Source organism: Leptidea sinapis, chromosome 29 (assembly GCF_905404315.1).
Source record: "Leptidea sinapis chromosome 29, ilLepSina1.1, whole genome shotgun sequence".
Taxonomy (NCBI): domain Eukaryota; kingdom Metazoa; phylum Arthropoda; class Insecta; order Lepidoptera; family Pieridae; genus Leptidea; species Leptidea sinapis.
Genome location: NC_066293.1, coordinates 3,397,022 through 3,541,200, shown reverse-complemented (window position 1 = coordinate 3,541,200; position 144,179 = coordinate 3,397,022). Strand labels below are relative to the sequence as shown.

Sequence of the window (144,179 nt, the reverse complement as noted above, 5' to 3'; positions counted from 1 at the left end):
AGACAGTAGAATCACGACAGCCATCGCAAAAGCTCTCTCTCTCGGCAACACCGTCATCTGTTCCGGAGATTTTCACGCCCGCCATAGACACTGGGATTGCAATCGAGCAAATTCCAATGGATCGCGTCTTTTTAATCACTTTGCAGGTCACGAATATAATATTTTAATTCCGGACAAAGCGACCCACCTCCCCTCCAACCCTAGGCACTCTGCCGCTAAATTACAACTCACCCTTGCCAAAAATATCACAAACGTTACAGACCCACTGACTTATGACGTTATCTCGGACCATTGGCCCATTATTTTCGAAATTAATAGCCTCATCCCGCGCATCTCGCGACCTATCTTTAAATACGGTAATGCTAAATGGGACACTTATAAAAAACATATTAACGAAGCCCTCCCCTCCCCCGGCTCCTTAAAATTACACCGACCCGAATTAGTGGACAACGCCATACAAACACTGACTGACGCTATAATCAAAGCCCGTAACGCGAACATCCCGACGTCCACACCGAAACAAAAAAACAAGACTTATCAAACTAAAAAACCAATACCGACATCACGCACAGAGACTTCATACGCGTCGGTTTAACACGATTATTAATTCACTTCAAAACCAAATATATTTTAAAATAAAATCTCTCACTTCCAACGAATGGAACAAAAAGCTCGAATCGCTTGACACCCGCGACAATTCCCTCTGGCAGTTCGCGAGACGCCTTAAAAACGTACACACCCCTCTACCCTGCTTCAGCACCCCCTCGGGCCCCGCCCGGTCGGACGCTGAAAAGGCCGAGGCCCTAGGTACACACTTTGAGCGACAGCATAGACTCACCGTGGATCTGAGCGACCCCGACACCGAACGCGAGGTGTCGCGGTCTCTAGACCACCTTTACAAAATAAACGGACCGACCGCACCTACGCCAGTTGTACCTCGCGAAGTCAAATTAATTTTAAAAACCTGTAAAACCGCGAATTGCCCCCGGGCACGACGACATACAGAACATACTTCTAAAACACCTCCCTTCAAAAGCAATAGACACCTTAGTTAATATATTTAATGCGTGCCTTCGTCTTACCTATTTTCCCTCGTCCTGGAAAATAGCAGTAATCACCGCGATACACAAACCGGGAAAAGATCCCACCTCCCCCGCGAACTACAGACCAATTAGTTTACTTTGCACACAAAGTAAAATATTAGAAATTTTAATTAATAATAGAATAAACTCACTTATAGAATCAAACCTACCTGAGGAACAATTCGGTTTCCGAAGGTCACACGCGACTACTCACCAACTGGCGCGCGTAGCCGAACATACTCGTATAACACACCAATTTAACTTGAGACACCAGACTGGTATGGTTCTACTCGACCTTGAGAAAGCCTTCGATACCGTCTGGCATGATGCCTTAGTTCACAAATTATTCGAAGCACAAGTCCCCTTTGAATATTGTAGAATAATAAAATCATTCCTTACGAATAGATTTCTTAGAGTTAGAGTCAAAAATAGTTTATTAAACTACTACTGGATGTGGGGGGGCCCACATCCAGTAGTAGCAGGTGTTCCACAGGGCTCCATCATCTCACCGAGGGCATTTTTACTCTATATGAGAGACATTCCAAAACCTCCGAACACGGTCCTCGCCCTGTACGCTGATGACACAGCTTATCTGTGCAGCAGTAAGAACATCAAATCTATAGTCTCCCACCTTAATACAGCCCTACATTGTGTAAGCAACTACTTCTCTAAGTGGAAGCTTAAAATCAATGACACAAAGACCGAGGCGGTTCTTTTCTCATACAAAACTTCCCGTAAACTCAACATCTCTTTAAAGCCACATATTAATAACCACCCGGTCGAATGGCAGTCACAGGCTAAATACCTAGGACTTATCCTCGACCGGAAACTTTCCTTCACGCCTCATATTAATTACGCCCGCTCTAAGGCACTTACTGCCTTGAGCCTGTTGAGACCCATTTTCTATAGGAGTTCCACTCTCTCAACTAGTAACAAGCGTCTACTATACCAGTCCTACATACGCCCGGTCATGACATACGCAAGTCCGGTATGGATTAACACAAATCAAAACAATTATCGTAAACTACAAACTGTGCAAAATAGATCCATTAAAACCATCTACCGGACCCACCCGCGTACAAATCTTAAATGACTTCATGTAAAGAAAAACATCCCAACATTAGAACAACACATACAAGAGATATCTCATAGCTTCTACAGAGGGCTACGCCGACTGAAGGACGGAATAAACCCCGCCCTCCGGTCGACTTGTAGTCGTAAGTCACTCACAGAGTACTGCCTCAGCATAAAACGTTACAAACATGCATTACCACATCACAACTGGTTAGAGCTCACAGAACACTAGCGTATACACACACACACACACTCACGCACACAGAGTTCTAGCTAGGTCTGAATAAATGTAAAACCAATATATTGTAAATTGGTTTAGTTATAAGAATTAAATAACGGCGAAAACTGGCCTCCTATTCCCTCTCCTTCCTTCCCTTTCCCAAGATCCCCCCCCCCCTCCCCACACCCGTCTTATATTTATATATTATATAAGTATGTATACATATCTATGTATTTATTCACCTTAGTTTTTAATTTAGTTTTTTAAGTTCTAGTCATTAGTCTTAAGTTAGGTTAAGTGATAGGTTACGATAATATTACGTTATTCAATAGCAAATAGCCAGGTTTTCCCAGTTTCCTGGATTCCCTCCCCCCCACAAACCTCATGTATTAGTTTTTTAAGCATAATAAAGTTTTATCCCTCAATACGTAGATAGGGTTGTAGAAATAAGTTTTCTGATACCTACATATATAAGGCTTAATTGTAAATTGCTTTAATAAGTAGATTTAAGTAATTTTGTATATATATTTTAATACCAAATATAGAAATTTTGAATTTGATTTTTTTTTTTTTGAAAATGTAGCCACAGATTCTAATAGATCAAGGCATCCTTCTTCTAGCTACCTTACCTTTTAGCTACGAAGGTGCGAAAGAGACAGCCGTTGCATTGGGTTGGGTGGTTCAAGACAGACGCATCTTAGATCTAGAAACAATGGTAAGATTGGATATTGTACCTAAAGACACTACGTATTGACGCAATACCACTATGTTGTGAGGGCTGCAACCAAGCGCCATCACAGCTACATGACGTGTTTGCGGACGCTAACGAATTAACGTACGCCGTAACGCCATATTGCCGAGACGACACCGGCGGGAGCAATATTCTTACTGGGCAAATCACAGGGCACGCTAGAGTGTCGCTTAACCCTCCGTGTACAAGGTGGGGTGTGACATACCCCAGCGGTTGAAAATTTCGAATATTTATTTTAACAAAAAACGCGTAAAGTGTGCTTGGGTATCGCACACCCCACCTTGTATTGCACGTGGCTCAAAAGGTATGTGTAACTACTTTTATTTTTTATTTATTTATGTGTTTCATTATGATGATTAACGTGAAAAGATATTGTTAGCAAGTTATAATATTAATAAAAAATGTCTCATCTATCGGAAGACGAAATATTACGAGTATTGACCGAAGAAAACGATGATTTTGACTTAGAATATATGAATGAAGAAGAAGAGTCGGATGATGATGCAGATCAGTAATCAAAGCAATACAGATAGTGAAGTGGATGCTGACATACCATCTTTTGATTCAGACAATGATGAAATACCTCTCTCAGAGTTACAAACAAATTTGGGATACTACAAAGGTAAAGATGGGGTTACAAATTGGCAAAGGAATCCATACCGACTGGCGATTCGTACCTGAGCTGAAAATATTATTCGTGATCTACCTGGCATAAAATCAGTTGCAAGGGACAAAAATTCACCTATTCAGTGCTTTTTATTATTTATTACTGATGACATGATTGCTGATATCGTAAATTGCACCAATAAAAAATCCGTTTGCAGTCTACCAACGATCCTCAAAAATCGGAAACGACACAGGAAGAAATGAAACCACTATTTGGTTTACTCGTTTTGTCTGGTTTAGCACGTTCTGGTCGTAAAAAACACGATCGACTTATGGGCCACCGATGGCACAGGGATGGATGTATTTAGACACAATGTGTAGAAGCCGATTTACTTTCTTATTGAACTATTTAAGATTTGATAGTTCTGCTACGCGAAACGAGAGAATAAAAACGTATCGATTAGCACCAATCAGATGTACATTCGAACAATTTGTAAAGAATTGTCAAGATGCTTACATCCCGTATGAAAACCTTACTTTGGATGAAGAACTGGTGGCCTTTAGTGGACGATGACGACTTTTGGACGATTAATTTGAAAACATGAACCCAGACAGGAAATTATATACACCTGAGGAGATCAAAAAGATAGCTCAACCGAGGAAAACCAGAGCTTTTCGACCCTGAAAAAGTCGGAAAACCACGCGCTGCCTCTTCAGCCAACCAAAAGCGGAATGGCCCGGCTACGATTAAACGAATTATTAGTGATACTCACTGCTCTAATACTTCTGTTATTGTAATGATTGGGAGAAGAGGTAATTTAGATATAAAAAAAATACAAAAACTGTACAGTGACTTATATACCTTAAAAATAGAAAATCTTGTATTATTCACATTTCCTTTCATGCCTGATTTGCCGCAGGAAAACAAAATTAGATATAATTTGAACAATATGTTAACCCTACTGTCTCATTCTAATTATTTGACATGTAATGATAATAAATTATCTAGTAAAATACAGATAATAGACATAAAAAATATAATTAATTATAAAAAATGTAATATATTGACATCTGATAGGTTACACCTATCTAATTATTATAAAAGACAGATAGCAAAATCGCTATTATATTATTTATTTTATAACACAGCCAACTATTTGGCAATCCCGTCACCTGCTTCTTTTGAGCAGGTTAGTTGTAAGTTGATAAGCACTGCTTCTATTGAGCAGTGTGATAACTTTTTGGACTCCGCTTCTATTGACCGGAGTAATAATTTAATAACCACTGATTTTATTGAGCAGAGTATTAATTTAATAACCACTGCTTCTATTGAGCAGTGTACTAATTTAAGTAAAGATTGGGAATATTTTCCAAAAAATTAAACAATAAGACAATAGGGCTCTATACTCCTCTAGCAGTGTAAAAACAAGTAATTTATCATGTACTAGAATAAGTAATAATTGTAAAATTGCAAACCTGATGCACCAAAACATGCAAGGATTATTTGGTAAAGAACTTGAACTGGAGTTATTTATGGATCATAAAGATATACATATTTTATGTTTAACAGAGCACTGGCTCAGAAAATATGAGCTCATCTTTAACTTCAGTGGTAATCAGGTGGCAAGTGCGTTTTGCAGAGAAAAGGCTACACGTGGCGGTTCTCTTATACTTGTAAGTAAATTATTTAAATTCAAAGAACGTGAAGATATTGTAGGCCTCTCTGTTGAACGTACCATTGAAATAGCCTGTGCAGAGCTTGATCACGCCATTGTTGTCAGTATATACAGACCCCCAGATGCAGTATATGAATTATTTGAAAGTGTATTGGAGGAGGTTCTACTAAAATTATGTAAGTCGAAGAAGTTTATCATGATATGTGGTGATTTTAATATTAATTTATTAGAAAAATCCACCACCAGCATTAGATTCAGATCATATGATTTAACCAATATTTTCGTAGAGCCCACTAGAGTAACCGGCACCTCAAAAAGCTGTATTGATAACATATTCTCGAATTATAAACCCATTTCTCAGGCAATAATAAACAAACTGAGTTCAGACCACTTTGGCCAGTTAGCCTCTTTTAATATTGAGTTCAATAAATGTAATAAAAGTAAAAAGTTTACGTTTGTTCCTATGAATAATAGGCGAATGGAAAAATATAGAGGTAATGTGTCAGTTAAACTCTCAATTTGCATTCATTGAAATATAATATAAATCCTAATGAAATCTATGATATTCGTTGGACAAAGCTACAAACTCAACGCCACAGAAGAATCACCCCCTGTGGGCTGATTCAATATTTGGCATTGACGTGGCCGTCCGCGAAATAAACGTCAACCAGGAAATAACCCCGTCATATGCGAGGTTACCTGAGATCGTTGACGAGGTCTACTCCTCCATAGGAGGGGATGATCAGAACCTCGATAAACAAATGAATAAGGGAATGCTTATGTATTATTCTACGGCATTACTTTGGGCACGTTTATTGGATAACAAAGTCAAACGTGGCAACACAAATTTGACGTTCCATGAATTGGAATTTTGCATAATATAATAATAAGCGATAATGGCACACGACTATAACGTGCCCCAGCCCATCTACCTGTTTCTAAAGGGGATCGGCAGCGTGAAGGACCCGACGGGTAAAACCGTCTACCTCGCCAGCCATACTCTCCCAGTGACATTAGTGCAAGGAGGGGGTGGTTATCATTCACCAGCCATTGACCACCAGCCGCAACACATAATCTCTACGAAGAGATGCCTTCACTAGGCGTCTGTGGAGATATCTTGATGGCGGAAGCGTCCGATGCGGTACAGCCTGTACCAAACATCTGGGTGCTGCCACCAAGAACGAGGCCCACCAGATCAATGTGGATACCTCGGACCCATCGGTGTCAGAAAAGCGGAGGTGCGAATTCTACTGCAGTCAGTAGGAATCACAGCTGCTCAATTTGACGAAACCGTAGGGGGAACCCGTCTAAACGTACACCTGCTACAAAAAGTCAACGACTATTATATGGGATGTCCCACATTCCGCAACGAAAAAGTTAAGATTGACGCGTTAACAGGCGACGGTGACGGCGTTCAGCTCATCAGATCAGTACCAACTGATGAGAATGTTGACGTGAACGCGCGCTGGACAAGCCACATTGTGAGGCCGAAATCAGCGAACGCAAATTCAGTGTCAACATTCGGTGTATCCTATCTCATGGGATACCAATTGTACAAAGAGGCAGTCAACGGAACCAACGCCAACTGGTGTTGCGTTGAAAATGTCCCTGGACAACAATGGGTGATTCCACAAGAGTGGATAGACAACCGAAATCAGCGACGTGCTTTACCGGCCGGATTAGGAGAAGATCGATTCGTTTCGATCTCTGATTCGCAAAGGAATCGCACCAACGCTATTGTGCGCAGGATGATCATCAGTCCGCGCTAACTCACGTCAGTGACGTTAAGTCAAAGAATTTCCGAGGCCACGCCGAGTAGGATCGAGGGTACAGATTTTCGAGACAAATAGGTTAATCTTAATTTTATTATTGTTAACCAATCAGGATTAGATTTATTTAATTTTAAGTCTAAAATCTTATTTAAATGTAATGTTATTTAAGTTTCATACAAATGTTTTACAGAAAATCACTACCGGTCTCTTCCCCTCATTTTTTTCATACAATTTTAGTTTCTTTAATTGATCACCACAAGGCATCTTCAATGTTAGCCCATTATGGTAGCCTGTCCGTTTCATTTGGTCCATATAATTAGGGGACACTTATAGTGAGTTGTTAACGATGCCGGTGACATGATTGATTGGAAGCATAACACTCAATAGTAAATTAGCGGAAGGAGAAGATTCGTCGAATCCAAGCCGAACAGGTTGGCACTCATCACGATTGATACAAATGAATCTCAACTGTGTCAAGAATGGGTCACAGTCCTCTTGGAAGATAGTACCGGTCACGCGTGCGCTTTGCTCAATAATGGTTCCACCGTGAATTTGTAAGTCCCTGCAATAGCCGAATAATAAGCCTCAATAGAGCCTAGTGGCTCTATTGAGGCCATCGCCAATATGAAAATCGCGACAATGAAGTCTAACAGGGTCTCGTTCAATTTCAAAGGATCGGACCAAAATAGCCTTTAAAGGACAAGCAAAAACTATAAAAAATAAACACTTATCCCCGCAAACATTAACGAAGGCTGATTTCGAGGAAAAGTGCAAACTCCTTAAGTGGATGTAATACAAATTGCCGTATAGGAAAATGTGTTTGCGCGCTGGTTTTTGTGGAACTTATTATCGCAATTCCGAGTATTATTAATTACACGCGCCCCTTTGGCGCGCTTTTTAACGGTTTCGAAGCAGTTGATTAATTAGTGTGTTGTACTCCTCGTGTGTGTGTGCGGCCTCGCCGCCGGAGCAGGAGTCCGGCCAGCGGCTGCACGGCGGCCTGCCGGACTGGATCGCTGTGACGCGGCGGCGTGCGGCCAAACCGCGCCCGGACAACGGACGCCCCAAGCCGTTGGCGACGGCCAACGTATTTAAGCCGCTCCCGGTACAGGAGACACCGGGAGCCAAGGTAACGGCCAAGCCCTCACAGGCGAGGCCGACTCCAATTATTATCTCCAAGGAGAACTTTGATTTTGAAAGGTGCCGAGCGGCGCTTCTCGCCGCGGGCATTAAAAATTTTAATTTCAATATCCAGCCACATATGGCACAGCTGTCCTGCAAGACTAAGGCCGATAAAGAATCGGCCCTTGCAGCGCTCAAAGGTGTGGAACGTTTGCAGTTCCACACATACACTGACAAGGACGACAGAGCTCACATCTCTGTCGTCCAAGGTCTGTACTACAGCTCCGCAGAGGAGCTAGGTAGTGCACTCCTGGAACTGGGGTTCAAACCCACGAGAGTTGTCGCCTTCAAGGGCGATGCACTGGTAACAAGGTACCAAGTGACGCTCCCGAAGAGCACTGATATCGATGCCTTCAGGAAAATTAAATATATTTTTCACCAATCGGTGCGAATCTATAAATATAAACCCAATAATAAATACGGCACCATGTGTTCCAGGTGCCAGACATTCGGACATGCAGAACGGAACTACACCCGGGCCGCCCGCTGCGTCAAGTGCACGGGAGCCCACCTCACAGCGGAGTGCGACCGGAAGGAGGAGGCTCCAGTCCGGTGCTGCAACTGCGGCGGAGAGCACGCGGCTTCGTACCGCCAGTGCCCCCAACGCCGCATCTACCTTGCGGCCGTCAAGGAGCGCCAGGAGCGCTTCCAGACCCGCCAAAGCGCACCACCCCAGCCCCGCCTGTTCAAATCGAACATGGCGAACGGCCGCGGGTGGAACTCAGTAATGACAGGGAACGCCCCGTCAGCGTCAGACCTTCAGCCACCCACAACGCGGTCCACTGCCGGACCGCCGCCCCTCACGGGCACCCAGTCCGGAAGACAAATCTTCCCAGGCCTTAGGCCCACTGGCCCTATGCCAGGTGGCTTTAAAAGAGTCGAGACAGACTCAGCCCCCTTTAAAATAACCGAAGAGCCAGACTCTGAGGAAATGTCAACCCATGAAATTATAAAATTCATTAAAATCGCAGGTCAGCTGAAGCCTCTGCTCCGCCGCAGCATGAGCTACGAGGAGCAAATCATCACAGTATTTGAGTTCCTGAGCATCCATGGATGAAGAGACGGCGACCTCTCCCCCGACTGGCACTGCTCGTCCTCTACCAGTAGCGTCGCTTAACATAAACGGTATTGTGAGTAGGAAAAGAGAACTCATACATTTCCTAGGTACACACAACATCGACATTACACTCATACAAGAAACACACCTCGTTCCCGCACGACGTTTTTCAATTCCCGGTTACACCTGCTACAGACGTGACGGACAGACAGACAACCGCGCCCGAGGTGGCGTCGCAATTTTTGCCAAGTCAAATATATCGCATCATTCACTTCCACCGGTGGAGCATGATATATGCGATATAATTGCAATTAGATTAGAGTCTCACCGCGGACAGACACCCATCACAATAGTTAACTTTTATTGCCCTAAGCAAGACAGTAGAATCACGACAGCCATTGCAAAAGCTCTCTCTCTCGGCAACACCGTCATCTGTTCCGGAGATTTTCACGCCCGCCATAGACACTGGGATTGCAATCGAGCAAATTCCAATGGATCGCGTCTTTTTAATCACTTTGCAGGTCACGAATATAATATTTTAATTCCGGACAAAGCGACCCACCTCCCCTCCAACCCTAGGCACTCTGCCGCTCAATTACAACTCACCCTTGCCAAAAATATCACAAACGTTACAGACCCACTGACTTATGACGTTATCTCGGACCATTGGCCCATTATTTTCGAAATTAATAGCCTCATCCCGCGCATCTCGCGACCTATCTTTAAATACGGTAATGCTAAATGGGACACTTATAAAAAACATATTAACGAAGCCCTCCCCTCCCCCGGCTCCTTAAAATTACACCGACCCGAATTAGTGGACAACGCCATACAAACACTGACTGACGCTATAATCAAAGCCCGTAACGTAACATCCCGACGTTCACACCGAAACAAACAAACAAACTTCCACACGACATAACAAGACTTATCAAACTAAAAAACCAATACCGACATCACGCACAGAGACTTCATACGCGTCGGTTTAACACGATTATTAATTCACTTCAAAACCAAATATATTTTAAAATAAAATCTCTCACTTCCAACGAATGGAACAAAAAGCTCGAATCGCTTGACACCCGCGACAATTCCCTCTGGCAGTTCGCAAGACGCCTTAAAAACGTACACACCCCTCTACCCTGCTTCAGCACCCCCTCGGGCCCCGCCCGGTCGGACGCTGAAAAGGCCGAGGCACACAGAGTTCTAGCTAGGTCTGAATAAATGTAAAACCAATATATTGTAAATTGGTTTAGTTATAAGAATTAAATAACGGCGAAAACTGGCCTCCTATTCCCTCTCCTTCCTTCCCTTTCCCAAGATCCCCCCCCCCCCCCACACCCGTCTTATATTTATATATTATATAAGTATGTATACATATCTATGTATTTATTCACCTTAGTTTTTAATTTAGTTTTTTAAGTTCTAGTCATTAGTCTTAAGTTAGGTTAAGTGATAGGTTACGATAATATTACGTTATTCAATAGCAAATAGCCAGGTTTTCCCAGTTTCCTGGATTCCCTCCCCCCCACAAACCTCATGTATTAGTTTTTTAAGCATAATAAAGTTTTATCCCTCAATACGTAGATAGGGTTGTAGAAATAAGTTTTCTGATACCTACATATATAAGGCTTAATTGTAAATTGCTTTAATAAGTAGATTTAAGTAATTTTGTATATATATTTTAATACCAAATATAGAAATTTAGAATTTGATTTTTTTTTTTGAAAATGTAGCTACAGATTCTAATAGATCAAGGCATCCTTCTTCTAGCTACCTTACCTTTTAGCTACGAAGGTGCGAAAGAGACAGCCGTTGCATTGGGTTGGGTGGTTCAAGACAGACGCATCTTAGATCTAGAAACAATGGTAAGATTGGATATTGTACCTAAAGACACTACGTAGTGACGCAATACCACTATGTTGTGAGGGCTGCAACCAAGCGCCATCACAGCTACATGACGTGTTTGCGGACGCTAACGAATTAACGTACGCCGTAACGCCATATTGCCGAGACGACACCGGCGGGAGCAATATTCTTATTGGGCAAATCACAGGGCACGCTAGAGTGTCGCTTAACCCTCCGTGTACAAGCTGGGGTGTGACATACCCCAGCGGTTGAAAATTTCGAATATTTATTTTAACAAAAAACGCGTAAAGTGTGCTTGGGTATCGCACACCCCACCTTGTATTGCACGTGGCTCAAAAGGTATGTGTAACTACTTTTATTTTTTATTTATTTATGTGTTTCATTATGATGATTAACGTGAAAAGATATTGTTAGCAAGTTATAATATTAATAAAAAATGTCTCATCTATCGGAAGACGAAATATTACGAGTATTGACCGAAGAAAACGATGATTTTGACTTAGAATATATGAATGAAGAAGAAGAGTCGGATGATGATGCAGATCAGTAATCAAAGCAATACAGATAGTGAAGTGGATACCACTGACATACCATCTTTTGATTCAGACAATGATGAAATACCTCTCTCAGAGTTACAAACAAATTTGGGATACTACAAAGGTAAAGATGGGGTTACAAATTGCCAAAAGAATCCATACCGACTGGCGATTCGTACCTGAGCTGAAAATATTATTCGTGATCTACCTGGCATAAAATCAGTTGCAAGGGACAAAAATTCACCTATTCAGTGCTTTTTATTATTTATTACTGATGACATGATTGCTGATATCGTAAATTGCACCAATAAAAAATCCGTTTGCAGTCTACCAACGATCCTCAAAAATCGGAAACGACACAGGAAGAAATGAAACCACTATTTGGTTTACTCGTTTTGTCTGGTTTAGCACGTTCTGGTCGTAAAAAACACGATCGACTTATGGGCCACCGATGGCACAGGGATGGATGTATTTAGACACAATGTGTAGAAGCCGATTTACTTTCTTATTGAACTATTTAAGATTTGATAGTTCTGCTACGCGAAACGAGAGAATAAAAACGTATCGATTAGCACCAATCAGATGTACATTCGAACAATTTGTAAAGAATTGTCAAGATGCTTACATCCCGTATGAAAACCTTACTTTGGATGAAGAACTGGTGGCCTTTAGTGGACGATGACGACTTTCGGACGATTAATTTGAAAACATGAACCCAGACAGGAAATTATATACACCTGAGGAGATCAAAAAGATAGCTCCCGGCTACCGAGGAAAACCAGAGCTTTTCGACCCTGAAAAAGTCGGAAAACCACGCGCTGCCTCTTCAGCCAACCAAAAGCGGAATGGTCCGGCTACGATTAAACGAATTATTAGTGATACTCACTGCTCTAATACTTCTGTTATTGTAATGATTGGGAGAAGAGGTAATTTAGATATAAAAAAAATACAAAAACTGTACAGTGACTTAAATACCTTAAAAATAGAAAATCTTGTATTATTCACATTTCCTTTCATGCCTGATTTGCCGCAGGAAAACAAAATTAGATATAATTTGAACAATATGTTAACCCTACTGTCTCATTCTAATTATTTGACATGTAATGATAATAAATTATCTAGTAAAATACAGATAATAGACATAAAAAATATAATTAATTATAAAAAATGTAATATATTGACATCTGATAGGTTACACCTATCTAATTATTATAAAAGACAGATAGCAAAATCGCTATCATATTATTTATTTTATAACACAGCCAACTATTTGGCAATCCCGTCACCTGCTTCTTTTGAGCAGGTTAGTTGTAAGTTGATAAGCACTGCTTCTATTGAGCAGTGTGATAACTTTTTGGACTCCGCTTCTATTGACCGGAGTAATAATTTAATAACCACTGATTTTATTGAGCAGAGTATTAATTTAATAACCACTGCTTCTATTGAGCAGTATACTAATTTAAGTAAAGATTGGGAATATTTTCCAAAAAATTAAACAATAAGACAATAGGGGACTCCTCTAGCAGTGTAAAAACAAGTAATTTATCATGTACTAGAATAAGTAATAATTGTAAAATTGCAAACCTGACGCACCAAAACATGCAAGGATTATTTGGTAAAGAACTTGAACTGGAGTTATTTATGGATCATAAAGATATACATATTTTATGTTTAACAGAGCACTGGCTCAGAAAATATGAGCTCATCTTTAACTTCAGTGGTAATCAGGTGGCAAGTGCGTTTTGCAGAGAAAAGGCTACACGTGGCGGTTCTCTTATACTTGTAAGTAAATTATTTAAATTCAAAGAACGTGAAGATATTGTAGGCCTCTCTGTTGAACGTACCATTGAAATAGCCTGTGCAGAGCTTGATCACGCCATTGTTGTCAGTATATACAGACCCCCAGATGCAGTATATGAATTATTTGAAAGTGTATTGGAGGAGGTTCTACTAAAATTATGTAAGTCGAAGAAGTTTATCATGATATGTGGTGATTTTAATATTAATTTATTAGAAAAATCCACCACCAGCATTAGATTCAGATCTTTGTTCAAATCATATGATTTAACCAATATTTTCGTAGAGCCCACTAGAGTAACCGGCACCTCAAAAAGCTGTATTGATAACATATTCTCGAATTATAAACCCATTTCTCAGGCAATAATAAACAAACTGAGTTCAGACCACTTTGGCCAGTTAGCCTCTTTTAATATTGAGGTCAATAAATGTAATAAAATTAAAAAGTTTACGTTTGTTCCTATGAATAATAGGCGAATGGAGAAATATAGAGGTAATGTGTCAGTTAAACTCTCAATTTGCATTCATTGAAATATAATATAAATCCTAATGAAATCTATGATATTCGTTGGACAAAGCTACAAACTCAACGCCACAGAAGAATCACCCCATGTGGGCTGATTCAATATTTGGCATTGACGTGGCCGTCCGCGAAATAAACGTCAACCAGGAAATAACCCCGTCATATGCGAGGTTACCTGAGATCGTTGACGAGGTCTACTCCTCCATAGGAGGGGATGATCAGAACCTCGATAAACAAATGAATAAGGGAATGCTTATGTATTATTCTACGGCATTACTTTGGGCACGTTTATTGGATAACAAAGTCAAACGTGGCAACACAAATTTGACGTTCCATGAATTGGAATTTTGCATAATATAATAATAAGCGATAATGGCACACGACTATAACGTGCCCCAGCCCATCTACCTGTTTCTAAAGGGGATCGGCAGCGTGAAGGACCCGACGGGTAAAACCGTCTACCTCGCCAGCCATACTCTCCCAGTGACAGTAGTGCAAGGAGGGGGTGGTTATCATTCACCAGCCATTGACCACCAGCCGCAACACATAATCTCTACGAAGAGATGCCTTCACTAGGCGTCTGTGGAGATATCTTGATGGCAGGAAGCGTCCGATGCGGTACAGCCTGTACCAAACATCTGGGTGCTGCCACCAAGAACGAGGCCCACCAGATCAATGTGTGGATACCTCGGACCCATCGGTGTCAGAAAAGCGGAGGTGCGAATTCTACTGCAGTCAGTAGGAATCACAGCTGCTCAATTTGACGAAACCGTAGGGGGAACCCGTCTAAACGTACACCTGCTACAAAAAGTCAACGACTATTTTATGGGATGTCCCACATTCCGCAACGAAAAAGTTAAGATTGACGCGTTAACGGCGACGGTGACGGCGTTCAGCTCATCAGATCAGTACCAACTGATGAGAATGTTGACGTGAACGCGCGCTGGACAAGCCACATTGTGAGGCCGAAATCAGCGAACGCAAATTCAGTGTCAACATTCGGTGCATCCTATCTCATGGGATACCAATTGTACAAAGAGGCAGTCAACGGAACCAACGCCAACTGGTGTTGCGTTGAAAATGTCCCTGGACAACAATGGGTGATTCCACAAGAGTTAGGAGAAGGAGAAGATCGATTCGTTTCGATCTCTGATTCGCAAAGGAATCGCACCAACGCTATTGTGCGCAGGATGATCATCAGTCCGCGCTAACTCACGTCAGTGACGTTAAGTCAAAGAATTTCCGAGGCCACGCCGAGTAGGATCAAGGGTACAGATTTTCGAGACAAATAGGTTAATCTTAATTTTATTATTGTTAACCAATCAGTATTAGATTTATTTAATTTTAAGTCTAAAATCTTATTTAAATGTAATGTTATTTAAGTTTCATACAAATGTTTTACAGAAAATCACTACCGGTCTCTTCCCCTCATTTTTTTCATACAATTTTAGTTTTTTTAATTGATCACCACAAGGCATCTTCAATGTTAGCCCATTATGGTAGCCTGTCCGTTTCATTTGGTCCATATAAGTAGGGGACACTTAGAGCCAGTCCACACGGCGCGTTGCGTCAGCGTTGCGTCGACGCAGCGCTACCACTGCGTTGTTTTACATACAAATAACCAAGGTGTTCACACGGCGCGCTGCGTCGTCGCAACGCACACATGACGGACAGCAGCCCCCGAGACGAAGCGGGAGGGGGTGTACTCGTGCGACGTCGGAGCGTCAGCGCTCAGTTGCTTGTGCGTTGACAGAGAGGATACACGGAAGCTCATTTCGTTTTACGTTTACGTTTTTGTATTTAGTTTTATTTGCAGGGTAATTAGTTTTATTTGCAGGGTAAAATGAATACCATTGAAGAAATTGACATAGATTACTTGATTACATTGATACAGGAAAGGGAAATTATATGGGACAAGTCAAACGTAGATTTTAAAAATAAAAATTTAAAAACAAAAGCCTGGGAAGACATATCAAAAGTTTTATTTCCTGATTACGAGAATTTCACAGCTGAACGAAAAAATAAAGTTGGTGAGTTCACAGTACAGATATTTTTTTTTTTTTTTATTTAAGAGGGCTTTCAAGATTTTCTTGCACCGCCAATTCCGCGATCAGTACAAAATTAATATCTCGACACTCTAAAATTTTAAAACTTAGGGAATTTAGATTAGCGTGAGTACTATTTTATTACTTAGCTCAAAACTAACCTAGACTACGCTGAGTAGGTATAAAATATTATTTTTTTACTGATCGCGGAATTGGCGGTGCAAGAAAACCTTGAAAACCCTCATAATACAATTATACCTTATTTAGCTGCCAAGGCAGAGTTCCTCTAGTCATAAAATAGGTCGCATATTGCTGTCTTATGACATTCGGTGCTGTCTGTTCTTCATGTACGGGTTGTATTGGGAGAAATTCATCAACACTTATAGCAAATTTATCTCTTTGTCTAAAACCATCTCGATCAGCGACAAAATTGTGTAATACACAACATGCTTTTATAATGTCAGTAGCGAAGTCATAGGACACGTCTATCGGTCTGTGAAAAATGCGCCATTTGTTAGCCATAATCCCAAAAGCGCATTCGACATATCTTCTGGCTCTGCTTAGACGGTAATTGAAAACCTTTTGTTGTAAGTCGAGATTTTGACCGCCATATGGACGCATAATATGTTTGCTCAGTCCAAAAGCTTCGTCACCCACAAATACATACGGGGTTGGTATATTGCTACCAGAGAGTGGCTGGGGTTGAGGTGGCTTTTCCGTATGCACCGATGTCGACAAATACGAATTTGTAATTTGAATCCACAATAGCTAGCAACACAATCGAAAAAAAGGCTTTATAATTAAAAAAAAGTGAGCCACTATTTGCAGGATTACACACGCGGATATGTTTGCCGTCGATGGCACCAACACATTGAGGAAAATTTGCCTTTACATCAAAACCCCTCGCTATTGTTTGGAAACTTTCAGTTGTCAGTTCAGGGATGTTGTCTCGAAGAAGATTGGTCCATATAGCACGACAAACTCTTTGTATTATATATGCAATAGTAGATTTTCCCCGTTTGAATTTGAAATGTAAATCAGTTATTGAATTTCCACTTCCTAGGTATCTGAAAAGAAAATAATTATTATAATATGCATTTATGAGATAGATAGATACCCGAAAAAAAATACTGACATATTCAGACATCGATAGCAAATAACTTTCTCTATGTAACCAATTAATTCTAGAATCGCGAAAAAAATAGCAGCTGTTGCATACATTTTGATTCAGTAGGTATTGCTTTTTGTATGTAACAGCTGTTATATTTTCACGATTCCAGAGTCGGTCACATAGTGTTTGTTAACGATATCTGAATATGTCATTAAATTTTATCGAGAAATTCACTATGTATAAATTATTAAATCATGTTTACTATTGGTTTTGCAGGTAATGATTTAATAAAAAAATGGAGAAGTGTAAAAGATAATTACTTCAGATATTCAAAAAAATTAAAAGAAGCATCAAAATCGGGCTCGGGCGCTACGAAACTGAAGAAGTATCATTTATACAATCAACTCCTTTTTTTGAGAAAAGTGGAACAAAATGCCACCGAATCTAGCTTAGACTCGCCTAGAGAAATCAACAATGAATCTACGTCTACAAATGATGACATTACCACAGACAACACTCCGCGCTATGTTCCAGTCGCGCGCAAAAGGGCAATGCAAATGGATGAGTTTGAAAGAGAAGGACTAAAACTTCTCAAGGAGCCGGAAAATCGCCATATGTCCTTTTTCAGAGCTATATTGCCATCTATTCAAGAATTTTCCGACCGAGAAACTCTCCGTTTCCAAAGTAAAGTTATACAAATTATAGATGAAATGCGGTATGGACAAACATCATCATATGTGAGTGGCCCATCAACGTCTCACCAACCACCATATGGGTATCAAACAGCAAATTTTCAAAGTACATACATTTCTGATTTTAATAATTCAATTACATCTCCAGAAACATCTCAAGCAAGTGAAGAAACTGAATACGATTTTTCTAATTTGTAATTACTGGATGATATCTCTCTTACATAATGTCTAAATTTAAAATTATGACAATTGCTGATTATTTGTGAGTTGATTACTCTCTTAAATAATGTCTAAATTTAAAATTATGACAATTGCTGATTATTTGTGAGTTGATTACTAATTAAACAAACCAAAAAAACTGTTATATTTTTATTACTTAAATATATTTATATAGTTACCTTAAAGTGATTCCCAGCATTTCTACTGGTTCCACTGGATTCCTCATATTAGTATAGTTTTTTCGTATGTGTGGTTCTAAGGACTTCAATAAACATTCGAAGCTGGATACACTCATTCTAAAAAAATTATAAAACTTCTTTTCGTCTAATAGCAACTCCCGATATTCTAAAAAAAAAAACTGTCCATCACGATTTCTTAATGAAATGAAAGGACTGATCCAGTACCGTCTTGTGATCTTGCGTCGATTTCGGCGGTGACGTAGTAATAGGAGCAATGCTAGACGTCTTTTCCGATCCATGATTTGCTATAGACTGACTGCGAATTTTTTTCAAAATACTTGCCGCAACTGTGCGTCGCCGCTGCGCCGACGGAACGTTGACTGCGTCATAGTAACGCTGCAGCGCCCGTGTGGCCGGCTATGCGTCAAAATATTTGCGTTGCGACGACGCAACGCAACGCAACGCGCCGTGTGGACACGCTCTTATAGTGAGTTGTTAACGATGCCGGTGACATGATTGATTGGAAGCATAACACTCAATAGTAAATTAGCGGAAGGAGAAGATTCGTCGAATCCAAGCCGAACAGGTTGGCACTCATCACGATTGATACAAATGAATCTCAACTGTGTCAAGAATGGGTCACAGTCCTCTTGGAAGATAGTACCGGTCACGCGTGCGCTTTGCTCAATAATGGTTCCACCGTGAATTTGTAAGTCCCTGCAATAGCCGAATAATAAGCCTCAATAGAGCCTAGTGGCTCTATTGAGGCCATCGCCAATATGAAAATCGCGACAATGAAGTCTAACAGGGTCTCGTTCAATTTCAAAGGATCGGACCAAAATAGCCTTTAAAGGACAAGCAAAAACTATAAAAAATAAACACTTATCCCCGCAAACATTAACGAAGGCTGATTTCGAGGAAAAGTGCAAACTCCTTAAGTGGATGTAATACAAATTGCCGTATAGGAAAATGTGTTTGCGCGCTGGTTTTTGTGGAACTTATTATCGCAATTCCGAGTATTATTAATTACACGCGCCCCTTTGGCGCGCTTTTTAACGGTTTCGAAGCAGTTGATTAATTAGTGTGTTGTACTCCTCGTGTGTGTGTGCGGCCTCGCCACCGGAGCAGGAGTCCGGCCAGCGGCTGCACGGCGGCCTGCCGGACTGGATCGCTGTGACGCGGCGGCGTGCGGCCAAACCGCGCCCGGACAACGGACGCCCCAAGCCGTTGGCGACGGCCAACGTATTTAAGCCGCTCCCGGTACAGGAGACACCGGGAGCCAAGGTAACGGCCAAGCCCTCACAGGCGAGGCCGACTCCAATTATTATCTCCAAGGAGAACTTTGATTTTGAAAGGTGCCGAGCGGCGCTTCTCGCCGCGGGCATTAAAAATTTTAATTTCAATATCCAGCCACATATGGCACAGCTGTCCTGCAAGACTAAGGCCGATAAAGAATCGGCCCTTGCAGCGCTCAAAGGTGTGGAACGTTTGCAGTTCCACACATACACTGACAAGGACGACAGAGCTCACATCTCTGTCGTCCAAGGTCTGTACTACAGCTCCGCAGAGGAGCTAGGTAGTGCACTCCTGGAACTGGGGTTCAAACCCACGAGAGTTGTCGCCTTCAAGGGCGATGCACTGGTACCAAGGTACCAAGTGACGCTCCCGAAGAGCACTGATATCGATGCCTTCAGGAAAATTAAATATATTTTTCACCAATCGGTGCGAATCTATAAATATAAACCCAATAATAAATACGGCACTATGTGTTCCAGGTGCCAGACATTCGGACATGCAGAACGGAACTACAACCGGGCCGCCCGCTGCGTCAAGTGCACGGGAGCCCACCTCACAGCGGAGTGCGACCGGAAGGAGGAGGCTCCAGTCCGGTGCTGCAACTGCGGCGGAGAGCACGCGGCCTCGTACCGCCAGTGCCCCCAACGCCGCATCTACCTTGCGGCCGTCAAGGAGCGCCAGGAGCGCTTCCAGACCCGCCAAAGCGCACCACCCCAGCCCCGCCTGTTCAAATCGAACATGGCCAACGGCCGCGGGTTGTACTCAGTAATGACAGGGAACGCCCCGTCAGCGTCAGACCTTCAGCCACCCACAACGCGGTCCACTGCCGGACCGCCGCCCACTGGCCGAGGCCCACTGGCCCTATGCCAGGTGGCTTTAAAAGAGTCGAGACAGACTCAGCCCCCTTTAAAATAACCGAAGAGCCAGACTCTGAGGAAATGTCAACCCATGAAATTATAAAATTCATTAAAATCGCAGGTCAGCTGAAGCCTCTGCTCCGCCGCAGCATGAGCTACGAGGAGCAAATCATCACAGTATTTGAGTTCCTGAGCATCCATGGATGAAGAGACGGCGACCCCTCCCCCGACTGGCACTGCTCGTCCTCTACCAGTAGCGTCGCTTAACATAAACGGTATTGTGAGTAGGAAAAGAGAACTCATACATTTCCTAGGTACACACAACATCGACATTACACTCATACAAGAAACACACCTCGTTCCCGCACGACGTTTTTCAATTCCCGGTTACACCTGCTACAGACGTGACGGACAGACAGACCACCGCGCCCGAGGTGGCGTCGCAATTTTTGCCAAGTCAAATATATCGCATCATTCACTTCCACCGGTGGAGCATGATATATGCGATATAATTGCAATTAGATTAGAGTCTCACCGCGGACAGACACCCATCACAATAGTTAACTTTTATTGCCCTAAGCAAGACAGTAGAATCACGACAGCCATCGCAAAAGCTCTCTCTCTCGGCAACACCGTCATCTGTTCCGGAGATTTTCACGCCCGCCATAGACACTGGGATTGCAATCGAGCAAATTCCAATGGATCGCGTCTTTTTAATCACTTTGCAGGTCACGAATATAATATTTTAATTCCGGACAAAGCGACCCACCTCCCCTCCAACCCTAGGCACTCTGCCGCTCAATTACAACTCACCCTTGCCAAAAATATCACAAACGTTACAGACCCACTGACTTATGACGTTATCTCGGACCATTGGCCCATTATTTTCGAAATTAATAGCCTCATCCCGCGCATCTCGCGACCTATCTTTAAATACGGTAATGCTAAATGGGACACTTATAAAAAACATATTAACGAAGCCCTCCCCTCCCCCGGCTCCTTAAAATTACACCGACCCGAATTAGTGGACAACGCCATACAAACACTGACTGACGCTATAATCAAAGCCCGTAACGCGAACATCCCGACGTTCACACCGAAACAAACAAACAAACTTCCACACGACATAACAAGACTTATCAAACTAAAAAACCAATACCGACATCACGCACAGAGACTTCATACGCGTCGGTTTAACACGATTATTAATTCACTTCAAAACCAAATATATTTTAAAATAAAATCTCTCACTTCCAACGAATGGAACAAAAAGCTCGAATCGCTTGACACCCGCGACAATTCCCTCTGGCAGTTCGCGAGACGCCTTAAAAACGTACACACCCCTCTACCCTGCTTCAGCACCCCCTCGGGCCCCGCCCGGTCGGACGCTGAAAAGGCCGAGGCCCTAGGTACACACTTTGAGCGACAGCATAGACTCACCGTGGATCTGAGCGACCCCGACACCGAACGCGAGGTGTCGCGGTCTCTAGACCACCTTTACAAAATAAACGGACCGACCGCACCTACGCCAGTTGTACCTCGCGAAGTCAAATTAATTTTAAAAACCTGTAAACCGCGAATTGCCCCCGGGCACGACGACATACAGAACATACTTCTAAAACACCTCCCTTCAAAAGCAATAGACACCTTAGTTAATATATTTAATGCGTGCCTTCGTCTTACCTATTTTCCCTCGTCCTGGAAAATAGCAGTAATCACCGCGATACACAAACCGGGAAAAGATCCCACCTCCCCCGCGAACTACAGACCAATTAGTTTACTTTGCACACAAAGTAAAATATTAGAAATTTTAATTAATAATAGAATAAACTCACTTATAGAATCAAACCTACCTGAGGAACAATTCGGTTTCCGAAGGTCACACGCGACTACTCACCAACTGGCGCGCGTAGTCGAACATATAACACACCAATTTAACTTGAGACACCAGACTGGTATGGTTCTACTCGACCTTGAGAAAGCCTTCGATACCGTCTGGCATGATGCCTTAGTTCACAAATTATTCGAAGCACAAGTCCCCTTTGAATATTGTAGAATAATAAAATCATTCCTTACGAATAGATTTCTTAGAGTTAGAGTCAAAAATAGTTTATCCCCCCCACATCCAGTAGTAGCAGGTGTTCCACAGGGCTCCATCATCTCACCGAGGGCATTTTTACTCTATATGAGAGACATTCCAAAACCTCCGAACACGGTCCTCGCCCTGTACGCTGATGACACAGCTTATCTGTGCAGCAGTAAGAACATCAAATCTATAGTCTCCCACCTTAATACAGCCCTACATTGTGTAAGCAACTACTTCTCTAAGTGGAAGCTTAAAATCAATGACACAAAGACCGAGGCGGTTCTTTTCTCATACAAAACTTCCCGTAAACTCAACATCTCTTTAAAGCCACATATTAATAACCACCCGGTCGAATGGCAGTCACAGGCTAAATACCTAGGACTTATCCTCGACCGGAAACTTTCCTTCACGCCTCATATTAATTACGCCCGCTCTAAGGCACTTACTGCCTTGAGCCTGTTGAGACCCATTTTCTATAGGAATTCCACTCTCTCAACTAGTAACAAGCGTCTACTATACCAGTCCTACATACGCCCGGTCATGACATACGCAAGTCCGGTATGGATTAACACAAATCAAAACAATTATCGTAAACTACAAACTGTGCAAAATAGATCCATTAAAACCATCTACCGGACCCACCCGCGTACAAATCTTAAATGACTTCATGTAAAGAAAAACATCCCAACATTAGAACAACACATACAAGAGATATCTCATAGCTTCTACAGAGGGCTACGCCGACTGAAGGACGGAATAAACCCCGCCCTCCGGTCGACTTGTAGTCGTAAGTCACTCACAGAGTACTGCCTCAGCATAAAACGTTACAAACATGCATTACCACATCACAACTGGTTAGAGCTCACAGAACACTAGCGTATACACACACACACACACTCACGCACACAGAGTTCTAGCTAGGTCTGAATAAATGTAAAACCAATATATTGTAAATTGGTTTAGTTATAAGAATTAAATAACGGCGAAAACTGGCCTCCTATTCCCTCTCCTTCCTTCCCTTTCCCAAGATCCCCCCCCCCCTCCCCACACCCGTCTTATATTTATAAATTATATAAGTATGTATACATATCTATGTATTTATTCACCTTAGTTTTTAATTTAGTTTTTTAAGTTCTAGTCATTAGTCTTAAGTTAGGTTAAGTGATAGGTTACGATAATATTACGTTATTCACTAGCAAATAGCCAGGTTTTCCCAGTTTCCTGGATTCCCTCCCCCCCACAAACCTCATGTATTAGTTTTTTAAGCATAATAAAGTTTTATCCCTCAATACGTAGATAGGGTTGTAGAAATAAGTTTTCTGATACCTACATATATAAGGCTTAATTGTAAATTGCTTTAATAAGTAGATTTAAGTAATTTTGTATATATATTTTAATACCAAATATAGAAATTTTGAATTTGATTTTTTTTTTTTGAAAATGTAGCCACAGATTCTAATAGATCAAGGCATCCTTCTTCTAGCTACCTTACCTTTTAGCTACGAAGGTGCGAAAGAGACAGCCGTTGCATTGGGTTGGGTGGTTCAAGACAGACGCATCTTAGATCTAGAAACAATGGTAAGATTGGATATTGTACCTAAAGACACTACGTATTGACGCAATACCACTATGTTGTGAGGGCTGCAACCAAGCGCCATCACAGCTACATGACGTGTTTGCGGACGCTAACGAATTAGGGCGCTTTTAGTGTCACGCGGATTTGCTCACGCACGCGGGATTGGCCCGCATGCGTAGCATCCGCAAAGAACAATTTCATATAGGTATCTATTGTAAAGCGTGATATACGCACGCGGGACGCGGGGCGCTGTGCGGGGCGCCACCCCGGTGCGGGGTATCCGCATGCGTAAGCACTGCCTACAACTTCAGTGCCCATTTTAGAGTCGAACGGGGCGCACGCGCCGTATTGTACTGCCGAAATGAAAATCGATACAGAGCGAGTAATCATTGAAGTTCATCTGCGGCCCGTTTTGTGGGATAAACGCAATGAATTATACAAAAACAGGGACGCGAGAGAGGCTACATGGAGAGATATTTTGAAGGAATTGGCACCTAACTACGAAAATTTGAGCGAAGAGGAAAGAAAAGAGGCGGGTATGTGTTTGGTTTATTATTTTATTTATACAAGCATCATTACTTTATTAATATAAGCATAATTATTTAATTCACAAATAACATCAAAAACCTTCTAAAACCTTTTGAGTTTAGTTAATTAATTATATATCGGTGTTGCCAGGAGACTTTTCCTTCATTGATAAAGTAATCTGCAAATATATCTCTGATATTACTTGCCGACGTATTACTACTTTCAGTCTGCTGCCTGGGTAGTGGTCCCGTAAAACCATTTGTGACAAATGTATGGCTGACCATGTATCCATCCCGTTTCCTTATGAAATTGTGAAGTACACATGCCGTCTTGACTATTAATTGTGCTAGATCTAACTTGACAGTCATGGATCTGTGAAATATTCTAAATTTATTTGACATAATTCCAAAAGTGCATTCTATGTACCTTCTAGCTCTGGACAGACGGTAATTAAATATTTTTGTTTTTGTAAGGTAAATTATCACGAGCATAAGGCCGCATCACATGTGATGATAAACCAAATGCCTCGTCTCCCACTATCACGAACGGCAACTTTGCTCTTACACTAGATGGATAAGCTACTTCGGGGCAAATAATAGGCAACTCTTGCGGGTCAGGGATACCCAACGTGTTACTTTCCAGTTTCGTATACAAATGACTCCTTCTAAAGATGGTTGAATCGGCGTTACTTCCACTGGTACCGACATTAATATATGTAAAATTATAATCAGCATCACACATTGCGAGGAGCACTACAGAATAATATTTCTTATAATTAAAATATAGTGATCCACTGTGCGGCGGTCGAATCACTCTTATATGTTTTCCATCAATAGCACCCAAGCAATTAGGAAAATTTGTATATGTGAGAAATCGCTCTGCGATTTCTTTCCATTTGATCCCATTAAGCTGTGGAATACATTCAGACTTTAGTTCAATCCATATTATGTAACAAACTTGTCTTACTATTTCGCTAATTGTTGCAATTCCAATCACGTAGGAATAGTGTAGATCAGTGAATGTATTACCAGTTGCCAAATATCTGAAAACAAAAACAATATATTAATAATATTATGATTATATAATATATTAATAATGCTGACATCAGACATAAGACGGCATGCACCGCTCGAATTTTACTTCAGAAGAAAAATAAATACCCTTAAGGTGAAAGGGCACGGAAGTAGCTAGCGCTAGAAGTTTTTAATTCGTTTTAACTACAGTACTGTAGCTACGTTAGATTTCTATCATTTGCCGAAAATTTTATCATAGGGGGGTATTTATGCAGTTATGATTTCATATGAAATGTTCGAAGTATAGTTATGTATCTCATATCTGCTAAAAGTGGCCACTTTTAGCAGATTTGAGATACATACTGTGCTGTTAATATTTTATAAGAAATCTCCTCTGTATAAATTAACTCCTATGGTAAAATTTCCGACAAATGAAAGGAATCTAATGAAGCTAATTTTTGTTAAAACAAATTAAAAACTTACAGCGCTAGTGACTTCCGGAAGTTTTCACCTTAATATTGATGATGGCAAATTTTATTGGTACTGGTTTTGGGTAACTTGATCTGAAACTGTGTGTACTTTTGCCAACTACTTATTATATTTTGTCATTTCAGACAAGAAAATACAACAACGCTGGCGAACAGCAAGGGACACTTACCAGAAAGACAAGATATCTGAAAAAAATCAGCCATCCGGCTCTGGGAGTAAGAAGAAGAAGAAATATTCTTACTATGACATTTTGACTTTCTTAGGCAGTACAACGGAAACTGCCGGAGAAGAGTCACTCTGTGAAGAAATGTCTGAACAAAGTAATTTAGAAACACCTAATGAGTCCACGCAACTAGGTACTTCACGTCAAGAAAGTTCTCAACTAACATCACAACGTAATTTAGAAACACGTAATGAGTCCACGCAACCAGGTACTTCACGTCAAGAAAGTTCTCACCCAACATTAAAACAAAAACAAGTAAAATCTAAAAAGCAAGCACCATCCGAATTTGAGGCATAGTTATTAGAATGCTTAAAGTCTAAGCAACTGGAGCTGGAAAGTGAGGATTTGGCTTTCTTTCAGTCTCTGCAGCCTTCATTAAAAAGATTCACTAGATATCAAAAACTAATGTTCAGAACAAAAGTGTTAAATATAGTTATGGAAATGGAAAGTCAAACACAACCTGCATACTACAGCCCCATACCTACAACAAGTTCTAGTGCTTTTACTGAGCTTGACAGTTTGTCACCGATAAATCAAGATTACCAAACCAATAGTATAATCCAGGATACTTCCAGTCTTAACGACAATGCTATTAGTTCTGCTGCAGTGAATGATAATGAAACTCTTATTTCGACTGAAAGTCGCCTGTTTAATATCACGTCTTATGACATAATTTATAACCCAGCAACAACATCATCTACTGGCGAAAGTAATGTCAACGCTCAGGATACAAATTTACAAAGAAATGAATGATGTAAAATTTGATTTTTAATTTATGAATAAAACTCTTTTTATTAAAATGAGTACGATTAACTTTTTTTCTCCAGTTTCTCTCTAATTGTTTGTTTATTCATATGAGTGCGGTTGTACACACGGCACAGATCAAGTTACTCAAATCCAGTATAAGCGGGACTCCGACGGGTTACCTAAGTATGATAATGCGCAAGGTGCGAGTTCCATTTATACTGGTTTTGGGTAACTTGATCTGTGGCCATGTGTACTTTATCAGATAAAAAAAGGATTGTGTATGTAGTTGAAATCCCAAACCAATTAAGAACTTTTTTTGACTTCAAATTACTGTCATGTGCAAACCTATAACTTTATATAATTTTATAAGTCGCGTGTGATGAAAGGTAGGAATGATTCCACTTTAAAGGCGACATTTTATGAGTGAAATAATCTGATTTTATGAAATTTCAACAATTAATAACCAATGACGCATTACTTTACGATATTTCAAACAAACAATCATTATTATACCGTTTATTTAGACTGGATAATTACTAGAACATGTGTTGTATGATGTCTCAATAATTGACCACGATGGTCAACTACTGAAAATATCATTGATTTGATTTTTCTGTTTAACATTTTTGCAGTTGACCAGAGTACATGACCATATTTTTTTTGCACATGTAAATTTACACATGACAGTAATTTGAAATCAAAAAAGTCCTTTACTGGTTTGGGATTGGTACGTTTATCCTACCTGTTCAAATCCCTTTCCACTAAATCATAGCAAGAAATTAAATATTTAAAATTTAAAACTTACCTTAATGTAATAGCGAGCCTCTCAATCGGTTGTATTGTAATCCTTCGTAAACTGCTTTTTTGTAGCTTATTCTCAATTTTACACAACAGTTCATCAAAAGAACGAATGGACATTCGAAAGTAATTTTTAAATTTACGTTCACTATTTTGTAGTTTTCCAAAATGTGTAACAAACGCCCCAGCAAGAAGCCTATTTTCAAGAAAGGGATCAACATGTACTCTTGTCTTCTTGTTTCGTCGTTTGTAAAGTATGTAAGCGACACATATTCTTCTGACATTGATCATTTTTGAACACGTCTATACCGTTACGCAGCCCGTAGAAAACTGAAACTCATGCTGCGTATGATCCGCAGCGTGAAATTTTACGCATGCGGGCCAATCCCGCGTGCGTGAGCAAATCCGCGTGACACTAAAAGGGCCCTTAACGTACGCCGTAACGCCATATTGCCGAGACGACACCGGCGGGAGCAATATTCTTATTGGGCAAATCACAGGGCACGCTAGAGTGTCGCTTAACCCTCCGTGTACAAGGTGGGGTGTGACATACCCCAGCGGTTGAAAATTTCGAATATTTATTTTAACAAAAAACGCGTAAAGTGTGCTTGGGTATCGCACACCCCACCTTGTATTGCACGTGGCTCAAAAGGTATGTGTAACTACTTTTATTTTTTATTTATTTATGTGTTTCATTATGATGATTAACGTGAAAAGATATTGTTAGCAAGTTATAATATTAATAAAAAATGTCTCATCTATCGGAAGACGAAATATTACGAGTATTGACCGAAGAAAACGATGATTTTGACTTAGAATATATGAATGAAGAAGAAGAGTCGGATGATGATGCAGATCAGTAATCAAAGCAATACAGATAGTGAAGTGGATGCTGACATACCATCTTTTGATTCAGACAATGATGAAATACCTCTCTCAGAGTTACAAACAAATTTGGGATACTACAAAGGTAAAGATGGGGTTACAAATTGGCAAAGGAATCCATACCGACTGGCGATTCGTACCTGAGCTGAAAATATTATTCGTGATCTACCTGGCATAAAATCAGTTGCAAGGGACAAAAATTCACCTATTCAGTGCTTTTTATTATTTATTACTGATGACATGATTGCTGATATCGTAAATTGCACCAATAAAAAACCCGTTTGCAGTCTACCAACGATCCTCAAAAATCGGAAACGACACAGGAAGAAATGAAACCACTATTTGGTTTACTCGTTTTGTCTGGTTTAGCACGTTCTGGTCGTAAAAAACACGATCGACTTATGGGCCACCGATGGCACAGGGATGGATGTATTTAGACACAATGTGTAGAAGCCGATTTACTTTCTTATTGAACTATTTAAGATTTGATAGTTCTGCTACGCGAAACGAGAGAATAAAAACGTATCGATTAGCACCAATCAGATGTACATTCGAACAATTTGTAAAGAATTGTCAAGATGCTTACATCCCGTATGAAAACCTTACTTTGGATGAAGAACTGGTGGCCTTTAGTGGACGATGACGACTTTCGGACGATTAATTTGAAAACATGAACCCAGACAGGAAATTATATACACCTGAGGAGATCAAAAAGATAGCTCCCGGCTACCGAGGAAAACCAGAGCTTTTCGACCCTGAAAAAGTCGGAAAACCACGCGCTGCCTCTTCAGCCAACCAAAAGCGGAATGGTCCGGCTACGATTAAACGAATTATTAGTGATACTCACTGCTCTAATACTTCTGTTATTGTAATGATTGGGAGAAGAGGTAATTTAGATATAAAAAAAATACAAAAACTGTACAGTGACTTAAATACCTTAAAAATAGAAAATCTTGTATTATTCACATTTCCTTTCATGCCTGATTTGCCGCAGGAAAACAAAATTAGATATAATTTGAACAATATGTTAACCCTACTGTCTCATTCTAATTATTTGACATGTAATGATAATAAATTATCTAGTAAAATACAGATAATAGACATAAAAAATATAATTAATTATAAAAAATGTAATATATTGACATCTGATAGGTTACACCTATCTAATTATTATAAAAGACAGATAGCAAAATCGCTATCATATTATTTATTTTATAACACAGCCAACTATTTGGCAATCCCGTCACCTGCTTCTTTTGAGCAGGTTAGTTGTAAGTTGATAAGCACTGCTTCTATTGAGCAGTGTGATAACTTTTTGGACTCCGCTTCTATTGACCGGAGTAATAATTTAATAACCACTGATTTTATTGAGCAGAGTATTAATTTAATAACCACTGCTTCTATTGAGCAGTATACTAATTTAAGTAAAGATTGGGAATATTTTCCAAAAAATTAAACAATAAGACAATAGGGGACTCCTCTAGCAGTGTAAAAACAAGTAATTTATCATGTACTAGAATAAGTAATAATTGTAAAATTGCAAACCTGACGCACCAAAACATGCAAGGATTATTTGGTAAAGAACTTGAACTGGAGTTATTTATGGATCATAAAGATATACATATTTTATGTTTAACAGAGCACTGGCTCAGAAAATATGAGCTCATCTTTAACTTCAGTGGTAATCAGGTGGCAAGTGCGTTTTGCAGAGAAAAGGCTACACGTGGCGGTTCTCTTATACTTGTAAGTAAATTATTTAAATTCAAAGAACGTGAAGATATTGTAGGCCTCTCTGTTGAACGTACCATTGAAATAGCCTGTGCAGAGCTTGATCACGCCATTGTTGTCAGTATATACAGACCCCCAGATGCAGTATATGAATTATTTGAAAGTGTATTGGAGGAGGTTCTACTAAAATTATGTAAGTCGAAGAAGTTTATCATGATATGTGGTGATTTTAATATTAATTTATTAGAAAAATCCACCACCAGCATTAGATTCAGATCTTTGTTCAAATCATATGATTTAACCAATATTTTCGTAGAGCCCACTAGAGTAACCGGCACCTCAAAAAGCTGTATTGATAACATATTCTCGAATTATAAACCCATTTCTCAGGCAATAATAAACAAACTGAGTTCAGACCACTTTGGCCAGTTAGCCTCTTTTAATATTGAGGTCAATAAATGTAATAAAATTAAAAAGTTTACGTTTGTTCCTATGAATAATAGGCGAATGGAGAAATATAGAGGTAATGTGTCAGTTAAACTCTCAATTTGCATTCATTGAAATATAATATAAATCCTAATGAAATCTATGATATTCGTTGGACAAAGCTACAAACTCAACGCCACAGAAGAATCACCCCATGTGGGCTGATTCAATATTTGGCATTGACGTGGCCGTCCGCGAAATAAACGTCAACCAGGAAATAACCCCGTCATATGCGAGGTTACCTGAGATCGTTGACGAGGTCTACTCCTCCATAGGAGGGGATGATCAGAACCTCGATAAACAAATGAATAAGGGAATGCTTATGTATTATTCTACGGCATTACTTTGGGCACGTTTATTGGATAACAAAGTCAAACGTGGCAACACAAATTTGACGTTCCATGAATTGGAATTTTGCATAATATAATAATAAGCGATAATGGCACACGACTATAACGTGCCCCAGCCCATCTACCTGTTTCTAAAGGGGATCGGCAGCGTGAAGGACCCGACGGGTAAAACCGTCTACCTCGCCAGCCATACTCTCCCAGTGACAGTAGTGCAAGGAGGGGGTGGTTATCATTCACCAGCCATTGACCACCAGCCGCAACACATAATCTCTACGAAGAGATGCCTTCACTAGGCGTCTGTGGAGATATCTTGATGGCAGGAAGCGTCCGATGCGGTACAGCCTGTACCAAACATCTGGGTGCTGCCACCAAGAACGAGGCCCACCAGATCAATGTGTGGATACCTCGGACCCATCGGTGTCAGAAAAGCGGAGGTGCGAATTCTACTGCAGTCAGTAGGAATCACAGCTGCTCAATTTGACGAAACCGTAGGGGGAACCCGTCTAAACGTACACCTGCTACAAAAAGTCAACGACTATTTTATGGGATGTCCCACATTCCGCAACGAAAAAGTTAAGATTGACGCGTTAACGGCGACGGTGACGGCGTTCAGCTCATCAGATCAGTACCAACTGATGAGAATGTTGACGTGAACGCGCGCTGGACAAGCCACATTGTGAGGCCGAAATCAGCGAACGCAAATTCAGTGTCAACATTCGGTGCATCCTATCTCATGGGATACCAATTGTACAAAGAGGCAGTCAACGGAACCAACGCCAACTGGTGTTGCGTTGAAAATGTCCCTGGACAACAATGGGTGATTCCACAAGAGTTAGGAGAAGGAGAAGATCGATTCGTTTCGATCTCTGAATCGCAAAGGAATCGCACCAACGCTATTGTGCGCAGGATGATCATCAGTCCGCGCTAACTCACGTCAGTGACGTTAAGTCAAAGAATTTCCGAGGCCACGCCGAGTAGGATCAAGGGTACAGATTTTCGAGACAAATAGGTTAATCTTAATTTTATTATTGTTAACCAATCAGTATTAGATTTATTTAATTTTAAGTCTAAAATCTTATTTAAATGTAATGTTATTTAAGTTTCATACAAATGTTTTACAGAAAATCACTACCGGTCTCTTCCCCTCATTTTTTTCATACAATTTTAGTTTTTTTAATTGATCACCACAAGGCATCTTCAATGTTAGCCCATTATGGTAGCCTGTCCGTTTCATTTGGTCCATATAAGTAGGGGACACTTAGAGCCAGTCCACACGGCGCGTTGCGTCAGCGTTGCGTCGACGCAGCGCTACCACTGCGTTGTTTTACATACAAATAACCAAGGTGTTCACACGGCGCGCTGCGTCGTCGCAACGCACACATGACGGACAGCAGCCCCCGAGACGAAGCGGGAGGGGGTGTACTCGTGCGACGTCGGAGCGTCAGCGCTCAGTTGCTTGTGCGTTGACAGAGAGGATACACGGAAGCTCATTTCGTTTTACGTTTACGTTTTTGTATTTAGTTTTATTTGCAGGGTAATTAGTTTTATTTGCAGGGTAAAATGAATACCATTGAAGAAATTGACATAGATTACTTGATTACATTGATACAGGAAAGGGAAATTATATGGGACAAGTCAAACGTAGATTTTAAAAATAAAAATTTAAAAACAAAAGCCTGGGAAGACATATCAAAAGTTTTATTTCCTGATTACGAGAATTTCACAGCTGAACGAAAAAATAAAGTTGGTGAGTTCACAGTACAGATATTTTTTTTTTTTTTTATTTAAGAGGGCTTTCAAGATTTTCTTGCACCGCCAATTCCGCGATCAGTACAAAATTAATATCTCGACACTCTAAAATTTTAAAACTTAGGGAATTTAGATTAGCGTGAGTACTATTTTATTACTTAGCTCAAAACTAACCTAGACTACGCTGAGTAGGTATAAAATATTATTTTTTTACTGATCGCGGAATTGGCGGTGCAAGAAAACCTTGAAAACCCTCATAATACAATTATACCTTATTTAGCTGCCAAGGCAGAGTTCCTCTAGTCATAAAATAGGTCGCATATTGCTGTCTTATGACATTCGGTGCTGTCTGTTCTTCATGTACGGGTTGTATTGGGAGAAATTCATCAACACTTATAGCAAATTTATCTCTTTGTCTAAAACCATCTCGATCAGCGACAAAATTGTGTAATACACAACATGCTTTTATAATGTCAGTAGCGAAGTCATAGGACACGTCTATCGGTCTGTGAAAAATGCGCCATTTGTTAGCCATAATCCCAAAAGCGCATTCGACATATCTTCTGGCTCTGCTTAGACGGTAATTGAAAACCTTTTGTTGTAAGTCGAGATTTTGACCGCCATATGGACGCATAATATGTTTGCTCAGTCCAAAAGCTTCGTCACCCACAAATACATACGGGGTTGGTATATTGCTACCAGAGAGTGGCTGGGGTTGAGGTGGCTTTTCCGTATGCACCGATGTCGACAAATACGAATTTGTAATTTGAATCCACAATAGCTAGCAACACAATCGAAAAAAAGGCTTTATAATTAAAAAAAAGTGAGCCACTATTTGCAGGATTACACACGCGGATATGTTTGCCGTCGATGGCACCAACACATTGAGGAAAATTTGCCTTTACATCAAAACCCCTCGCTATTGTTTGGAAACTTTCAGTTGTCAGTTCAGGGATGTTGTCTCGAAGAAGATTGGTCCATATAGCACGACAAACTCTTTGTATTATATATGCAATAGTAGATTTTCCCCGTTTGAATTTGAAATGTAAATCAGTTATTGAATTTCCACTTCCTAGGTATCTGAAAAGAAAATAATTATTATAATATGCATTTATGAGATAGATAGATACCCGAAAAAAAATACTGACATATTCAGACATCGATAGCAAATAACTTTCTCTATGTAACCAATTAATTCTAGAATCGCGAAAAAAATAGCAGCTGTTGCATACATTTTGATTCAGTAGGTATTGCTTTTTGTATGTAACAGCTGTTATATTTTCACGATTCCAGAGTCGGTCACATAGTGTTTGTTAACGATATCTGAATATGTCATTAAATTTTATCGAGAAATTCACTATGTATAAATTATTAAATCATGTTTACTATTGGTTTTGCAGGTAATGATTTAATAAAAAAATGGAGAAGTGTAAAAGATAATTACTTCAGATATTCAAAAAAATTAAAAGAAGCATCAAAATCGGGCTCGGGCGCTACGAAACTGAAGAAGTATCATTTATACAATCAACTCCTTTTTTTGAGAAAAGTGGAACAAAATGCCACCGAATCTAGCTTAGACTCGCCTAGAGAAATCAACAATGAATCTACGTCTACAAATGATGACATTACCACAGACAACACTCCGCGCTATGTTCCAGTCGCGCGCAAAAGGGCAATGCAAATGGATGAGTTTGAAAGAGAAGGACTAAAACTTCTCAAGGAGCCGGAAAATCGCCATATGTCCTTTTTCAGAGCTATATTGCCATCTATTCAAGAATTTTCCGACCGAGAAACTCTCCGTTTCCAAAGTAAAGTTATACAAATTATAGATGAAATGCGGTATGGACAAACATCATCATATGTGAGTGGCCCATCAACGTCTCACCAACCACCATATGGGTATCAAACAGCAAATTTTCAAAGTACATACATTTCTGATTTTAATAATTCAATTACATCTCCAGAAACATCTCAAGCAAGTGAAGAAACTGAATACGATTTTTCTAATTTGTAATTACTGGATGATATCTCTCTTACATAATGTCTAAATTTAAAATTATGACAATTGCTGATTATTTGTGAGTTGATTACTCTCTTAAATAATGTCTAAATTTAAAATTATGACAATTGCTGATTATTTGTGAGTTGATTACTAATTAAACAAACCAAAAAAACTGTTATATTTTTATTACTTAAATATATTTATATAGTTACCTTAAAGTGATTCCCAGCATTTCTACTGGTTCCACTGGATTCCTCATATTAGTATAGTTTTTTCGTATGTGTGGTTCTAAGGACTTCAATAAACATTCGAAGCTGGATACACTCATTCTAAAAAAATTATAAAACTTCTTTTCGTCTAATAGCAACTCCCGATATTCTAAAAAAAAAAACTGTCCATCACGATTTCTTAATGAAATGAAAGGACTGATCCAGTACCGTCTTGTGATCTTGCGTCGATTTCGGCGGTGACGTAGTAATAGGAGCAATGCTAGACGTCTTTTCCGATCCATGATTTGCTATAGACTGACTGCGAATTTTTTTCAAAATACTTGCCGCAACTGTGCGTCGCCGCTGCGCCGACGGAACGTTGACTGCGTCATAGTAACGCTGCAGCGCCCGTGTGGCCGGCTATGCGTCAAAATATTTGCGTTGCGACGACGCAACGCAACGCAACGCGCCGTGTGGACACGCTCTTATAGTGAGTTGTTAACGATGCCGGTGACATGATTGATTGGAAGCATAACACTCAATAGTAAATTAGCGGAAGGAGAAGATTCGTCGAATCCAAGCCGAACAGGTTGGCACTCATCACGATTGATACAAATGAATCTCAACTGTGTCAAGAATGGGTCACAGTCCTCTTGGAAGATAGTACCGGTCACGCGTGCGCTTTGCTCAATAATGGTTCCACCGTGAATTTGTAAGTCCCTGCAATAGCCGAATAATAAGCCTCAATAGAGCCTAGTGGCTCTATTGAGGCCATCGCCAATATGAAAATCGCGACAATGAAGTCTAACAGGGTCTCGTTCAATTTCAAAGGATCGGACCAAAATAGCCTTTAAAGGACAAGCAAAAACTATAAAAAATAAACACTTATCCCCGCAAACATTAACGAAGGCTGATTTCGAGGAAAAGTGCAAACTCCTTAAGTGGATGTAATACAAATTGCCGTATAGGAAAATGTGTTTGCGCGCTGGTTTTTGTGGAACTTATTATCGCAATTCCGAGTATTATTAATTACACGCGCCCCTTTGGCGCGCTTTTTAACGGTTTCGAAGCAGTTGATTAATTAGTGTGTTGTACTCCTCGTGTGTGTGTGCGGCCTCGCCACCGGAGCAGGAGTCCGGCCAGCGGCTGCACGGCGGCCTGCCGGACTGGATCGCTGTGACGCGGCGGCGTGCGGCCAAACCGCGCCCGGACAACGGACGCCCCAAGCCGTTGGCGACGGCCAACGTATTTAAGCCGCTCCCGGTACAGGAGACACCGGGAGCCAAGGTAACGGCCAAGCCCTCACAGGCGAGGCCGACTCCAATTATTATCTCCAAGGAGAACTTTGATTTTGAAAGGTGCCGAGCGGCGCTTCTCGCCGCGGGCATTAAAAATTTTAATTTCAATATCCAGCCACATATGGCACAGCTGTCCTGCAAGACTAAGGCCGATAAAGAATCGGCCCTTGCAGCGCTCAAAGGTGTGGAACGTTTGCAGTTCCACACATACACTGACAAGGACGACAGAGCTCACATCTCTGTCGTCCAAGGTCTGTACTACAGCTCCGCAGAGGAGCTAGGTAGTGCACTCCTGGAACTGGGGTTCAAACCCACGAGAGTTGTCGCCTTCAAGGGCGATGCACTGGTACCAAGGTACCAAGTGACGCTCCCGAAGAGCACTGATATCGATGCCTTCAGGAAAATTAAATATATTTTTCACCAATCGGTGCGAATCTATAAATATAAACCCAATAATAAATACGGCACTATGTGTTCCAGGTGCCAGACATTCGGACATGCAGAACGGAACTACAACCGGGCCGCCCGCTGCGTCAAGTGCACGGGAGCCCACCTCACAGCGGAGTGCGACCGGAAGGAGGAGGCTCCAGTCCGGTGCTGCAACTGCGGCGGAGAGCACGCGGCCTCGTACCGCCAGTGCCCCCAACGCCGCATCTACCTTGCGGCCGTCAAGGAGCGCCAGGAGCGCTTCCAGACCCGCCAAAGCGCACCACCCCAGCCCCGCCTGTTCAAATCGAACATGGCCAACGGCCGCGGGTTGTACTCAGTAATGACAGGGAACGCCCCGTCAGCGTCAGACCTTCAGCCACCCACAACGCGGTCCACTGCCGGACCGCCGCCCACTGGCCGAGGCCCACTGGCCCTATGCCAGGTGGCTTTAAAAGAGTCGAGACAGACTCAGCCCCCTTTAAAATAACCGAAGAGCCAGACTCTGAGGAAATGTCAACCCATGAAATTATAAAATTCATTAAAATCGCAGGTCAGCTGAAGCCTCTGCTCCGCCGCAGCATGAGCTACGAGGAGCAAATCATCACAGTATTTGAGTTCCTGAGCATCCATGGATGAAGAGACGGCGACCCCTCCCCCGACTGGCACTGCTCGTCCTCTACGAGTAGCGTCGCTTAACATAAACGGTATTGTGAGTAGGAAAAGAGAACTCATACATTTCCTAGGTACACACAACATCGACATTACACTCATACAAGAAACACACCTCATTCCCGCACGACGTTTTTCAATTCCCGGTTACACCTGCTACAGACGTGACGGACAGACAGACAACCGCGCCCGAGGTGGCGTCGCAATTTTTGTCAAGTCAAATAAATCGCATCATTCACTTCCACCGGTGGAGCATGATATATGCGATATAATTGCAATTAGATTAGAGTCTCACCGCGGACAGACACCCATCACAATAGTTAACTTTTATTGCCCTAAGCAAGACAGTAGAATCACGACAGCCATCGCAAAAGCTCTCTCTCTCGGCAACACCGTCATCTGTTCCGGAGATTTTAACGCCCGCCATAGACACTGGGATTGCAATCGAGCAAATTCCAATGGATCGCGTCTTTTTAATCACTTTGCAGGTCACGAATATAATATTTTAATTCCGGACAAAGCGACCCACCTCCCCTCCAACCCTAGGCACTCTGCCGCTAAATTACAACTCACCCTTGCCAAAAATATCACAAACGTTACAGACCCACTGACTTATGACGTTATCTCGGACCATTGGCCCATTATTTTCGAAATTAATAGCCTCATCCCGCGCATCTCGCGACCTATCTTTAAATACGGTAATGCTAAATGGGACACTTATAAAAAACATATTAACGAAGCCCTCCCCTCCCCCGGCTCCTTAAAATTACACCGACCCGAATTAGTGGACAACGCCATACAAACACTGACTGACGCTATAATCAAAGCCCGTAACGCGAACATCCCGACGTTCACACCGAAACAAACAAACAAACTTCCACACGACATAACAAGCTCGTATCAAACTAAAAAACCAATACGTCGGTATTGGTTTTTTAGTTTACATATAACACACCAATTTAACTTGAGACACCAGACTGGTATGGTTCTACTCGACCTTGAGAAAGCCTTCGATACCGTCCCCTTTGAATATTGTAGAATAATAAAATCATTCCTTACGAATAGATTTCTTAGAGTTAGAGTCAAAAATAGTTTATCCCCCCCACATCCAGAAGTAGCAGGTGTTCCACAGGGCTCCATCATCTCACCGAGGGCATTTTTACTCTATATGAGAGACATTCCAAAACCTCCGAACACGGTCCTCGCCCTGTACGCTGATGACACAGCTTATCTGTGCAGCAATAAGAACATCAAATCTATAGTCTCCCACCTTAATACAGCCCTACATTGTGTAAGCAACTACTTCTCTAAGTGGAAGCTTAAAATCAATGACACAAAGACCGAGGCGGTTCTTTTCTCATACAAAACTTCCCGTAAACTCAACATCTCTTTAAAGCCACATATTAATAACCACCCGGTCGAATGGCAGTCACAGGCTAAATACCTAGGACTTATCCTCGACCGGAAACTTTCCTTCACGCCTCATATTAATTACGCCCGCTCTAAGGCACTTACTGCCTTGAGCCTGTTGAGACCCATTTTCTATAGGAATTCCACTCTCTCAACTAGTAACAAGCGTCTACTATACCAGTCCTACATACGCCCGGTCATGACATACGCAAGTCCGGTATGGATTAACACAAATCAAAACAATTATCGTAAACTACAAACTGTGCAAAATAGATCCCTTAAAACCATCTACCGTACCCACCCGCGTACAAATCTTAAACGACTTCATGTAAAGAAAAACATCCCAACATTAGAACAACACAAACAAGAGATATGTCATAGCTTCTACAGAGGGCTACGCCGACTGAAGGACGAAATAAACCCCGCCCTCCGGTCGACTTGTAGTCGTAAGTCACTCACAGAGTACTGCCTCAGCATAAAACGTTACAAACATGCATTACCACATCACAACTGGTTAGAGCTCACAGAACACTAGCGTATACACACACACACACACTCACGCACACAGAGTTCTAGCTAGGTCTGAATAAATGTAAAACCAATATATTGTAAATTGGTTTAGTTATAAGAATTAAATAACGGCGAAAACTGGCCTCCTATTCCCTCTCCTTCCTTCCCTTTCCCAAGATCCCCCCCCCCCCTCCCCACACCCGTCTTATATTTATATATTATATAAGTATGTATACATATCTATGTATTTATTCACCTTAGTTTTTAATTTAGTTTTTTAAGTTCTAGTCATTAGTCTTAAGTTAGGTTAAGTGATAGGTTACGACAATATTACGTTATTCAATAGCAAATAGCCAGGTTTTCCCAGTTTCCTGGATTCCCCCCCCCCCCCCCACAAACGTCATGTATTAGTTTTTTAAGCATAATAAAGTTTTATCCCTCAATACGTAGATAGGGTTGTAGAAATAAGTTTTCTGATACCTACACATATAAGGCTTAATTGTAAATTGCTTTAATAAGTAGATTTAAGTAATTTTGTATATATATTTTAATACCAAATATAGAAATCTTGAATTTGATTTTTTTTTTTTTTTTGAAAATGTAGCCACAGATTCTAATAGATCAAGGCAATTGGCACCTTCTTCTAGCTACCTTACCTTTTAGCTACGAAGGTGCGAAAGAGACAGCCGTTGCATTGGGTTGGGTGGTTCAAGACAGACGCATCTTAGATCTAGAAACAATGGTATGATTGGATATTGTACCTAAAGACACTACGTAGTGACGCAATACCACTATGTTGTGAGGGCTGCAACCAAGCGCCATCACAGCTACATGACGTGTTTGCGGAAGCTAACGAATTAAGTACGCCGTAACGCCATATTGCCGAGACGACACCGGCGGGAGCAATATTCTTATTGGGCAAATCACAGGGCACGCTAGAGTGTCGCTTAACCCTCCGTGTACAAGGTGGGGTGTGACATACCCGAGCGGTTGAAAATTTCGAATATTTATTTTAACAAAAAAGGCGTTAAGTGTGCTTGGGTATCGCACACCCCACCTTGTATTGCACGTGGCTCAAAAGGTATGTGTAACTACTTTTATTTTTTATTTATTTATGTGTTTCATTTTGCTTATTATTATTTCATGCGCACCAATCCACAAAAAAAACTGAATCGGTACAACTCGGGTCAACTAATATCCAAGGCATGGATCCGAGCAGCTATCCCCGCCAATGCAATAAGTGATTTTCGTGGCAGTGGAATCTACCTAGTCGAACCAAATGCTCTATCTGACGCTGAATTTGCTATATCAGATCTTGCGTTGGGGGAACTTGCGCAGGAACGAGAATCTTATCCTCTAAATGATCAAGAACCAGGCGTTTCTGGAGTGTCTGCGTTAGAAAAATGCTCACAAGATTCTGAGCAGTCTTGTGTTAAATGAAAGAGACCAAAAGTCATCCTAAGCAAACAAGTACCAGGTGTTTGTACCGTATCGGAATCTGAGTCTAATCAAAGTTTACATCATCAAAACGAACTGCTCCCATCAGGATATCAAGTTCCAAGTAATGCTGATAATCTGGAAATTATCGTACATGAGTATGAGCAGAATAACGTGAACCAAAATCACGCCGTCTTCAAGCCTTTTAAATTTGTCTCAAGATTGTTTACCCTTAGAAGATTACGACATTGAAAATTACATCTTTGATAATAATGAGCTATCATTGCCATTGCTGATATCATTAAATGAATCCCGGAACCAAAATCTTGAAAAAGAATCACCGTCTAAATTTTTACATCAAGCATCTCCTATACCAAGAATACGCATCGCTAAAAGATCTAAACAATGTGCAGAAATTTTAAACTGCAATGATAAAATTGAAGAGAAGAAGAATAAAGCGGAGAAAATAAAGAAAACAAATAAAATTACCACAAAGACCAAAAAAACAAACCAACTGGGGACAAGAAAAGCATTGAGAAGAAAAAAGGGCTACCGCAAAAAAATAAAAAGACTAAAAATTATATTGATATCACTAGCAATGAAACTGAATCTGATAACATAGATATTATGAAACAGGACAAAGTAAAAACTTCAAGGAAGAGAACATTACCAATTTACAGTTCTGACAGTTCTAACAGTAGTGGAAGTAAAGAAAATGTCTTAAATCTAAAGGACGAGAAATCTATAAGAGACACTGGAAAGATATTAAAAGTCAAGAATGCTAATTCAATAGTAAATACGACTAAAAAAATTTTGATAAATATCGCGTACAATGCTTTGGTAACTACAATTTAACTAAATCAAAATCAGATTGGATTCAATGTAAGATGTGTCGGATGTGGTTGCATGAAACATGTACAACATTCCAACACTGTTGTATGAGATGTGGAAAGTTAGAAACCTTAGCCTCTGGTAAAAATTAATGTTAATACCAAAGTTGATCACCAAATTGTTGTATTTTTAAGATAAATTCTAACATTTTATACTAACTTACATAACTTTAAGTTTAAATAATATTTAAATAATTTAAATAATTTTTATAAATAAAACTGAAAAGTATTCAATAATATTAATTAATATTTTATTTTGTACTTAATAAAAGATCTCAGGAAATTATAAAGACTGTTAAATAAATAATAAAGATTACTCGAATTGATATAAAATTGTTTCTATCCCCGCACGAGGCAAGTATCCCCCGAAGCATTTTCTACGCTAGGCTACTACTATCCGTCATAGTAGGCAACTATCTCTCTTTTGAGAGATGAAATAAAACATAATTTATTCAAAACCATTGTTAATGATGTATACAAAAATAGGCTTTTATAGAAGATAAAAGACCTATGTTGTGAGATACATACTACATAATTTTCAGCAAGTTCATATTTAAAAAAAAATAACGCTTTTTCGAAAAGTGGGGCAACTATCCGGCTTTTACCCTAAGAACGTGCGACAAGTTGTGTGCGAGTCAAGCGAGTGTGGTCATCCGCTTGAGGGGGTAATCGACAACGTCGCACGAGTTGCACAATTTACTATTTTGTATTACAAATGCGACGATTTATGTATTATTTTCGACTCGTTCGTTAACAAAATTTTGCAACTTAAAATATAATTTTATTTATTAAATTAAATAGTCAGATGCGTCAACCTCAATTCAGTTTTGATGAAACATCAAAACTTAATTGTGTTTTTTTTTGTTGTTTCAATTATTTTAGCAATTTTATCTAAATTTGCGTGTGCCAAGTATAATTTTATTTTATACAAGTAAACTTTTCGCACTCAAACAACAGTTTCATTTACGAAAAAACTCACACGTAATTAATACCAGCTTTCAATTGAACTGTGATATTACTGAATAAGCAATCCAACCAACATTAAGCGTGTGGAGGCAATTAGTGTGAAACTAAGAAAAAGCATAATCATATAAAAACAATATTTTACTACCATTTCTTATTTAATTAATAACAGTTAATAGTCAATTAATTTAAGACATTGTTTACTTATAAACTTTACTTTTTAGTTTTTCTTTTTTTGTGATTATTTAGGTTTAATATCAGCTCTTCACGCCTGAAACACAGCATTACCTAGTTCAGGCACAGTGTTAACTAGCTTTTAAGTAAGACTTGTATTATCATTCTTATTTAGTAATTTAATAATCTTTTAATAAATAAATTAAATTAAATTGAATTATATGACATTATTTTCTAATTAAGCCAGAGCCTATATCTTAGGACTCAGGTTCTCACATTTCAGATGTGACATAAGTGTCTTTCAAATACAAAAATAGAAAATTAGGTAAAGTGTGTGTGTAGTGTGTTATTGTGTGTATGCGTGTGTGTGTGTGTGTGTCTGTGTGTATGTGTGATGCGTGTTTGTGCGTGTGTATGCGTGAGTGCGTGTGTGTGTTTTTAGTAGCTTTTATGAATACCCCCATGTTAAAGATTAAAGGATGATAGAAATTAAAAAACAATTTCAATCTTATCAATGTACATTAATGTGGCTATTACTTATCAATTAGCAAAAACAGAGATATATTACATTGGTACGCCAAATTTGAACACAGATCTATGTGAATGTCGAGACTGGATCGACTGCATAATTCTCCATAATTAACTGTAGCGAAAAAGAGACCACCAACATAGGTAGTTCAACCTCACTGACGGTGTTATCACATGACTCATCGATAAATGTGATCAGTTAGGCTGGTTAAAACTCTCATTTTGATGCTGTCTCTTCAAATGAATCTTCAAACTTACTTTATGTGCAAAGGTAATCCCACACAAATCACATTTAAACTTTTTATCTATAATATGTGCCTGCATATGCACTTTTAAACCTCTTAGACGCGGATAAGTTTTTCCACAAAAATCACACCTGAAGTTTCTCTCACCTGTATGAGTCGCCAAATGTTCTTTTAACCGTGAAGGTAGGTAAAAACGTTTGTCACACATATGACAAGCATGCTTTAATATCTTTAAATGCAGTCTTCTATTGTGTTCTCGTAAGGATTTCCTGCTGTCATATGATCTGTCACAGACTTCGCATTTAAATTGTCTTTCTTCACCGTGAACATCGATCTTATGACGATACCGAAGGCTGTATGAGAAAAACATTTCATCACATTTACTGCAAGGGTATGCGGCTTCATTTTTATGCATCTTGAATATGTGCAAATACCTTGTGTATTTGGATTTGAACTCTTTACCGCACTCAACACATTTGAACACCTCATCACTCTTCTGGTGAGTTTTCTGATGAAGGTACAACATTCGTTCTTCGAAATAATGTGCACCGCACACATCGCAGATACACGTGCCAAAGTGCTGTGCCATATGTTTTTTTAGAGCGTGAAAAAATGCAAATCCTCGTCCACATTCCAAACAAAACAGCTTTCCAGATGTCAATTTAAACTCCAAAAACTCGTTTGGCGCTTCGTGAACTGTCTTCCCGTGTGACGCTAGGTGACGTTTCAAACTGCCAATGTCAGTTATGACTTCCGTACACAGCCGACAGTCTACTCTATAGAGGTCGAGTTGTATTTTCTTTGTTGCTGTGTATTTGGCCAATACGTCTTTGATAGTCTGTGGGTCATGTGTGTATGTATGCTCTCTTAATTTTATCGGATCAGTAAATATAGTTCTGCAGTAAACACAGAAGTAGTCACTAAATGATGTGTCGAATGGACACACATACGAATTCTCCACCAGTGTTATAATATTTTCTAAGGATAGTGATGTTTCTTCTTTTTTTTCTGCTTTCGGGAAAGTGTCTGAAACGAATATTTTTGTTTACTTAAAATCTAATGAATATAAACTGTCTGACCGATCAAGACGAAGTGGTAGTTTCATTAGCACTTCTTGATTAGGAATTTAAATATTTTAATTTGAAAATTGTGCCGACAGACTATACCGCTAAAATAACCGTCCTATGACGCATCGAAAGTAAATCATGCTGTTTACTCGACTGTACGGTCGAAACTCGATCAACAGTACTACTTCACAGTATAAGGGACCCAATTTGAAAGATTTTTGAAAAATTTCATACAATTTTAACCCTAGAGTACACACGCGGCCTTCTATAGTAGACCAGGGTCACTTTGCAATATTATTTTAGTGTTGATTAGTTTAGTTGTTGTCTCTGAATTATTAGCTCAGTAGGTAAGAGCGCTCGGACGCAACCCGTAAGTCGCAGGTTCGAGTCCCGCATCGCCCAATGAATTTTGGTACAACTGAAATTTGTATATTTAATCCCAGAAGTGAGGAATATCATTTAAAAATCCAAACTGTTTAGATTAGCAATAACGACACTCAAGTCAGTTTCTTAATATGCAATTATTGGGGTTGAGCAGGTTATCGACTGTAAAGTAGCTCCTTTAGATGAAGCTGAAGTTGAACATGACATACCAAGACTTACGATCCATACGTCACTTGGACGGTTGGCTCAGTTGTTGAGAGCCCTCGGACGGAACCCGAGAGGCGCGGGTTCGGGTTCAGCATCGTTAATGAATTTTGGTACAAATTAAATTTGTATCAAAATTTCCTATTAATTCCTTCTATTATTTGAATATTATATTGCCAAAGAAGAAAATTTACAACATGTCCATGGAAATAGACACCGGAGCAGGCACCTCATCTATTAAAAGAAAGAGGAATGACACTATCATAGACCCGGATACTAAGCAAGAGATTCAAGACCCCAAAAGACCTAGGATGGTTTTAGATACAGACAAAAAGGTGAGATGTTTAAAAACCTTAACATCAGCATATAGCAAAAAAAAGTATCAACAGATCCTTCCTTCTATAACATTAGTTTGGCGCTGCTGAAACTAGTGACTCCAGCTAAGCCTTGTCTCGAATATTTGTCACAACTTCACTATCCCGCTGAAACCCACTGTGATTCCCTCAACAACATCGTGGATGACAAGCCCTTAGTATCTTAGTGTTGAGTATGATGAGAAATTCGCAAGGAGCTCACCATTATATTGCATCTCTTGCAGCCTCCTATTAAGTCTTTCAACTTTGAGAAGTGTTTCATCTGTTATATTCTCTTTGGTTCTCTTGCTTTTCTTTGTTTTCCTCTTCGAGTGATGCTTGGTACTTTTCTTCTTAGGATGTTCTTGTTGTTCTAAGCCTTAAAATATTACAAATCATTAAATAATTTTAATTTTATAAATTGATTAACAAGCACTTAGTCTTTCCGTTTTTGAGTGCATGAATTTTTTATGGAAAAGGAGGACAGATGAGTGTACTGGTCATCTGGTGTTAAGTGATCACCGCCGCCCACAATCTCTTGCAACACCAGAGGAATGACAGGAGCGTTGCCGGCCTTTAAGGAAGGTGTACGTGCTTTTTTTGAAGGTACCCATGTTGTATCGTCCCCGAAACACCGCGCAAGGAAGTTCATTCCACAGCTTTGTAGTAGTTGGAAGAAAGCTCCTTGAAAACCGCACTGTGGAGGACCGCCACACATCCAGATGGTGGGGAAGATATCCTAACTTGTGGCGTGTCGTGCGAAGGTGGAATTCGGCGGCAGGAATCAGGTTCAACAGCTCTTCGGAACACTCCCCGTGATAAATGCGGTAGAATACCCACAATGAAGCGACTTCTCTACGCATCGCCAAGTGATTCAGCCGTTCACACTGGGTCCCCCACAATTCGAGCTGCTCTACGTTGCACGGGTTCAAATGGATCGAGCTGATACTGGGGTGCGCCATACCAGAGATGACAGCAAAACTCTGTGTGGCCGGACCTGCGCTTTGTAGAGCGCTATAATGTGGGCCGGCTTGAAGTATTGCCGTGCTCTATTAATGACGCCCAGTTTCTTTGAAACCAATTTGGCTTTTCCCTCCAGATGACCACGAAATTGGCAATCGCTCGAGATTTCGAGACCCAGTATTCCGATGCTAGGCGAGGCTTTAAGGGAGTGTTGTCGAAGAGCGGTGATACGACAAATGGGGTTTTTTTGTGGTAAACGCGCAAACTTGAGTCTTCGGGGGGTAAATTGGACAAGCTTCAATTTACCCCATTCCGCGACCTTCTCAAGAGAGGACTCGATAGAAGACACAAGTTTCTCCCGGCACTGGTCGACGATTTCCCGAGAGAGACCTGCATGGCCACCGGTCCTCGACACTAACCTATGCGAAACATAGCGGCACTAGGCCGCTACTTCACGCCGGTAATTCTGCGAGTGTGATAATTAACCCGGACGAGTCTGGCCCGATTGTGCTGACGTCAAAAGACGGCAGCGTGACTCTCCCACTTCTAAAAAGCTCTTAGTCGCCTCTTACGACACCCATGGGCCTGGGACTCCCCTATTCTTTTTACGCCCCGGGGAAAGTACAGGGCAGGTTTATTTAAGGAATTGATGTATTGTTGAATAAATATTTTCACATGAACTGTATAAAATATATAAAAAAAACATACTATCACTGTGAATATCATCAGCAGGTTCATCGTCATACATCGGCTCAGCATCCAGAGAAACTTCATCCTTGATGATAATTTCTTCCTTTATTGGCTTATCATCATCTGTTGATACAGAAAAATTTAAAAATATTATTATTTTACAGCAATCGCAATGAAACATATATATTGCATAAATTGTTTTTTTTAAATGGGGAGTTATTGCACAGGCAGTTTCTTTAATATCATGTTTTTTCGAAATGATAGTACCACTTCCATTGACATTAAAAATAATTCCAATTCAATCAATTTTGGGAAAATAAAGGATTTTATGCATTTCTTCTGTCATAATGGAGTCACCTAGGAGATACTAGTCAAGGAATCTTCATTCTACAGTTGGGTTGTTTGTGTAGGAAATTTCAAACTAAACTTTGGTAGATTATGACCATCACTCAAAAATTGTCGATTGTGGTTCAGTAGACATATTAGCTACCATAAGGTAGCTGAAGTACAGTACAATGGTCTAGTTGACCAACTAATGTCAGGGTGTCAAAATATTTGTTGGTGTGCACATCGTTAAAATTCATTTTGTAAATTTTTCCTTTACATTTATGAACGATGCAGGACTCGAAGCCACGACCTCTCGCCTTCCGTGCGAGTGCTCTCCCAATTGAGCTAACCGTTCGAGTCTATCGTCATAAAATCTTGTATGCATTGTTCAACTCTCAGGTTGTGGCTTGTTTAAATTAACAAGAGCGACATCTCAAGTCAATTTCCTAATATGCAAATATTGGTGTTGAGCAGATTATCAACTGTAAAATAGATCCTGCAGTTGGGAGAGCACTCGCATGGAACGCGAGAGGTCGTGGGTTCGAGTCCCGCATCGTTTATAAAATTTTGTTTTCTAATTTGATTTGTGTATTAATACTAGAAGTGAGGGTTATCACTTTAAAAACATAACAAATTGTTCAATGTATAAAGCACGTGTGACACACCTTGAAACCTGGCTAAGAGTCTTTCTTCACATAACAAGACCTGTAGTCGAAAGCTGTTCGCTTCACGTAACCTTATGACACATGTTGCACATATTAATCTCCCATCTGGTTCGCCGTCCAGTTGAGATAACTAAAAGTGGAAATATAATATATTTGGTTAATTACAATCTACTAGCTGTTTCCCGTGACCGTATGGGTAATAATGGCGTAATATGGGTATATTAGTTGGGTGTTCCGATGATGCCACATGCACATATACAATACAATCAAATATCTCATCAATACAGCGTTGATAAAAAACGCTTTCATTCAACAATTTTTTCTCAAACTTCCTGCAAGTCCGACTACCACAAATTTGAGTGAGTCTCTTGGGCTATATATTAAGAAATATGTACAGGATACAGTAATAGTTACGTTACAAGGCTCTTACTCAACAGCTGAAAGGGATCGTCGGGTATTTAGTGTAGTATTAATATTAGTAGAAAGTAGGAAAATTGGCCGTCTTAACATCAATAGTTTGTGTATTACTGTCTTAGTTTACAGTCCACTACATGTAATTTAGAAAGCATTTCTCTTCTACTGTAGTTATTTTTATAAAATTGTGAACTAAGAAAATAAATTGCTCAAGTGTGTGAGGCGTGGGAAACGGTTGGGAAACAGTGGACGGTGGCAGGGATACAAATGAGTATATAACATTGTATTTGTGAGACCGGGCACACGCTCTGACGTTTGAGACACACGCATCTAAGACGCTTCTACCATACGTTTTAAGAGTACACTCCTCCACGAGACAGGAAGAAAGAAAGTTATTTATATAACGAGTTCCTGTATAGTATAGTATAGTCCGTCTCTCAATAGTGTCGATAGTACAGTATCGCTGCTGCCGCCCCATAGTTCCACTACCGGTCACTTCGTCTCATTTTTTTCATTCAGATTTAGTTATTTTAATTGATCACCACAAGGCATCCTCAATCTTAGCCGATTATGGTAGCCTGTCCGTTTCATTGGGTCCATATAAGTAGGGCGCACTTATGGTGAGTTATTAACGATGCCGGAGACATGATTGATTGGAAGCATAAGGCAACACTCAATAGTAAATTAGCGGAAGGAGAAGATTCGTCGAATCCAAGCCGAAAAGGAGTTATTTCAGATCCAACTCAAAATAGTGGAAAATAATAGAAGCTCGCTTCAGCCGACCCGATGTGATTGCTCTCAACTGGGTCGAGAATGGGTCACAGTCCTATTGGCAAATAGTACCGGTCCCGGGGGCCGGACCGGTGGGAGAAGTCGAGTCATACGCTTTGCTCGATAATGGATCCACCGTGAATTTGGTAGACTCTGCAATAGCCGAACGCACAGGCATAAAGGGCTCAATAGAGCCACTAAAAAAAAGAGGCCATCGCCAATATGAAAATCGTGACAATGAAATTTAACAGGGTCTCGTTCATATAAACAGTTATCCCCGCAACAGTAACAAAGGCTGACATCGAGGAGTGCAAACTCCTTAAGTGGATGAAATACAAATTGCCGTATAGGAAAATGAACCCACCGATTCTAATAGATCAAGGCAATTGGCACCTTCTAGCTACCTTACCTTATAGCTACGAAGGTGCGAAAGAGAGCCGTTGCATTGGGTTGGGTGGTTCAAGACAGACGCATCTTACAAGAGCTGTCGAGGTGCGATATAGATTGGAGTGAACAACTAGGTGGGGAAATCGAGAAACAATGGTAAGATTGGATATTGTACCTAAAGACACTACGCAGTGACGCAATACTACTATGTTGTGAGGGCTGCAACCAAGCGCCATCACAGCTACATGACGTGTTTGCGGACGCTAGCGAATTAACGTACGCCGTTATGCTATATTTCCGAGACGACACCGGCGAGAGCAATATTCTTATTGGGCAAATCACAGGGCACGCTAAATTGTCGCTTAACCCTCCGTGTACAAGGTGGGGTATGACATACCCCAGCGGTTGAAAATTTCGAATATTTATTTTAACAAAAAACGCGTAAAGTGTGCTTGGGTATCGCACACCCCACCTTGTATTGCACGTGGCTCAAAAGGTATGTGTAACTACTTTTATTTTTTATTTATTTATGTGTTTCATTATGATGTTTAACGTGAAAAGATATTGTTAGCAAGATATAATATTAATAAAAAATGTCTCATCTATCGGAAGACGAAATATTACGAGTATTGACCGAAGAAAACGATGATTTTGACTTAGAATATATGAATGAAGAAGAAGAGTCGGATGATGATGCAGATCAGTAATCAAAGCAATACAGATAGTGAAGTGGATGCTGACATACCATCTTTTGATTCAGACAATGATGAAATACCTCTCTCAGAGTTACAAACAAATTTGGGATACTACAAAGGTAAAGATGGGGTTACAAATTGCCAAAAGAATCCATACCGACTGGCGATTCGCACCTGAGATGAAAATTGTATTCGTGATCTACCTGGCATAAAATCAGTTGCAAGGGACAAAAATTCACCTATTCAGTGCTTTTTATTATTTATTACTGATGACATGATTGCTGATATCGTAAATTGCACCAATAAAAAATCCGTTTGCAGTCTACCAACGATCCTCAAAAATCGGAAACGACACAGGAAGAAATGAAACCACTATTTGGTTTACTCTTTTTGTCTGGTTTAGCACGTTCTGGTCGTAAAAAACACGATCGACTTATGGGCCACCGATGGCACAGGGATGGCTGTATTTCGAGACACAATGTGTAGAAGCCGGTATACTTTCTTATTGAGGAATTTAAGATTTGATAGTTCTGCTACGCGAAACGAGAGAATAAAAACGGATCGACGACTAGCACCAATCAGATGTACATTCGAACAATTTGTAAAGAATAGTCAAGATGCTTACATCCCGTATGAAAACCTTACTTTGGATGAAGAACTGGTGGCCTTTAGTGGGCGATGCGGTTTTCGCCAGTATATAACATCTAAACCAACGAAGTATGGTATAAAAATTTATGCTCAAGTGGATAATATGACCTATTACATCCTAAATATGGAAATATATTGCGGGAAACAATATGAAAAAAGTCATTATGTCGTTAGTAAGAAACCCTACGATGTATTTGACCAAATTGGTACGATGTTTTTCACAATCTTTTTTTTTACAAGTTACGAAAGCACTTATCATTTATTAAAACATCACAAACTCACTGTATTCAGTCGGAGCTTTACTGCCATAACAGCTGTTTTCAAGAAAAATCGTGAGGTAAAGTCCACATTATTTGGATTTCAAAAAGATGATGTCGTAATTGCATCACGATAAAGAAATTGATCCTGAAACAGGAACTCAGCAAAAACCGGCTATTATCACATTTTACAATCACACCAAAAGTGGCGTTGATGTGGTTGATAGATTATCAAAAACTTACGATGTTTCCCGTAATTCTAAGTGTTGGCCGCTAACGATATTTTTTACTTTACTCAGTCACGCCGGCATAAATAGTATGATAATACACATGTTCAACAATGGAATTCATAAAAATAAATCAAACTTGAGAGTTTCATATATAAATTCATTCATGAACTATGTTTATCTTTAGTAAGACCGCACCTAGACAAAAGAAGACAGAATCATAGAATTCCTGGGGTACTGCGCAATAGAATTGACAAATATTTTCAAACCCAAACCTTCCTTGAAAACATACAAGAACCGCCAGCGAAAAGGTCTAATACAATGCAAAAATGTTCAATTTGTCCGAGGCGAAAGGACAGAAAGACTAGGCATTTATAAAAAATGTTACAGGCCTATATGTAGAGAGCATGCAGATTTTAATTGTCAAGACTGTGTCAAAACTTTAATGAAGAAGATCTGAATTAATATTGCTTAAATTAATAGTAATTGTTATTATGTTAGATATATATAAAATTATTACAAAGTATGTTTATTTGAAAAACTGTGATTTTTACATGTGCCATTTGAATTTAGCCATTGAGAAAAAGCTTGATTAGTTTTTAGTTTGAAGAAAATATAAGTTTTTATAGATTTATTAATAGTCTATTGTAACATATAAATAAAATGTGTTTTACTTACACCCAATATTTATAAATTATTAAAATTGACATCCTATTATTTAATTCCAAAAATAATTTATTTATGGAATTTGTATTTTTTATTTCTGGGGTATAACAAACTCCACATGTGAGTTTTAGTCACCTTGAATGTGGAGGGTTAAGTTGACAGCGATATCTCCTTTTGAGGTGCAACCATTTGTAAAGGCTAGCTGCATGGCCATTTCGATAAAGGAAGAAAACATCTGAAAACTGATGCTGGAGTCAAAAACATCCTGTAGCGACAAGTGTGCAGATCTCACGTGGAGTAAGACAGACACAAGACAAAATAATTACAGTAGAAGAGAAAAGCACTGTACATTAATGGTGGTGGATAAATACGAAGGATAATGTAGCCCATATTGCTACGAGAGAGGTCTCACCAGACCTAGATCGGAATCACTGTTGGTTTCGCTGCCTTGAACTCCTGTACACGGACTCGTCAACTTGTGAGGAAGGAAATAATTACCACAATGTGGACACTTGACAGTAAGGGTGCGTAAGAGTGTTAGTGACATTGATCATTTGATGTGTTCACCAGAGACGGAGTGGACCATCATAGAGCTGTCTTCAATGACATTTCCAGAAGCCTTCAGATATGATCAGAAATATTTATTATGAACCTGCAACCTAAGCTGTAAGATATTCATGAAGAAATGACAAAAATATCACAACAAGAAACTACTCAAACAGAAGTTGGGTAAATCATTATGTTAACTGTAATTACAAACATACTTGTTATGCCTATTGTGTAAGTCTTAAGTTAGGGCATATATAATATGCAATAAACTACTAACACCCAGAAGTTGTACAAAGCAAAAGATAATGGATTAAGAAATACTTGTGTGGTAAAGATATACAATAATAACTAGTGACGGCCCACTTGTCCATTGCATGTCTATTGCCATTGTTGGCATGCCCTCATCTCAAATCTCATTAGGCATAAAAGGCATTTATTTTCTCAAAATTGATTGTGTATCTTCTCTTGTAGATGGAGTTTGCTTTTACTACTTCTATTTATTATTTTTCCTATTATTACTATACATTTGAAATGAAGACCTGAGACAAAAACCAAAAGTAACCAACATACTTAATAAAATAGATCAGCATATCTTGTTACGAACGGAGAATAAAATATTAAAAGTTATTGTATTGTACATGTTTGTTGTAAATGTTAACTCTTTCCCCCTTATTCATATTGGTCCGCTAACATTAAACAGCCGCTAAGGAGTGTTTTTTCTCATTCTGACTTAGGTCAATAGAAGAAGACAGAGTGAGAATTAGCAATGCTTTAAGTAAGCAGACTATTATGAATAAGGGGGTTTGGTTTATGTTTAGAACAAAGGGATTTAATTTAACATTGTAATTTTCGGCACAATAAGTCTTCTCTTTAGTAATTATATAACATTTAAATTGTAATTTTGTGACTGTTTGATGCCAAAATAAATTAAAATAAATAAATAATAAATGGAGATGGACTGGCCACATGTTGAGAGATAGCCAGAATACAGAATTTGTCTAATTGGTATCCAAGAGTTTGCACACGGAGCCAGAGGAAACCTCGAACAAGATGGGAGGATGAACTCAAACACACAGCGGGCCTGAACTGTAGAAGAGTGACACATGACAGACTCCAATGGAAAGAGGCCTTTACCAAGCGGCACACCTAGTTAAGAGACATACTCTAACTCAGAATAAAAGGGCTTAATAGAACAGAACAATAGAATTATTACTGTAGATGTAGTAAAAGGTATAAAAGGCATTTATTATCTCAATTGAAGCCTTTTTGATATCATTTCTGATAGACTAGATACTACAACCGCTTAGGAAACAAATGGGGCTTTGAGAGAGAAGATGCGGTTTTTTTTGCTCTCTTTTTAATAAAATATACAATATTGTACTGTCTGTCAACTATTACGATAAAATAATCTAATCCCAGGCTGTCTAATCAGTTAGATATTCAGTAGAAGGATTTTGATTACATTTTCAATATAACTTTATGGGAATTTGAACCTGAATAGCTTTTCATTGCAACCACCTAAAAACCAAAACATTTTTCAACTTTTCTCATCAAGATCTTTCCAACCATATTTTCTGTACCTACTATAGATATATAATAGATGACTTTATGATAACAACACCTTTGTAATGGAGCTAACAGAGTAGACTTGTGTAGTTTATGTACTAATACTATTACGATTAATTCCAGACACAGATTAAGAATGAACTATTCCTTCAGCTTATGGTACTTTGTTCATCTAGTACATTGTAGTACAGTACCGATGTCTGACTGATCGAGCGAGACTATTGAAACAGCGAACGGGATGAATGTATCAAAGACACAAAGTGCAGAACACATTGCCAATGAGTATGACTACCATAACATCCCAATCCTATCATATAGTTCTATCTATCAAGGATTTGGACTTTATGCTTAGAGAAATACTGGCTGTTTTCGTTTATTTGTTTCAATTTTGCGCAATCGCCATTGTATTATTTATAGGAATTTTTGTTAAATTACTTTGTAGTTCGTACCTACAACACTTAAATTGTGTTGTTGGTAACAATAATTATACAATACATTGCATTGATTGTACTAGATTGGAGCACTCTTTTCGATGTCCGAGCAAGAACAAGTCTAAAACAGAATTTTATTATTAAATTTCATTTTATGGAAATGTTACCAAAAAAAAACTAATTTTTTTGAATGGATGAAGGATTTTGATGTCTTAATTTTAATAAAAATCATTGCTGAAATGATGACTAAGTATATAACTGACTTTTCTCATAGTATCACTAAAAGAAAGCCACATATAAAGTTCTGCAGCTTTGGTTAGATGAATATGCACCTATAATTATTATGTTTTAATTAAAGACATTAATTGAACAGCTTCTTGTAAAATATGACGGTTCCGCACAGTAATCTATTGACTCACAAAAAGGAATTTATTTATAATATTTTTGGGTATTTAATACTCACAATGAAACCAAAGCAATCAACGAATATATCCGAATAAATTTCTTTCTGTCCAAGGTGATCATACTCAACATTTAAAAGCCTGCATTTTTTAATGTTACCACAACATCTACATAAGCCAGGGTCATACACGGGACCTCTTTTAGGAACACTCATTGTTTTCTTTTTAATTTCAATCAAATTTTTTAACGATCTTTATTAACCTTACTAAACTTACAAATTATACGCCGACCAAACAATATTTAGGTACTTAACTCTCACGACTCAAGAGTCTCAAGAGCGACAACGGACAAACGCCGCAAACCAGAGACATTAAACACTATGATGATAACACAGAGTGTTAAATTCTCTTTTTATTTTTGGAGTTTATGGCCTGCTATCTAAACCTTCGTCTTGTTAGTCTTGAGTATTTTTATTCGGTGTATTATAACTTCCCAACTGTATTTTTGATGAATTTATATAGAAGCACGTAATAGGATCTATTTTTTAACATATCACTCAGGCGGCGGGAGGGATCTTGCACTATCACTTGATTTTGCACTATATCACTAATTTCACTGACAAGAATCAATCTGTCAAACTAAACGCACTCACATATAAATATGAAATGTTCGATGGCACCAACATAATTATTGCAGAAGGTGTAGTAGCTACTCTCCACTATGCCCAACCGAGCCAGGTGGGCCGCGATGGTGGAGTGACCAAAATGCAGTCTGTTTATAGTCGTAATAAAGTCCCGACTGGCCATTTTCAGTTTGTTATACCATGGTGCTACAGGTAAGTTTGCTTGTTTTAGAGCAAAGAAGTACAATTGTTCATTGACTGGCTAGTATGAATCATGACGTATGTTTGGATTTTTAGAGTGACTGCTGGTTTTTCTATGTTAAAAGAAAAACAAAAACTATCTTCATATCTGTTGTGTCAGCTAAGGCTGAACGCTGTGTTTTTCTATTATTAATGTGCTATTTTTATCAAATATACTATATAACTGTATCTGCTATGATATTATCAAACTCCTAATAGGTTATGGGCCCAGCACGTTCCTTAAAGAGTGCAGATGCAGTAAAAGCGCTAGAGTGTGCGTAAGTATATGTGAGCCGTGATGGCAAATAAAGAGAAGAACTGTAATACCTACGAGCTTCCTAAACAGAGTACACACGGAGATATGACGGCTTCTACGAGTGCGGCCGGTTCAGGTCTTCCAGCTAATAGCTTGAACATTTCCATACAATTTACCCATCTGTTCTTGGTCTTGTTTCCAAAATTTGACCCATAAACTGGCTCTCAATAGATTAATAACAGTCGGTTTTAAATTCTCTTTGGTAGCTACTAGAGTTGCCAACACTACTATTGTAGTGTGCATTGCTACCAAAGCCATAGTTTATTTAAAAATTACAATATTATTTGTATGGAGTAAGGAAATAAGAACAAAATTTGTACATTTTCCTATCATTGGTAATAAAATAAGGGCATTGATAACTATGTGTAATAAAATAATAAACAAAATTATTCTATTTCTGGTTTCCTGTGGATCCAATAATAAAAAACAATGGGTAAATGCAACAGGACGAAGAGATTTATGGATACCAAGAAAATATGCAAGAATTTGTTAAGTCCACTTTTATACGACACAATAAAACAATTGTGAGTTTAGTTGTAGTACGTCAATGTATTTTGTTTATATAAATATATAATATGTATTAGATAAATAACATTACTTTTGTAATATTACTTATATACAGATATTAAGATTAAATAAATTTTAATTTCCAAAAGATACTTAATATTTGTTGAAATAATAATAAAATAAACATACACAAAACATTAATTAATAATTATTAATCGATGTTTTGTGTATGTTTATAATCTAAACCGGTAGGCGAACCGGTTTGGGGCCGCGATCAACCTACCATAAAATTTCAAATTTATTTCACTAAAATGGCTTATTCCAAATGGTTTTTATTATTTCAAGATGAAATAGATTAAATTATTTTAATTTTTTGTTTGTCAGTGTCTTCGGGGCATTCGGGAGTCAGCAAGTGACGTACATGCGTCGACAGGTCTGAGCCCGCACCCGCTCCCGCGTCGCCATATAAAGGCAATGATTGTTCATTTTATTTTCATTACCATTATCGCGCGCAATTGAGAACAGGGTTTTAGAAGTCAATATTTTACTCACGGATCTGTAAAGTGCAAACCAGTTCGGAAGCAAAAATGAAGAGGCGGCAGTATTGTGCGGATTATATGAAATACGGATATATCGAAAATCCCACAAATCCATCATCGCCATTGTGCCTCATTTGTAAAAAAAACATTTTCAAATGAAGCGATGAAGCCTTCTAGACTTCAAGATCATTTTAATAAAATACACCCGGATAAGAAAGGCAAAGATGAGTCCTATTTTCAAGACATGAAAAAGAAATACGAAATTCAGCCAACTATATCAAAACTTTTTTCATCAGCTTCTACGCAAGACGATGACGGACTTCTTCTGTTGATTGCTAAAACAGGGAAACCACACACTATTGGGGAAGATTAAATTTTACCAGCAATCAAAGAAGTAATAACCACTGTACTCCATAAGCCCGCTGCAGATATTATCCGAAAAATTCCTTTGAGCAATAGTTCTGTGCAAAGACGAATTGATGAGACGGCTAAAAACATTAAAGAATCATTGTGTAATTATCTGCAGACTTGTCAATTTTCAATTCAGCTGTATGAGTCCACTTTACCCACCAATGAAGCATTGTTATTGTCATACGTGAGGTTCATTAAGGATGAGAAAATATGTCAAGAACTATTGTTTGCTACAAATTTGGAAACGGATACAAAAGGAGAAACTATATTTAATACTCTGGTTTTGTGCCGAAAAGGGAATTCCTTTGACTAATATTTTGTCAGTTACTACGGATGGCGCACCGGCTATGACAGGGCGTCACAAGGGCTTCATAGCGTCCTTTAATAATAAAGTTCCTGACATGCTTGCTGCGCATTGTGTAATTCATCGCCAGAATTTGGTTGCGAAAAATCTGAATGAACGCCTCCATATATCACTGCAATATGTCATCAGATCAGTTAGTAAAATCAGAAGTAACTCGTTGAATGACAAATTATTTAGTCAGCTTTGAATTGCCAATGATGAAGATTTCAACCGACTGCTGCTTCACACAGAGGTGTCAAAAGGTAGTTGCTTGATTCGATTTTACAATTTGTTTGGATCTGTGATAGAGTTCCTAGAAAACAAAGACCCAGAATTGCGCAACAACCTCATCTCATCAAAGAACGATATTGCGTACTTGACAGACCTGTATAAATTGTTTAATGATGTCAACCTCCAACTTCAAGGTGATGACTTAAACTTGATTAAGACAAAAAATAGCATTGCTGCTTTGGTATCCAAACTACTATTATACAAAAGAAATATCGGCAGACGGGAATTCAATAACTTCCCAAATTTATCAGGAGTATCATTCAATAACGACGACTTGCTTGTTTACTGTCAACACTTGGAAAACCTCCACAGACATTTCAAGAACGATTCCAGGACGTTTTAAACGTGGACATCCCAGAGTGGGTTTTATATCCTTTTTCAAATGTTAACACAGCAGGATCATCCCAGTTAGAAGAAGAACTAATAGAACTGACGACAAATGAGGAATTAAAAATTAAATTCAAGAGTGGCTACCAAGAATTTTGGCTGCAGAAGCCGATTTCACAACTGTACCCAGGATAATAGTTGATTGTTCAACGATTTCTGATAGCATTCCCATATTCCTATTTAGCTGAACGTGGATTTAGTGCTGTAGCAACGTTGGTAACTAAAAAGAGTACTGGTACAGGCAATATAATATATATTTATTACTTTTTTTGGCTTTATTTGCATTCGAATAAGACGAAGTCGTAAACATATCTCCCTGCATGCATGAACACGATTTCACACGATTCACGAACTGATAGCGTCTGAAGTAGTAAAGTTTATTTTAGTTACATTTCCCTTTATATTCTAATATAAAAAAAATTGTGTGGTAACTTTTAAATTAATGTTAAAGCCTTTTGGACTATAAGTTAAGCCAATGTTATAATCTCGAAATGCACTGATTTGGTGTCGCTCGTATAAGTTGATATAATTTGGTTGTTTTAAGCGAAATTATTAGTTTGAGTTTTTTAAATAAAAACATATATTGGTTACATATGAAAACCTCTAATATATATAATAGGTAAACAGACGCCAAAGATTTGGCTGTATGGGCTTGAACCTTTTGCCTAGTCTCGTAATGGACGAAGAATATACAAAACAAAATCAAGACAAATATAGATATCGTTAAGTTCTAAGGCAGTTACTGCGTATTTCGAATCGATACCTACATACTTGATACTTTACCTGTTAAATTGAAAATTATATGAATTGAAATATTGTATTAATCATAGATCTGTGACTAATTCCATACAACTTGCAATGTGGTCCAATCAAAACTTTAATGTAATAGTCGCAGTTTGTGAAAATAGAGGCATTGGAGACTGCGGCGGAGTTCCCTGGCGTATAAAGTAAGATGTTGGATAATCTCTAATTAATATATTATTTTACTTTTCTACAGAAAGCAAAAAGTTGAATTACGCTATAATATATGCCTTGAGCAGGAGAGATTTAAATACATTTAGGGAAAACACTAAAATAAAACAAATGCATAGCTGCTAATGTAGCTATGCATACGTTTTTTTTATACATTGTATTTTATTGTAATTAAACAAGAAATAATTAGTAATACCTACCCATTTTCATATCTTACCTTGCCTGTGCCTTGCCTCCATCTTGTGGTTGTAAGCTTCATTCTAAGTCATGGCCCAGTTAGATTTAAAACATGTCTTCGGTATGAACAGCCATGAAACTAAACTCAAACGATGGAGCAACTCAGCAGGTTTAAACCATTCCAAAGCATGATAAAGGCTAATAAAATTCAACAATAGAAACACCAATGAAGCCATATCACTGAGCAGTAAAAACCTAAAACACCTAAACAGGCACTTGAGTGTGGTCAGAATAAAAAATAAAAACATGCAGAAACTGTAAATGTGGCATGGCTTGATGACAAGCTATAAGTATGAGTGGCAAATGAAAGAGTTATATTCTGGATGCGGTGTTACTAGGGCTCATTAGAAGTAGGCAATTATCCACCCTCTCCACTCTTCAAATAAAAAAAAAAAAATGAACAGTCATGTGTCCTGTATTGTAACGACAGTGTTGAAATGCTGATCATGTTAAATATACTTAGTTTTTTTTTTATGGAATAGGAGGACAAACAAGGGTATGGGTCACCTGTTGTTAAGTGATCACCGTCGCCCACAATCTCTTGCATCACCAGAGGAATCACAGGAGCGTTGCTGGCCTTTAAGGAAGGTGTATGCGCTTTTTTTTACAGGTACCCATGTTGTATCGTCCCTGAAACACCGCACAAGGAAGCCCATTCCACAGCTTTGTAATATGTGGAAGAAAGCTCCTTGAAAACCGCACTGTGGAGGACCGCCACACATCCAGATGGTGAGGATGATATCCTAACTTGTGGCATGTCATGCGAAGGTGGAATTCGGCGGCAGGAATCAGGTTAAACAGCTCTTCGGAACACTCCCCGTGATAAATGCGATAGTAAACGCGCAAACTTGAGTCTTCTAGGGGTTAAATTGGACAAGGTTCAATTATCCCCATTCCGCGACCTTCTCAAAGACCTTCATCTTAGTTGTAAAAACAAAACATCATAAAAAAGAATCAACATCTTCAACCATAATACAACAACATATTTTTTATACTATTTACCATTACTTCAGAAAAGACAGAAGAAATGGCAAGAAGCTCATCTCTACTTTCTTAAACCAACATTTACAGCTTCATAATTGATTCAACAAGACTAATCAAACACCAGATACAGAATGACTTACATGAGTAATTTAATAAATAAATGTAAATGAATTAAAAAAACCTTTAGAGTTGTCAAGTACAGTAGATGCATGCACCAATTGACATACACATTGTAAATAAATAAAAGCTTCTACACAAGCATTATATTAACGACTTTAAACATATATTACTGTTATCAGATACAGCATTATTATGTAAGATAACTTCAATTTAAACAACATGAAGCCTAGTTTGTCATGACAGGATCATCCAGCCACCAGCAGCAACACTTGTTCAACAGTTTATCTTGACTTTCAAGAAGTATAATAATATGTATGATGCTTATTAAGTAAGTTGAAAAAAAAATAATTTTTATACTATTAATTAAAGAATTTCTAGACTGCCCTACTACGCTTTGTCACTGGACTGAATCCTATACCTAATTATTTTGAATGCTACTAAATGTTAAATCTTGGCATGACAGTGAGTAAGATCCCTTGATCCCGTGGTCATGAACCATGATCAATTCACTGTTGGGCCTCTCAAAGCATCGGAAACAACGTCTGTAAAGCTAGAAAGGTCAAGTTGGCAGAATCACTCGTTTTATATCTCAACATTTTGTGCTCATTTAGTGCTGATATCAGATTTTTGGTGCTGTGATAGGGGGACTAAAAATGAGAACACTTCTAACTTTTCATTTGATTTCTTCCTTATGTTTCCGATGAGGCCCAACTTACTCTTACTACCTCTCTAAAGCTTTTATAATGAAATATCTCTTTAAGGAAAACAGAAGAGATACTCCCATCACCCTTATCATTTGCTTAATCACATCTCAATCATTTTTGTACATAATAACAAAACCAGCTTTTGAAGTGTGAGTGAGTGTTAATTGTGAATTAAATCATAAATCATCATTCAATTACATTGTGATGTAATTTTTTTTTTAAAAAGTATTAAAAGTGACATTTATATGTAAAAATATAAATTAACAAGCAAATGCTATAACCAAATATTAAATGACAGATTGTAAACAGAAATAAATCCCTCAGCAACATTTTCGAGTTAATTCTTTTCAATCATACGATAATTATTTTATTTTACGGCATTTTTGTTAATGAAAATAAGGGACGAGATGAGCAGGACGTTCTTGATACTGCGTTGCTGATTGTAATTGATACGCCCTACTCATTACCGCTCAGGATTCTTGAAAAAACCAAAAATTCTGACCGGCACTACAATTGTGCGTCACCTTGAGACATAAGATGTTAAGTCTCATTTGCCCAGTAATTTCACTAGCATACAACAAGTTTTGTGCTAAGCGCCTTCGTGTGTCTATAATGTGTACAACTACAGCACATCTCGATACTCGTGTAGGATCTAAGTAAAAATTATTCTTCCTAGTCTCTACCGCTTACCACTGTCGCTCATCTCATGCGAACTACAGTAGTTTATAGTATGGGATCTGGCCTTACACAGCAGTCATAAGACCAATTATCTCATATGGTGCGATTACTTGCTGGCCCAGGACAGAGTTTGCGATCGTAAAAATCTAGCTGCAGCTATTCTAGCAGCTGGTTTGCACAGCCATAACAGGATGCATGCGAACTACGTCCACCTTAGAGGCCATCCTAAGGTTAACACCGCTTGACGACAATGACGCTTCAAGCCTGAAGCTGTTTGGTGTATCGTAAAATGAGGACTGCCTTACAGCAAATCTCTGGAACAGAGTAAAAAGGAGTATCCACTCTGTGAGGCACCATGCGATAGGCGCTCGAATATGCAATCTGGAGACTGCGTACCAACTACCAGGTCTTTTAGTATCTAGCGTAAGGAACAATTTTATGAGTTTTATTCAGGTTCTTAACGAGGTACGCACTGAATAATTTCCTATATGTATAGGTATGCACGCTCCTGGTCGTATCTTTTATTTGTTTGGTATTTTGGACACAGTGTTGTGCGTCGGTTTATTTATTTATTTAAATTGGTACGCAAAACAGAACTACAACAAAATACATAAAAATATAAACAAGAATATGAATATATAAGTACTAATTAGGCTGCATATTTTCACCAGGGTGCGAGTGTAGATACACTCGCATTGCATGGTAAGTATGAATATTTTCTGAATCTTCTCTATTCCGTTTTCCTTGGTTGTTGTCTTAGTTTCTCATTTTTACGCGAGAGGGAGGTAGTTAGAGTATGGTTTTGGTTAGTCGCCAGCTAGCCAGTCCATGTCATCCTGGTCCCCGATTGTCCTTTTCGAGACAATTGCGTCCGTGCATTCCCGAGATTACCATTCTTACGATGCAGATGCGAAACGGTTAAAAAAATCGAATATTCTGTGCCTCAAAACAGAATCCACTCACTTGGGAGGATATCCGAATGAAACAGCCTTCCTACTTGGCATCCCTACCAATGGGCTAATCACTCGCTTACCTCTATAAATCAGAAACACAAATAGTGCAAAACCATCACCAAGCAATACCGCCAATTTAGTAGAAGTGGGTATCTATCCCAGGACCCGCCAGGATAGGAGGGTGTAGGTGTGGCTATTCCTGACGGACGTAAGAGAGCAGCAGACACCGGAAACTGAAGGAGATGTGGCATTAATTTACTCTCAATATCACTAGGTGCTGTGCAAAATAAAATGGATAGAATTTTGCAGACATTATCGTGTATATTAAGCAGATTTTTGCACTAATCGATACATAGTGTACGCACCACATCAATACTACGTTTGCTAAGTACTGCACCCAGCAAAGAATGTGTAACGGATACCTTACGTTTGTGGATTTCGAAAAAGCCTTTGATACATTAAGGTATCTGAAGAGTAGTATCTGTTCTCGCTTTTTACAAGTTGGCGTCACCGAAAATATTATAGGTATTAAATGTAGTCAAAGAATTTAACTAAAATATTATCACTATACTTGTAAAGTTCACACATATTGGTTTTCTTTGTTTGGATTCATTTTTGGGTTGGGGCTAGGAGCACAGCTATATTTCACAGCACACTATTTTTGCACAGAATTTCAATTAATATTCGCCGTAAGCTATTGCGTAATGAGTTTATTAACCAGATCCTTCTGGGACTCTTGAATAGTGCTAGATCATAAATTCCATATTAACTTATTATAAAAATATAATTTTATTATTACAGCGGGGAAGTAGCCTTCTTCAAAACGGATACAGTACAAAATAGCGATCCTATGAAGAACAATGCAGATATCATAGGCAGAGAATCATGGGAATGCATTCCTGTCAAATACCGACCACTGGAACGCGGATATGTCATATTGACTAGAAATGTGGCTCAAATAAAGCAATCGGTAAGAAAATACAACATTTATTTGCGTCATAACTATTTAAGGCTCCTTGTTATGTAATATAAAGTCAGTTATATTCAACCATATAGCGCAGTGGTTAGTGACTGTGACTACTTAGCTATTAGGTCGAATCCCAGTTGGTCGGTCTATACGTTCCTATGATGAATTAATGTAGGTACTTTATATTTTATTTTGTATCCTAGTCACGACGTGGACGATTTATATTCTCATTCTATTAAATATATCTTTGCCTCGCTATAGTACAGTCAACTATATTATATTATTTAAAAAAATATATAGAAAAGAGAGAAAGACACTTATTAGCCCTATCACTAGGCGTTGCGTAGAGACGTCGGTTCATTGCATGCTTCTACCCTTACCGATTACGGGAAGTGTTCCGTATTGATTTTTGACTACGTTATTATAATATGTTCATTCGTGGTATCTGTGTGAGTAAACACCGCTATGACCGCACTATGTAACGACGGGCACAAATATAAAATAACAAGGCAAGTGGGTCGTTCGTCCATTGTACTTCAGTATAACTTGCCCAACATAATGATACAGTGTATATATCTAACAGTAGCCGTAGCCACAGACGCAAGTTCGATGTGCATTGGCGCAGTGAACTACATCGGACCTTCAAAACAAAACACAACGACTTTTAGATTTCAGTAGTAGTTAGTTCTACTGCTAGCAGCAGACTGCAATTTCAATCCGTGATTGAATAATTCCAGGTAGCAGGTATACGCGATGTAGAAACAGCAGGTAGCTTTGATGAAGCTCTTGCAATTATAGAGGAACATCCATATTTAGAGTCGACGTGGGTGATTGGGAGAGGTCAAATTTATAAGGTAACCTACTAATAAAAAAAATATTTTCAGCACACTTGCCCAAAATATGCATTAACAAAACTTTGTTCGAAATTAATAAATTATTCACCATACTACGTAACGTGCGGTAAAATTGTTCTCACCTAAGTTAATAATTTAGTGCCACCAACGAGTTCCAGATAATAAATAACCTGGATGATCGAACTTTCTTGGAAACGCTTTCTGTCCATACATTTGTATCACTTACTTAAAAGAAAATGAGATGTAGAAAGTAGTTCTAATATTCACCACGCGCACGTGGCACCATATGCAAATGTGCAACACATGACAGGGATATTACGACCGCTGTGGTCTGTGGCATACCAATGGACGTGCTCATAGATAGCGGCGCTCTAAATGTGTCGCTTGTCTCCTCTGACGTACTGAAATATCTACCATGCCAACCTAAGTTTATTAATTATGTACTCAGGAGTATAGGAGATAAAGAAGTAGTTGCTACCTCGTATATTACTGTCGATATTGAGTTCGATAATATTTCGATTGAAACCGATTTAGTTGTTGTACCAGCGTCACTAATGGTTGCTCCCATTATCATTGGGACAGTCGTACTTAACCGCGAAGGCGTAACTTACGTGCGAAAAAGAAACAGGCAATATCCTTCTCATTCTAAACAGCCTACACACATTAACGTAGTTTCGCAGTCGAAAGGCGATGTAGGAATAAATACGCCACTCCAGATCGGAGAGGAACGTAGTAGATTGGTGAGCATAATTAGTAAATTCTATGAATATTTGATATCGGGCACTGCAGCTACAACTGTAACAACTGGCGAAATGGAAATCAAACTGAGCAGTTCAATCCCAGTTGTATATAGACCGTACAAGCTTTCTTATTTAGAGAAACTAAAGGTGAGAGACATCACTAGAGATCTCTTAGAAAAGGGCATTATATAACGCTCTAACTCAGAGTATGCTAGCCCAATAATACTTGTGAAAAGCGCGATAGCTCTGATAGGCTCTGCGTCGATTTTAGAGCTCTAAACCGTATTACCGTAAGGGACAGGTACCCACTGCCACTTATAGAGATCAGAGATAGGCTAGGTAGTTATGATTATTTCTCAAGTTTAGATATGGATTTCACTAAATAAAAATTAAGGGTCAATGCGAGTGCAGTACAAATTCTGTTAAGTGAGTACTTAACAGTATTTGTCACTCCAGAGGACCATTTCGAATATTAAAAATTGCCATATGGGTTGGCCAACTCTCCGATCGTTTATCAACGAATTATCAATGATACGTTGCGTGAACATATTAATGAGGGTAGGACTTTAGTATACTGTGATGACGTACTTTTGTTAAGCAACTCAGTGAGAGAGGGTGCCGAATTACTCGACAGGGTTCTAGGGACTCTAACAAGTGCTGGTTTTTGTGTAAATCTTCGGAAGTGCTCTTTTATCGAAACGGTAGTTGAATACCTAAGCAGGGTAGCTAGTAAGGGTCAGGTTAGGCCGAGCCCTCGAAAGGTCGACGCCCTGGTCAGAACAAGTCCAGCAACTACTAGGCTTGGCGGGGTATTTTCGGCGGTACATAAGTAACTACGCCTCAAAAACGGGTCCCATTGCTCTTACCTACCATTTATCATATCATTTACCATGGACTTTACTAAGAAAGGATCCGAATTCAAATGGACACCTGCACTTGAGTCCATCCGTCAGGATAATATAATCAAGCACCTAACTAGTGAGCCCGTGCTTGTAATCTTTAACCCTGAGCTTCCAACGGAAGTTCACACGGATGCCAGTAGTATAGGCTATGGAGCAGTTTTATTACAAGTGCACCCTCACAACAAGAAGCACGTGGTGGCACACTTTAGTAAAGTTACTCAAGGCGCGGAAAGCAAATTTCATTCGTACGAACTCGAAACGCTAGCCGTCGTGCGGGCACTTCAAAACTTTCGCCATTACCTCGTGGGAATAAAATTCACCATAGTCACTGACTGCAACGCACTGAAGGCTACTGAACGCAAGAAGGATATACTACCTTAGAGTTGCAAGATAGAAGAAAGTCTGCAAGATTTTGACTTCTCAGTAGAGTACCGAAAAGGAACTTTAATTCCCCATGCTGATTATCTAAGTCGAAATCCGGTCACCACGTATGTCGATCAGATTTATAAACCGCGCAATTGGGCGCACACTGCTCAAGCGGCTGACTAGGAAACACGTGAATTACTTCAAAAGTTACAGGTCGTTATCCTCGATCCAAATAGATCTGTTGAACGAAATGACTTGCTCTACTATCGTTACACACTCGTGGGAGAACAGCCGCGCCTTCTGTGCTGTATTCCTAAAGGACACAGGTTAAGTCTTCTAAGGATATTTCACGACGAGCACGAACACATAGGTGTTGACAAAACATTGGATATTATCCTTAAGCATTTCTGGTTTCCTGGCCTTAAGCCGTTTGTCACTAAGTATATATTACACTGCCTAATATGCATATCGAAGAAACTAAACGAAGAAAAAGCACCAATACAAAACATCAGTAATTCATGGGAGAAACCTGACTTACCGTTCCACACGATCCATGTTGACGCACTGGGTCCACTGCCCTCTTTTGGAAGATACAGGTTCGTTCTAGGTATAGTTGACAGTTTTAGTAAATACTGTATGTTGCAACCTATACCTCGTGAAGATGCTCATCAACTGAAGAAGAATTCAGCAAGATGAACGTGAAAATCGTCGCAGCCAGCAGCCTCGCGAGCTTAACATTGGTGACTTTTTATTTGTTATAAAGACTTCTCAGTCCACAGGAAAGCTTGATTCCGGCATGCGGGGACCTTACAGGGTCGTGAACATCCTGCCTAGTGGAAGGTATGAACTGAGGCTCCTAAGTGTTGACTAGGGAAAGACAACACAAGCTGCGGCTCAGTATATTGTGCCCTGGCGGGGTGAATGGTATCCCGAGGCATGTGCTGCGTTCTTCCATTGTAAGTATCAAAGACTGTAGTAGCTCTACTAGTCAGTCTTGAGCGTTGACAATTGTCAAGTCGCTCGTGGTGAATATTATCGCCGGTTTTGGCTTACGAATGCGTTGATATTGTGTCTCAAGTCGCTCTGACGTCGTCAACAACTGTCGAGTGGTTGGAACGTTGGTACAGGATCAAGTAGCATTGACGTAAGGGGGTCAAGTCGTGTGAGCGTCGGTTTCACCACCGAGTCGTTGAGCGTTGATCATTTGTGTATCACAATTAAGCGTTAACATAATGTGTAAGTCGCTATTTCGATTTATAAATAGTAATCGATAGTGTGTGATTTCAGGTGAAGCAGACGATTTAGAACCCACTCGATCATCGCCACCTAGTGAAGCCAATTCACATGCTGAAGGCGAGTATCCCAGCTGAAGTTAGTTTGTCTATGCTGGATTAGAACAAGGGCGTGCTCCAGCTTCAAGGATCTTGGACGATCCACCTTCAGGAGAGGCCGTATAGGCAGACCCCCCGTTATTGTACCGAGTAAGCTGATAAAAAGAGCGTATTCGGACTGGCTCGTTTATTTGCTTGGACGCGCTTGGTGAGGACAGTTCGGATTACTCGGTACACGTGAGCCATTTTCATTTAAATATCTTTAAATTGTGCTTGTGAATTACTTGTTGATTGAATACTTATACTAAATAACTATTTGTAATACTTATTGCTCCGTTTGATAAATTATATTTTAATACCATAATATAAGGTTTGATTGTTACCGTTGTTTATTTTTAAGTTATTTCTATTGTTTGCGCTAAAAATACCACCTTCGCACGACACGCCACAAGTTAGGATATCATCCCCACCATCTGGATGTGTGGCGGTCCTCCACAGTGCGGTTTCCAAGGAGCTTTCTTCCACGTACTACAAAGCTGTGGAATGAGCTTCCTTGTGCGGTGTTTCCGGGACGATACGACATAGGTACCTTCAAAAAAGCGCGTACACCTTCCTTAAAGGCCGGCAACGCTCTTGTGATTCCTCTGGTGTTGCAAGAGAATGTGGGCGGCGGTGATCACTTAACACCAGGTGCCCCGTACGCTCGTTTGTCCTCCTATTCCATAAAAAAAAATACATTATTTGAGTTTAAGTTGTCGTCTTACCATATTTATCATGTTGTATAACCACTTTACTGTGTAGTGGACTATAATATTTGAATAAAGTTCAAGGATTACTCGTCACCCGATTGGGGTTCCAGGTTTAGATTTTGAACTTTGGAAAATAAGATTCCACCAAGTTCCAGTGGTTAATTACACGGAAACTGATCATCCGATATACCTGCGACACGCCGAGTCCTAGCCTCCAGCTGAGGGGCCTGCACCGGCGTCTTCAGCGTCAGGGGAGTACCGGACTACGAAAGCGAGCTAGATCAACCAACCATACAACCTACGACCATGAGCAAGCTCATATTATATTATTTGTTTCATAATAAACATTATTTAAAGGCCGGTACGGGTAGTTTCCTTTAAACACCCCGTAACCGTTGCAATTCAAATTCAAATATTTTTACCCAGTCAAAAGAGACTGCCTCAGACCTGAGAAGAATGGGCGCAAGAAACTCAGCGGGCTTTTTTTTTATATAAAATATGGATTACAATGTAATATCGTACAATAAACATTTATAATTAAAGAGCCTGAGGGTGTTCCCTTTAATCCCAGTCCGTGGTGTCCCTAAGAAAATCGTTTATGCTATAATAACCTTTCCCACACAAACGTTTTTTAACAATTCTTTTAAATTTCGTAACACATTTGTTTTGTACATTTTCTGGGATCATATTGTAGAAGCATATACATCGCCCAACAAAAGACTTACTAACTCGACCCAACCGAGTACTAGGCATAACAAGTTTATGTTTGTTCCTCGTGTTAGCATTATGAATGTCACAGTTTCTAGAAAATTCCTCAATGTGCTTATGAACATACAGAACATTATCAAAAATGTATTGAGAAGCAACAGTCAAAATGTTTATTTCTGTAAATTTTTCTCTTAATGATTCTTTAGGACCTAGGTTATAAATCGCAATATGTAGGTTAGACTTCTATTTTACCACTCACATAAATGTTCCTTACTAAAGGGCACTATATCTATTCTTAATTTATCACTATGATGTTTATAAGCCATAAGCGCTTGGAGAGTGTACAAAAGAGATTTTTATAGCACCTATCTTATTCGTGTGATTTGGCCAAGAAACTCCCAAACTATAAAGATCGTTTGAACTGATTCGGTTCAGAGTTCTTAAATAACTGCAGAAAAGTGCATGATGCTGTATTTTTGTCCAAACTTGTCAATGGCACAATCGACAGTCCTTATCATACTTCAAAATTAAACATTTTTGTTCCAAGAGGACTGCCTAGGCCCAAGAAATACACCCCATTTATATCGAGTTCAGCACGGTCGAATCTGGGCCTCGGTTTTCCTTTGAACAGACTTACAAGTACCTACAATGCTATTCGTAACCGCAATGTCAATGGCGATGATAATTATGTTAGGGGTGGTGGGCTGTCGAAAAGATAACAAGGTATTGATATCTTCTCTGATCACCTCCACAGCTACAAAAAAAATACAGCACTCTGTTATGTCCTCACTCGAAAACTTATATGTATAAATATGCAGTTTAGTCACTAATGTATTAATAAAGATTTATTTGATGAGCTCTTTTTCCCTATGTCATATTTAAGTTATTTCTTACTGTTTTCATTAATTTAAAATTTTGAAATACTGATATAAATAATGAAGTAAAACTTCTTTATGCCCGACTTGGGGGTAACTCAGAATATTTTTCTGACGGAAGTAGCGTTAGTACTTCCGGCAGAAAAAAGTCAATTGAAACAATTTTTAACCATTATAATTTAATGGTTCAAAAATTGTTTACTAAGTCTACGTTTGTGTTAATAAATAAAAGTTCTCAGTCTGAAGTTTGCGACATTCGTTAATTTTTCTTCGTCCATCGGACAGGCAAAAGTTACGAGCCCATAGAGATTAGAGCCATATTCGTTATAGTCGGAAATGTAATTCGAGATCAAAATGTAAACAAAGAAATGCCATTGTCATAATGACAGTCCAGAGATTATTAACATTTTTGGGAGTGGTAAGGGACATTAAAACAAATACCGAATTGGTTTTTAGCTTTAGCAGTATGCCCTTCAACCACTTTTCATAATGAGCGAACTTTCAGTGTTTTTTTTTTTAATTCGAAAATTAATAATGCTTCATCTACAAAACCGTCCTCGCTGCCTATATGAGATATTATAAGACGCCTTCCTATTCCGGTTCGAGCTTTTAAGCCTGTGGTAAGGCACTCTAAGATTACTTATTTAGGAGTTTTAATTTGAGAATCAAACCACATTTTTGATGTTGCGTGACCTGTGGCGCTTGCTGGTAGCATATTAAAAAATTATATATTTTAGGACGATTCTCATCGTGTGCCTTGAAAAATCAGGCAGATCAAGATCGGAAGGTTGAAAAATCTTAAATAATAATAAATATTTTAATCACCCATATCAAATAACTTATGATTGCAAGAGTAGCCAACATACATACATACAACTAAATGTCCAAACTATCATAATAATATCATTACAGATTAAGTTTTACATAAAATTTATACTGTTAACATTGTCGTGTCGGGGAGCTTGTAAATTAAACCACCGACTCGATCTTTATTTTAGTTTATTGCGTTTGCACTCGTGAATATTAACAGAAGTTTATCTACGTGACTTATTAGTTATAATTTATATAATGCAAGTAAAAGCCTATGACACTCGCGTGTAAAAAGTTAGCGTCTCTCTTCGCTACTCGCGTCCTTTGTTGTCAACAGTCAGTGTCTGGCGTCTATATCCATCTCCCTCTCTCTTATGTGATCAGTTCGCACTCCAAACAATACTGGGTTGCCAACTTATGTGGATGCAATCGCCACACCATACTAACTCTCTTTTAAATGTAGGTAGTACTTCTGTAAAAGAAAGCATGCACTTTTCGTCTTATTGCTGAAAAAGTAATTTAATCAAATTTGTCTGGAATATTATTTGTAGGGCTGGTTTTATCAGGTGGTTTAAATTCTTCAGTACTTTTATTTTCTGCTCGTCTCGTCCCGTATTTTCATAAGAAAAGACCAATATTGATGCTGAGGCCAATTTTTGTAGACATGCTGTTATGATAAATAATGCCTATAAGGCATTCATCATTATTACCTTTTCGCGTGCTGTGTGTGTGTGTCGTTGCGCGCGTTTTTCAGCGGCGGCGGAATGTGCTTTTTGGTCGACTAACCTGGCTCAGCACCCATACTTCGTTATGATAGTGACAACAACGAAATAAAAAAAAATTGATAAACAAAATAAAGAAAACTTAACAACTACAACGGGAAAGCAAGACGAGCACATTCAATCACAACAAACGTCAGAAAACGAATGAACAAAACAATATGGCGACCAGCCATACCTGTCACTACGACCAAGATATTTTGTAACATTATTTACGTTTTTCGTCTGTTGACGAGCCAAATGTTTAGAGCTTCTATCGTATTGCCAGTGTCAAAGCAAAGTTTGCACAATAAATTTACATTTTAATTTTTGAATATATTTTATGCTATATTACATAAAGAAAACGTTGTGCAATATTTTATTATATGTATATAGTTTACACTTATAATTTTAAAATGATATTTTAGTATATTTAAACACGCACAATGGAAAAGGTTATTATTCGTTGTTGGCAACACCATTGCTTACATTTTTGATCTCGAATTATAATTCCGAGTATAATATTCAATAACAACGTTATATTGATATGCGTGATAATATTAATAACTTAATTATTTCATCAATTATTTATTAATAACACGGCTTTAATTATTGTAAGTATATATTTAATGGTATTATTCAAATCTTATCTTTCAACTTTTTAAGAATATTTGTGATATAGGTACTGGATGTCCTAGAATATGTGGGACAAACGAAAATAACATATTTTGTCTACGAGCTTTCAGATAAGCAAAATATGTATATAATTTATACTTTTTATATGTATCTGTTAATTATTCCTAAAGTTAATTATAATTAGGTTTTACTTCAATCGCGCGTAGAGATTACATGCACACACTTTTTTTCTTATTGATTAATGTTTTAATATTAATTTGCTTAAACGTATGTAATGCTCTGTTTATCTCCATTTTATTACTTGATCTCGATTTGCACCTATAATTGGGGTGTCACCAAAATATATACCTGTGTTAGTTATTAAGGAATTGTATTGGTGGTCACCCTGTTGGAGCAATAAATAAATAAAGTTTGATATTTAAAGTTAAACAATACGAAACTTCATGGGAGTGAGCTGTCAAAAACTATTTTAATAAAATGGACGAGGTGTAATATTATAATTATAAATACTCAAAAACTTGGCTGTATGTCTTCCAACCTTTTGACTGTCCTTACAATGATATAAACAAACGAGAAAAAACATCAAAAACCAAAATGGCCGATGGCGTCAGCTAAGAATGTAGCATCTTAAACGCGTATTTTTGTGTTTAAGTTTTAAAATTTTAATAAAATGTATTTAAATCTTGCCTGATATTATTTCAATTGTGATGAGTTAGTTTAGTGCTATAAAATGGATGGTAAATCTAGTAATTGGCGGCCCGGCCCAAGCGTCTGCCGTTGTTGTCTCTCTGATGGATGTTACAAAGATATTGCGACTGAATATTTCTGGATGGGAAAGAGAGAAGTTTATGAAGAGATGCTTGTGGATACTCTTGGCTTAACGGTAATATTTTCGTTAGCTTGATTGTAATTGTTTATTTCAGCAAATTCATTTTTGCAATATAACCGTGCCAAATGAGATATACCTTACCTTGTATTTTGTAGCAATAGGCAATAATATTTTTAATTTTGTCGGATTATGCAATCAATAATTTTGCTTCTTTAGCGACAAAAGACGTATCTAGCTTATTATTACTACAGCCAGCGTTTTAGGCTGAATTGAAAATCAATGATACCTCCATCAATGTTAGTCAAAATAATTTAAGCATTGTTATAGTATCATTAGACTCCTTCATGACCTCTGCGTCATAAGTGTTATAGAAGAAATCTCGAAAAGGACAAATGCGTACCAGAAGTGGATCACTAATCTTCCAAACATTCTGGCAGTCAATCTAATGAACACCCAAACAGTTGGTCATAGACTTAAAAGAAAAATTCCTCAAGACTTTCCCTGAGAGATACAAGATTAAATGGAACAGTCACTGGATGGCTTTAATGCAAGCCCTCTAATTAAATAAAATCTTACACATATTGCTGAATATCTGCAAAATTGATAGATTGGAATAAATAAAATGTTGTTATGGTAAAGTTTTCAATACACAAGCAATGCAGAACAAAAATTATAAGCATTAAAAATTGTCTTTTAACCACCATTTCATTGAGTTTGTGTACCTTAAGATGTACCTTATTAGCAGTTTGTTATACTCTTTGGGCCCTGGAACCATGGACTTATCAAATTAATAGTGTTTCCATTGTGGAGTTGTAGCCAAGGTTCTAATAAGTAGGAAAAGTCAAAAACTTTCTAGTAATAATTGATTACTTATTTGTATAGAAAGTGGATTTTCAAGCACTTAGTCCTCAAGGTCTAAGAGATATTTCTAAAGTTTGAAGATTTTTTTAATTATTACTTTATATGGCAATACGACGTTTGCTGGGTCAGCTAGCTATAATATTAACACACTCTTACACAAATTATCTTGCCCCAAACTAGGCATAGCCTATGGGTACAAGACAACAATATATTTAATACAATATACTTACTTAAACATTAACCCCCTTATTCATAATGGTCCGCTAACTTTAAACAGCTGCTAAGGAGTGTTTTTTCTCATTCTGACTCAGGTCAATAGAAGAAGACAGAGTGAGAACTAGCAATGCTTTAAGTTAGCAGTCTATTATGAATAAGGGGGGAAAAGAATACATATAATCAGTGACTCGAAAACAAACTTTCATATTCATCATATAAATGATTGCATTCTACCAGTGCTACTACTACTAACCACTGTGCTATAGGAGTAGTCAAACTTACATTAATAATAATAGTTATACGTTAGTAATAACTTATGTTTTTTTTTTTATATTTTGAGAGTGACTGAGCCATGTTGCGAATCAGTATAATTATTGTGATATACTTACGCACGGTAAATGCATGGAAAAACTGTTGAGCAGTAAAGCTTGTTTTCTAGGCTAAACGATGGACTTGCTTGAACCCAAATTGATTTGGTGAAAACCAATTATTTTTTTTAATAAGGGACGAGACGAGCAGAATGTTCAGCTGATGGTAATTGATATGCCCTACCCATTACAATGCAGTGCCGCTTATATCTCGAAAAACGCAAAAATTCTGAGCGGCACTAGAATTGCGCTCGTCACCTTGAGACAAGATGTTAAGTCTCATTTGCCCAGTAACTTCACTAGCTACGGCGCCCTTCAGACCGAAACACAGTAATGCTTACTCATTAATGCTTCACGGCAGAAATAGGCGCCGTTGTGGTACCCATAATCTAGCCGGCATCCTGTGCAAAGGAGCCTCCCACTAGTTTATGTTGATAAATAAGTGACTGTCTACTTCATATTTTAATTTCAACCGTAGATATCCTTTGGAGATTCCAATGCACAACACAGCCAGAGTCGTCTCATATGTGAGACATGCATATCGCGGCTCCGAAACGCGACGGACTTCAAGAAACAAGTGAAAGAATGTGAGCAGACATTTCTACAGTACCTGAATCCGAGCACTTTGGATGTTGTTGAAGGTATATTTCTCTGTAGTGTCTCTGATAAAGTGATTTTTCTTTTTTTTATATATCAGAGGGGGCAAACGAGCAAGAGGCTCACAGGATGGGGAGAGGTGAGGCAACCGCCCATGGACATCCGCAACAACAGGTGTGTCAAGAAATGCGTTGCCAGCCTTTAAGGTGGGAGTATGCTTTTTTTTGAAGGTCCCTAAGTCGTATCTGTTCGGGAAGACCGCTGCCGGTAGTTGATTCCACAAAGTGGCTGTGCGAGGCCAGAAATTTCGAACAAAACGCGCGGTTGTGGAATGCCAGACGTCTACGTGATGCGGATGGTACTTTGCACATAATGTCCGGTGGTGGAACTAGTTAGAATTGGTCCAGCCGTTTAGGAGGTATTTCAATTGTAACCTAAACCATTCTCGATTCCACCTGAAGACACACACCAATCTCAAATGCACTGGAACACACTACTACTCCACAGCTGAATATCTAAGTGATCCGACAGCCTGGGGCTAGATTAAGATTATTTTATAGCAATAGCAATGACAACACAATATTATATATTTGATTAAAAAAAGCGCAAAAAAAACACTGGCTTTCTTGCGTCGCTTCTTCTCTCTCAGAGCGCCATTTGTTTCCAAAGATGTAGTAGTGTCTAATATATTATAATAATAATATTGACACACTTTTTACAAAATTATCTTGCCCCAAATTAGGCATATATAGCCTGTGTTATGGGTTACAAGACAATGATATATTGAATACAATATACTTACTTAAACATACATAAACTCATATAAACATACATAAATACATTTAAACATCCATGACTCGGAAACAAACATCCATATTCATCATATAAATGCTTGCACCTACCGGGATTCGAACCCGGGACCTCTAGCTTAGTAGGTAGGATCGTTAACCACTCGGCTATACAGGTCACCATATATTAGAAATGACATCAAAAACAATTCTAAAGGAATCAATTTCGATAAAATAAATGCCTTTTATCATAAGCATAAAAAAAAACAAAATCTGTCTACATAAATAAAATTTTCATAATATCTTTTTGGAACAACCTGTATGTAGACGCACTCTAGCGTAGACATTGACACTGACTTCGTGTAAAGACACGAAGTCATTGTCACACTTGTGCGACCACATAAGGGATATTAACATTTTATTTCCTAATAAATAGTTTATTTGTAACAAAATTTTCAATTTTTTTTTTGTAATAGGAGGACAAACGAGCGTACGGGTCACCTATTGTTAAGTGATCACTGCCGCCCACAATCTCTTGCAACACCAGAGGAATCACAGGAGCGTTGCCGGCCTTTAAGGAAGGTGTACGCGCTTTTTTTGAAGGTACCCATGTCGTATCGTCCCGGAAACACCGCACAAGGGAGTTCACTCCACAGCTTTGTAGTACGTGTAAGAAAGTTCCTTGAAACTGTGGAGGACCGCCACACATCCAGATGGTGAGGATATCCTACTTGTGGCGTGTCGTGCGAAGGTGGAATTCGGCGGCAGGAATCAGGTGAAACAGCTCTTCGGAACACTCCCCGTGATAAATGCGGTAGAAGACACACAATGAAGCGACATCTCTACGCAACGCCAAGTGATCCAGCCGATTATTATTATTGATTTTTTTTATTTGTTTTTGAGGTTAAGTAGTTCTTCTGCCCGTGTGTTTATTTAATGTCGCCATTGCAATTCCACTTGTATATTTTTAGCCATGTATAAATTTTTAGCGTTCCCGGGTGGTTGTCTCACCTCTGCTCATCACGAGAGCCTCTTGCCCGTTTGCCTCCTCTTATAAAAAAAAAATAAAACGAGCAATTCTATAAAAATAATCTGAATTTCGGAAACGGCTCCAACGATTCTCAAAAAATTATTATACATGGGATTTCTGGGGCGATAAATCGATCTAGCTAGGTTATAATTTAAAAAAATGTAGTTTTAATGAGAAACAGCTGTAATAATAATTAATTTCGCCACTATATTCAAGACTGTAATTGTTCTGATGGGAAATTGGGTGATCCGGAAAGCAGAAGACCCCGGTTCGAATCCAGATGTCCTATTAGTTTTTTATTATTCAAATTTTGTACATTCTTAAAAATCCAGGTTGTCCGGATATTATAAAAAAAAAATGTCTAGTGCAAGCAATTTTCCCGCTGAATCTACACGGTTGAAATTAAAAGTAATCATTGCAGATGTTATTAGTCTTGAGAAAGAGGAAAAGCAGGTGACAGTCAAGGAGGAGAAGAGTCCCGACCATGGTGATGACTTCAACGACAACAATGATTTTTTGGATGATGATAATGATGATGAACGTAAGTACAACTCCTTTATCGTTTGTGAAGGCCTTATCTTCAATATACCTCTGGGTTTTCAACTGGATAAGAACAATAGAGTTTCGCCTGTTAATAACATTATCATATATTAAACCCTGCGGCCATTTTGACTTTGAGTTTAAAAAAAACTTTAGATTTTTGTAGCTAATTTTGTACTTGTAGAAAGCATATTGAATTTTTAATTTTTGCGTTTCCAGTTCGCGGAAATTTAAAAATAAGCATATTATGATATATCTTTATTTAAAAGAGTGGCAATGAGTTTCTTGCTACTTCTTCTCATTAAATTACCTATCAGGCCGAATCTTTAAAGTCGTTGCAGGTCAATAATCAGCATCAAACCTGTCAATTTATTTAATATTCGACGCGGGCCGGAGGTTTTTTACGCGGACAGAACGGCAACGCTGTGCCTGGGACTAGATTGTGATTATTTAATAGCGACAGAAATGACTGTACAATATTGTATATTTTTATTGAAAATAGCGCAAAAAAGAGAATGCTGGGAGAGTTTCTTGCGCCGCTTCTTCTCTCTCAGAGCGCCATTTGTTTCCGAAGCGGTAGTAGTATCTAGTAGTTTAAGAAATGACATCAAAAAGAATTCTAAAGGAATCAATTTTGAGAAAATAAATGCCTTTTTATGCCTTTTTATCATTTCAAATAACTGAAATGAAGTGTGGCCTCTTTGAATTGATTTGATCATGAAAACAGGCCAGGATTTATTACTTTAGTGTGAGTGACAAGCTACGTAAATTCTTAACGCTCACCGGTCAAATAATTTACTCTAAGCTTGTTGTACTACTGAAACGTGACATTGGCTGAATTGTAGTGCCCTTTCCACAGAAAGCCACGGAATAGAATAGAATTTTCATTTTCATATAGACTAACTACTTTGTATCTAGAAATTTATTTGACATCTGTTTAGTATATTCCGCAATTGCTGATTAAATGAAAAACAAAATTATATGAACGATGCGGGATTCGGACCCACGATCTACGGTGTTCCGTGCCGGTGCTCTAACCAACTGAGCTAACCGTTCTAGTACCGCCTCGTTATAAAATTCTGTTTGCTTTGTTCAACTCTCAGCTTGTGGCTTCATATACAGGATCTACTTTACAGTTGATAACCTGCTCAACCCCAATATTTGCATATTAGGAAATTGACTTGAGATGTCACTCGTGTACATCTAAACAATATGTTATATTTTTAAAGTGATAACCCTCACTTTTAGATTATTAATACACAGATAAAATTTGAAAAACAAAATTTTTGTTCGGAGGCCGCATCGGTCATAAAATTTTGTTTTCAAAATTTTATTTGTGTATTAATCCTAGAAATGAGGGTTATCACTTTAAAAACATAACAAATTCTTTTACTCACTCACTAGCTGTCTCTTTTTATTACTACTCTTCCATAGTAAGGACTCACCGGATTCTAGTGATTTGTTATATGTACAGTTTTATTGATGTCTATAATTATTACAGTTGATGATCAACCGCTGATGAACCTTGCGACTAAGGTGCCTAAGAAGGAATCTGTTGACGTGTTCGACCTATTAGATAACGCAAAACCATTGGTCAAACGTAAATCAACCACAAAAGCCAAAACCACGTCGAGTAAAAAGGCTAAAATTAAAGAAACTAAAACAAAACCCAAGGAGAAACCGGAGAAAAAGAAGAAAGGTGAGCACTTTGAAGTTCTTTTAATTAGCATGGGTGACTGTTGTGATAAACTCTTATTTTACTCACCTTAATACACTTTTTAATCAGTTATTGAACATCAAAACTATCACCCAAAAATTATGTCTCGGAACTGAGTAGGCAAGAAACTCGGTTGGTTTACAATAAAATTAATAATTAAAGAGCAGTGGGCGTGGTCGCTCCATTACCAATCTGTGGTATCATTAACAATGTTTATGTTGTAGTAACGTTTACCGATTTATCAATAATTGTTTTAAATTGTGTAGTTACCAACTTGACTTCAAGTAGTCAGTACACATAACAAGTTAATGTTAAAGGAGTGTAAACTAGGGAGAGGAGAAATTTAATGGAGGTTGGACGGAATTAATATAATTGGTGTAAACACTTATTCATTTCGTAAAATTGCTTTATGTCATTCACAACAGTTGCTTATCCTAATGTTATGTTTGTCCAATGTATCGCTGCTACATACAAAATCTTATTGTAATGTTTTTATATACAGTGCCTATAATACAAGTGTCTACTCTACGGCTTTAGTAACTAAATTTATAAATCAAATCAAATTCCTTTTATTCATGTAGGTCACGGAAATTACACTTATGAATGTCAAAAAATACTTTTTTGTTATTGAATCTACTTGAGGTTGAGCTAATGAGAAGTAGTAGGAAGAAACTCATTGCCACTCTTTTATATCATGGTTTACATTTTCTTTGATTTACAAATCATTTCAATTACAATATAATATGTAAAGTGATGCAACAAACATACTCAAACATCAAATAGTTAATGCCTTATATAATAATGCCAAGTGACAAGCTGCAAAGTGCTCCATAATATCTTCTAGAATAACACTTATTTGACAAATTCTGAAGAGGAATTAAAGTATCATTTCATAAAAGTAATGTCCCAAATTCTGAGATTTTGACTTGGTTTGTGAACATCCCCAATGCTCTAAAGTCTATGCGAAGGAAGTTTAGCAACAAATTGTTACTCTCATGTTTGCTTCACCCCTATATAGGCAATATTGGGGTGAACTTATGAGCATTTCTAAACTATTTCAACAATAATTAATACATGAATTATTTTAACATGCATGTTATAATAATAATAATATTGACACGCTTTTTACACAAATTTTCTTGCCCCAAGTTAAGCATTTATAGCCTGTTTATTGAAGTAGGTGTTACTTTGGAAGTAGGAATTGTTTTTAAAAACAAATATTGGCGGAATTGACACTAGAGAAAACTTAAATCATTTGTATATATAGCCTGTTTTATGGGTTACAAGACAATAATACAATATACTTACTGAAAAATACATAAATTCATATAACATACATATAAGCATACATAAATACATTTAAACATCCATGACTCGGAAACAAACATCCATATTTATCATATAAATACTTTGCACCTACTGGGACCTCTAGCTTAGTCGGTAGGATCGCTAACCACTCGGCTATACAGGTATGTTAAAGGGTATATGGTAATTTATTTTGTACTGATTCTCTATGTGTTAACATTATAGCAGCAATACAGTGAGACAAATGTGTTTTGTGTTTGCATGTTGTGTTAAGTGTGGATATGGTTTAAAAATACAATTGATGTTATAGTTATAGTGAACAGATATAATAGTGTATGGAACACCGCACTATACTATGTTACAAATTGTAGCGGCTTCTCCTCATTTTTATTTATTGCTAGGAAGTGCAGACTTACCCCTGAAAATAAGACAGAAATTATTTTAAGTCTTTTTTATAGTAAAGAGGTTGTATAGGCAAGTTGATCACTTGTTGGAAAGTGGAAACCAACTGTCCGTGGGCACACTGTACCAGAAGCTGCGAGATGGGTTTCAGGCTTTTTTGGGGTGGGAAGTATGTTAGAGCATATTTCAAGTATAGAAGCTTGAAGGTTCTGTCTGTTCTTCTTTTCTGTTTTCAACTTCATTTAGAATTCATGATATGGAGAACCAACCTTTTATGGTGCAAAAAGGCTTGATTACTCCTATTGTTGTCTTGTAGATTAGGTTCTTGCCTGCACAAAACTTTATAGCTATCGTTTTATATTAGTTTTAGTTGCTTTAAGTGAGTTGATGAAAAAATCATATCCACGCTTTTATATTTTAATGGATTCATGTCTTCTGCGACGTTTTTTTGAACATAATAATGTTTATAGAGTTTTTTACGCTTCTAAGACCTTGATTGCTTAGTTTTAGCAATCAAGCGTTGAGCTTAACTTAAATTATCCATTAAAATATTGTAGTGATTTTAAAACCAAGTGACAAAATGAAATAGCGCATTTTCCCAAACATAGTTCGTTTTGTCATTCGGAAGCATTTTTTATACATATAGTCTTTCCGTATTATTGATTACGTCTATGGTGATAGTTATTCTGAATTTTACGTCGATTATCTTTTACTATCATTAACAAATACAAAAGCACAAATCCATTGCGATCCGCGATTAAAACTTCGATTTTGTGGCGGAGATAGGAAGGCTCATTCGCTAAAAAAAGGAAATTGAACAGAAAAAAAGACACGGATCTAAGATTTCGTTCAGAAAGCCACTGATGTGTTGGAAAAACATTTGAGCGGTCTTTTTCTGTTCTAGCCGCGACGAACGACCCGCGGAATAACGCCGAGATTATATTAAAAGAGACCACCGCGTTTCCCTTCAAACTGAACGATAAATGCGTACTGTGCCTTTTCTGCCACGACCAGTTCGAGGATCCTGAAGAATTCAGGCGGCACATGAGGGTGGAACATGAAAAGTTCAATCTGAAAGTAGCCTTCAACAGCGTCCCCAAACCCGAGTTCATTAAAGTCGATATAAGCAATTTGAACTGTCGCACGTGCGCAGAAACTTTTGACTCACTCGAGAATGTCGCGACACATTTGAAGGAAATTCACGGCAAACAAATCGACTGGGAGGCGAAGTTGGGCGTAATTCCCTACCGTCTTCAGTTAGACGTATACATATGCGTGATTTGCCAGAAAACCGTCCCCTCCTTGTTACACTTGAACCGTCATACCGTGACGCATTTTTGGACCCACGTCTGTCATGTTTGCGGGAAGCGGTATGTTGCTTCCACGGGATTGTTGAAGCACGTTCGCAGTATTCATCAGCAGTACGAAGTCAGCTGCAGAAGTTGCGGCAAAGTGTTCCCGAGCTATTCGGAGAAGGACAAACATCGGAGACGGTCTAAAGAGTGCATGATATACAGATGCACGCATTGTCCGGAAAGATTCAACGATTGGAAATCTCGGAAACAGCACATGGAGGCTGAGCATGGCTTAAGTAAACGTAGCAATCGTTGTGTTGAGTGTAACATTGACTTTGGATCGGGGATCGCGTACTATGAACATTTTAGACTCCGCCATTCGAGTGATTGCTTGACTTGTAAGCATTGCGGTTTGAAGTTTCTGAGTCCCTCGCGTTTGGATCGGCACCTGACAAAACATCTGTAACGACCAGTTTTCTGTATTTAATCGTAATCCTAAATTCCATAAATTTAATTTTAAACCATTTCAAGAAGTGATCTTTGGTACGTATTATTTTATTATAATCACGTATTCGTATCTTTAAATAGGAATTTGTATAAACGTGGAAAGAAATAAAATACAGATTCGGGATCGATTAACAATTGACAAATCTATTAATCTTACACAAAAGATAGGATGTTAAATGGGGCCGTAAGAGAATCATTTAAAGAAAATCGGAGATTGCGTGCTTCATAATCCATGTCGGTTGAAGGTTGTGTATTTTAATCGAAAATTACGATTTCGGAAACCGATAATAAGTATTTTTGCGCATTTCTATCGGAAAATTAACTCTATCTAATGTTGTGGTAGGTTTGTCGTGTTCGTCATTGAATTTGGTATTGATATTTTTGTAATGATATAAAAACAACTCCTGCTACTTCATAATTTTTCTTCTATTATCATTATTGAATACTCATTTAATTTAAATCTTTATATAATTAAGAGTTTCATTGTCAGAGGAAATTATTGTATTATATTCCTCTTAACCTTCGATAGTGCGATCACAATTAACAATAGTTACAAAAAAGACGGTGTTTTTATGCAAATAGGTTATCTCGTAGACTCCACGTTCATTCGTCTACCAAGTAGTTCATTTATCGTTATCATAAAATGGTGATGTATATTTTTTATTTTGTTAGGAAACCACTGCTCCTTGGCAAAAGTCATTTAAACATCATTCTTACCTGCTTACAACACTATCTATAACCTTTCGGAACTTTTGAGCACTTTTTTCTTCGCTGGCGAAGCGAGTTTAGTTCCAATAGTTGTATAGATGAACGGGACGGGCGATTTTACAATACAAGTATTGTAAAAAATGACCGCTGGGAAGCCCTCAGCGAGAGTTTCTGAGCGCCACTTGAGAATTTGAGCGTTCCGGTGACGTGATGTTAAGTGATCAACGTTGCCCAGATTCTCCAACACTCCTGTGAAATGACAGGCGCTTGCCGGCCTTTAAGAAAAGTGTGCGCACTTTGAAGGTACCCATGTCGTATTGCCCTGGACAAGGCGTTTATTCCGTAGTTTTTTTGTTCGTGAAAGGATACCCCTCAAAAACTGCACTCCCAGTGATAAATGAGAAGTCATAAATTGAAGCGACTTCACTTTCCCCACAATTCGAGTTGCTCTGCGTTGCACGCGGACCGCGGTTAATGGTTTGAGCTGATTCTGGGGTGAGTCAGACCAGATATGGTAGCAATACGCGATATGTGTTTGTAGAGCGCTAGAAGTATTTTCGTGCTCTATTTATGGCGCCCAATTTCTTCGCAGTCAATTTGGCTTTGCCTTCAAGATGACCGCGGCATTGGCAATCGAGACTTCAAGATCTACTACGCGAGGATTAATGCAAATTTTCGAAGTGACTTATATTCTATGCATTTACTACTAAGCTATTGATGCAGTTATTCATTGAGCCATTTTACATCATAGTCTGTAACTCTCAAATTAGGCGTCTGTACTGAGCTTGGCATTTTCCACAAATCCATTTTTTGTTCACGCGTGCACTATAGTGAAACTAGTACGGGTACTAATTTTTTTCAAGAAAGGCGTGGTTTCTTTTTGTGCCCAGTTATTGCTGCGCTCAAAAGTCCTTAGCAAAGGTTTTATGGAAGTAGACAATTGGTCGATCTGAGAACTTTATCCTCTTAAGTTTTTCTTAATATTTCTAGACTCATTCATCAAGTAATTGCTGCTCTTATTTTAGCTAATTTTGGAATTTACTTATGTATGACGTGAGAATGATATCCGTTGTAATATGGAATATCATCAACTTTGATGTTTTTCTTCCTATTATGTTTCATTGAAGATGTAAAGTTGGAGGAAGCAGATTGTAACATCCTCTGTTGTTTAAAAATACGTTGCACTATTCAAACCTGTACGGTCAGCCGTTCGCTACGAATTACCGTAAATTCGTACTTTTTTTTTTCAGAAAATGATAAACGTTGGCTAATGGCCTGCTACCTTTAATGAAAGGATATAGTATTAACTATCTCGTAAAAATATCTATCTAATTACCTGCTGTGCTGAATAAGCGGTTGTAAAAATACTGACAAAAACGGTTTTGAAAGCATTCTGGAAACGTGGTCTGAATCATTAGATTTTTTAATCTAGTCTTTATAAATCTATTCAAATAACATATTTTTTAATACAGCCCTAACAAACACAAAATAATTTTCACCTACGTTACTCTTTAAAATACTATTTGGTTGTGAACGCTCCCACAAATTCTATTTCATAATAAGCAATTATAATCAATGATATATCTATTTAAAAAACATGTAAACAAAATAATACATAACTATTATCGATTTTGCAGCGTTGGCTTTACATGCTGTCGGTACTTTTTACACACACAAAAGTAGTGTACATGTCAACTACAACCAAAGCTCAACCGCATTCGTGAAATAAAATATCTCTAATTACTTTTTTTTTTTTAATATTACATAATAAAGGTTTATATTAATTTCGATACAGCATATGTTTAACCATTACTACGTTTAGTGACTGTTCGATATTATAACAAAATGTTCAGATGCAAAACCAGTGCTCCAATCGTTATAAGTCTTACAACTTAATCTTAAAATCATGACAAAAATCGCATATTGAAGAACTCATTGTCATCGGCAATTATTTCTTTGTTCTAGTGGTCAGAAGGTTAGTCGTGGCACGAAACAACGCCAAGGTAGTCTTGAAATATACGACGGCCTGCCCATTTAGAATACCCAGTAATTCAATGGTGTGCGTATATTGCTGCGAGAGCTATGACGACCCTGACGAGTACAGAGCGCATATGGCCGACGAGCATAAAACTTACAATGTACACACGGCCTTCGCGCATACACTGAGCAACTTCAATGAATATCTCAAGGTCGATTGCACAGACTTACGATGTCGCCTCTGCTTAGCCGCGTTCGATGGGATACAAGATGTAGCTAGACATCTGAAAGTAGAGCATAACAAGGAAATAGACACGGATGTCGATGTTGCCATGCAGATGTTTAGGTTAGGAACGGAGCGGTGGCTGTGCGCCTTCTGCGACATGAAATACCCGACCCTCCGTGAGTTGAGTCGTCACACGGCTAGCCATTACCACAAATACACCTGCGAGATTTGCGGCAAGTCTTATATCAATCCCGACAATCTAAAGAAACACTTAAAGTACGGGCATAGTGCATTGAAGATATGTGTCAAGTGCAAAGAGTGTTTTCCGAGTGTCGAAGCGAAGAGAGAGCATTCATTGACTTCGGAGAAATGCTGGCCGTTGGCCTGTAGTCATTGCAATCAGCGTTTTAGATCAAATAACGTGAAACGTGCCCATATTACTGAAGTACACGGCGAGGCGCCTAAAGTATACAAATGCCCAGAATGTGTGTTGGTTTTCGATAGGTGGCGACCGTACAGGACGCACTTCATCCTGACTCACACGAATGATACTATTTCCTGCCCTCATTGCAAACAGCGGTTTGATACAAAGCGTTCCCTGAGCGAGCACGTTGTCACGCACACTCAGGAGAAGTCATTTTCGTGCGAAGTCTGTCTGAAAACGTTTGCGCGAAAGAAAAATTTGATCCAACACAGCTGGATACACAACGAGTACAAAAGGTTTGGGTGTAAATTGTGCAGTAAGCAGTTTAACCAGAGGGTCAGTTGGAAGACCCATATGAAGTCATACCATCCGGAATTAGTTGATTTTTCATAGGATATATACTTTCTATGATTTTAATGTTTGTTTGTTGTTATTACTTTGAAGGTTTTATTTGTATTAAACGTATGTGTGATTTAAGTAAAAAAATAAGGTATCAGGGCTGTTAAACAGGGCGATTATAAGCAATATTGACATGTCAGGTTTAAATATTTAAGGATTAAATATAAATTTTGATTTAAGAATTCGTTTTTTTTTTGTGGCTAATATGTTGTCTATGTGATCATAGCTGCTGAAAGTGTACTCGTAGGAAAGAAGTAAAACCATATTTGCTAATATTTTGAAATAGAATCTTTGTAATGGAATATTACATTTTTCAAAACGAAACTTTCTATTTATATTACAAAACATATAACTAAAAGTATAACCATTCACTAACTGTATCAAAGAAGAACATTTAATTTCCTTGTCTCATTGTATTACTATCAATAATTTATCTTAATGTAAGTATATTTTATTTCATTCTTATATTTAAACACATTGACGTTCCACGGATATAAAAAATATGAGAGAACAATTTATACTTGAATTATTATTACATACGGAAATAACGGAAGATCGTTATTAAGTCTTCATTTAAAAAAACATTTAATTATACAAATCATTAAAACCAGGCGAAACCCGATTTTATTAAACTCAAATGAAATCTTTCACCTCTTTTCACGGAATAACCACAAATTGATAAGTTTTTCAAAGAAACAGGAGGGCTGAGAAAGACAATACACAAGTAAATGACGATCGGCATTTCTTTTTGTTTTAGAATTATGCAATTCATATGTTGTGGCCAAGCGCAACGCGGAACTATTGGTGCAAAGTTCTACAGTGTATCCGTTCAGATTGCCGGAAGAAAGCATGGTCTGTGTTTACTGCTGTGAGAAAGTTGAGGAACCGTCGAAATATCGTCAACACATGGTCGATGAACATCCCACTTTTAACTCGCGCATGGCGTTCGCTCATGTCACCGAAGGCTTTATAAAAGCCGATTGCAGCGAACTCCAGTGTAGACTTTGTCCAATGGCGTTCGATACTCTAGAAACAATAGCCCAGCATCTCGTTGATGTACACGACAAAGATATCGATCTGCATCACGACCTGGGCATCCAACCGTTCAAACTGCAAAGCGATAAACTTTCCTGTGCCTTATGTAACGCTAAAGCTATCTGCCTCCGACAGTTGAGTAGACACACTCAGACGCATTTTACTAAATATACATGCGAGGCTTGCGGCAAGTCGTATTCTACGTGCACTTCCCTCAAGCATCACATAACATTCTCGCACAGCGGCGGTAACAGGGTCTGCAGGAAATGCAAAAAGACCTTTGAAACGCTCGAGGAGAAGCGCCAACACGTGAGCAAGTCTAAAAAGTGTTGGTCCCATCTCTGCAACGTGTGTGGCGAGAGATTTTTCAATTGGACGAACAAAAATAATCATTTATTCGAAGTTCACGGCGTCACCAGGAAGAATTATGTATGTCCTGAGTGTTCGCTGGTGTTCGTTGACAGAAAGAAGTACCGCGCGCACTTCAAACTCTCGCATACGGAAGATGTCTATATATGTACGTGTTGTGGGCTCAAGTTTGAAACGAAAAAACATTTGGATGAACACCGCGTCATACATACAAAGGAGAAACCGTTTCCTTGTCCTGTATGTACCAAATCATTTGCCAGGAAGAAGAACTTGATCCAGCACCTTTGGATTCATAGTGAATTGAAAAGATTTAGCTGCACTTTGTGCAGTAAACAATTTAATCAGAGAGTTACGTGGAAAACTCACATGCGATCATATCATCCTGAAATAGAAAATTTTGAAAGTATGCATAATAAGAATATTAAAATATTACTCAGTGTTGTGAAGAGTGACGAGTGACGAATAATTGTTTGTGCACAGAAAGAATGGGATTAGTAATGGCTCTCATTGAGTGTAGCGTTAGCAAATTACGTTTCCGAATCGCTTTTCTCGGAGCTAGTGAAATATCTTAGAAAAGTAAAATATAGATAGATATAGTCTGCCAAAGGTTGTTGATATATGTATAGTTCAAGGGCTTTGTTTGATATTTTATTAGTATTTTAAATACAAAATTGTAATCTACAGAAATTAAGACTAAAATGCTGAATATATTTTAGGGAATTTTGTCGTTTTGTGACTTGGTTGTAAACATTTCTTTGAAAGGTCGAGTACAACTAGAAATCCGGTTAAGGTCTCAATTGTCTTTAAATAATTATAGTTTCTTTTTCTAAATTAATAATAACTAACAGTTCTAAAAAAATAAATATGATAGTGTATTATGTCGTCGGATGGTTTTTGTACTTTTAATTTTTTCAAATCACATGTTGTAACAAATAATTATAAATTGACATCTGAATAGTTTGTTTAGATCTAAATGTTTATTTAGTAAATAACATAATATTTGTTTCCACGCTCGCAAAAGTTAACATCAAAGGGCTGTTTTAATTTCTTTGGTCATCAATTATTATAAATTAATAACTGTTTTAACCTTTAAATACGACTTGTAAGTATCGTTCATCCGCCCTCACTCACTGACATATTTTAACGCCTTAAGTTCTACAAATTACAAGTGTTCGTATTAGTTAAAGGCTTAAACGTATCCTCGGTCGGTTTTTATATCGTTATCTTTTTATTCATAATCGTTTTTATCTAGAATTAAATTTGAATCGCCTTCATCGGCTTCTAAAATGACTAAATTTTCTTGACAATTTATTTTGTAAGGAACGAAAAGCATGAATATCTGAATTATTTTGATTATGTCTGATACTAGATGGTTTTATAAACTGATTCGAGATTTGATATGTAATTGACTTCTAACATAAGCTACTTTTGAATCTATTGCCAATGTTTCTAGAGATATTTGAGTAAAACCCGGCCCTCTATGTATTTAAGGCCTTTTTGTGGTAATTTCTGGGGAGAAAGTTGTGCTGTCGAAAGATTTTTGACGCGAGTATGAAATTAGTGTTTGTTACTTCATCGTGACCGAAATTATTATTTTGACTATCCCGTAAATATTAAGCCAACTTCCTAGACTGTATTTGATATTATACTGCACTAGCCCCGCGCTTTATTCTCTAAGATCACAAACTCCGTTTTAAGTAATTTAAATGTTAATTCGGAAAACAACACTCAAGTGAAGCTAGAGGTTTTCTCTAACTGAAAAACAATATCTGCACTCTTCATTTAACCATATTTGTTTAAGGGATACAGAGATATATAGGATGTTCTGTATATAATAAATAAAATAATGTTTTTATATGAATTTGTCAATAATATATCATAACATCAAAAATTACTTCGTAAAATATGCACCCCGCTGTCGTAATGAAATTGTTTCACAGCAGAACTGTCAAACCGTGCGTCAATGAATTCTCTCATAGAAATTATGTATGGACACATCAAAGGAAAAACAAATTTCTTGTTTTTTTATTTAATTTAGCAGCATTTTCCTATTTATTCACCTTTTAAACCTTCTGTGGACTTCCACAAATAATTCAAGACAAAAATTAGCCAAATCGGTCCAGCCGTTCTCGAGTTTTAGCGAGACTAACGAACAGCAATTAATTTTTATATATATTTAGGGTTTAGGATTATTTCTGCAGCATAACTATATAGTTATTCTTTTCCCGGTAAAATAATTAGCGAGGTTAAAGTTAGCTCAGTTATAATGAAAGTGAATATTTTATAAACTTGCCGACAACTACTTCATACCTTGACCGTCGGTACAACAGACAAACAATATTCTTGTTTTAAAAATACTGAGATCAAGTGACATGCACGTAGCGTAAATAATTCAGTGATGCGCTGAAGAAATACAGTTATCGCGCGAGTTGAAAGCAGTCGGGGCCTGGAGTAAAGAGCGGGCACATCTCCCCTCCGCTTTTCGCACGCCTTGCCTCTCGCGCCTACAATGTAGTGCTGTTAATACTAAATTTGCTATCCCGTGATATATTTTTTTTTAATTTTAAAAATGACCGAATCGAGCCCATTAATTTCCCTTCCTAACAAAGAGTATTCATCGCCAAGTACGAGAAATGGCGAAAAATGTTTTAAACATTTGTGTTGAAGAAATGCAGACCATTGAGATTTAATTATTAGGCTAAAGTGATTAACCTATTATAAAATGGTCAACTTAAAGCAATGTTTAAATTTATCGACACACTCATGATTATTGTTATTAATAAATATAATTAGATCACATCACTATCGCGTTCCTGGACTCTGCATTCATGCATTCAACTCTCGCGTTATCTGTACGTTTATGGCACGGTCAATGTGTGGTGAAGGTAGGGGCAGGCAACATTACAGTTCAATCGATGCTTCATATTGCGATTGCACTGTCAGAAATAAGAATTTAATACGATTAAATTGATTGTTATTTTGTTAGATATTGCAATACTTTTATGTATATTTTTAGTTACTTAAAGTGGAGAGTTATGTTTAGTTTCGGTTGTAATTGATTTTATATTATATAAAATTACTATAGTGAATAAAAATGTTTTTGAATCAAATTGGTATTTATTTTCTATTCAAATCGCTTTTAAGAGTTGGCGATGCTTTCGCGTATTTATTAGTATTGGTTTATTTTTGTAAACACAATGTTAATTCAGATTGGATCGGCATAGGCGATACGTATATTTTAAGAAAATATATGTAATAAATGCAAATAGTAACTCAGCTCTGACACTATATAGAGCAACGATGGGCTATAGTAAAGCAGGAGAGTTTCCTCCCCGCGCTGACTGCGGTCGTACCAATTCATTCCACTGCACATCGGTACTCTTATTTATAAGTGTCACGTGCATGAAATCAGATTTTGCAACTTAATATTTATTTTCTTAAAATTTTCGTATGACCTGTACTCTTATTGGCTGTAAGTATACATTAATTTTTTGTGTCAGCTCTTGCATATCGCAGAAAGTAGACGTCAAAACAGCGGTGTAAATATTTTGTGACCGAACAAAGGAGTTACCCATTACTTATTTTTTTTTTTAATTTATAACAAATAAAATAATACATACGAGTATATTAAAATACAATAAAGACATTTACACTTTATAACGCAGTATATGTTAGGCGCTTAATTTTTAATTACAAAAACAAAAATTAAGAATAATTCTCAAGTAGGGTCAAAGTTCAGAAGACCAAATCTCAAGTTAGACATCCAATTAGAATGTTTGAATTCCAGGCATTGTCTCTTCTTGGATTGATTTTTGGTGTTTTGTTTTAAATTTGATGTGTCATTTGGATTAAAGCCAAGATAATACAAAAAACGGTGCAAAAGATCTCACACTATTCTTTTTCATTAATTATGATTACTTTAATGATGTATTTACTAGAGGCAAACATAATCTATCACACAGATTTAAGATTTCGATGTCGCTCATGAAAAATACAGGTTTTTCACTGCAGGGTTTTATTTTAATTATATTTAAATTCATTAATTATTTGGTTCGATGGGTGTTCTACACTTTTTAAACGAATTGCAGCTACTATAATTAGTAAGTAGATGCATGCCTTGATAAGCTCAAAAATTTTAGGCGCCTTGGTTGTGTCACTGACCAAATTGTTTTTCTTTTTTAGGGGCCAAATTGGAAATACGTGGAGGTAGTGAGTCTAAGAAAGTAATCCTTGTGTATCGAACACCACAACGTCATAATACGGAACTCATTCTAAAATATTCAACAGCGTATCCATTTAAAATGCGGTTTAGTCAGATACTATGCGCTTACTGTCACGATGAATTCAATACTTTATCAAATCTACGGTTCCATACGAAAGATGAGCACATCGATTCAGATTATAACAATGTTTTCTATAGGGCTAAAGATAATCTAGTCAAAATTGATATAACCGATCTAGCTTGTAAATTATGTGACCAAGAAATTCAAAATGTCGATGCGTTGATGGGCCATTTGTCAAGGGAACATAATAAAACTGTTAAGTTCAATGTAAGTTTTGGTGTATTGCCATACAAACAAAATTCTCAGGGCTATTATCTTTGCGTGTATTGTCAAAAAGTCTATAAAGAATTTATACACTTCAATCGACATATAAACACGCATTTTATGAACTTTAGCTGTGAAAAGTGTGGCACGGCGTTCATTTCTGATCATTCACTTAAAGATCATTTGAGGCAAGTGAAGTGTTTTAGGACTGCTTACAAACCACGAAACGGGCGCTCGCTCAACTATAGAAATAACGCCGAAATCGTCATTCAATACTCGACGGCATGCCCGTTTCGAACCTGGATGAGTAATTTTAACTGTATTTTCTGCAGAGTACAAACTAATAACCCTTGCAACCTTAGACTTCATGTTGCCTCCCAGCATGAAAACTATGATGTCAGAACAGCATTTTATAAAAAGCTTGGCAAGGAGTTTCTGAAAATCGATATAACTGACCTACAGTGTAAACTTTGCTTTATGTCAATAGAAAATATCGAAGACTTAACTTATCACCTAAAAAACGACCATCAGCAGCCCTTAAATATGGATGCACAGATGGGCGTCTTACCATTTCGCTTGAACGACGGTACAAAATGGAAATGTACAATTTGTCCAAATGAATTTAAAGATTTCGTTTCACTTAAAAAGCATACGGCGGAACATTTTCAAAACTATGTATGCGATACGTGCGGTGAAGGGTTTATAACGGAATCTGCGATGGTTGCTCATACAAAAGTGCCTCATGAGAACAAATATACGTGCAGTCGTTGTGTTGCTACTTTCTCATCGCTGCAGGAGCGAAATATCCATGTAAAAACCCAGCACACATCAACACCTTATATGTGTGTGTATTGTAAGGAAAAACCTCGCTTCGCTAATTGGGAACTACGACGGAAGCATCTCACAGACGTACATAACTATAAGACTGGCACTGATAAGTACGAATGTTTAACTTGCCAAAAAACATTCAAAACGCGGTCTGGACGATATAATCATATGGCTCGAATTCATAGGATGAAAAAAGATTCGGAGCTGAACTATCAATGTCACCGCTGTCCAAAAGCATTTACCACTCAATTGTTTTTAGATAAACATGTTGCAAAAAAACATTATGATCTCTAACTTTCTTTGTAGATTACAAAGTAAGCACAAGACCTATAGTTTTTAATATTCTTTAAATTATAATCATTTTGCCAAAGTACTCAAATTATAATATTCTTATCGCGATTTTTTTTAATTCTTCTAGCCCTATATAGAAGGGTAAGCTACCGTTTGTCGCCTAAGGCTTCGTTTTAATTGACCATTGCGTGTAGTATGGTGTCTATGTGTCCGACCTACATTTGTAATGCGGCTTATGGCATGTCCTTTGCTATAAATCATTTTATACTTCAAAGGATATATATTTGCGCTCTTTTTTAACTAAGGTTAAACACTAACGAAATTTGCGGAAGTTTTTTTCGAGACATAATAATTCCTTTAAGGCCCAATAACATCACAGTCCAACTCGTTCTCATAGTTTCTACTTTCCGAAACATACAACCTTTTATCATCATCGTCTTTTAAAAACCAATTTTTTTTATTTAAGACAACATTCTATCCTTGAATCTCATCGCTTGTTAGATGGACTTTGTGAAGTGGTCATATTTTCTTTTTCTTTTTTTTTAGAAAATCAACAATTGAGTACAAATATGGTGGCAAGACGGAGCGCTGAAGCTGTATTGAAGTATTCCACCGTATGTCCTTTCCGTGTCCGCAGAAGCGAACTGTGTTGCGTTTATTGTTTTGACGAGTTTCAATCGGGTGCAGAATTTAAGCAGCATATGGATACAAATCATAGACTCTTTAATGTATCTACCGCTTTTTCCCACTGCTCAACTGCCAATGAATATCTTAAAGTTGATTGTAGCGATCTACGTTGTAGGGTTTGTTCGGAAATATTTAATAGTATAGAAGAAATAGCTAGACATCTTCACGACATTCATGATGTCAGAAAAATTAATCCCGACCATAAAATATTTTTGCAACCATATAAGATAGACGATGATAATTGGGTTTGCGTTATTTGTAACAAGAGAATGCCAAGCCTTACCAAGCTGTGCAGGCATACAACCTCTCATTATCAAAAGTTCACTTGTGATATTTGTGGCCGAAGTTATCTAACGAACGAGGCTTTAAAGTATCATGTCCGATGCAACCACTCAGGTTCGCAATATACATGCCGAAAATGCTGGCAAGAGTTCCTCACAGATGAAGAAAAGAAACATCATGTACAGACCTCGAAACAGTGTTGGCCGTTCTGTTGCGTTCACTGTTGTGAAAAGTTTAAATCATGGGAAGGCAAACAGAAACATTTGGAAGATGTTCACGGAAAGCCGAAAAAGAAATATAATTGCACGGATTGTAACGAAGTGTTTGAATCCAGAAAACAGTTTTATAGCCATTACACTTTATACCATACAAACGATAGTTTTATGTGTACCTGTTGTGGCATGAAATTCACAAAGAAACATAAGCTGGAAGATCACAAAATTACTCATACTGGAGAAAAAGATTTTGAATGTGATATATGCAACAAATTATTTACTAGGAAGAACACTTTAAAACAACACATGTACATTCACAAAGTGGTTAAACGATTCCCTTGTCCTGTTTGCAATAAGCAGTTTGCTCAAAAAGTCAGTTTGAAAAGGCATGCCAGCTCTTATCATCCAGACATTAGTTTTGAGTTGTAAATGAATAAAATTATCAAACTGAAATAATTACGTTGTACGGTTTATTTCATAAATAACAATAGTAACTGATATAAAATATTAAATGCTATAACGCAATTTCCACAAGAATCATTATAACTTATTGGTTTCGATATTTCCACATGTCGATTCATCCAACCAGATTCAAAACGATCTATAAGTATTAGCTTTAGTTTCGTATTCGCTGTAATTTGATGCCTCAAAAATGCTTTCTCAAGAGATGTCTTAGTGCCTGCAAGGAGTCAGAAATGTAAAACAGTAGAGTGACACTGTGCACTTCAAAGAATGGGTTTATAGAATGGAATAATTATGTCCTTGTTTTCTTTTTTAGGAAATGTGGAAGAAATAGAAGGATATGAGAGGAAAAACCGAAAGAGATTATTTGAAAGATCCGTAAACCAGAACCCTCAAAGGCGAAACGCTGTACTATTATTGAAATATTCCTCTGCCATTCCATTTAAGACTCGTTTTAATCGTATTGTATGTTCATACTGCCATGATGAGCTAGTCTCTATGGAAGAGCTAAGACATCACGTTAACGGAAAGCATTCTAATGCAGACCATAACAGTGCGTTCTATAAAGTTGGCGATTATCTAAAAGTAGATATAACAAATTTCAAATGTAATTTTTGTATGGCGGATTTTGAAATTATCGATAGTTTTATGCGTCACATTTCGAGTGAACATGACAAGATTGTTGATTTCGATGTGCCGTTCGGAGTTTTACCATTTAAACAAACATTGTCTGGTGTCTGGACCTGTTTTGATTGTGACAAAATATTTCAAGAGTTTCCCCAGTTTAACTGTCATTTGCGATCCCATGTTAAGATATTTACTTGTGATAAGTGTGGGGCGACCTTCCTCTCAGACCATGGATTAAAACAGCACGAACGTCATTTTAAATGCTACACAGCTACGTATAAGCCTCGTTTCGGAAAAACATTGAAACATAGAAGTAATACGGAAATAATACTGAAATGTTCCACAGCGTTACCATTTAGGATTTGGGGGCAGAATTTTAATTGTATATTTTGTCGGGTGCAATCTGGTAATCCTAATGGATTGCGAGCCCACATGGCTACGAGGCACGCAAACTTCGATATACGTTTAGTTTTTAATCGGAGGCTGAGAAAAGAATTCCTGAAGGTAGATATAACAAATCTTCAATGCAAACTTTGTTTCATTCAAATAGAATCACTGGATGACTTAATGATGCACCTGAGAAATGATCACAAACAACCGATCAATTTCGACGCCCAGCCTGGTGTTCTGCCTTTCAAACTGAATGACGGCACTTGTTGGAATTGCGCGATTTGCAAAATGACATTTGTCGATTTCGTCTCGCTAAAGCAACACACATCTGAACACTACCAAAATTACGTTTGCGACGCATGCGGCGAAGGATTTGTGACAGAGGCAGCTTTGCGGGCACATAAGCGGAAACCTCACGATAATAAATATAACTGTAGTAGGTGTGTCGCCACCTTCTCAACTTTAGACGAAAGAAGTGCTCATATGAAGTCACAACACACTAGCATGCCTTACATGTGTATGGTTTGTAAGGACAAACCGCGATTCGCTACATGGGAACTACGAAAGAGGCATTTTATGGAGCTACATAATTTTAAACCTGGCGCGGATGCCTACGAATGCACTACATGTCATATGACTTTTAAGACGCGTTCACAGAAATACCACCATAATGTTAAGTCGCATAGGTCTAAGAAAGATACAGACTACGGTTTTCCATGTACTCATTGTTCTAGGGCATTTATGACAAAAATTTCTTTGGATAAACATATGTCTAAGAAACATTTTTCATACATATCTGTATAAAAATTAGACAATTTGCTTCTACTTAATACGGAATAACTGTAGTCCTCTATTTATTCTACTTCCTACTATTAAATTTGTTCTAACAATTAATATATACCTGCTGATATAGTTTATTTGGGCACACATTTGCATGTTGTTTTAATAGAATAAGCCCTCCTCCCCGCGTCGTATTCCTCATTGCTGAGGGTCGTGATTTCTCTGAGGATTCAACTTTTTGACAATAGTTTGCCATCTGTGTCTGTCTTTGGCAACGTGCAGTGCGGCATGTATTCAGAGATGTGCGAATTTGGTCAGACCATCCTATAGGGCTGCGACCTCTGGGGCGTCGTCCGCCTACCTTCACAGTAACCATCGGTTGTTCGTGGTTGTGGCCATATTTTCTGACAATATGTCCAAAGAACTCTAGGATTCTACGGCGACAGATGGATGAGAATCTTGTTTTTTACACTTTTGGTTAGTTAGTGCGGAATGCTGTCCAATGGATTTGAAGCATCTTCCTCCAGCACCACATCTCCAAAGCATCAATCCGATCTCTGTCGGCCTACTTTAGTGTCCATGGCTCAACTCCATGATGGAAATAATAAGACCTCTGGAGTAGTCTTCAGCCTTAATGTTCTTTCCAAGACCTCCTTTCCCTTAAAAGCACAACTAGAGATAAGCTTCAGAACCACGGGAATAAGAATTATCGATCCTAAGAGTGTTGCTGATCCCAATAATATTATGACTCATAGTTGGACACCACCATTCAATAGAAAATGCTGAAGATGCGCCTGGTGATGAAGGAGAATTATAAAAACTATTATCTTCCAATATCCCATTGATCCTTGTGTGTATCAGGTCTTAGGGAAATCTGCCTCTGCTTGTTCAGTCAAGGTGAATATTGTATTGGTAGCCTCAGAGGAAAGAATCCGTCCTGTCAAAGGATCCAACCCGCCTCCATTTATAACTGGCAAACTTGATGCAACCATGGAATAATGAATCCAGATTGGATCTTTAAATAAAATCCCTGTAACCGGTTCAATCCATAGGGTTCTGTTATTACTGTTTCACGCAATTGGTTATCATCTTCAGTTTTCCCTACCTTGGCGTTAAGGTCACCAACAATCATTAACATCTCGCGGTTCGGTACAACAAGGTATTCAACAAGGTTGCTTCAAGACTTGTAAAATTCGTCAATCACTTCTGACGTATTTTAGTCATTTGAAGTTGGGGCATATACAACGATCATGTTTAGGGTGCATGGTCGGGTGTTGAGCTTAAAGGTTTAAAATACATGGTTACAAAGATGACGAGATATCCATATCCAATATCGCTACCCCATTGTAGCTAGAATCCTTTGAGCCAGCAAAATATAAGGTGTTACCGTTAGGGGTTTTAAAATGGCTCTGATCTCTCATGTGAGTTTCAGTCATACCAAGTAATAGAAATGTTATGGTTTTCTGCTTCTCTCTCAACTATCTCAAGTTTCCCCGTACTTAGGAGACCTCGGACGTTCCATGCACCAATGCGCACCAGTAGCATTTCCACTGACAAGACCACGGTAACCCATCCTGTCAGCGGCTTCGGTAGCAATTTCACACTGCCCAGCCCGGTGACTGGACAGCGCCGGTTGTTAGTTAGGTCGTCCAACGAACTAGCACTATTAGTTGAACTTTCCATAGAGAATTTTCTTGGACATGATATCACGGTGGGTGTCCAGGTCCTTCCGTGTTAGTCTTTTAGAGGCTATTTAGGTCCTCTCGGTCACTGAAAACCAGTGGTAGGTCAGGGTAATTTACCGCCGCCTGAGAGTCGGCGTTGGAACTTTTTACAGTTGGTTTGGTGTCCTCCAAACAAACCCTCCTCCTTTCTCATTCGAGCTTGGGACCGGCAATGGCAGAGTTAATAGAATAAGTACAAGTCGTTAAAAACGACCATACAGAATACTATGAAGTAGGTACAGTGGTAAAATACCAACAATAACGAAGTTATCCATATAATCGACTCTTACAATGAACTGGTCATTTCTTCTTGTTGTATTATTTATTTAAGGAAAATCGCATTCGTATATTGTCGGAAACCTATACTGTACATAAATTGTATAATACTTATTCCTGAGGTTTAAATTAAATACCTTTTAGTGTTCTAATTATTCGCTTTCATGAGCGGTTCCTAATCATCACAATGCGTACGTACATAATGAAACGACAATGTAAATAATTCATGACTGCATGATATAGCTGATATAGCACCGGATAAATTTGGTAATGGATTCGTCAAAAGAAGTGAAGAAGGAGCTTAAAGATTTTTTATATTTCTAGGAGCGCAAGAAAAGAAAAATAACGAGATTATAAATAACAAGGACAGTAAAGAAGAAATTTCTAAATGCGGAAAGAGACAATATAAAAAGAGCCCACGGGCAGAAGCGAGATTCTTAACAAAGAAAAACGCATCTGCGTTCCTCAAGTGTTGGACTATTATACCATTTAGATGGAAGAAAAATCATTTCAAATGTGCCTTCTGTGAGAGCAGCTTCACAAATTGTCTTGATCTGAGAGAACATGTTGTTCTCTGCTCGAATCAGCACAGTATAACAGATATTTATTGTAAATTTAGAGAAATGACTCTTATAAATGTTGATGTTACAAATGCTACGTGTCGTATTTGCGCTTGCCCGTTCACCACTATACATCAAATGCGACAACATCTCATAGATCACGGTTTCGAGTTTAACAAAGCTCAGCCGGATGGGGTATTACCATTTGCTTTAGGTGGTGAAATATGGCGTTGTGTTCTCTGTGAAGAGAAATTCAACAACTTTCTCAAACTTTATGAGCATATGAATGTTCATTACCAGCATTACATCTGTGTGACATGTGGCAAGGGATATATGACAGGACCGCGCTTAAGAAAACATTCCGAAGTTCATATTAAGGGGCTTTTCAAGTGCCAGCAATGTGGTAAAGTCTTCACGAAGCGTACAGCTAGAGATTATCATAAAACAACTTACCACTCGAAAGGGCCTAGGTACGAATGTCCTCATTGCGGACTGCGATTTCGATCGTATTATCACAGAATGGACCACCTTAAAGAAATACACAGAATAAAGGAGGTTACATATGACTGTGTGCATTGTGATAAATCCTTTAAGACTAGCGGAAAGCGTGCCCTGCACGTAAACTACGTTCATTTACCACAACTGCGTCAATTTAGTTGTTCGCACTGCGATTGGAGTTTTAAAACTAAATACGATTTGAAACGTCATATGATTAAACATACAGGGGAAAGGAGTTTCTCTTGTTGTGTTTGTAACAAGACTTTTTTGAGAAGCATGGCGTTAAGGAATCATCTAAAAATTCACAGTGGCGTTAGTATGTGCAAAGACTGCAGTGTAGTATTTAAACAGCCTCAATTATTGCTTGCTCATATTAAATCTGATCATCCAGATAAGGATCTAACCTTTCATTCCGAATCATAAGTGATTTTATGTATGTGCCAAAACTCTAGGGGAATATATATTTGTAGATAATTTTAAGTCGGATCTTGTATACCATACACTATTTTGAAGTGTAAGTTATTTTTGTGCTGTTCTCTTTTTAGGTTCAGATATCATGGAAACTGAGGTTTTAATAGAAGTTAAGCCTTGTAGAAAATTAAAGGAACACGTAGGGGAGAGACAAATGCGTCGCCGTAGGCGCGCTAACAATGAATTATCAGAAGACGCTGAAAAACGTTTGGCTACTAAAATGATGAAATTAAATGCCAAAATCATTTTAGATAGTTCTTCAGCTTACCCTTTCCGGTGGTATAGAGGTGCTTTCTGTTGCTGTTATTGCGATAAAAGATTCTTACGAACAGAGGAATTACGGGGACATAATAGTTTAAATCACTCTTATCCAAAACAGTTGAAGCTGATCTTTGAAAAGCTGAAAGGCAATAACGCATTAAAAATTGATGTATCTGACTTGAAGTGTAGATTTTGTTGTGTACGTTTAACTGATATAGAAGATCTTAAAAAACATTTGGCATTAGAACATAATAAAATTTTGAATAATAAATTTAGTGACGGGGTGATACCTTTTAATTTTGATCTGAAAAACTTTCAGTGTACTAAATGTGCAGCTTGTTTCACAACTTTTTCGAAAATAAACGAACATATGAATTGTCATTATAAGAATTTTGTTTGTGAAGCATGTGGTAAAGCTTTCTTTTCAAAGCAGCGTTTTTGGATGCACGTTCAGTCACACGAAGTAGGAACCTTCCCCTGCAGTCAATGCAGTGAGGTTTTTGACACGAGAATTACTCGTACTATTCATAGGTTGAAAATCCACCGTAAAGGTATTAGATATACATGTCCTCAATGCTCGGACGTTTTTACATCGTATTACGCTAGAGTTAGACATTTGAGTGATAAACATAATGCTGATAAAGTATGATTGGCGATTTCACTTTATCGTTTCGTAAATTCGTAGTAGTTCTTAATCGTATATTTATTATTTAGAATTTTAAGTGCAGCAAAATTGAAGGATTGTTTAGGAGAAGTAATATGTTAATATAACTTTTAGCTGGTTTGAGCATTATATCTAGAATCTCCCTTATGAATTGATATTAGAAAATTTTCTTTCTAGGAGAGATATTAGAAGATAAAGAATGCTCTAGAAGATCCTCAATGATTTCATGGAGAAAAAAGTCAAGATTGGCAGAAGAAAAAGCAAACGCAGCTATTATCTTAGAAAATTCAAACGCTGTTGCATTTCGGTGGTTGCGTGGAAAATTTATGTGTGCCTATTGTCCAAAAATTCTTGTAAATATGAAAGACTTAAGATCTCATACAGAATCTCATGATCAAACTGAGCTCTTTAGCAAACGAGGAATTCGGTATTACTTACCTATTCGGGTCGACATAACAGATCTAGCATGTAATATTTGTAAAGAAAGTATCAAGGATTTAACTGTTCTAAAGTTACATTTGACGGAAACACATGATATTAAGTTCTTACAGCAGTATCCAGATGGCGTTGTACCGTTTGTTTTAACTGGGGACGAATACAGATGCGTCCATTGTGGGATTCTGTTCCACCAGTTCATGACATTGTTCGTTCATATGAATAAACATTATCAAACTTACGTTTGTGATACATGCGGTAAAGGGTATTCTGGTGTACATAAGTTACGGTCCCATTTAAAAAGTCACGAATCTGGAAATTTCGTGTGTTCCAAATGTGACTTGAATTTTATCAATCGTGTACTCAGAAGTAGACACATGTCTGTGATTCATGGGCCTAAGCAACGCTATCGGTGTCCCATTTGTGATACCACTTTCGATTCATTTCACTCTCGAGTGAGGCATTTAGATAAAGTACACGGACAAAGGTCTGAATACCGATGTGAATTTTGTCCAGCTGTATTTGGTTCTGCTGCATCCATATATGCGCATGTCAGGGTTGTTCATAAGAAAAATGGAAGTGAAGTCGTTTAATAAATATAATGATTAAATGGATAATCCACTATCCACTACTTCTCATTCTCTTAGCTGATTTGACGGTGCTTTTCTTTTTGTTTTTAGGACCTGTTGAAACAGAACATAAGAGAAGTATGTGGACACCAAAGCGCAAGTTTAACGATCACAGAGACAATGCGGCTATAATTATTGAATGTTCAAACGCGTGTCCTTTTAGGTGGATGCGGGGTGCTTATAAATGTGGCTATTGTACGAAGTCGTTTACTGATTTTAAGGCCATCTACGAACATACTGTTGAGCATCCTAACAGGGTTGAGACTCTCAAGTTTGCCCGTGCATTCGATAATATTAAAATTGAAATAACTGATCTCGAATGCATATTATGTAACCACAAAACTTGTGATTTAGATACGTTGAAGGATCACCTTGTGACAGTACACAATAAACCAATTATTAAAAATCTAGGATTAGGAGTAACACCATTTCTGCTCAGAAGCAAGGAATTTGTTTGTGCACATTGCGAAGAGAGATTTATTCTCTTTACAAAATTAAATAATCATATGAATGAACACTATCCTAATAATATATGCTCACATTGTGGTAAAGCCTTTTCAGCTGCTCATCGACTTAAAGCACATCAAATCATCCATGAGCCTAATAACGCAGAATATAAATGTACGAAATGCGACAAAGTTTTCGAATCGAAATCGCAAAGAAATAGCCATATCTATCTAGCACATAAGTCTGAATTTAGATATAAGTGCCCTTACTGCAACGAAGCATTCAAATCATACTCGAAACGATTAAAACATTTGAACAGTCTGCACGGCCAAAAGGTTGAATATCCATGTCATTTGTGTCCGTCCGTGTTTCTAATGTACAACCAACGCACGAAACATATCCGGCACGTGCATATACAACATAGGCCATTTTTATGCGAACAGTGTCCATCCAAGTTTAGCACAGGCGAACAGTTGAGGAATCATATGGTGAAACATAGCGGAGAAAGAAAGTATCAATGCGAAGTATGTAAGAAAAAGTATCCAAGAATAAAAACCCTAAGGGAGCATATGAGAATTCATAAAAATGATAGACGTTTCGCTTGTCAATATTGTAGTAGTGCGTTCATACAGAAGTGTAGTCTTAAAAGTCATCTTAGAACTCATCATCCAAATGTTGATATTACGCAATGATAGTTAGTACTTTGTAAAGTAAAATCAGGACAACGAAATTGTCAGTGTTATTTCACCTCACCTAACGAAGCCTACCGAATAGACTTTCGTGGTTGAATTTATGAAATATTAAAGAAATCTTACGTAGATGAATGAGTAGAAACGCCTTCATGTATTTTTCTATTTTTAGGAAGAGAAACTGGTGTACACATGAAGGAGGCAGTGGAAACGGTTTTAAATAATGTAGCAACGTTAAAATTTGCAGCGGTTGATGAAAACTTAAAACAAAGGATCGAAGGGAACGCTCGTAGGGCGATATTCAGGAAAAATTTAAAAACCATCATGTCTTCGTGTACTGCCTATCCATTCAAGTATAGAAAGGGCAAATATCAATGTTTTTTTTGTAAAGACACATTTTTAGAACCGGAGAAATTGAGAGAACATAGTCAAAAGCTTCATTCTGATCTAATTTTAAAGCTGAGAAAGTATGAACCACTTAAAATGGATTTTGCTGCGACTGTGTGTAAAATATGTGGAATTTTTATCTCTAATTACGCAGAACTAAAGGCGCACTTAAAAGATCACGGAAAAGCGCTGGATTGTTCGTACGGGGAAATTATCTTGCCCTATAAGCTGAGCAGAGACGAGCATTGCTGTCAGATTTGTGGTAAACGATATGAAATGTTTTTAAGTCTACATAAACATATGAATTATCATTATGAACACTTTATTTGTGAAACTTGTGGTAAAGGTTTTGCTACAATACAGCGCATGGTCAATCATTCAAAAACACATGAAACAGGAGATTTTCCTTGTAAACATTGCGGAGAAACTTTACGATCACACGCTGCACTATATGCTCATGTTGCGAAAGTTCACAAGTCCAACAAAAGGTATAAGTGCCCCATTTGTGATGAAAAATTCGCGTCATATAAGTATAGAATTAAACATTTGAATAATGTTCACGGGGAAAAGACGGCGATATTTCCCTGCCCGTCTTGTCCAAAAGTTTTCGACCTTTGCAGTCGCAGAACTGCCCATATTAGATCGCAGCATCTACAAGAGAGAAATCATGCCTGTTCGACATGTGGAATGAAGTTCTTTACAAATTATGAGCTGCAGGAACATAGTATTAAACACGGCGGTGCAAGAATATATCAATGTGACGTTTGTAAAAAATCTTATGCGCGATTGAAAACTCTGAGGGAACATATGCGTATTCATAATAACGATAGACGATTTGTGTGCCCAGTTTGTGGACAAACTTTTATACAAAAATGCAGTCTCAAGCAACATGTTAGAGTACATCATCCAATGCAAGCTAAAGCTGAAAGTTTTTAGACAGTAAAACTTTCAAAAATGCCTTTAGTGTTTCTTTATTATTGAATTGAAGTGATGGTTCCAAATTTTCGCGGATCATTATTTATTACAACTTTTTCTCGTGCTCTCTCAACAGGCCAATATCTTGTTTAATATGCTGCTTGGTGTATGCACTAAAAGTATCGATACGTTTTATCACAATTAAACTATAATTTTAAAAAGTTAATGGAAAAAATCAGTTAAGAATATCACACATAAAAAAATATGATCTGTAAGATGTGGATTCATTTAGTTATATACTAAACTGTGACATTTATATCCTATAAGCCACGAGATGTTGCTGTCGTGCTGGTTAGAAAATACTGTATTAACCAATAATAACATGTTGAACAACCTTTCTTACAAATTACTTGTGGAATAAGAGATATTTTGGATAAACAATGTACTTGGATAAAAGTAAAGGCATATTTTGTTATTTTAGGTGAAATTGACATCGATCTGGATACAGAAATTTGTGAAACTCGCAAAGAAAACCATAGAAAAATAATCGACGTTGATATTATTAAAGCGAGGAAGAAGAATGCTATTACGCTCTTAGAGTTCTCCAGGATATGCCCTTTCAAATGGAGATTTCATAACTATTTTTGCTTTTATTGTGAGAAGCGATTTGTTGATCCAGCTGTTTTGAGACAACATAATTTTATCGAGCATAACAACATGACTTATAATGATATTAAAAGCGCGTTATCGAAATTAAAAAAGAAGCACGATATGCTTAAAGTTGATATAACAGATATAGGCTGCAAACTATGCAATACCATAATGAAGGATTTTAGTAGTTTAAAAATACATTTATGCGAAGCCCATAAAAAAATTGTGAGTTCTGAAGATGGACTACTCCCGTTTAAAGTAACTAAGGATACTTTTGATTGTGTTTTGTGTACTGAAAAGTTTAGTGAATTTAAAACTCTTAATCAACACATGAATATTCACTACAAAAACTTTATATGTGACCAATGTGGTACAGGATTTATTACTCCTGGCCGATTACGTACTCACACCTTCTCTCATGAGGCAGGTTCGTACCCATGCAATAGTTGTGATAAAGTGTTTCGGTCTATGTATTCGAAGAATGAACATTACGCAACTGTACACAAGCAAGTCAAAAGGCACAGGTGTCCACATTGCCAGGAGACTTTTCGCAATTATTTTCAGAGAAACAAGCATGTTTCGTCAGTACACGGTATGAAGATAAAGGAGTTTAAATGTGCGTCTTGTACAAAGGTTTTCTCTTCGAGCGGAAAGTTAGGTGTTCACGTAAGGACTGTTCATTTAAAAATGAAACGTCACGCTTGCGATTTGTGTGAATGGAAGTTTTATTCTAAATCTGAACTAAAGGAACATATGGTTAGACATAGTGGAGAAAGGAAATACCATTGTGGTGTATGTAAAAAAGCGTTCGCGAGGAAGTACACACTACGTGAGCACACAAGGATCCATGATAACGATAGGAGATTTGTGTGCAGTTTATGCGGGGGATCGTTCATCCAAAAATGCAGTTTGAAACATCATATAAAAGTAAATCATCCGACTGTGAAAATAGAAGGTTTCTCAAGTACAATTCCTTGAAATTATTTCTCGAATCAGCATTTTCTCATCTATAAGTATGGCAAATTTTTAATGAAATATTATTTTCGAGATTTCTGAGCAGTTATTTTAAAATAAATTGGATTTTTTTTTGTACACTGAACTTTGAAAATCTTTGTAACATTCCACTCTAAGGATAAGGATGCACTAAGTAAAGAACTCATTGCATGCGTCTTAAGGCCCGTGTATGATCGTTTATTTGTTTTCTAGGAATGGATTTGGATATATTGACGGCAGGTTCACAAGAGCAAAGAAGAAGGATTGTGCCCCTTTTTCAAGTTGATTACGATCCAACTCTATGTAAACCTCTCGGCACGATATCGGACTTCAGCAAATTTCGGCTTCGAAAGCAGGCAGCTTCTTTGACTCAAAATAATTTTAGTCCATCGCGAAGTCCAACTCCCGATACAACGGATAGACGAAGTCCTGATCTTTCTTTACAAATTAATGAAGTAATTCCAGTAGCTCATTCAAAAAAACTACCAGATTATAGACAGAACGCATTAACGGTATTCGAATTCTCCACCGTATATCCTTTTATATACGGAAACAATAATTTCAAATGCTTCATCTGCTCCCAACAATTTCTTGACTTGAATTTGCTGAAAGGCCACATGCGTGACCACACTTTTGCTCCCTTAAAGAGACTCATCAATAATAAGCGCGAGAACGTGCTAAAAGTCGATATAAGCGATCTCACTTGCAAATTATGTTCAGCTAACATGACAGATTTACTCCAATTGAAATATCATTTGAAGGAAGATCATCAGAAACCTATAGACCCTGACTTGCAGGACATGTTGATACCATTCAAACTTGATTTTGCAAACGAGCTTTATAACTGCGTTATTTGCCAGCAGAATTTTATCAAAGTCAGACTTCTGGTGATTCATATGAGCGTACACTTCAATAATTATAGCTGTGAAATATGCGGGTCTTGTTTTATGACACTGCGTCTGCTGAAAAAACACTTGGAGGTACATGAGACTGGTAATTTTGCGTGTGATAAGTGCGACAAGGTATTTACCACGTCTTATAAGAGGGCACTTCATGTCCGAGGCGTTCATTTAAAGCAATATCCTCGGAGATGCCCTATGTGTCCAGAAAGATTTAATTCTAACTACCGCAGGACAATACATCTTCAAGATGTCCACAATCAGTCGACTAGGGTTCACAAATGTGAAACTTGTGGTCGAGGATTCAACCTGAAGTACCATTTGATATGCCATACGCGTTCAGTGCATTTGCAGGAAAGAAATCATCAGTGCAAAGTTTGCTTACAGAGGTTTTGTAATAAGGAGACTTTAAAACGCCATATGATCATACATACTGGGGAGAAAAAACACAAGTGCGATTATTGTGGGCTCGCCTTTTTGAGGCGCAAGAACTTGAAGGATCATTTGAGGATGCACGAAGCTGTTATGACTACGATGTAAGTTGAAAATCATACAGGCCCAATTTCTCTAACTCCCTTAAATTTAAATAATTAATCGGTATTTATTACATGGGAAAGGACATTGACCAATAGTAATCAAGCTATGTTTCATGGTGCACATAAAAATAATATAATATGTATTATTTTCTCATTTTATACCACTTTTTTAATTCAGAAATTTTGTTCTCGTATCCGAAATTATTATTTAAATAAAAACAGTATTTTAACAATTTTTACGCATTTTTTCCGGATAAAAGCAAGGTATGGATGTATCGTTCTCTATATTTTTACGAGTTTCGTAAGTAAATTCATAAATGTATTCTTCTGTCAATAATATTTTTTTTGTGTCTCACGCAGGCGCAACTGTCAGGACAGTTGACAGTTGACGATTCGTTGTCTGCGACGGTCACTAATGATCATAATGTATCGATAGGGGTTTGAACTGTTGTAAATTAAAAGTTAATACATAGGTAGATATGAATAATATGTTTTTTTTTTCAAATTAGCAGCTCGTGACTTGTTTTGTCCTTAAACTAGCATTCATTCTAGTGGTGCATAAATGAGAAAACTATGAGTATTTCGAAATTCAAACGTAAAATTTTTGTATTTTTACCTGTTATTACGGCCCGACTATGTAATTGAATCTCAATTTTGATTTATTTTAGAATTTGGATACAGACTAATGTGATTTTATTTTAAATATACAACTACATGTCACGCTATTTACAATGGCGTTTTAAACTCAGATCTCGATATCGATAATAAAAGTGTGTGTGTACTTTATGTATGCACGCAAGAAGTTATACTTCTTTGGCCTAACGAAGCAAAAACGTTTAAATGATTTACGTTTTTAGAAAGAACAATTAAAAATTAATTTTTAAATATTGAATACGGCTGCATGGGCTTAAACCCGTTGCCTATCCTAATAATGGACGAAGAAACCAAAAAAAAATAACGAATGATGCAAACGTCAGAAAACTTTAGGAACAACTTTAACCTGTTACTGTTGTGTTACAGTGATGCGCGCTCATCTTAAAATTTAAATCTCGTCATTTTTTCATAACGCACCTAAAGAAATATAACTTCAAAAATCTCACACATAGCACACTGGTTATTGAATATTGTTGAGTTGTGTGAACGTATATAGCACCAAAATGAAAGACGAAATATGTTAAGTATTAAGTTACGTAATCAAGTGCTATGAGATTTGTTTAGCTTTAAATAATATTGTGCAACATTACCTTCACAATATATAATCTAAGTAAATTATTAATTAATTGCTTTCATTACATGTGTAAATGCAACATGAACAAAAAGTATTCTATTATAATGCTGTCATAAAACGTATATATAATAAATGGACGATTTTATATATCAGAGTTTTATTTTGAGGTTGTTTTGTTTTTAATTTATAAAAAACGCTGTGCTTAAGACCATACGATATAAGTCATAACTTTATCAAGGCGAGTTGTTGCTTTCTGCATGTAATAATAGATGGCGCTAAACTTTATTGTTGATTAACTGAAACAACTATCAAAGATTATTGTAATATTACCTACCTATTTCGATTTTTAAGTATCTGTGTTTATTTAATCCTATTAGTAACAATAATTGTTTAGGGTTAGAGAGGAGGAACCTGCCTAGTGCCGTGTGCGTAAGAGTACAGGCTACAGACGGGCGGCTAGGGGTGGTCGGTAACAGGCAGTGTCCTCTAAATATAAATTGAAAGCTACCGTCATTTGATGCAAGGATAAAAATACGGTGTTCCTAGAAAAAAAAACGAAGAATTTGATAAAGTGTACCGTGTAATTTTTCAAAGGAAAAAACAACATTATGAACCAATCAAATCTGAAAATATCTATTTTTTAATTATTAAAAAAAATATTGAACTTTAATGTGGAACTCAATATTGTTCTGAATCAGACTCCCCTAGAACGACAGTGTCTTTTTAATAAATGGATTTATTCTTTATTGACAACATGTCTATAGTTGGCCTGAGTCCACACAGTTTTTGCCATTTATTTTAAATGATTGCTGTGTGAAAAGATTCCCTTATTGTTTTGGTTGGAAGCTTGTTTCTTTTTGATATCATTGACTTGGCAGAAAATGCGCTCGTACTCGGCATTTGAATACGTCAGCGAAAGCACACCCATCATGAATTTCGAAATTTCCTTGAATTTGCTATTTCCATCTGTATCCTTTAGCTCTAAAATCTGAAAAATAAAACATTTCCAAATAATACATAGTATAGTTACTGTGTGTTAGTGCCAAAATATATCAGCTTTTTCGATTACAGCCTGTATGTCTTTTATTTGTGTTGCAATAAATAAAATTTCTCCATTCGTTTTCTAGTATTTGTTGTTTATCCAGTGTTTTAGGACTAAAGCGTGGCAAAATATTAAATAACGTCAACAATGTAGATAGCTTTGCATCAGCCGACACCGAAATAATAATACATTTTTTCTTAGTTTCTGTCGTTTTCTTGTCGTCTATTTTTAGTCGTCAGTTATTAATCTTCCGAAGAATCTTCTTCAACTCGGGTTCTGGCAATCGATCAGGTCCATCTGTGTCAGGGAGGGATGAAAACCTCCCGTCGTTTTCTTCGGGATAACCCTTTTTTCACACAACTCCCAGAAAACTCTTTTCCTTAGTCTTATTGATAGGCAAAGGCTTAGAATAAAGCTTATTAAGACTAGTCTTTCTTGCTTGATGCGGACATTCTGTCTTATGTCATTTTGGTCTGTTACTTGTAAAGTGAGCATTTGCTGAAACATCCTTGGACAGAAACTCTAATGTCAGTTATTTCATCCATTTTATTTTCAGTCACTTTTCTGAATGACCATTAGACTTAAGAATCGATGAAATCATTATCATAAACGAGGGGTGTCCGATAAGTACTTAGCCTACTAATGAAAAACGAAAATTTTGGAAAGTGGTGATTTATTTCTCAACATAATCTCCTTTACGGTCGATAAACTTGACCCAGCGATGTTCCAAATTCTTTAACCCGTCTGAAAAATACATTTTCTGGAGGTCTGCACAGCCCTGTCATCGTTTTACCCTTCTCCAGGAAGTCGATGTAGATGACACGTTTTGAATCCCAGAAAACGGTGACCATCACCTTTCCGGCCGATAGGACAGTCTTCGCCTTTTTCGGAGCACGTTCGCCGGGTAAAATCCACTGTTTCGACTGTTCCTTGGTCTTTTGTGTGTACCAGTCAAAGTCAAAGTCAAAGTCAAAATATCTTTATTCATTGAGATCATATTTGATCATTTTGAATCGTCAATTTAAGGTTTCTTATAATAATAAGAGCTACATAATGTAGTTTGTAAAAATAATACATATACTTATACTCTAGAAAATTATAATATATATTTTGTTTTATTAAGACAGAGTTAGAGCATGTTCATTCCCAAGCATTTTTATCATCTAAGTAATCCGATATTTTATAGTAAGCTTTTTTATAAAGTTTCCCTTTAATTGAATTTTTAAATTTGTTTATTGTCAGATTAAGCATATCACTTGGGAGTTTGTTATAGCAGCGTATACATTGCCCTTTAAATGATTTATCAACTTTATGGAGCCTGGTAGTGGTAACAGCAAGCTTATCTTTATTCCTAGTATTAAACTTATGACAATCGCTATTTTTCTTAAACAAGTTAATATTCCTGTGCACATACATCAGATTTTCATAAATATATTGACAAGTGACGGTCATTATACTTATCTCTTTAAATTTTTCACGGAGTGATTCTTTGGGACCCATATTGTAAATTGCACGTACAGCCCTCTTCTGAAGCACAAAGATGATGTTAATATCTGCAGCACTTCCCCACAGCAGTATACCATAAGACATAATGCTGTGAAAGTAGCTGAAATAGACTAGTCTAGCTGTGGCTACATCTGTATAGAGACGGATCTTTTTAACTGCGTATGCTGCAGAACTGAGCTTCTTCGACAATGTATTAATATGAGGGCCCCACTGAAGCTTATTATCGAGGGTTATACCTAGAAATACAGTGCTGTCCACGAGAGCTATTTCTTCGTTTTTAATAATAATATTAGCTTTTACTTGTTTCACATTTGGTAGTATAAATCTAATACACTTTGTTTTATTCTCATTAAGTAGAAGATTATTAATATAAAACCACTTTACTACCTTCAAGATTGCATTGTTTACATCGTCGAAAACGTTTTGTTGTCGCTTAAGTTTAAATAAAAGTGACGTGTCATCTGCAAATAACACAACCTCATGATCGTCCCTCACAAAATGCGGTAGATCATTTATGTATACTAAGAATAAAAATGGTCCAAGTATTGAGCCTTGTGGCACACCTAAATTAGCTGCTGATCCTGGGGAACGCTTTCCATTCACGTCGACTTTTTGGACTCTATCACTCAAATAGGAAGAGAGAAAATCTAAAGCAACATCCCTAATACCATAGTGGTGTAGTTTCCTGATCAATGTGTCATGGTGTACACAGTCAAATGCCCTGGACAAATCACAGAAAACGCCCAGAGCATCGTAAGATTCTTCCCAAGCATCAAAAATGTGTGATATCAACTCGACACTAGCGTCAATGGTTGAACTACCCCTAGTAAAACCAAACTGTTTACAATGCAATAAATTATGCGAATTAAAGTGCCTTAACGGAAGGTTACAAATTAATTTCTTATTTATAATATTAGCATTTGCATAAATATTATCTATACATTTGGCCGAAGTGGCAGTTATCCGAGTAGGCTCCATAAATTGAGGCATCAAGCCAAAAGATTGAAATAAATTAATTATTTTGGTAGTATCTGAATTATTTTCTAATATATTTACATTAAAGTCACCACATGTTATAATATTTTTATTTGAATTTGATATTTTATGTAAAATTTCTTCCATAATTTTTTGAAAAATGTCAAATGAAGCAGAAGGCGGGCTATATACGCATATAACTATGAACTGCTTCAACTCTACACAGGCTATTTCAATGTGTCTTTCTACAGAGAGATTAACAATATCCAAGCGCTCCTTAGAGTGTATTTGTTTATTAATTAATATTAATGAACCACCACATTCGGCCCCCACTCTGCAGAAAGAACTACCAACTTGATGATTACTAAGATTAAACATGACCTCATGACTTTTTAGAAAATGTTCAGTAATGCACATAATGTCTATGTTATTTGAGTTCAAAAATAGTTCCAGTTCTAGTATTTTGCTTTTAATTCCTTGGATATTTTGATGTACCAAGTTAATATATTTAACATTTTTACAGTTTATTCTTTGGCTTCGCAATGCTAGAGACTTCCTCTATTGTCCTGGCATGTAATTTAAATGACATGGAATAATATCTAATGTCTTGTTTTTGGCCACAGGAGAGTGCTCAATAAAAGCAGTTTGGTTAGCCAAGTTTTTGGCTGTAATACTAATATAATTGGATAGCGAAATGGCTATCTGTCGTTTGTAAAAACTAGGAAGGTAGTATGTACCATCAGTCAAATAATAATTTTTACTAACAACATAATATTTATTAAATATATTGACGTCTAATAATTCAATTTTTTCCTCATAGCATGTCAATGTATGTAATTTCATATTAAGTTTATATCTACACATATTTTCTGTCTCGGGCAACAAATTGCTGTAGGGAAATGTACATATGATAATTTTTTTTACATGTAATTTAGTCAAACTATTAAAATATTTAATTAATGTCTGCATATTAGCATTTCCTCTTCTCCCAATAAAAATTATTAACTTAGTGTTGGGACTGTAACTACTATTGACTATTTTTTCCATTATTTGAGTAAAATTCGCACCAGACAAACAATAATTTGTAACCCGTTCACCACAAGTTTGTAGTAAAATTCGGCCCATATTTTTACCTATTTCATCACTATACATTATGGACTTACTACTGTCTTTGAGATCATTGTTAAATTTCACAGTCTGGGTCTGTATAGTTACTTTAGAGGTATCAGATCGTGGAAGGTTTACTGCCATCCGATTATTATCACATTCATTGTAATAATTCATGAGAGATAATAATTTTTGTTCATTTTCTTTTAAATCAGTCAATAAACCATCCATTACCGCACTACATTCATCTATCTGTCGTCGGGAATCCTCATATTTTTCTGTCATTGACAGTAAACAGTCTTTTAACGACTGGACTTCCACTTGTAGATCATGAATAATGGATTCACTCTGCATTTTATTATGATCTCTTAAATTACACAAGCTACATAAATTTGCGGAAGGAATCTGATGGATAGATTTATTATTATGTTCGTTTAAGGTCGAGATGGTAGAAAGAGTTACAAGATCAGGAGAGCTACCTCTATGTTCCTCAAATAACAGTGTATCCATGTTTCGTCGACGGTCACGCAACAATGTAGAAAGTTCTTCGGATTGCGCTTAAACATCGTCAAAAACTGCTCTGAAGTGGTCTCACGGTTGCGCTTGTTGTCCGTAGTGAGCAAACGCGGCACAATTCTGCATGCAGGATATGACCCACGCGGTCTTTCGAGATGCCTAGTGTCTCAGCTATCTCGCGCACCTTCAACGACGGCTTCTTCGCGGCTTTCTGCCAATACGAGATCGTGGATTTTTGCTACGTTATCCTCCGTGGTAGCCGTGGGGGCACCTGGGCGTGGCTCATCAAAAACCGACGTTTGAACACGTTGAAACTCGCTAAACCAATTTTGACAGTCGCCATCGAAGGAGAAGAGTCACCATATAGCGCAGCGAAATCATAGAGCACCCAAGCGCTCTTTGATTTCGCTGCGCGATTTCCCTTCCAAAAATAAGAATCCAATCACCCACCAATATTGCTCTTTTTCCATTTTTCTAAAATCTGTGGACACGCTCGCTTCCACACGCGGTCAAAACAAAACTACGCGTTCGAATCGCATGAAATTTTTACAGTAGTCTACGAGAATGTACAAGGCAATGAAATATAAAAATTTGCTCTTGCGATAGTGGTGCTATCGGGTGGTGAGGCTCGGACCGCCCTCGTATATTCAGGCGGGCACGCATTAATTTAGCTTTTAATACGATCGAACAAAGTTGTAACCGAGCGATGGTGTGTGGTGTCTAGGACTCCACGTTCGACTTACCGCAAACAATCCGACATCTGCGTAGGCCTTGCTCCCAGCAGTATTAATATAAATTTGTTTATTCCGTCTAGAAATGGATAGTCTACAATAAATTCATATTTTTACGTAAACTGCTACTTACTTCTTAATTGCTTTGAAGGTTATACTGTTGATACCAATTGCTTTGCGTCCCTTTACAATTTTAATAAACTTCGGTATTTCTCTCGAGTTCGGCCGATCTACGTGAATCTTAACATACATATAATTTTACAACTAGTGTAGGTACTTTTAAACCAATCCAGTAACAGGTCAGATACAGCATGAAATGCTTATAATTCTTATAGTAGACCTGCTTCTTAGGTTTTTACGTAGTTGCACGCTTGTGGGATTTTTCCTTTGAAGATATCACTTAAAGAAGTATTTTATTTTCAGTTGAGCTCGCGCCTCAATTATCGTCGCCCCGTACAAGCATTTGGCAAATGACAGTATATGAAAGATTAAATGCAGCTACTTTTCTAGAAAATACGACATTGAAACCGTTTTTCTATCAACAAGCTAACTTTAAATGTTTTTATTGTTCAGAAGTATTTCCTGAAGTAACATCTGTTTTACAACATACAGATTTGCATGCGACACCTGATCGGTCTAGTCTATTAAAACAATATTTAAGGAAAGGTAAACGGGTGATCAAAGTAGACATTTCTAATCTCAAGTGTAAGCTTTGCGCGCAAAGATATACAGAATTGGATGAAATGCGTAAGCATTTGTCTGAAGTACATGGAAAAGAGTTTAATACTGCTGGGAATGGCTTAATGGCTTACAATCTCACACCAAATGACGGTTTATTGTCGTGTCATAAATGTTCAAAGATGTTCAACTCGTTTTTCCTCTTAAACAGACATATGAATGTTCATTTTAGTGTTGTTTGTGAAACCTGCGGTCTTGGTTTTATTTCGCACCAACGTCTCACTAACCACAGAGTCGTCCACCAGGATGGGGTCCACAAATGTGGTAAATGTGATCAGGTGTTCTCAACCAAATTAAAGTTGAGGTATCATGTGTTTAAGAAACATGATATGACAAATTTAAAGAGAGTAAAGCCTTTAAAGTGTCCTCACTGTCTGGAACGATTTGCCGAGCATTATAGAAAAATGACACATTTAAGAGAAGTGCATGGTATTACATTTACATTTGATTGTCAATTGTGTAAAGCTATTTTGCCAACGCGACGGGCTTTGACGGAGCATACAACTAAGCACCATACACAGAAAATACAGTGTGATGTCTGCAGAAAGTGTTTTGGCACTAAATCACTATTAACAATGCACATGAGAGGCCATACGGGCGAAAGGAACTTTTCTTGTAGTGTTTGTCAAAAGGCGTATATGCATGAAAGAACGTTGCGACAACACATGAGAGTTCATGGCCCAGGTATAGGTATAGGGCTCCTGTTTCCGCAATTAAACCACTAGCATGGGTCCATTTTGCGTGCAGTAATGGCCGGTTACTCCAACCAGCCCAGCTCCTTCCAGAAGTTCAGAACATTCCTGGGGTGTTCACAGACTTCTTGGAGCGACCTTGTATTGGTTAAGGTTTTTGCCCGTTGGTTGGCCACCCCCGCGCATTCCAGGATTACGTGAGCGACCGTTTCGTCTTCGGTCAGACAACCTCTGCACTTAGGGCTGTCCGTTACGCCGATTGTGAAAAGGTGTTTGTTTAGTGATGTGTGACCCGTTAGGGTGCCCACCATTATACGGATGTCATGTCTGTTGAGGCTCATAAGTCTACGTGTCAGTTTGGGCGATAGTGCAGGTATCGCCACCTTCGACTGTCTACAGCTTGAGACATTCATCCATCGGGTGTTGTGTAGGTCGTTGGTGAGAGAGCGTATCCATGAGCGCATTTGGCTGAAGGGCAGTGGCAGAAGTGGCAATGGACCAGACACTGTATTTGCCGATGCCCGCCTTGCAAGCTCATCCGCTGCATCATTACCCAACGAACCACTATGTCCCTTGATCCATTGCAGAGTTACCTGGTTATAAGAGGCAACTTGCTCCAGGGTTTGGTGACATTCGTGTATTAGTGCTGAGTTGTGTGTGGTACCCTTCAGCGCTGTTAGTACCGCCATACTGTCAGAAAGAAATCTGATGTTGTGGCCATGTACCTTTCTTCTTAATATAGCGCTGGCGGCTTCCTTGATGGCTACGCACTCACATTGGAAGATGGAGCTGTGTGTGCCCAAGGGTATGGAAATGTGTATGTTTAGTTCCTGTGAGAATATGCCGGCACCAGTTCCAGTAGCCATTTTCGAGCCGTCTGTGTAAATTCTTAGTTCGTTTACACCTGACTGGTCAGCATCTTTCTCATATAGCTGTATGTGATAGTTTTTATGGAAGGTATTTGTTTTAGTTATCTTATCACATGGTGCCTCACAGAGTGGATAATCCTTTGTTACCCTATTCCAGAGCTTATCTGTTAGGCCGTCTTCATTCTTCCATACACCCAACAGCTTTAGACGTAGAGTCGCCATTGTCGCTTCTTGTTGAAGGTGTATGTCGAGTGGTGTTAGCCCTAGAATAGTTTCAAGGGCCGAGGAAGGCGTGGTGCGCATGCATCCTGTTATGGCTGTGCAGGCCAGCCGCTGGAAACGCTGCAGCTTGGTTTGCACTGTCACAAGCTCTGTCCTGGGCCACCACGCTATTGCTCCGTAGGAGATAATTGGTCTGATGACTGCTGTATAGAGCCATCTGCTTATCTTTGGAGCAAGACCCCAGGTTCTGCCTATGAGTCTTCTGCACTGCCAAAAGATGATGCATGCTTTTTCCAGCTTGTTTTCAAGGTGTTTGTTCCAAAGCAACTTACTATCCAGTATAACCCCCAGGTATTTAACTTCTTTAGTAAGGCTTAGTTCGGTGTTGAACAGCTTTGGTAATGTTAGATTACCAAGGCTGCGTTTGTTAGTGAATAGTATTAGTTCCGTCTTTGACGGATTAGCTGTGAGTTTGTGTTGCGCGCACCATTCTTCCAAAATCTTAAAAGCAGATCTCATGAGGCTACATAAGACGTTCTCGACTGGTCCTGTTATTAGAATGGCGAGGTCGTCAGCATAGCCCACTGTGTACAGTTTCTTTTTGTTTAGCCTTGTGATGAGCTCATCTACCACAAGGTTCCAGAGTAGCGGCGAGAGTACCCCTCCTTGTGGGCAGCCCGTTGCCACCACACATCTAGTACTGGTGTTCACAGTAAATCGTATCGCCCTATGCCTCAACATGCTGTCTATCCACCCGGCAATTGTAGGATCTACATCATGAGCGGCTAGCGCTCGGCCTATGCTAGTGAAAGGGGTTTTGTCGAAGGCGCCTTCGATATCAATAAAAGCACCTAAGGTTGATTGTTTACGTGATAATCCTTTCAATGCGAGAGATGTTACGCAATAGAGTGCGGATTCGGTTGATCTGCCCTGAGTATAGGCGTGTTGGTTGTCATGTAGCGGTTTTTGTATGAGGGCATTTTCCCTAATATCCCTATCGCAGAGTCTCTCTAGAGTCTTCAACAAAAATGATGTGAGACTGATTGGCCTGTACGATTTGGGATTTGTGTAATCACTTTTGCCGGGCTTAGGGATAAATACCACTTTTACCTCCCTCCACTGGAGCGGTATGTATTTGTAGGCCAGGCATGCCCTATAGATTGCAGTTAAATGCGCTACTAGCGGCCCCATACCGCTCCATTGTAGCAGTCCGGGGAAGATCCCGTCCAGGCCTCCTGATTTAAATGGAAGAAAGCTGTTAATTGCCCACATTACCTTGTCTTTGTCTACCACCCTGTGAGCTGTGGTCCAATCCGTTTGATCCGGTGTGTTGCTCTGCGATGCCACTTCCTCCCACGTCTGGTTGTTTGTGATGCGGCATCCAGGGAAGTGAGTTTGCAGGAGTAGTTCGCAGGTCTCGGGGTCGGATTTGGTGTATGTGCCGTCAGATTTTTTCAAGCAACCCAGATTACGCTCTGGGTCGCGTGAAAGGATGTTTTTTACTTTAGCCGCTTGGTTTGTGGATTCAATGTTAGTACAGAAGCGTCTCCAGCTTTCTCTCTTCCTTTCGCGGATGCGCCTCTTGAAACGATATTGGGCCTGTTTATATGCATCCCAGTCGTCTGGTGCCCGAGTATTTTTGGCTCTGTTGAACAGCTTCCTTACTTTGCAGCGCAGCCTGTCTAACTCTGGACCCCACCACACACTTTTGTCGATTGAGTTGGGCTTTGTCGAAGTAAGAGGACACGTCTGTTCATAGCTGTTGATAAGTGTTTGAGTTATGTTAGTTACATGAGTTTCTATACCTGCGGTACCGTTATAATCGTCTGGTAGGGAAATGGCCATAAGCTCATTTCTCACCAATCTGTCGTATTTGGTGCGGTCCGTTTTGCGCGGGTTCCGCCTTGGCAGGGCAGGTTTGGTGTTTAAGCGAAGGTTGAACCTAATCCATCTGTGATCCGAGCATGAAGGTTCGTCTGACACGTGCCAGTCATTGACGAGAGAAGAGACATGGTCGGTTGCCAGTGTTAGGTCGATTATAGTTTGGGCTCGCGCCGTAACGTAGGTAGGCTCGGAGCCCCTGTTAAGTATATTAAGGTTAGTTGAGAAAAGGTACGTAAGTAAGTCCTCACCTCTTTTATTGGTCTTTTGGCTGCCCCAGATGGTGTGATGTGCGTTGGAGTCAGCGGAGATGATTAGTTCCAGCCTCTCTGTCTCGCAGTAGCTGACTAGCGCGGTGAGCTCCGGTGTTGGTACCTCCTCTTCCCCCGGCAAATAGACCGACGCTACGACCACGTCTGATAGGCCTAGGCGGTCATCTGCCTGGAGCTTCACAGCGGTTAGATCTCTGGAACATAGCTCATTTATGATGGTGGTCGTTACATGTCGTGGAGTATAAATACATGAACGTGGTTTACCTTCGGTAGCAGTAAAAAGTTTGCCTCCGATGTTGTTGAGACCACATATATTGCCTTTCCTAATCCACGGCTCCTGGATTAGGGCTATGGTCTCGGTGTTTCCCTCCAGCAAACGTCGCAGGTTAGCCGTCGCGGTGTAGCTGTGCTGGAGGTTGATTTGTATGACTTTAAGGAGTTGAGGTGGATCGGTCTGGGCTGCCATCGCTGTGCAGTAGACTGTCCTCCAACTCCTTTGTCTGATCCACTTCCCCGGCCCCTTGCTGCCACCAGTCTATGGAGCGCGATTTGGTCTCTATGGGAGTCCGAACCTCTTTACAAGTGGCGGTCATAGAGACACCATCGGTCCTCTTCTCATGTGTAGCATCAGGGGCTGCACCTGAGGGCTGCTGCCCTCCTTCCGGCACGACATCCATGCGGTTGTCGGGCGCCGCCTCAGGAGCGGTCGAGGTTGGTATTTTCGGCTGCGCTGCCACGTCCGGGTTTGGTTTCGGTGCTTCGCTGCCTTTACCCTCCTCTTCGGGGAAATTTACGTACACTGAGCCGCATTTGTACGAGACCCTGCGATCTCGCTTCTTGAGCTCAGCTACATCTGCCTCAGGTATCCCAAGGACTATGCGCACCCTACCACTTTCGTCCGGTTCTGGGATGTGGTACAAGCTCCAAGTGCGGACGTTGTACCACGGATTCTGCCCGGCGAATCTGGTCTGCAGCATGCTAAGATTTTCGTCCTTGGAAAACCTCGGGATGATCATGGTCGCCTTGACTTTCCTAGGGATGTCGGCTTGGCGTTTGACCACGAGTCTGGTGTGTGGAAGTGGTGAAGTCATCTTGGAGACAGTCTTCTTAAGCCATTCCACGGTGTAAGTGTCCTCGCACCAAAGCTTGAGAGTACCCTCACCATGGTTGGCTCTGCCTCTGAAGCTGGGCAGCCTGAAGGGATCAGTGGAAGAGGTGGCGGCGCAGACTTCTGCGTCTATCGCACCCTCTATTGCCGACTGTATCGCCTGGGCTTGCTCGGCTTTTATGTCCCTGAAGGGCTCATGCATGATCGCGACTAGTAAATCGTTAGATTTACACATGTCGGCGTAATTTACGGAGCCCTTTTTGGGAGTGGGCCGCGGGTTCGTTCGCGTACGTTTAACGTCCTCGCGGGGTGACAGAGTGTCATCCGGGCGAGCTCTTTTGCTGCCCTTGGGTAGGTGTGGACCTTGCCCGGAAGCAGCACGAGCTTCCGCCCTCTCCTGAACGTTTCGGCCAGCGCGTTTCCCTCGTGGCCTTTTTTGGGGCTTACTACCGCTTGCTACTGGTTCGATAGTCGGCTGGCCTGCGGGCTCGCCTCTATCTCCAGTAGCGCTGTCTACCTGAACCTCTTTGGGTTTGGGGGGGTTGCTTTTAGCGGCTTTTATTCTTGCTTTCCTAGCCTCGGCTCGCGCGCGGTTTCGTGCGGTCCTGCTAGGTGCCTTGTATGTAGGCTTGGCATCTCCCTTCCTGATGGGTAGCGTCCAGGCATCGTCCGTGAAGGTAGTTGCCGGTATGGCTTCCTTTAGGGTGGAAAGATCCAGCGAGGAAGACTCTTTCGGCGCTGTGGGAGCAGCCGTGGTCTGGACGGATTGGCTAAGCGCTCCCGAGGGAGCAGCTCGTTTGTTATGGTCGACGTTTCTCTTTTGGTCCATGGGTAGAGATTTATTAAGATTCATCCTCGTCAGTGCCCCACCCGCCTTGGAGCCTCAGTAGGGGACGTCATGCACCTTGATGTACATGTCCGCCAGGACTACTGCGAGGATATAGTAACCCTCACCGTGAATACCTGATGACTGACGGCCGAGTAATGTAGAAGCCGCATACGTGAGGAAGAGAGCCTCCCGCGCTCACCTCAACATCCGCGACCGGGCCATAGGCACCCACATGGATTTGGGTCACTCGCCGGCAGCCCTCTGACGGGAAGCCACAGCCGATTGATCGAGAATGGCTAGTCCCCGACCGCCCGTTTAAGAGGAAGATCAGGGCCAAAGAGGCGTGTTGCTTCAAGCAGGTAACTGACCGACCGCTATCCGCTCAACCACCAGGATTCCTTACTCCCTCCTTACGGGTATCCACGCACGGCACAAACACGTGGGTGATCGCATTTCCTTACTCACTGATGTTAGTGAGCCCTCGACCTCTCGATCACGCGAGGTGAGGTGAAGGAGGAAAGGATTGTGTGGGTAGGTTGGGGGAGGGCGGCCAGAGGTTTCTGTTCTGCCAATTACCTTAGTGTAAATTATTTGATGACTCTATGGAGGCACTTGGCCAATAAACGGGCGGCAACCTCGAGAAGGATAGTCCACTGGCCTTGCTTAGAGGGTCGCTGTATTGATATTCCTCTAAACCATTCGCCAAACCCAGCATCGGACAGATGCTGGGAGTAGGGGTTGCGTCAACCAAGGTCCGTGAGAGAAATTCATTGACGATACCCCCGCCCAGTTCATGGCCCAGTTTGGAGGTTTACGTGTGAATGTGGAAGTGGGTTTAATTGTAGAAACGATTATAGTAAACACATTAAACAATGGCACCCACACTGGCAGTATAAAACTAGTGATTAAAATTATGCCAGCGAATCTCCTATTTTGGATTAATTTGGTTATTAATAATAATTAATTGTAAGTCGAAGAATGTATAAGTAATATTTAAAAGATTTTGTGGCTACCAAGTAATTCGTGAAATACTGATGGCGAAAAAGGAGCAGAGATGTCATTAGTCTATCGACAATTTTTTCTTTAATCGATTGATTGTTTTATACCGCGATATCTTTTTCAAATAGCGTTCCATTGTCTATGAATCCATTATAACCGGCTCAGCTGGCTTCTAAAGCAGTCCACAGAGAAATTAAATCTACATTGTACGAGATTATTTGTTTAATTTTGAAATTACCTGTTTCTGTACTTGTGTATTCGTTAACTCGTCGTTCTTTTTGTATTTCTTGTCAAAATTTTGATTTTGTAGTCAGTTTTTGTCGGTTCCCTAACCAATTTGTTTAATGTTGTTGTAATATCTTATGTTGTGAGCCGCGTTATTTATTAAAGGGCTTAAAATAATATGTTATAGCGGCACTGAGTTTTTTACAGTACATTTAGTGAGTATTTAGAAATGGTATAAAAATAATATCCGCAATCAATTGCAAGTGTTGACGTTAAACTTCAAATAAGTTCCAGTTCCAGAAAAAGTTTTATATATTGTATTATATTATTATTACTTATTATATAATTATTAACAAACAGTTAGTAGACAATGAGGACTTCAGTAATCTCAAAATGATAACATGGCATGTTTAACAGTGGACGTGTTTTGTGAAGATACAGCTAAATTTATTAGACCAATGTTTACAGAGTAAAAAATATTGAAAACGTATTTGCAATCTTAGCTTATACAGTTACAATGTGATAAAATAAATTCAAATAAAACTCCATTGTGTTTTATTTATGAACCGATTCATGTCAAAGATTTAGGCAGTTTGGTAAAGGAAAGGTTTTTGTGATCAATAGTGAACATGAACAGAATGGAGTTCCAGATAGTAGGCACGTAAACCTCATCTGTTATCATCATTCCTTTATGAATTAATTTAGGTGAGCCTCCGACCATGCACCGCCTCTTGCGCTATTACTTCGCACTTCCTAACTTGATTGCCAGGTAGCGGTCGTTACATGACTCATTCCTTATCTATTCTATTAACAGTAGATAATCCTAACATAACAAACTACACAACAGGTTCTCTTCTTATTAAACTAAAATCCTTGTACAATTAACACACCCTACCACTGTTCGCCTTACACTATCCAGGAGTGAAAGATATGGTAAATTTCGTTTATTTGCGATGAGATTGTTATTATATTTTGGGGTCTTTTAGCCATTCTAAATAGATCTAGATCACCAAAGCAGACCCCAGATTATTTATTTTGTTCTTTTTTGTCAGCATTGCCGAGATGTCTCATCTATATCTCAACAATCTTATATTTATTGACCTTAGCTTCTAGTGATCGGCATGTCTTGTGCAAAAGTAGGCGATGCTGTAATATCCTGTATATGAGCATCCAGGTCTGAACTTGATGCGTAGTGTTTGCTTCAAATTATTATATTATTCTCTCTCTCTTCTTTGGTTTCTATTATAGCAGTCATATCTTTTATTTGAACTAGCTTCTTGCCACAACCCAAGTTCGGTTCATCTGCATTAACTGATCGGTACTTCATGCTTTAAAAATAACAGTGCCCAAACACTAGGATACGCGAAAGGGAAAAACACCCTGCTCCATAGAAGGTTGAAAAAAGCGTAGCACCCATTTCATACCTACTGACTTATAATGACATCGTTGGTGGTATGCTACGTGTGACACTTATGAGCTGGCAATGGTTGGACGTCCCACTAGCATAACCAATGCCATTCATAATTTATCCAAGAGGTTTTCTTTGCATTTGGTTGAGTCTCATGTTGTGGAATGTGGCGCTAATTAGGTGCGTGTTCACAAATGCGTGACTGCCTGCGGGTTGCTCTGGAGAAATTCTGTGAAGGGCAGTTGCCCGTGGTTGCACTTAATTCAGCGAGGATTCTCCTCGCAAAAGGGGGTAGAGAAACTGAAATGCCATTGTTGCGCGGAGTCTCTAATTTAATGCCGTGTAGTAGTAGCTTTAGTCTTAAGATTGAAAATGCTGTTTTTGTTTTAGTAAGGCTAAGATAGAACGAGTTACACCAACCTAAGATGGCTTTTACCTCCCTTGTGTAATCGATTAACCCGGAGTGCTGCATATCTTTGCTCCTTAAAGTTGGCAAGTATATCTGTCGTGCTGATTGGCTTCGGGATGTTCCTAAGAACAACCCTTAGCTTCCATAGTGAAGGGTGTAAGCTTGGAAGCCCCACAACTCTGAGGAGAGAGGTTAGCTTATTCCGGTCCGCTACTGTTTTTATCTCTACCTTGATAGAGTTTACATGTGCTCTCGCCGTGCAGAAGAACATTGTTGGCAATAAATTTACGCTCCGACGGCAAACTTGGCGGGCGGCGGGGAGGATAAAAAGCCATCGATTCGCAGTTATTCTTGCGGTCTCATTACGGTCTTGAAGCCGTCTGCATCAAACGAGTTCTCTCTGCTCTCGAAGGTAGAGCCGAAAGAAAATCTCTGAGACTTCCATGAGATCCGGCGTCGCGCTAAGGCTACCAGCCTTAGACTAGGGAAAAAATATTTTACATAGGGTAGACCGAGGCGAATCGGATCAATTTGTTTTTGAGACGATGAAAATTATATGAATGTGTAATCTAAGTAACTTTTTTAGCAAAATAGTAATCAGTAACAATTCAACTATTCAATAAACATTTCAAAACTTAAATGGTTCATTAATTTTTCAAAATATTAACGAAAAATTTAAAAGACAGAAATATCCGAATCACCCCACTTTACGGGGCGAATGGGATCGTACCTTACATAATTAAAATTAAACGTATTACACATAAATCAACACTTTAAACTTTAAAATCATTGACAAAATTGAAATAATGAGATCAATATTTAGTCTTAACACATAAATCACATTTATACGGGCCTTTTTTCCCTCCCATATCAGCACATTTTTCGTGGCACCATTCTTCGCAGGCTTGGCACTGTATCCAATCCTCTGATGGCGGATGAATGAATTTTTCTGAGCAGTAAATACAAAACCAATCTCTCTGTTTTCCAGATGAACCTTTGATTTTTATTCCAGGTGTTCTTTTATTCTTCTTCTTTTGCCTTACATTTTCTCTGTCATCAGTTTTTTTCACAGCTTTTTTATCATTATTAAGTTTTTTCTTTACATCTTTTTCGAGAAGATTTATTTTACTTTGGGGCGATGTCAAATGCAAAATTGGTTTTGTAGGTAAACGAGATTTCTAAGTTGCGGCCGGCGGTGTCTTGAAAGGTGATGGAAGAATTTCTTTCATGACTCCAGTAGTAGTATCAGATTGTTGTGAACTTGTGGATGGCAACGGCACTGTTTTCTTAACTTGTTCTGGCTGTACTGGTTGAGTACTTAAGGATTGGTTTTGTGATTGCAGTCGTTGTGTACTCGTGGGTATCACTCAAACTCTTGATCACCGATAAACTTGGGTCAGGTATCGCATTGGTGTTTAATGGAAATATTCCAGTCTTTTCAAAGCCTTTTACAGCATTTCCAACAGTTGCAGCCTGATTCCAAACCTGTTTGAAAATTCCTCCGAAAGCTACTTTTGTGATCCCTTGATTTGGATGTGCGTGTTGCCATCGTGTAGCTTGTTGATGATAATATGATTTGAGAGGTTTGAAGAACGTTACATCGAGCGGTTGAAGTGCATGTGACGTGTGTGGAGGAAGAAGATCAAGCTCAATATCTAAAGAGTCACATAAATCTACCACTGAGTAGCTCGTGTCAGACGCGTGTCCATCCAAGATTAAAATAACTTTTCCTTGGGTACGGTAGCGATTAAAATGTTGCAACCGTAAATGAAATGCTTCTTCATTTACCCCGCCCTTTTCTGTCATAACAACTTCAGTACCGGGTGGCATGCCAATGAGAAAATCATCTCGTTTACGCATACCTTTAAACAGAACAAATGGAGGAATGTACTGACCTTCGCATTCATACAAGCTAAGACAGTTACATTTTCGCCTCGTTCAACATTTGTCACACTAACAACATCTTTTGCACCTTTTTGGGCTATAATGGTGGGTGGCCGATTATTAAGCGGAATCCCCGTTTTATCCACATTGTACAAGCATTCAGGCCTTCCTCTTAAATTGGTCTTGTCTACCACTGTCTCCAAAGTCTTGAAGAATTCGGCCACTTTTTCTCTTTTCATGCCGTCAATCCTTGCTCTTGACAATCCTTCTGGTTTCCTTATCGTTAGCTCCTTATTTCTCTTCATAAAGCGATGAAACCAGTCTTGACCAGCCATTCCTGCTTCTCTGTTAAAATTGTGTTTAATATTTTGACGTTCTGCGAATTCAAATGCATATTTACGAACCGTCTTGGGTGTAATTCCAAAGCCACAACCCTAAGTGCAGTAAACGATCTGCCAAAATCTTTTCAGCAGACTCATCTAAGGCTGGCTGTCCACCACGAGTCTTAATTATACCATTGAAGAAAGAGACCCTTCTTTGTAAGCTTGTGTAGGGCAATTTGTAAATATTTGCAGCCCGACGTAAGGTGAGTTCTTTGGGCAGGACTTTATTGGCGGCTTCTGTCATTTTTTCTTGTGACCATTCTCCCGCATTGTTCTTCCTTTTGTACGTGCGTACCATCTACAATGAAATAAAAATTGCATAATTAACCTCTAATATAAAATTATCATTTTAAAAAAGTGACACTTCGCCCCCAATGACGCGATCCGAATAACCCCATACTAAAGACTTTTGAAATAAGTATTTTACACATTAACCTATTATATTATGTTTATTTTAGGTTAAAATAGACCCTTTCCCAATCCATATAATATATGAATTTCAATATAATTACACGAAGAAATTGTTAGTACTTACCTTAGATGAGCGGCAAAATTGTAACGCACACGAACACCTGATTCGCTGGCGAGCAGCGGCGACACTGATGTACTGGTCGAATCTAAACACTACCGATGGCGGGAGGTGCGGGGAGGGAGAGGGTCGTAAGACGCCAGTCACTTGCGTTCGGTTTCGGGGCGTTATTCAAAATATGAACGGATTTCTTATTTTGATCCGATTCCCCCATTAATCCGGTTCGCCTCGTCTACCCTAATCCATTTTATTATAAATTTTAGCAGATGTAAAAGTGTATGGGGTCCAATGCCTGCTATGAAAACGCTTTTTAATAAATTCGTAAGTTTATTTAGTATGTTTTGTTTGGTTGTATGAGTAAAGCAAGGAGTATCTTCTTGCAATTTTGTGCATCCGAGTTTTAACAAACTTTTGAATAACGCTTTTAACCTGTGGCACATTCATTTAATCGTTGTGTCTTTTTTAAAGGAATGTGTGTGTCACTGAAGCTTGTGATGTACTGGATACATTTCTTGATGCTACCGTCGTATTATGTTCGCTTTTTAAACATTTTCCACTTTGCACTTACATAGTATTACGTAATAATCACTCGGATCGATGACAAATTTTCAACACAGTGGCTGATGTGCACGCCAATCCACCGAAACCTTTTAGCTTCCTTGCTGCAAAACCGGATATGTACAAAATTATAGGTTGTTTCCTAATATTTGTTGTTATAGTCAGAAAATGTTAAATATATATTTTTTTACAGATAATTTTGAAGACACCGAAGAAAGCTGGCTAAAGAAACTTAAATGTCGCGGATCTGCCCCATTTTTGAGGGAAAATTCTTTAATGCTATTAGAAAATTCTACTATGGTTGTGTTTCAGTGGCACAGAAGTAGGTTAAGATGTCTGTGCTGCAAAGAGCCTTTTTCGGATATTACTTCTTTGAGTATGCACATGGATATTAATCACAAGTTGAAGGAAATCGAGAAGTTACTTATTGTACAGAGAAACCAATTATTGAAAGTTGATATATCAAATTTGAAATGTAAAAACTGTGATGAAAATGTTTGCAGCATAGACGAATTGCACGATCACTTAAAAGATAAACACAGAACAGTCTTTAAAGTAAAAGGTAACTTGTTAGTACCTTTCAAACTTGCAAACCCAGATTTACAGTGCCAAATTTGCTTTGAAACATTTGATATGTTCCGTTTATTAAATATTCACGTAAATAAGCATTTCCAAAAACATTTCTGTCACATTTGTGGCGCTGGGTTTACCAGTCTACCATTCTTAAATATACATATAGTTCGATACCACCGCAACCTGCGTTGTGGACTGTGTAGAATTGATTTCAAATCCCGTCCTGACAAGCGCAACCACGATATTACCATGCACAACGTAAAATTAGAGAGAAAATCTCGCTTCCCTTGTCCCTATTGCCATGAGCGATATAATCAAGACTTCTTGCGAGTGTCTCACTTAGTTGAGAAACACGGCTTGAAAAAACCGGATCATAAATGTTCAATCTGTTGTAAATCTTTCATAACACGCGGTCTTCGCAACACCCATATGCGTTGCGTTCATCTGAAGAAAAAGAATCACGAATGTGACGTATGTCAGAATCTTTTTTATACGAAATCTGATCTTACTAGACATAAGGTTACACACACTAGGGAGAAGAAGTTCATGTGCTCAATATGTACTAACCTTTATGCAACTAAGGACTCACTGAGAAAGCATGAGAGGAGAAAGCACTGCGGGAGATAATGTAGTGATGGTATCCCAAAAATTATTAATAGAACCTCTACGCCCCAAGTTGTCTCCCTTCCTGGAATGATTGTATCATTAATTCATTAGACCCCCAAGTCTCGGAGGCTTGCCAAAGTACATCCTGTACCTTAAAATGGCAGTTGAGCTGATATTTATAACTATTGACCATTGTCCCATCTCTCCTATTATTTGCAAATTTATTGAATGTTTCATAAACAAAAACTCATAGTATATCTCGAGAGTAGTGATGTGCCGGATATCTGTATCCGTTACTTTTTGGGGGATCTTTCAAGGATATATTTACCTTATTAATTTTAAATTTATAGATAAAATTCTTTAAGGCGAAGGGTAAGGCGCACTATCGACGCCAATTGCCGAGATTCTGACGGTCCACAATTATTTGAAATAGATCTGGTTTAGTAGCTAACAATTTAAAGCAATTGGCGTCGCTAGTGCGCCTTACTCTTTGCCTTAAATAGGTGATTAGGTAGCAATAAAAAACTATTAAATTCAATACAGATATTCTTTTATTTCTTAAAATCAAATATTTGGCTCATTTATGTTGCAAACTTTGCCGTAGTTAGTTATCATACTAATAGTATATAACTACAAGGTACTAAATCAACTAGCTTTTTAATGAGATCAATATTATAAAAAGTTATAAGATCACTTTTTATTAAGAAATCAAAACTTAGATCTTCGTAATATTTTAAATTCGAATTAAATAATTTTTTAATCAAGTAAACTAGTACTGCGTGACACATACAGTGTTATTGTTGGATAAAAATCACAATAACAATTAGAGGAACTTAAAAAAATTATAAGTCATAATTGAAATTTAGTAATGGTAAATTATACTTCAAAAAGAGTAACTTGGCAGCTTTGTCCCCCAAAAGTCTGTTACGATGAGGATCATAAACAATTCCTGCTGCACTAAAATATTGCTCACTTGGAATACTTGTTGCAGGTGATGATAAATATGTGCGAGCAATGTGACTAAGACCTCCAAACTTTTTACTGTTAATTGGATTTGGACGTATTGGATTATCCATTATATTGTTAACATCTTAAGTATAATGTTTCCTGCAAATAAAAAAAAAAATGCCAATACTTTAGTTGGTCTTGATCTCTTGGTAATCTTTTTTCTGACATATATTCGATGAGCAAATTACCTTTCGTATCTGATATTTGATTTTCAGATTGCTCGTCATCATCACTATCTAACATATTAGCAATAGACTCTTCTAGGCTCGTGCAATGTTCTTTTCTAACAGTAATTGGTTTGTCTTCAGTACTGATTGTAGTTGCTGTGAGATTTACTTCAGTTTCTAAAACTGTATCTGTAAGCAATTTTTGTTTTATTTCTCTTATGAGAATCTCACTGAAGAATTTCCCTTTGTAACGTGGGTCTAAAAATGTGGCGGCTACTTGAAACAAAACATTTTTATCAATTTCAGAAACACGATACTCTAATTCATTCTTCAAAGCAGATACAAAAGTCATAACTGCGAATACACTGACATCCAAATTTTTCTGAATCTCGTCATAGATTTTATTCAATGCTCGTACTAGAGGAATAACGTCAGATATACACGTGTTTTGTGAGCTCAATTTTTTTTGTAGTGTCTTCCAAAGGCTTCAGCACTTTTATTAATTCTTGAATTAAAATCCAGTCATCGGCATCAAATTGTTCTATTTTATTATTAGAAGAATAAAGTGACAACGAATCCTGGATGCAATCGAGTCTTTCCAACATATAATAGCTGGAATTCCAGCGTGTTGATGAGTCTTGCAAAACTTTTACAACTTTTTGATTGAGTCGAACTTGTATTTATTTCTAATTCTTGCTTCGCCATCGTGGAATGGTTGAAATGTCCAGCAATTTTCCTACATTTTGTAAGTAATATGGAAATTTTATTAACTTTTTTAATTGCTTCTTTAACCACCAAATGTAACAAATGTGCTGTACAGTGGATACTATGCACTTCAGATAAATAACAAGCGCGCTTCAAATTTGATCCCCCATCTCTTACCATACAGTGCACATTTTGTTTCGAAATTCCCCATCCTTCTAACATACTTTGAAATATAAGCTCCCGTGTGACGTTCTTCAAGAACTTCCGCTTTCAAAACGATATGTTTTCGTTGAAAATCTTTAGTAATACCATGACATGTTAAGGATAACAATGAAACTCCTGATGAAGAGTCAGACCAGATATCTGATGTGAAGGAAACTCTCTCAAAATCTTGTAACATGTCTTTTATTTTTAATGACACTTTATCGTAAAGCTCACTACAAACAAGGTCCGTTAAATACTTTCTACCTTTTAAAACATAATTTGGAACAATATGGTCCATCAATCGGCAGAACCCTAATTCTTCTACGTGTTGAAAAGGTAGATCTGATAAATCCGGGGTTTGTATTATCCCACATTTTAGCTTTTTCCATGTATTCTTTAAAAAAAGTCTGTTTAAATTCTCTTTTTACCGTTTGTAAAGATGTTCCCGGCCGTGATATTTCGTCGATACTCTTCTTAGCAGAGTCTTCTTTAAAGAATAATTCATAGTCTTGAGGATGTTTTCTTTCTAAATGATTTTTTAAGGAAGTTGTGCCTTTACCTTTACGAGAATACTTTCCATCACAAATTTTACACTTTGCACATTCATCATTTATTATCACAAAATAATTCCAAATTACACTACTATACTTCTTTGTAAACATTTTTTTAAACTCATGTACCAATACCAAACAAGCGTTATCTATGCTGCCCAGTGTCACATTAAACTAAAACAAAACAAAAAAAACCCGCCGCGCAATGCAAGTCGAAACATGTCTCAACTCAAGATCGCGCGCGCCGACACCGATTGTGTAAGATAGTTAAGATACGTATCCGTATCTGCGGATCTTGACATCAAATAGCTGTATTCCGATCCGTGTCCGCGGATCTACATTTTTGACGATCCGGCACATCACTACTCGAGAGTAATGATATTCTAAGCGATTGCTTATACGGTTTTGGTATATGAAGAAAGTGAAATTATCGTAAGGCATGATGAAGTCGTCGTATTTTTGGATATTTAAAGTTTTCGACACAGTGCAAACTAGCATACTCGCCTTCTTTTGGCACGATTTAGGCGAGGCAGTCCATAGAATGCCTTATCTTCTAGGCTAAAAAGGAAGACATAAGACCGCGCAGAATGTTCCGTACTATATGATTTTACTTTTATAGATTTTTCCAACTCATGAATCTTATTTAAACCTAGGGTAGGGTGGGGCAAAGATCCGCAATTTTAGTTTTCAACCTTTTTTCTCTCCCAATAAGTAAAAGGTCCTGCAAGTTTTGGCTTCACTGGAAATCTTAATTTATGTGCTACAATATACCATTTTATTACTAGCGAAATAAGCACCATTTAGGAAAAAAAAAGGAAAGACAACCTTGCCTTTGCGGACCTTTGCCCCACTGTTTGGGGTAAACGTCCGCAGATGCGGGGCAATTGTCCGCAGCTGCGGATCTTTGCCCCATTGAAATGAAATACACGGAAAAATTAACTTTAATCAGTTTATTTATTCACAGTTATGAGTAAAATCATTCCAGTTCAGTGACTGAATAAACATTTCGGGTTGTGCTGTTTTTTTTTGGCTCCTTTATACTCGAAACGAATGATCCCCTGATGATTCATAATCGAGAATGTCAGGCCGGTCGGGCCATTTCCATAATTTTCCAGCTTTCACCATTGATGATACAGTGGCATGGGTTTCTGAAACGCCAGTAATAACTCCTGGAAACAGTTTTTCATCATATCGAACGGTACAAAATTCGCCTATGCACCTCTTTGGAGGCACCATCCGCTCAGACGATTCTTCCATCTTCTGATCACTGTCAGATTCTGACTCGTTGTAGACCGAAGTTCCAGATGAAATAGACTGAGACTGAAATGAGTCATCTGAATCAAACTGAAGTCTACGTGGTGGCTTCTTCTTCTGCTTTGATGCCATCTTGAGCTTGTCTTTCCGTTTCATTGCATTTTTAATTTTACGATCTTCTCTTTCTTTGACCAACCTCTCAGCTTGTAATTTTTTGTCCCGAAGGGCTTTCTTGTGCGGAGAAGATGTTAGAAGTGTCGACTTTAAACTTCTTCCGCTCCGCTTACGCCGTGTTGCTTTGGGAAGAGGTAGTATGACTGCTGGAGACACAACTGACACAAAAGATGACGTGGAGACAAGTCCAGGAGAATCAGTAGATAAAACAGGATCAGGCAGTCTTGAAGGTCCAGGAACAGGGAAGTCGAGAGCTGAAAGAACAGGATCAGGCAGCCTTGAAGGTCCAGGAACAGGGAAGTCGAGAGCTGAATTGCAGTTATCGTTGCCAAAGTCTAGTGTTGGTTCTTGGACGAAATCTTCTTCCGGGCTTTGGTCAAGTACTGACGTAGGAGCCTGAGGCAGCACTGAAGGCTCAGGAACAGGGCAATCGGGAACGGCATCACAGTTATCGTCGCCAAAATCTAGCATTGGTTATTTAACGATATCATCTTCTTCCGGACTTTGATCCGTCACCTGGCTCGGAAGAAAATCAGCATCCGAGAAAACCCCGGGGTCCAGGGGAAAGATTCCCGTTGCGCGGAAGGAGGCAGTTGCTTTTTCAATGGTAGCTGTTCTTTCATAAGCCCGGTTAAAAATGCTCAGCGACATGATAAACTGTTATTACCTGCCCGGGGTGGGACGATTGCCACGAATCCGTGACCTCGTTGTAGTAGGTTTTGAGGGGGTTAAAAAACACCGGGTCGAGTGGCTGAGTTTTGTGGCTCGTATGGGGTGGCAAGCTGAGCATAACCACATTCAATGCTTCAGCCTGAGATATTGATTCGATTGAAACATGATTGTCCAGGATAAGAAGAACAGGAGCTTCCGGAGTGGGTTTGGCATGTTCTGCAACTTTTACGTGTTGTTTTAACCACTTAATAAATGTAGGAGTGTCAACATATCTCTTGTCAGTGACCGCCATCTTACAGCCGACCGGGCCATTTTTTATTAAAAGAGGATTCCCTCTTTAAAATAGGGCGGAATGTAGCCACCGTTGGCGTTGAGGCAGCAGATAACGGTAACTGTTACTGGCACTTACATTTTTAGCTACTTCTTTCTGGCCCTGGTCGGACACAACTTTCGGAAGTTAGTCTGGAACAGTCTGAATTCCAGTTTCGTCCATGTTGTATATGGAACCAGGAGCAAACTTGTATTTTCGATAAGCCGATTTTAGGTTACCAAAAAAACCTTCCACTTGATTGCGATTAAAACCCATTGTTCGGGCCACTGACGTTTTTCTCGCTGTTCGCAAACTTAGTTTGTGTCTCTTCATGAAAGAAATTGTGTAATCCTTCCCTGCCATTCCCTTTTCTTTATTATAGTTGTGTCGAATCTTGTTTTCTTCAGCATATTTGAATATAAGAATTCGGAGGAGCGTTTGGAAGGAAACACCATAAAACATATGGTTCAAGGTTCGGCAGTGATCTACAATATCCTTTTCTTGCAAATGAGTGAATGTTGTTGTGAACCGGCCCAGTTTTCTGGCGCCGCCTTCCTTTTTCAACCTGTAAGAAATCAAATCGACATTCAGAATAAAAGATTGTTAGTGATTCCTAACTCGTAATAATTTACTGAAGGGGTAACCCACCTCTTCAGTACAGTTGATTCATCGAATCCCAACTCCTTCCCAATTTTTATAATGGATAGCCCCTGATTTAGCATTTCTTGGGCTTGCAAGTACAGTTCTGGTGTGAACGGCTTCACATTAGTTTTGCGTTTGTAGTTTCTATAACGTAAAAACAAAAATTAGAACAATGAATACAAATCTTGGGGCAAAAGTCCGCGCGCGGACCATTGCCCCATGCAAAATGCGGAGCTCTGCCCCATTTTGTCATTTTGTAAACACAAGCTAACCTAAAAACAAGAAATGCGCATTTGGCCAAATTATTGTCCATAGATCGCCTTTCAAAACCTGAATTATGGAATTGAACCAGTAAAAAAGTAAGCAAAGCGTATAGTAAATTACATTTTCAACTGAAGATGACCTACGGATTATTACATCAAAACAAGTAAAAATAATTCTAACCTCATTGTTTTTGTTGTGCCGGTCGGACGCCATGTAACTTTTGTGAGTCGTCTTCTATCAATGTTGCCAGCATAAAAATGTGTCTAAAACCACGACAATACTAAGCGATCATTTTAAATTGACGGTGCGGATCATTTCCCACTGCGGATCTTTGCCCCACCCTACCCTATATCTCCTACTGGCAAAAACTTATGTTTTTTTTTATGAATTATTGAAATTTCATTTAAAAGGTTATATGGACTTATAATACGAGGGGCACACTGAAATGATCGGGAATAGAATATTTCTGATTGAGTTACAATAAAACCTTTTTTAGGATTTTGAAAACTGGCCTCTTTGAACCTTAATGACATTCATACAATTAATAAAAAAGTTCAAAAACAAAAACTATGTTGGTTTAAAGTTGACACGTCGCGTCGTTGACAAAAATGGAGCTCACGCGTGAACATTTTCGTGCCATAATTTATAACAATTTTCGTTGCGGCTTATCTCAAGATAAATGTCTCAGTGAACTTGTTTCGATTTATGATGTTGCACCGAGTCAAAGGACAATATACTGCTGGTATGCCGGGTTCCGACGCGGTCGTGTGTCGCTCAGCACTGTTTCTTCTGCAGGTCGACCAAGAACAGCGATCACGCCTGAAAACATCGCAGCTGTGCAAACTATTGTATTAGTTGACCGTCATGTGATATACGAGCAGATTCAGGCTGTTATCAGTATCGGAATGAGTGCAATTCAGTCGATATTACATAATGAACTTTGTGTAAGAAAGCTCCCGATTCCCGATGGGTACCCCACAATTTGTCCGAAGAGCAAAAGGCGGCTCGTGTAGATTGGTGCCGGTATACTCTGCAACGCTTCAACGGAGGGAAGTCAAATGCCGTTTGTAATACCGTGTCAAGTGACGAATCATGGATTTATTCATACGAACCTGAAATAAAACATTAGTCAGAAGTTTGGGTCTTCGAAGACGAGGTCTAACCAACGAAAGTGGTTCGCTCCCGCAGTGTGTTTGCACGTTTGTCTCTAAAAAGGGGCATGTTGCTACAATTCCTTTACAGGATCGAAGAACGGTTACCGCTGAGTGGTAAATCATGGTTTGTTTGCCAGGAATGATAGCCGAACTCGGAAAAAATAACCCGAAACGTCGCATGCGAAATCATGAATGAATCGTATTTAAGCATTAATCACGGTGTACGGTAAAAAATCATGTCTGGTGAATGATTCTGTGTTTTTGGTATGCAAATACGAAGCAATTAGCAAATTATTATCTCTTTTTCACTTGCGATAATTGCATGTACTATAGTGCGTTTCATCAAATAGTTCCTATGCCGTCATGTTGGCAGTAATGGAAATAAGTGCTGTCACGTTACCCTTTTGCGATTACTCCAAATTCAGAGAGATTAAAAAATTAATATGATGAGTCGTCCCTATTAACTACTAGCAGTCAATATTTTAGTCCTCTTTATTGTTAAAGGCGTGGGAATAACTTTTAATATCATTAATATTATCTTTCATTTAATAAAAAAAATATGTATAGAATAAAAATAAAAATATTACAGGTTCAATGAGAACAAAACACGATTTTAATCTAAAAATGTTTATTTTCATAATTTTTTACAATAATTATGTTCATCTACATCTGACATATTATTATCAGAAGTATCAGTATCTTCGCCTACTTCTAATCTTTCCGTTCCGCTATCTATTACTGGGCCGTCGCCGTAGTATTGGTCTTCTATTTTTATGACGTGCTCGCATTCTTTGTTCCATTCCTCTGCAGTAGTAGTTGCAAATGCTTCCTCAGTAATTTGCACTATTTTATTAGCTTCTTGGCCAACATTTTTTTCAGCAACTCGTCTTTTTAACACACTCCATATAAGCTCAATTGGATTTAAATCACATTGATAAGGCGGAAGTCTTAATACTTTATGGCCATTTTCTTCTAACATTATATCTGCTTCATATACAGGTAGTTGTTTATGTTCTTTAATTATTTCATACAGCTGCGCTTTCAACTACTTGTGATCCAGGACTGCATTTCGGACTTAGTGCTTGACATTGTTGGTGCCTTATCAACTCGAACAGTATGATAGGAGGCATTATCCATGACAACAATTGATTGCGGAGGTATATTTGGTATCAATTTTTCCCTAAGCCATTTATTAAAGTTAACTTTATTCATTTCATCATGATAATCAGCTGATTTTGATTAAGATCTAAAAATTAGCTGAGCATTCCTCTTATGCCATAGTGTTGCAATTTCCTGATTAGAATTTCATGTTGGACGCAATCAAACGCTTTGGAAAGGTCGCAAAAGATTCCTAAAGAATCTTGTGAATCCTCCCAAGCACTAAAAATATGTTCCATTGATGCAACACCTGCGTCAACAGTTGAACGTCCCCGAGTGAATCCAAATTGTATGTATAATTTTATTTATGTTAAAATGAGCGCGTAGTTGACACAGTATTAGTTTTTCAAATATTTTACTCAGGGTAGGCAAAATTGAAATAGGCCTATAATTAGAGGGATCTGATGAGCAACCCGACTTGAATAAAGGTATTATTTTGCTATGCTTCATGAGGTCTGGAAATGTGCCACAGTCTATACATTTGTTAAATATTAGGGCTAGATCAGGCGCTATTATATCAATCAGAGAGCCTATTACTTTAACAGATATACCCCAGAGGTCAGCTGTCTTTTTAACATTAATCTCTTTAAATGACTTTATGATATCCGAGATATTAACATACTTAAATTGGAAATTATTTGAACATTTAGTAACATTTGCAGAAAGTAATGATATTGCCCTGGTTGGACATAAGTTTAAATGTTTAGTGGTAGATATGGGAACATTGGTAAAGAAATTTTCAAAAGCTCTAGCAACATCTAAGTTTGATTTTACAATTACATTATTAATATTTAGATTAAACCCAGAGTTTTGATCTTTTGTTTTACCAGTTTCATTATTAATAATTTTCCAAGTAGTTTTGATTTTATCGTTAGAATGTCTTATTTTATTTCTTAAGTGTAAAGATTTTGCTGCTTGACAAACATGTTTAAATGTTTTTGAATATTTTTTTACATATTCCAGAAAGAGTGGATTATGGTTGAAAGTTTTTTCATCATAGAGGCTGTAGAGCATCATTCTACTCTTATGAATTCCAGTTGTAGCCCATTCACTAAATTTGGTATTAGTATTAATTGTAATGGTCTTCGATGTAAATATTTTTTTAATTCAGTATTAAATAAATTAAAAAAATTATTATATAAAACATTGTGGTTATTTTCCTCTAAAGGCATTACTTGCAATTTATTAAATAGGTAAGATTTAAATAAATTCAGACGGCCCTGTGTAATTGGTACAACAGTGATGTCTTTAGTTATAGTTTTCTTTGTCGGCCAATCAAAACTAATAAGTTGTCCACAGTGATCTGATTCTAGTTGATTTATTATACTTTTGCTGTTAGGCTTTATATTTGTAAAAATGTTATCTAGACAAGTAGCTGTGGTCAGTGTTATTCTAGTTGGCTCTATAAACAAGTTACTGAGATTATATGACATGAACAGACTTTTAAACTTAGTACACATGGAGGAATGTTCTAATAGATTAATATTAAAATCTCCACAAATCAGAATCCTTTTGTAGCCCTTACAAACTCTAGACAATACTGCATCCATCACATTTTCAAAATCCTCATATGGTGCTGATGGAGGTCTATACACACTTATAATAATGAACTGATCTAATTGTATACAAGCTATCTCGGCCACTAGTTCCACAGAGAGGCTCACAATGTCCTTTCGTTCCTTGAATTTAATATTTTTATTAATTAATATTAATGAGCCATCATGTATTGAATTAACTCGGCTAAATGAACTACCAACTCGGTGATTAGTGAAGTTAAACATGATGTGATGTGATTTTTAAGCCAGTGTTCTACTGAACACTGGCTTAAAAATCACATAGTAAAACAGAGTATATGTATGTTATTGCAATTCATGTATATTTCAATTTCAAGTTCCTTATTTAACATACCCTGAATATTTTGGTGTACCAGATTAACAACATTATTACAACAAATAAATTTTCTATTAAAAAAAAATTTAAAAAATCTGACTATTGTCAGATTTTTGTACCTTTAGGTACTTTATTAAAAAGGTCAAGTGAATTAACACTAAAAATACTATAGGTGATTAGAATAAAATACAATAGGAATATTAGAATGTTTGAATGACACAATAATTTGAGTTTAGTCGTGGACCTGGTAATCAAAACCCCAATTCTCGAATTACCCGATAAGCATATCACATACGATACAATGTCCTGTCTCGTTTGCGCGCACGGAGAAACCTGCACGCGCGATAGTGACAGGACGTCATATCACACACGATATTTATATCGGGTGGCGCGAGAATCGGGGCCCTGACACTGGCAGCCCTATTTGACTTATAGCCCAGTCATATTAGGGCTTTCACCTCGGAATGAAAGATAATAAGCTGCAAATTGGTATGAACCTTTGTTTTGTCATTCTAAATGTTGTCTCAAAAGTCACAATCGTTATCGTGTCCGCGTCTCAAGATATTCAAGGTCAAAGGTCACAAAAATCGGTTTTTAGCGTATATCTGGCTTCCTATCGGTTAAATGAGATTTGCATTTATTATAAAAGTTGTAGGCTATAAAATTCCCTGCAACTTTTGTTTAAACTTTTTTTTCATACGATCAACCGTTTTGAAGGTAGAGCGCGAAGTGCACATCGTACAGTCATATACGGCCTAATGCAAGGTCAAGCGTGAGTTATGGTTATCAGTACGTTATAAAGTCAATTATTTACTTGGAAATTATAATTATTAAACAATGCCTATTATTTATGTACTAACTATTAATTATTTATATTTAATTAAAGTAAGTAACTTGATTATTTATATATAATTATTCATATTTAACTATTTAAGTATAAAATATTATTAATTCTGGATTATATATTTTAGTTTTATTTTAAGTTAAAATGATAGTAAGAGTATATATTTTACACATATTTTTATTTATTATTAAATACGGCATAATATACATTTATCAAAATGTGAGTTCAAATATCAAAAGTATCTTTGTTGATTTTAATTGTAATGAAATTGGAAATGGAAGCTAATTATCTTCTTCTTCTTCGTCTTCTTCTTCTTCTTGTCGCTCAAAAATGTTCGATTCATTGTCATCATCCTCATTATCTGTCATGTTCATCTCCAAACCTTCCAGAATATCGGGATCATATGTATTTTCTTCATCGGGATTACTTGGATACAGTGAAGCGTTGAGGCAAGCTTGTCCGTTGCACTGGCCGCAAGCTAAAGAACATTGTAGCCCTGATTTTCTGCATCCACAGCGGGAACCACAACCATTTTTGCAATTGCAAAATATTACGTTTAGTAGTTCGGCTGGTGCTGGAGGTAATAACGTTCGTATGGGCTCCAGGATTTCATTTTCAAGCATCCAGCCCCATTCTTGAGGTTCTAAGTCCTTCCCTAACCACGTTTGAATCTGGTAGTAGACACGTTTTATGTGTTGATGAGCTGCTACACTTGTTGGTGGAAGTGTTGACAGTTGTACAGGTTTATTTAGTTTTGTAAATTTGATGAATTGCGTGTAGCGGAAATGATCAATGTTGTCCTCAGATTTTGGAGCATTATATAATGCCAACAAGATGCGCACTCCATTTTCTAATAATGTTTGTTTTGGGCAGTTTTCTTGTTGAAATACTTCCACCAGTTTATCTAAATCAGGAATTTTTTCCAATGCTCTAGTAACAGTTTTTTTTCCTTTTTTAAATAGCGCAGAAGTCGTGTCACAGCCACTGAATGCGTGTAAAAATAAAATGTGCTTTTTAGTACGAGGATATTGGTCAAAACTTTTAGTAGAATATATTTGTGTTTTGACATTGCCTTTGCCAACTTTTTTCAAAAAAATTTCCTGATGATGTGACTGAGTACGTCCAATTAAAATAACGAGCAAATCGATATCTTCTCCTATGATGACAGCAGTCTTTTGATGTTCTGATAAGGCAATAGCTGTGTCAATGATGAGAACATCAGCATCATCTCTGTCTTGTTTTGTTGTGATATTAACAGTTTTAAATTTTTCAACAAGCATGTCGATAAATTTTTTTTTATTAGACCGATTTGATAAAAATTTTTCTTGACTGATTGGCACAACCATTGTTTCGTCAAAACAAACTTCATATGATTTTGAAAGTGCAGCAGTTCTTCTTCGTTGTTCCAGTGCTTTAATATTTTTACTATAGTCCGAATATCCGTCAAATACAACAACAATTGCTGAGCCATAATGTGTTTGTAAATATTTAATGTACTTATTTAAAATAATAGAGAAAGTATCGTCTTTGCTCCATACGACGCGATGCAGAAGAAATCCACCATCGATGATGTATGTTACAATATTTTCATCAAGATCGATAACGACAGGCATCATATTGTCATATAATGTTGCTTTCGTGGTTTTTCTCATGCCATTACTATCAAATAATGATGTCGGATACGGGCTTAGTTCATACTGAAGATATTCTTGTAAATTACTTTCAAATTTTTTGCTTACAGTTATTCTCTGGAAAAGTAACATTGGATCTATAGAAACTTTACAATCATTAATTTTGACAGATTTGTTAATGGCTGAAAGCGGTAAAACCTTATCGACGCGTTTTAACTTTATTTCGTTGAAGTTCAAACCAGTTATCTTTACCATAGATTGCAATCCGATTTCATGGGCTCGGTGACAATTAATTTGGTCATTTCCAACGATTCCTGAAGCTAAGGATACCAACTGATTCGTATTTGGAAAGGGATTATGAAGCGTAAACCAACCAACCAGTTCATTTACATCAGTATCATCCCTTTTTATTCGTGAATCTCTAGCATCAACATGTTGGTCCACAGAATCTAAAGAAATGTTACAAAACCGTTCAATTTCTTCACAAATTGTATTCGTGGCATACATAGCATATACCCACTTACATAGAACACTTTCTTGTGTACTTCGGCCTCGAGATACTCCTCCTTCTGTCTTCATAGATTTCATCAGACTTTGCTCGATTACCATGTCTGTCCATGTACCAGAATTGAATTTTTCTGTTCGTTTTACAGTAAAGAATCCGTTTTTAAAGTTCTCAAAAGCCTGTTGATCCATTGTCTCCTCAAGTTTTAACATATCTTGAAGATACAAATGAGCTGATTTCGCATATAGGAAATGACCACCAGCATGAAAATAGGGCAGCATTTTTCGCACTGCATCCAAATGTTCTTGAAAAAGTCCCAGCCTTTCAGCGCGAATGAAATCTAGGGCTATTGATACCATTTCAAAATATTGCACCCATAACTGTGCC

The 144,179-nt window shown here is 38.2% G+C and overlaps 4 protein-coding genes, 1 long non-coding RNA gene and 2 pseudogenes across 24 annotated transcripts; 5 read left to right on the top strand and 2 right to left on the bottom strand.

Annotated features, from left to right (window-relative positions):
• Positions 1-11,226: 11,226 nt before the first annotated feature.
• LOC126973596 (zinc finger protein 664-like) lies at positions 11,227-55,989 on the bottom strand. Of its 4 annotated transcripts, XM_050820929.1 has the most exons (6): positions 55,694-55,901; positions 48,620-48,749; positions 47,646-47,750; positions 46,198-46,353; positions 24,123-24,196; positions 11,227-11,276 (listed from the first exon to the last, which is right to left on the bottom strand). In XM_050820929.1, exons 1-5 carry the CDS (start codon positions 55,844-55,846, stop codon positions 24,126-24,128), a joined length of 615 nt encoding a protein of 204 aa, XP_050676886.1. In that variant the 5' UTR covers positions 55,847-55,901; the 3' UTR covers positions 11,227-11,276; positions 24,123-24,125. The 4 variants fall into 4 exon arrangements, with proteins under 4 accessions (XP_050676886.1, XP_050676887.1, XP_050676885.1 ...); XM_050820930.1 differs by lacking the exon at positions 11,227-11,276 and having other exon boundaries at positions 24,111-24,196; XM_050820928.1 differs by lacking the exons at positions 11,227-11,276; positions 24,123-24,196; positions 55,694-55,901 and adding exons at positions 43,694-44,992; positions 55,908-55,989.
• LOC126973639 (uncharacterized) lies at positions 15,692-35,229 on the top strand. 3 transcript variants are annotated; one of them, XM_050820984.1, is made up of 2 exons: positions 15,692-16,175; positions 17,578-18,204. In XM_050820984.1, the coding sequence occupies exons 1-2, from the start codon at positions 15,989-15,991 to the stop codon at positions 18,189-18,191; spliced, it is 801 nt and encodes a 266-aa protein (XP_050676941.1). In that variant the 5' UTR covers positions 15,692-15,988; the 3' UTR covers positions 18,192-18,204. The 3 variants fall into 3 exon arrangements, 2 of the variants coding, with proteins under 2 accessions (XP_050676941.1, XP_050676942.1); XR_007731384.1 differs by lacking the exon at positions 17,578-18,204 and adding an exon at positions 34,603-34,752 and having other exon boundaries at positions 16,038-16,175; XM_050820985.1 differs by lacking the exons at positions 15,692-16,175; positions 17,578-18,204 and adding exons at positions 32,717-33,200; positions 34,603-35,229.
• LOC126973627 (uncharacterized) lies at positions 24,351-27,263 on the top strand (annotated as a pseudogene).
• Positions 55,990-60,008: 4,019 nt separating the features above from the next.
• LOC126973649 (uncharacterized) lies at positions 60,009-69,478 on the top strand. The gene is made up of 5 exons (XR_007731391.1): positions 60,009-60,235; positions 64,738-64,906; positions 65,641-65,757; positions 68,538-68,721; positions 69,053-69,478. It is a non-coding gene; the product is annotated as an uncharacterized LOC126973649 (long non-coding RNA).
• A 4,749-nt stretch (positions 69,479-74,227) lies between these two features.
• Positions 74,228-131,197, top strand: LOC126973524 (gastrula zinc finger protein XlCGF57.1-like). 15 transcript variants are annotated; one of them, XR_007731376.1, is made up of 6 exons: positions 74,228-74,515; positions 76,385-76,547; positions 78,743-78,862; positions 80,363-80,560; positions 83,190-84,123; positions 86,761-86,895. XR_007731376.1 is itself a non-coding variant. In XM_050820862.1 (6 exons), exons 1-6 carry the CDS (start codon positions 74,363-74,365, stop codon positions 123,992-123,994), a joined length of 1,740 nt encoding a protein of 579 aa, XP_050676819.1. In that variant the 5' UTR covers positions 74,228-74,362; the 3' UTR covers positions 123,995-124,855. The 15 variants fall into 15 exon arrangements, 14 of the variants coding, with proteins under 14 accessions (XP_050676819.1, XP_050676828.1, XP_050676814.1 ...); XM_050820862.1 differs by lacking the exons at positions 83,190-84,123; positions 86,761-86,895 and adding exons at positions 116,898-117,896; positions 123,888-124,855; XM_050820871.1 differs by lacking the exons at positions 83,190-84,123; positions 86,761-86,895 and adding exons at positions 95,438-95,505; positions 105,161-105,329.
• On the top strand, positions 108,150-110,757 carry LOC126973526 (zinc finger protein 26-like). Its single transcript, XM_050820872.1, has one exon. The coding sequence runs from the start codon at positions 108,150-108,152 to the stop codon at positions 109,371-109,373; it is 1,224 nt and encodes a 407-aa protein (XP_050676829.1). The 3' UTR covers positions 109,374-110,757.
• A 7,201-nt stretch (positions 131,198-138,398) lies between the features above and the next one.
• LOC126973541 (uncharacterized) lies at positions 138,399-138,976 on the bottom strand (annotated as a pseudogene).
• Positions 138,977-144,179: the final 5,203 nt, after the last annotated feature.

Coding starts and splice junctions, on each gene's coding strand:
- LOC126973639 (XM_050820985.1), top strand. CDS start 33,014: ATGAATACCATTGAAGAAATTGACATAGATTACTTGATTACATTGATA. Junction 33,201..34,602: donor TGAACGAAAAAATAAAGTTG/GTGAGTTCACAG, acceptor TTGGTTTTGCAG/GTAATGATTTAATAAAAAAA.
- LOC126973596 (XM_050820927.1), bottom strand. CDS start 55,846: ATGAGTGTTCCTAAAAGAGGTCCCGTGTATGACCCTGGCTTATGTAGA. Junction 48,750..55,693: donor TTGATTGCTTTGGTTTCATT/GTGAGTATTAAA, acceptor TTCCACTTTTAG/TTATCTCAACTGGACGGCGA. Junction 44,993..46,197: donor GCAAGAGATGCAATATAATG/GTGAGCTCCTTG, acceptor TATTCGTTTCAG/ACACTTTCCCGAAAGCAGAA.
- LOC126973524 (XM_050820857.1), top strand. CDS start 74,363: ATGGATGGTAAATCTAGTAATTGGCGGCCCGGCCCAAGCGTCTGCCGT. Junction 74,516..76,384: donor TGGATACTCTTGGCTTAACG/GTAATATTTTCG, acceptor TTTCAACCGTAG/ATATCCTTTGGAGATTCCAA. Junction 80,561..93,407: donor ACCGGAGAAAAAGAAGAAAG/GTGAGCACTTTG, acceptor TTTCTTTTTTAG/GGGCCAAATTGGAAATACGT.
- LOC126973526 (XM_050820872.1), top strand. CDS start 108,150: ATGGATTTGGATATATTGACGGCAGGTTCACAAGAGCAAAGAAGAAGG.